Source organism: Schistocerca gregaria, chromosome 8, assembly GCF_023897955.1.
Source record: "Schistocerca gregaria isolate iqSchGreg1 chromosome 8, iqSchGreg1.2, whole genome shotgun sequence".
NCBI classification, from domain to species: Eukaryota; Metazoa; Arthropoda; class Insecta; order Orthoptera; family Acrididae; genus Schistocerca; species Schistocerca gregaria.
Window position 1 is genome coordinate 152666216 of NC_064927.1, and position 144179 is coordinate 152810394.

The 144179-nt window shown below is 43.5% G+C and overlaps 1 protein-coding gene across 1 annotated transcript; it reads right to left on the bottom strand.

The window, feature by feature from the left end:
• Nucleotides 1-3745: 3745 nt before the first annotated feature.
• Nucleotides 3746-94688, bottom strand: LOC126284371 (tyramine receptor tyra-2). Its single transcript, XM_049983243.1, has 6 exons — nucleotides 94139-94688; nucleotides 25863-26058; nucleotides 17710-17948; nucleotides 11098-11451; nucleotides 8760-8989; nucleotides 3746-5705 (listed from the first exon to the last, which is right to left on the bottom strand). The coding sequence occupies exons 2-6, from the start codon at nucleotides 26033-26035 to the stop codon at nucleotides 4896-4898; spliced, it is 1806 nt and encodes a 601-aa protein (XP_049839200.1). The 5' UTR covers nucleotides 26036-26058; nucleotides 94139-94688; the 3' UTR covers nucleotides 3746-4895.
• Nucleotides 94689-144179: the final 49491 nt, after the last annotated feature.

Genomic DNA, 144179 nt, shown 5'->3' on the forward strand with positions numbered 1-144179 from the left:
TCTTTTGGCTTGTTAATGTTATTAGGTATTGTTACATTTTTAAAAAGTGCACGTTTCAACAACAAAAACTAGACTTTATAAGCATTATCATGATCTGTGTTGGCTAACAATGTGAGCCCCAGATGCAGGGTTTGGTGGGGAACACAGACAACTGTTCAGCTGTCAGTGCATTCAGTCTTGTCCAGAACTGCGAATCATCAACAGCTGTGTACCCTTGGTGTATACGTGTTGGTGGAGAGTTCCATTCTGAACTTAGCGGGTTGCCCTCATCCTGTTGACATAGTCATGCTGGAGCCTTATCTCAATTGACCATTTGTGACACTCTCCGCAGTCTACAAGCTTGGCACATTGTAATGTACATTCTGTTGATGCCGAGTGCTGCCAATGCTGGTTTAACTTAATGCTCCAGATGAACCCATTTGATATATCCCATGCAGGGCTGCGAGATGCAGCACTGTGTTTGCTGGCTGTACTGGTGCCCACACTTGCAAGGAATGCTCCCAGTGGGTATGATTAAAATGCAGCTACTGACAGAGGTAAAATGTGGGCTGTAATTGCCGTATGGCACCAGAATTTTGTAGCCATGCTAATGCATTGAGACGAAACCAATTTACTGTGGAAAAAAAATTAGTTCCAATTTTGGCCACCAGGTGCAAATCTGACACTGTACAGGAACTTGTCGACGTCTTTGGTGCTCATAAATTCCATACGCAGCAGTTAATAATGACACCAATATTATACCTTTATCACTTGTTTGACCTTTTCTGCTCACATCCCATTCCTAATTCATTATGTCTGAAAGCATTTCTATACACCTTTTTTTGCATTCATAGCGTCAGATTTGCACCTGGTAGCCAAAGTTGGAAGTAATTTTTTTCCAGTATATATCAGTTTCACATTAACTCATTAGTTTTGCTGCTGTGTGCTGGACCTCCATGAGTAATTGCACTTTCATTAAAACCACATATCTGAGTGAGTGCGTTTTCTTTCTGTACACTGCCTTTCCTAGCGTACATTATTATCTTGTACAACAATTATAAAGATAGAAAACAAAAATGAGACACTATGTACCACCATATATGAATGCGCCACCTATTCCAGTCACTACAATGCCTACAGGAGTTTACTATGGAAGACGCCACATAGCAACCTTATGAGTTGACATAGTCCAGACATAGTTAGTCTGATGTGTATACAGTCAGATACTGTCTACAACAAAATGTACACTATAAAAATTGCCATACCAAGCAGAGATGCTTCTAAATTTTTTTAGATATTTTAGTTTGTTTGATTATTGCTGGTGTTACCATACTGCATCACTGACCACAGAAGTGGAAGTACTTATGTAAACAAGTACTTTAAGACTATGAAATTCATTGAATTATCCATTTTAATGATTGTTGAGCTACAGGGCTGCAGCTGAACCCAGTGACATGGTTGATGCTGCAATGTTTCTGAGCATTGCACAAAGAAAAAGTATGTCACTCTTATAAATTTAGAAAACACGAGCAACAACAAGCAGAATAGAAAGATAATTGCAGTATCCAAATTGGAGTAATCGTTTTTAACAATATAACTGAAGATTTAAATGTGTTGCATCAAATGAAGATTGGCGAAATACATAAAAAATACATAAAGAAGTGACTGGTTGCTATGTTTCTCAAAAATGAAATTTATCTTTCAATTGAGACTTTATCCTGATTGGGACATATTTTATACATCTTTTCTGGTAAATAAAATTAAATGTTTTCATGAGAGATCTCACGGTGAATGACCTAGTACTGGTGTTATTGGTTGCCATTGAGGTCACCTTTTTAATATATAATCCAATGAACACTGGCATGAAACTATTTTTAGTGAAATTTTGTTGTAGCACTTAACCCATGCATGACAAGGTTCGCAGAAGAGCTTCTGTAAAGTTTGGAAGGTAGGAGATGGATACTGGCAGAAGTAAAGCTGTGAGTACCGGGCGTGAGTCGTGCTTCGGTAACTCAGTTGGTAGAGCACTTGCCCGCAAAAGGCAAAGGTCCCGAGTTCAAGTCTCGGTCGGGCACACAGTTTTAATCTGCCAGGAAGTTTCATATTTGATGTTACTTGAAGTATTGCACTTGATAATTGACATGAAACTCTCTACCAGTTCAGTACAAAAAACAATAATGGAGATTTTTTATGTTGAAGATGTTAGCGAACTAAGCATTTCACACACTGATATTAAACAGCTATATATATATATATATATATATATATATATATATATATATATATATATATATATATATATATATATATATATATATATATATATATAATAAAAGACTCCATGAAGCTTTATTTTACTATAGAATGTGAACTCTGTGTTTGTGGTCAATCTATTCGTTGTGTTTTTAGTTTTCATGCAAGAGATTCATCACTGACGCAAATGTACATATAAAAACAGAAAAGCTGGTACTTATTAAAGCTGCTGCTTCCCCAGTTACGTTGAATCACTGTTGTCTACCTACCACCATTTGCCTACTATTATTTGCATGACCACACAGTTATTAATCAAGAATGAGAATTGTCCATTTGCTGTAAGAGTAGAAGCCATTTTACAATGATACTGCAGCTATGAGACTTTTTGCTGTTGCTATTAAATTCTCACTTTGAACTAATGGCTGAAAACCATTGTTAAAATGATGTACAGGTGAAGTTTTTTTTTAGGCAAGTCTCACATTGCATTCTGTTTACTACGACACATCTTCTGTTACTGTTCAGTTTATTCATTGGAGAAATAAGTTTACTGCAGGTAAACAGAAGAAGAAAGTATAGAATGCAGGCAAAGATAGCGAGAAAAACTGTCATAAAAAAAGAAATGACAAGCATGCAAGATAAAGCATGCTTTGAACTAACAAAATACCGTAACTCATTTTTTTTTCTAAGAGAATCTATTCTTTCTTAGTGAACCATCTTGTGGTGGCATTAAATTTTAACAGGATGAGGAATTTCAAATGAATTGATGAGTATTTAGCAAAAGGAAGATTGTTTTATTTTTAGCCAAAGCAATTAATAAAAACACAGCTGAAGTTTTACATAATTCAAGATTAATTGCCTCTAATTTGAAATGTGTTTAATACAAAACATATTTTGAATTTAGGAAAGTGTAATTTGTGAGTTTTGAGCTGCACAATCTCCATAAAATATCTAACATTTAAAATAAAAATTTCTTTCTGCAATTCTTGATGAATTGTGTTTTTTATAAAAATTAAAACAACAGTTTAACATTACTTTAAATCAGTCTTTTCAGAACTTAAATATAATATCACTATGCTGATAGCATTTTACAATTTGACAGGCAAAACATTTGGCTTGAAAGAATGCTGTTCCTCTAAAGTTGTCACTTTTTGTTTACATCATTTGTACTTGGAAACAGCCCACTATAGCAGGGATGTGAACACACAGTTTATAAGTTGCTACATAATTTTCTAGACGTTTCAGAAGGTACAGCAGTATTCTTTTGATGTAATCAGCTTCTGATCGTTGCCTAATTTTTTATGTCTGAAAGAAACTAATATTCTGACTAGCTTGACTGACCTTGCTGAAACAAGCTGAGGATATAAATCTTAATATTAACTGAATAATTTATTATGCCAATATTTCTGACAATAATATCTAACAACATCTGTTAATTACAAGCAACAGTAACTGACCATCTGTTAAGATAATATTTCTTTTCTTTGATTTTTTCAGAACATTGGAGCATGCACTATGTGTTTCAAATTCCCCATGTTGGTTTGCTGTAGTATAACAACAATAGGCAGTGGCACGAGTCTGTACTGCTACATTGCAGCAAGGGTAACATTACTTAGTAATGATATTGTAACTTAAATGCTCAGTGAGAAATAACTAATTCCCAGCCAAGCTTTGTACCTGTCACATGGTAAGACTGTTAGTTACAGTGAGTAGAATTTGAGCTCATATAAATAAGCACTGGTCAACCGTATCATCACATACTGCTGTACCAATGTAGAGAGCATATTTCATCTACATAAATGTGAAAGTGCTCTAATATCACTATCATTCTCATTCTCTCTCTCTCTCTCTCTCTCTCTCTCTCTCTCTCTCTCTCTCTCTCTCTCTCTCTCTCTCTTTCTCTCTCATATTCAGCAATGTAGTTGTTGACTTGAAGTTTCACTACCAAGCTGTGGAATACTGATATTTCAGAAAATCTGAAATGTTGGCTGCCTATAGCAGTCTCCACAATAAATTTTCTTCCTTAATGAACTCACAGTAATGGAATTTCTTACTATCACAAGACCCTGCAAATTTTGTTATATGCTGGCAGTACCATCAGCAACATCTTCATCATTCTTCTGAGAAAGTTAAGCACTTTCAGGAACTTAATTATAAGGAATACTGACACGCTGCACTATACATATCTTAACTGTTCGAGTATGCCCTATTTACAGCACTACTACTACAACGACTTTGTCCGAGGTATGTCACAAATAACTTTTGATGCTCTAGCATTGATTTTAGTCTAGTTTATCGTTCTCTTGACGGAAGAGTCTGCAATCAGTATGCAGCCATTTTCAGCTGAGACTGTGCTTCAGCTTCTTTCCCCTAAACAGTACACTTGCTACACATCAACCTCCAGAGCATCCTTACTGAAGTTCCTAACTGTAAATGCTCCACAAAGTTTCTAACACAGCAAAAAACACAGACGTGTTTGTTATTTTTTGACGGTTTGAATACTTAGTGGAATACGGTACACAATCGTGCATTGACAGTATCAGTTTTACTCGCACTCCAGGCTACGGATGCAGAAAATGCCAAATACACAATGCGGCACTGTACAGTGTCTTTTCGAACAGTCGTTACGATGACGCAGTCGAACGATACGACTGCAGCTGGCGATCTCAGTCATCTATTCCAGTGTCCACAGTGGAAGACGTGTACTGCGTACTAGCACCACTGGAGAAGGAACTGCGACAAGTGTCCACGCTTAGGGCCGCGTCGGGAACTGGCACGAAGTCGCACAGCATAGTCCGGCACTTGGGCTGCTTAGTGCCCCATTTAGTTTTGCTGAGCAACGACTGCAGCACCGACGAGGAACTGTCTTTGGACAAAGAGTCAGTCTCGCCTTCCGCCAGGGAGGCCATTACGTCCAGCGACACGTGGCTGTAGTTAGCAGAGAGATGCGTCTGCTGGGGGTGGTGGACCTGCACAGACGGCGGACGCCTCAACGTGGGCGCCTTCCGACGGCACGTGGCGGTACCGGACCCCGCCTCGGACGGCCTCGGCAGCCCGAAGATACGGCGGACCTCGCGCTGGACTCGGCGCGACCGGAGGGCGAAGAGAAATGGAGAGGCGACCGTGCCCGCGGCCAGCATGGTGAGGCTGAGCGCGTCCACGTAGTGCGGCACGCCGCCGGCGGGCAGCGCCACCAGCAGCCCCGAGTGCAGCAGCAGCGCCGCCACGTAGGGGAACCAGCAGAAGAGCGCCATCACCACGACGAGCGCCGAGACGCGCGCGGCCCGCGTCTCCTCGCGGTAGCGGAACACGCTCGCGTTCGAGATGCGGTGCTTCAGTGACGTCACGATGCTGCTCGACGTGCTGCGGACGCTGGCAGCGCGCGAGAGCGGCGTCGAAGGCGCGGGCGACGACTGGCAGGTGGGAGGGCAGGCGCCCTTCTGCGGGGAGCTCGGCGGCGTCACCGTCACTGTCACCTGCGAATTCGAGCAGGCAGCTGCTGTCAGCTTCACAGGTCACAATGTTGGGTGTACGCATCAGTCAGGTCACTTACAAGGTACCAGACATAATGATATACCGAGTGATCAAAACGTCAGTATAAGTTTGAAAACTTAATAAGCCACAGAATAATGTAGATAGGTAAAAATTGACAACAGGCTTCGAATGACATGGGGCTTTATTAGAATAAAAATAGTATTGCTGGACGCTGAAAGATTTCTTGCGCGCGTCGTTTGGTGATGATCGTGTGCTCAGCCGCCACTTTCGTCATGCTTGGCCTCCCAGGTCCCAAGACCTCAGTCTGTGCGATTACTGGCTTTGGGGTTACCTCAAGTCGCAAATGTATAGCGATCGACCGACATCTCTAGGGATGCTGAAAGACAACATTCGACGCCAGTGCCTCACCATAACTCCGGATATGCTCCACAGTGCTGTTCACAACATTATTCCTCGACTACAGCTACTGTTGAGGAATGATATTGGACATATGGCCTGTAAAGATCATCATTGCTTTGTCTTTGTTATGCTAATCATTGCTATTCTGATTAGATGAAGCGCCGTCTGTCGCAAATTTTTGAACGTTTGTATTTTTTGGTTCTAATAAAACCCCATGTCATTCCGAGCATGTGTGTCAATTTGTACCCCTCTATCTACATTATTCCGTGATTTATTCAGTTTTCAAATTTATACTGACTTTTTGATCACCCAGTACAGGATACTCAAAAACGAAGATAGCGATCAAGAACGCCTGTACCTACAATGATGTTTAAAACTCTAGGACGAAAGCAACGTCCGCTCGATCTGCTATTCAAGAGCAGCATCAGTCTTATATGATTGATCTGTTTATTGTAGATGGATTTCAGCTGCTATGTAGCTATTTTCAGTGCAATTATATCTCATTTACGACTGATGGTGCCCTTCCTGCTGTTTTGGATCTCATTAATTCCGTCGTGGAGTACGCCGTTCATGTTCTTCTTCTTCTTCTTCTTCTTCGTCTTCAGTCCTGAGGCTGGTTTGATGCTGCTCTCCATGCTACTATATCCTATGCAAGCTGCTCCTGAATCTGCTTGGTGTATTCGTCTCTTGTTCTCCCTCTACGATTTTTACCATTCACGCTGCCTTCCAATGCTAAATTTGTGATCCCTCGATGCCTCAGAACATGTCCTACCAACCGATCCCTTCTTCTAGTCAAGTTGAGCCACAAATTCCTCTTCTCCCCAATTCTATTCAATGCCTCCTCATTATTTATGTAATTTACCCATCTAATCTTCAGCATTCTTCTGTAGCACCACATTTCGAAAGCTTCTATTCTCTTCTTGTCCAAACCATTTATCGCCCATGTTTCACTTCCATACATGGCTACACTCCAACAAATAATTTCAGAAACGACTTCCTGACAAATCTATACCCGATGTTCATAAATTGCTCTTCTTCAGAAACGCTTTCCTTGCCATTGCCAGTCTACATTTTATGTCCCCTCTACTTCGACCATTATCAGTTATTTTGCTCCCCAAATAGTAAAATTCATTTTCTAATCCAATTCCTGCAGCATCACCTGATTTAATTCGACAACATTCCATTGTCCTCATTTGCTTTTGTTGATGTTCATCTTATACCCTCCTTTCAAGACACTGTCCATTCCGTTCAACTGCTCTCCCAAGTCCTTTGCTGTCTCTGACAGAATTACAATGTCATCGGCGAACCTCAAAGTTTTTATTTCTTCTCCATGGATTTAAATAGCTACTCCGAACTTTTCTTTTGTTTCCTTTACAGCTTGCTCAATATACAGATTGAATAACATCGAGGATAGGCTACAACCCTGTCTCACTCCCTTCCCAACCACCGCTTCCCTTTCATGTCCCTCGACTCTTATAACTGCCATCTGGTTTCTGTACAAATTGTAAATAGTCTTTCGCTCCCTGTTTTTTTACCCCTGCCACCTTCAGAATTTGAAAGAGAGTATTCCAGTTAACATTGTCAAAAGCTTTCTCCAAGTCTACTAATGCTAGAAACGTAGGTTTGCCTTTCCTTAATCTTTCATCTAAGGTAAGTCGTGGAGTCAGTATTGCCTCACGTGTTCCAACATTTCTACGGAATCCTAACAGATCTTCCCCGAGGTCGGCTTCTACCAGTTTTTTCCATTTGTCTGTATATTGAGCAAGCAGTAAAGGAAACAAAAGAAAAATTTGGAGTAGGAATTAGAATCCGTGGAGAAGAAATAAAAGCTTTGAGGTTCGCCGATGACATTGTAATTCTGTCAGAGACAGCAAAGGACTTGGAAGAGCAGCTGAACGGAATGGACAGTATCTTGAAAGGATTATCTAAGATGAACATCAACAAAAGCAAAACTAGGATAATGGAATGTAGTCGAATTAAATCGGGTGATACTGTGGGAATTAGATTAGGAAATGAGACGCTTAAAGTAGTAAATGAGTTTTGCTACTTGGGGAGCAAAAAACTGATGATGGTCGGAGAGGATATAAAACGTTGACGCAATGGCAAGGAAACCGTTTCTGAAGAAGAGAAATTTGTTAACATTGAGTATAGATTGAAGTGTCAGGAAGTCGTTTGTGAAAGTATTTGTATGGAGTGTAGCCATGTATGGAAGTGAAACATGGACGATAAACAGTTTAGAAAAGAAGAGAATAGAAGCTTTTGAAATGTGGTGCTACAGAAGGATGCTGAAGATTAGATGGGTAGGTCACATAACTAATGAGGAAGTATTGAATAGGATTGGGGAGAAGAGAAGTTTGTGGCACAAGTTAACCAGAAGAAGGGATCGGTTGGTAGTACATGTTCCAAGGCATCAAGGGATCACCAATTTAGTATTGGAGGGCAGCGTGGAGAGTAAAAATCGTAGAGGGAGACTAAGAGATGAATACACTAAACAGATTCAGAAGGATGTAGGTTGCAGTAGGTACTGGGAGAGGAAGAAACTTGCACAGGATAGAGTAGCATGGAGAGCTGCATCAAACCAGTCTCTGGACTGCAGACCACAACAATGAACTTCACAATTCTAATGGAAGACTCACTTGTTGCAGGAGGGCCGTGTTGTCCTCCGAGGCGGGCGCAGCGGACACGGAGAAGGTGATGGTCGTGGGCTGCTGCTGCTGTTGCAGCTGCGGTGGCTGCAGTTCGCACGATGATGCCTCCTCCGCCACGGACGCCAGCGGTTGGCAGTCTGCCACCTGTGCGTCGACCGACGCGTCCGCTGTGCTCACTTGTGACGTCAGCTGCGAGCTGGCTGCCACCGGACCAGAACCTGCGCACACCGACATACGGGGGCTCCGTTAGTTGCTGCTGCTCCGCGCCACCGAACGCCTGATGCCTGTCCCTTCCTTATGTGAGCAACGCGGTTTCGGAAAAGGCTGTGACACAGCCGCCACTCTTAATGAACATCTGTAAGCAATTTCCATCCCCTAGTACAGAAACCAGATGGCAGTTATAAGAGTGGAGAGACATGAAAGGAAAGCAGTGGTTGGGAAGGGAGTGAGACAAGGTTGTAGCCTCTCCCCGATGTTATTCAATCTGTATATTGAGCAAGCTGTAAAGGAAACAAAAGAAAAGTTCGGAGTAGCTATTTAAATCCATGGAGAAGAAATAAAAACTTTGAGGTTCGCCGATGACATTGTAATTCTGTCAGAAACGGCAAAGTACTTGGGAGAGCAGTTGAACGGAATGGACAGTGTCTTGAAAAGAGGATATAAGATGAACATCAACAAAAGCAAATGAGGACAATGGAATGTTGTCGAAGTAAATCAGGTGATGCTGCAGGAACTAGATTAGGAAATGAATTTTGCTATTTGGGGAGCAAAATAACTGATAATGGTCGAAGTATAGGGGACATAAAATGTAGACTGGCAATGGCAAGGAAAGCGTTTCTGAAGAAGAGAAATTTGTTAATATCGAGTATAGATTTAAGTGTCAGGAAGTCGTTTCTGGAAGTATTCAAATGGAGTGTAGCCATGTATGGAAGTGAAACATGCGCGATAAATGGTTTGGACAAGAGGAGAATAGAAGCTTTCGAAATGTGGTGCTACAGAAGAATGCTGAAGATTAGATGGGTAAATTACATAAATAATGAGGAGGTATTGAATAGTGTTGGGGAGAAGAGGAGTTTGTCGCACAACTTGACACGAAGAAGGGATCGGTTGGTAGGATATGTTCTGAGGCATAAAGGGATCACCAGTTTAGTATTGGAGGGCAGGGTGGAGGGTAAAAATCGTAGAGGGATGCCAAGAGATGAATACGCTAAGCAGATTCAGAAGGATGTAGGCTGCAGTAGGTACTTGGAGATGAAGAAGCTTGCACAGGATAGAGTAGCATGGAGAGCTGCAGCAAACCAGTCTTAGGACTGAAGACCACAACAATAACATTGGTTAATAAGAGTTTATTAGAAAAAGCTACAAAAGTTATTCACAACAGCGAAGAAAAATTATTTATTTTCGTTTAATTTCAAGGAAAGTGACAGTAAACTGAAATATCAGGCCACCTTAAAATTGGTTTTGGACAGTTTATCGCCAGTGTATATACTCAAAGTTGATGACGGTTTATAAGCACTGTTCGTTCATTTTCAGCTGGTAACGTAAGGGCTTCTGAAATCAAATGTGGTCGACCTTGACGGTGTCCAAAGTGAAGCACTCACAGAAGTGCTGCTTCAGATGGAACCACGAAGCGCACAGTTAAGTTTAGGCGACTGGCAGTTAAAGATGCACGAGGTTTTAAAATTTTGAACATGCCTACGCTGCAGTAACGTAGCAGGTAGAAATCTGATAGAATTGGAAAATAACATCCCACCTGTTGCAGTAGTAAAGGTATTACCGTTTTCCCATGGTTTCAAAAAAATAATTTTTTTCAGTCCATTTTCCTTACGAAGAAGACAAATTTATGCTTGTCAAAAGGATCGGTACGGGCAGCGGAATCATCCTGTATTTACTCGACGAAAGTTGGAAATTTATATCATCTAGTTTGTATCTGAAGATCGCCACAGTTGTGTCTGCTCTTTCAGGCATGTATGTCCAAATGAACGGACACCGTACCCATATAATACATATAACAAATAATATTGATAAAACGTAAAGAAAGCTGATCTGTATTGATATGGTCCCTGGAGACCAAAAGGGAAAGAAAGAGATGGGGCAATTAAGAAGTTCAAATGGCTCTGAGCACTATGGGACTTAACTTCTGAAGTCATCATCAGTCCCCTAGAACTTAGAACAACTTAAACCTAACTAACCTAAGGACATCACACATATCCATGCACGAAGCAGTATTCGAACCTGCGACCGTAGCGGCGACGCGGTTGCAGACTGAAGCGCCTAGAACCGCACGGCCACTAACGGCCGGCTCATTGGGAAGTGAGTCACTCACCAGTGAGCCGTGTCCGCTTGCTGTTGTGGTGTGCCGCAGAGTAGATGCACAAGTAGATCCACGCGATACCAGCAAACGGGATGGCGAATATGAAGATGGCGTAGCAGGCGGCGAAGGTCTCCCTGTAGAGAGAGTAGTCGGCTCGCTCCAGCTGTGGCTCCTCCACGCTTATGGGGCTGGTGGTGTTGGTGTTGGTGTTGTCGGCGGTGGTGTTGGTGTTGGTGTTGGGAGCGGAACGCACATGCCGGTACAGGCACGCCTGCCACAGACTGGAGCCGGTGGAGTCCTCCACCGGGACGATGCCCGCCAGGGCGCCGAACACCAGCGCCACACTCCACGCCGTCAGCATCATGGCTGCCGGTCATAAAAAAAAGTGTTACACTGACTACTGGCAAGAGAACGATAAATGGAGACGAGACTTTGTCAGTAAAGGGCGGGAGATGCGCAGAGGCAAAGCTGGAAGCGGCAGGGAAGCAGTACTGTAGAAGTCACTCATCCTCGAGACTGCTTATTTCTTTCGAAGTGTTTCATAGTAGCTGTAATTTATCTTAAGCAAAATCAGTATAAAGTAACAAGTAGCTACGGCTGGAACGATCAGTTACTGGCCAAAGGCGAGAGGTTAATTGAAATGCCATGTTCCTAACAACCACTACAATAATGTCTATACACGTGCAAACGCTGTGAGATTAATGTATAAAATCGTATAAAAACATTGTGCGATTTATGTCACACAGTAACTCACGACTGCAGTAACCACGCTTAAAGGAAATAATGAGGATAGGGACTTTTTTTTCATACTCCGCAAGCCACAGGACGGTGTGTGGCGGAGGGTGCTTTGAGCATCTCTTTCGGTTCTCCCTTCTATTCCACTCTCGTACTGTTCGTGGAGAGGAGGATTGTCGGTATGCCTCTGAGTGGGCTCTAATCTCTCTGATTTTATCCTCATGGTCTCTTCGCGAGATATACGTAGGAAGGAGCAATATACTGCTTGACCCCTCGGTGAAGGTATGTTCTCGAAACTTCAACAAAAGCCCGTACCGAGCTACTGAGCGTCTCTCCTGCAGAGTCTTCCACTGGAGTTTATCTATCATCTCCGTAACGCTTTCGCGATTACTAAATGATCCTGTAACGAAGCGCGCTGCCCTCCGTTGGATCTTCTCTCTCTCTCTTCTATCAAACCTATCTGGTAGGGATCCCACACTGGTGAGCGGTATTCAAGCAGTGAGCGAACAAATGTACTGTATCCTACTTCCTTTGTTTTCGGATTGCATTTCGTTAGGATTCTTCCAATGAATCTTAGTCTGGCATCTGCTTTACCGACGATCAACTTTATATGATCATTCCATTTTAAATCACTCTTAATGCGTACTCCCAGATAATTTATGGAATTAACTGCTTCCAATTACTGACCTGCTATATTGTAGCTAAATGATAAATGATCTTTCTTTCTATGTATTCGCAGCACATTACACTTGTCTACACTGAGATTCAATTGCCATTCCCTGCCACATGCGTCAGTTCGGTGCAGATCCTCCATTTCAGTACAATTTTCCATTGTTACAACCTCTCGATATACCACAGCCTCATCCGCAAAAAGCCTCAGTGAACTTCCGATGTCATTCACAAGGTCATTTATGTATATTGTGAATAGCAACGGTCCCACGACACTGCCCTGCGGCACACACGAAGTCACTCTTACTTCGGAAGACTTCTCTCCATTGAGAATGACATGCTGCGTTCTGTTATCTAGGAACTCTTTAATCCAATCACACAATTGGTCTGATAGTCCGTATGCTCTTAGTTTGTTCATTAAACGACTGTGGAGAACTGTATCGAAAGCCTTGCGGAAACCGAGATACACCGCATCTACCTGGGAACCCATGTCTATGGCTCTCTGAGATTTAACGTGCACTGACGGCGAGATCGTTGGACATGAAATCCTGAGATTAGGAGAGGACGTCAAAATAAATTGCCCGTTTCTTCTGAAAGGCTGACATTACAATCGGTGGATTTAAAATTGCAATCTTCTGTTCATGGTGGTGGGATGAATGAGGCACCACTCGGAGCTTCATGCGTCTCTCGATGATGAAACGCTTTCGTCAAAACAGCTGCTTGAATGATTGTGCATTGCCTGTCAGTACATTTGAACAGAATACAGTGGCGTCAACGACACCGCCGATTATGTTTGTTTGTGCGTTAGAGTCGCATAGAAATAGCTTCGCTGTGCTGACTTTCTTATGATACGTATTTTTTTTTACCAAACAAAAACAGTAAGAAAAATGGCTGCAATGAAATGACAAATAAGGTGACATAATTGCAGCCATAAATTACAGCATCAAAGAATGAGGAATCTTTAGGAGTAGCACGCATTTAGCCCCTTCACTGTCACCTTCAACTGGAGGCAGTTCAGCATGCACATTTTCTTTTTCTGCAGCCTGAGGTCCCACATCATCATTTCTCAGACCCAAATTAATCATTGAGTAAATACTTGATGTGTGTTCCTTCCAGGGTAAATTACGTAGACAGAAGAGCAGTCCCGAACAGCGACATCGGAAAATCCTTCACTGCCTTGTTATTTTTGTGAGTTCCAGCCTTCTAAACGCATCCTTAGGGAGTTCAAGGTCTTCCTTTATACCAGACACCAGACGTTTGCCGTCATATTCTTGTATCTGCTGTACTACTGATTTATTTTTCATGTGTGACTTGCAGGTGAGGTTAGGTTCGGGAACGTGACCCAACCCATCCCGTCTCTACGAGGAAACCCATTCTGTTGAAGATAATTTGGATCATGTTGCCATATTTCTTATTGTGATTCTGAGCCTTAAGTGAGGGAGCAAGATCATACTGCAGTTCTTCGCTTCAGTTATTACACGAACACCAAACTGACGTATGGATATAAGTGTCTCGGCATATTAAAGCAGCAAATCTGTCAACAGAGCTAAGGTAACTTGGCCTGGTGGAATATATGATTCGATACAGAATAAGCGAAAGGACTTGCAGTAGCATGCTGCAGGTCGTCTTTCGCTTTCCATCTGATTGGTAAAACGCGCAGTTCCAGAAGGGTAACTGAACATAGAAACTGGTTACTTTTACACTATTATGTCTTATACTGTGTCATTATGGGGTAACTCCTCAAACCGAGAGGAGGTTTCTAGAGTACGAAAGTGTCTAATACGACTCAGTGGTGCTGAAGTCACGCTTGCATAGCACATGGTAAACACGGTAAATGTTGAAAGACGTGGGTCTCAACCAAGAATACGGCCCTTCCCACTTTTTCAAGTATGCGCGTTTTCAGTTTACTGGCTTCATGGAGTCTCTACATCTTCATTGCACTGCGAGAGCACATGATGAGAACTGATTCACTTTAGAAACAAATAAACGCCGAACAGTATAGTACGAACATTACGGAAAGAATGCTACTCTTCGGAACATTTCGGGCTGACTTTTCTCTGTTCTCGATTGCTGCCAATTTAAGCGATCTATCAGTACTGGCCCTTTCAAAGCGTGGCGAAATGATGTGTGGTGCGAGTAAATTGATAAATAATGTAACGAACAAGTTTAAACAATAACGTCTCTTATAATCAGCGTTCGCGAGCCCTTATCACTTGAGTGTGTTTTTTATACCACAGCTGCTGATCGGTACGAGGCGAGCGCTTCCGTGGATTACCAGTACTGATCGGCACTGCCCCCGTCACTACCCCTTCCCTGCCCCCTGCCCCACCCCCACCCCCACCCCCGCCCCCGCCCCCACCCCCACCCCCACCCCCACCTCCACCCCCACCCCCACCCAACCAGACGTGTAGGCTGTCTCATTCTCCCCGCGCTCCTAGCATTCACTTACGGCAACCGTCTTCTTTCAGTAGAAGGACGATCAGTAACAGGTCTATACATCTAGAGTAGTATCGATTATCATCTAAAACTCGCCGATACCTGTCGATCAGGGAGTTTGAAGTATCTATAGTACTTCGTGGCATTAATAACACTGATCACTGAACAGAGATACGGGAGAAACAGGTGGTCAACAAGAGACGGGGGAGGATTAAAAAAAATATTGCTGTTATACGGCAGATCTCGGGAAATATACACTACTGGCCATTAAAACTGCTACACCAAGAACAAATGCAGATGATAAACGGGTATTCGCTGGACAAATATATTATACTAGAACTGACATGAGATTACATTTTCATGCAATTTGGGTTCATAGATCCTGAGGAATCAATACCCAGAACAACCACCTGTGGCCGTAATAACAGCCTTGATACGTCTGGGCACTGAGTCGAACAGAGCTCGGACGGCGTGTACCGCTACAAGTTGCCTTTGCACCTTCAACACGATACCACAGTTCATCAAGAGTAGTGACTGGCGATTGTGACGACCCAGTTGCTCGGCCACTTTTGACCAGACGTTTTCAATTGGTGCGAGATCTGGAGAATGTGCTGGCCAGGGCAGTAGTCGAACATTTGCTGTATCCAAATAGGCCCGTGCATGGACCTGCAACATGCGCTCGTGCATTATCCTGCTGAAATGTAGGGTTTCGCAGGGATCGAATGAAGGGTAGAGCCACGGGTCGTAACACATCTGAAATGTAACGTCCACTGTTCAAAGTGACGTCAGTGCGAACAAGAGGTGACCGAGACGTGTAACCAATGGCACCCCATACCACCACGCCGGGTGATACGCCAGTATGGCGATGACGAATACACGCATCCAATGTGCGTTCTCCGCGATGTTGCCAAACACGGATGTGACCATCATGATGCTGTAAACAAAACATGGAGTCATCCGAAAAAATGACGTTTTGCCATTCGTGCACCCAGGTTCGTCGTTGAGTACACCATCGCAGGCGGTGCTGCTTGTGATGCGGCGTCAAGGCTAATTTCCGGAAAGCTTTTGACACCGTTCCTCACAAGCGACTTCTAGTCAAGCTGCGGAGCTATGGGGTATCGTCTCAGTTGTGCGACTGGATTCGTGATTTCCTGTCAGGAAGGTCGCAGTTCGTAGTAATAGACGGCAAATCATCGAGTAAAACTGAAGTGATATCAGGTGTTCCCCAGGGAAGCGTCCTGGGACCTCTACTGTTCCTGATCTATATAAATGACCTGGGTGACAATCTGAGCAGTTCTTTTAGACTGTTCGCAGATGATGCTGTAATTTACCGTCTAGTAAGGTCATCCGAAGACCAGTATCAGTTGCAAAGCGATTTAGAAAAGATTGCTGTATGGTGTGTCAGGTGGCAGTTGACGCTAAATAACGAAAAGTGTGAGATGATCCACATGAGTTCCAAAAGAAATCCGTTGGAATTCGATTACTCGATAAATAGTACAATTCTCAAGGCTGTCAATTCAACTAAGTACCTGGGTGTTAAAATTACGAACAACTTCAGTTGGAAGGACCACATAGATAATATTGTCGGGAAGGCGAGCCAAAGGTTGCGTTTCATTGGCAGGACACTTAGAAGATGCAACAAGTCCACTAAAGAGACAGCTTACACTACACTCGTTCGTCCTCTGTTAGAATATTGCTGCGCTGTGTGGGATCCTTACCAGGTGGGATTGACGGAGGACATCGAAAGGGTGCAAAAAAGGGCAGCTCGTTTTGTATTATCACGTTATAGGGGAGAGAGTGTGGCAGATATGATACACGAGTTGGGATGGAAGTCATTACAGCATAGACGTTTTTCGTCGCGGCAAGACCTTTTTACGAAATTTCAGTCACCAACTTTCTCTTCCGAATGCGAAAATATTTTGTTGAGCCCAACCTACATAGGTAGGAATGATCATCAAAATAAAATAAGAGAAATGAGAGCTCGAACAGAAAGGTTTAGGTGTTCGTTTTTCCCCCTCGCTGTTCGGGAGTGGAATAGTAGAGAGATAGTATGATTGTGGTTCGATGAACCCTCTGCCAAGCACTTAAATGTGAATTGCAGAGTAGTCATGTAGATGTAGACATGTAGATGAAACCGCAGCCATGGTCTCCGAACTGATAGTCCATGCAGTCGTCGAACTGTTTGTGCAGATGGCTGTTATCTTGCAAACGTCCCCATCTGTTGACTCAGGGATCGAGACCTGGCTGCACGATCCGTTACAGCCATGCGGATAAGATGCCTGTCATCTCGACTCCTAGTGGTACTAGGCCGTTGGGATCCAGCACGGCGTTCCGTATTACCCTCCTGAACCCACCGACTCCATATTCTGCTAACAGTCATTGGATCTCTACCAACTCGAGGAGCAATGTCGCGATACGATAAACCGCAATCGCGATGGGCTACAATCCGACCTTTATCAAAGTCGGAAACGTGATGGTACACACTTCTCCTCCTCACACGAGGCACCATATCGACGTTTCACCAGGCAACGCCGCTCAACTGCTGTTTGTGTATGAGAAATCGGTTGGAAACTTTCCTCATATCAGCACGTTGTAGGTGTCGCCACCGACGCCAACCTTGTGTGAATGCTCTAAAAAGCTAATCATTTGCATATGACAGCATCTTCTTCCTGTCAGTTAAATTTCGTGTGTGTAGCACGTCGTCTTCGTGGTGTAGCAATTTTAATGGCCAGTAGTGTAGGAGGGTTGGTCACCGCAGCTCGGGTAGCGATGGGAGTGGCTTACCTGCGGAGCGCAGCTTGTTGATGCGCGAGTGGTAGTGCAGCGGGTCGACGACTGCGCAGTATTGGTCGAGCGCTATGAGCAGCACTCCAAGGATTGAGGCTGCGCAGGTGGCGGCGGCGGCGGCTCTGCCGGCGGAACAGAGCGCGGCCAGCGGCCGGGACAGCACGGAGTCTGCGGCCGCCAGCGGCAGAAACACGCAGCACGCCGACAGGTTCGTCGCCACCAGATTCAGCACGAACCTGCGCATCGCCGCAGAGCACAGGCGTCACTCGCTGTACAACTCTGTGCCGGCCGGCTGGGCACTGGATATAACAATTTGCACGGATAAGATTTGATTCGTACGGCTCTGAGCACTATAGGACTAAACTTCTGAGGTCATCAGTCCCCTAGAACTTAGAACTACTTAAACCTAACTAACCTAAGGACATCACACACACAAATACCCGACGCAGGATTCGAACCTGCGGCCGTAGCGGTCGCGCGGTTCGGGACTGAGCGCCTAGAACCGCGAGACCACCGCGGCCGGCAGTTGTATTATAGAAGATCGTGGCACTGATATACGATTAACCTAAACATTGTTGTTCCCTCTGACGTCAAGAACGTACCGAGAAACCTTATGGCCTATCGAGATGTTTCCCACTGACTAGGACAAACTACCATCATCAACGAAGCCTTAGTGTTGACTTAGCACTTATCTACCGCATTTTTAAAAATATGACTACACCTATTCAGGCCGTTTTAGTTTTATTTCTAGACCGTGCCCTCTTAGACAAATTACAGATTCAGGAATATCTTCTGAAGAAGGCTCAATTGTTTGGGCTGAAACATAGCTAAAGGTTGGTTTCGTTACCGCAATCGAGGCTGATAGTTTCTTATATATTAGAATACTGAACGCACACAATGACAACACAAATGGTCACAGATTTATTTGACTCGTGAGGGAGTGGCGAGGACGTGCTAATGAGCCTGAACTGGCGGACACTTTAAGACACACGTCGAATACTCTGCAAGAACCTGCATGAAGTGATGACTCTACGAACATACCCCCATCTTCTACATATCGCTTCCCTAGAAACCGCCGGAGCCAAGACTGCCACCTTATGATTTCCTGGCATATTTCAAACTTACAGGACTGTCGGGCGCCCCCTCCCGTGATATAAATTCTCCACGATACTTCGCCAACAGACTCGATGACATTTTAAGGTGGTTTCTTATCAGTGCTGCTCTGCTCGGGTCGACGTCCTACATACGTTCGCCGTTACTCTTTCCATCACTCTGGAGTGACGGAGGGAGTAATACCAAACTTATGAAGAACGCCGATCCGAGCAGGACAGCGCTGATCAGAAATCACATGAAGATGGCAACGAGTCTGTTGGCGAATTCATCCCGGATGACACGCGAGAATTTTACAAAGGAGATGCGGCTAATTACAGTGCATACAGAGGCGTCTAACAAATCGTTCTTCCTGCGTGAATGGACTAATAAATGGTACAATGGGAAGTATCCTCTACCACGCACTTCACATCGTTTTCGGGAGTATAAATATATACATAATCCAAATTTAGTGCATACTGCGATGAAGAGTGGTAGAAACGAGAATAACAACTTGCGCAACATCAAAATGGCGATAGATACCGAAGTTCAAGTGAAAGAGTTAACCTAGCTATCTGGAAGCAAGATTACAAAGGATGGCCGAATATTGGAATCAGATTACTACAGGTGATTAAATATCTCTTCAATAAGAGAGTTCTGTTGGTATCATATATTCGTATGGATATGAAGAATTTCGTGAATCATATATCTGGAGTATAATGTAAGTGTTAAGTAGACCATCGGAAACCCAGATCTCAAATGTGGTGCTATCGAAGAATGTTGGGTGTGAGTGGACAGACGAAATACGAAATGAAAGAGTAAATCAATAGAGAGGGATAGAAGTATACAGAAGACACTTAGTGAAAGTAGGGACAAATTAATGGGGCATATCCTACTGCATCCAGCTGTAGTTAACCTGGCTCTGGAAGGAGTAGTAGAAAGGAAAATAAACGTATACCAAGACTAGAATGTGAAGAAAGGCTGTAGATGAAAAATAGAGGGCAGCGACAATCTAGTCGAAAGAATGTCATTTTAAAAAAGCGATCCACGTGGCGCTTTGTAGGAAACATTGAGTTAGAAATGGGCGTTCGGCACTAGAAAGCTCGAAGGAAAAAGCCTTAGGGTTTAAACCGTAAAGCCGCAGATGATTGTGGCTTAAGTTAATTAGTTCTATATTCCGAAGATGATATCACAAAAAACGTTCGGAAAGTAGCATTTTTCGTCCCCGTTGCTGCAATAATAATAAAACGATTAATATTCTTTTCGCCCGATATATAATCCTCTCTACGTTCAGTACTAATGTAATATTCTCTCAATTCTACCATTGGTGCAATACAATCATCTCGTGCTTCAAACTAGTTCATCAGGAAGTGCTGTGTTATATGGGTTTGCGACGATCATCACATCGAATTACGTCAGCCATCTGCAAAGTATTGTTGACGATGGCAATCACTGCGTGTTTCGCGGTACGAAAATTCCCCAGTTCGTAAAATTGTGGCTTGGACACTGCCCTGCTTAGCATACTGGTTCTGTTATGAAAAACTCAGCGCAGATGTACTTAATTTAAAGGAATTCACGTTATAATTTGTTGGGTATTCCCTCTGACGTCAAGAACGTACCGAGAAACCTTACAATGTGTGTCGAGATCTTCGCCACTGTTTGTAGACAAGACCTTCGGCGTTCTCCGCCTGAACATTTCCATTCTGTAAAAGTTTATTTCCTATAAAAACTTATAAGCACCATACAAACTTGTGTATCTTGTCGATATATGGTCATATTTATAATGAACGTATACTACGGGAATAAAGGCAAGAGACGCTATCTATTATCTAAATTTTTCGCAAATGTTTAATATTGACATTTCGCGGGCGCACAATTTTATACCGAAGCAGTCAGTGTTACCAGAGTAGGCACATTCGAAACACGTCGACAGTAGCTTGTTGCATCCTTACTTGATCGAATAAAGAAATAAGATTACATATTAATGTACCGTCGACTTTGAGTTTGTTAGAGACGTACTTGGCAATCACAATTCAAATATCAGGTCAATGAGTGTGATACAGTTTTAAAATCTCACTACAGGTCATTAGCAGTCCTGGCATGATGTCTACAGTTGTTTGGTTTCTCTATACCATATTTGTTTTATGCCGACTACGGTAATATGCTGCGTATGCCTGATTATTTTTGACTCTAGCTAATAATGCGATAATTATAATCTTCTGAAGAAGGGCACTAAGTGTCTGAAACCGGACAAGGAATAAAATTTCTTTTGTAGAACTGGTTACCTAATTCTTTAATAATTACTCTTACTTGCTGAGGAAAGTTAAACTACTAAAAATTTAGAACCATTTTACAAAAACATAACTTTGCAAAACTGAGGTACTGTTCCGTTACTGGTGGCATTCCTGAAATGTGAGTGAACTTGTAAGTAGGCTGTTTAGGTTTTTTATATTGGTAACGCCACGAAGCGCTCTGTATGAAAATCACTGGCTGTGCTGTGTGCAGTCAGTGGCTGGTTGGCATTGTTGTAATACTCGCCATTGTAGCGTTGGGCAGCTGGATGTTAACAGCACTTAGCGTTGCGCAGTTGGAAGTGAGCCGCCAGCAGTGGTGGATGTGGGGAGAGAAACGGCGGAGTTTTGAAATTTGTAAGACTGGATATCATGAACTGCTATATATATTATGACTTTTGAACACTATTAAGGTAAATACATTGTTTGTTCTCTATCAAAATCTTTCTTTTGCTAACTATGCCTATCAGTAGTTAGTGACTTCAGTAGTTAGACTCTTTTATTCTGCTGGCAGTAGTGGCGCTCGCTGTATTGCAGTAGTTCGAGTAACGAAGATTTTTGTGAGGTAAGTGTATTGTGAAACGTATAGGTTAATGTTAGTCAGGGCCATTCTTTTGTACGGATTTTTGAAAGTCAGATTGCGTTGCGTTAAAAATATTGTGTCAGTTTAAGCACAGTCTTGCATAATTTTTCTAAGGGGAAGTTTCAGACTTGATGCTTTTTTTGCGACCTGGTAAACGTGTCTTGTGTCTGTCGTGGGACTTGATACTGTAGAAATTTTGTTACACATCTTAGTGATATTAAAAACACTAATGATGTGTATCATAAATTAGTTACGAAACAAGAGTAATACTATAAACTACGGGTTCCCGATCAAGCAATGGGCCACTGAAGAAACACTTACGAGGTAGGCGAGTCCTAACCACCACAGATACAAAGTCATCACTAAGTGTTCCATGGATTTAGCCTTTGGGGGCATTGGTGTCTCTCATTTTTCACACCAGATACTAGGTCTATTCGGTAAGTAAGTTCCGATTGATCGAGAAATGGAAACCACTGTGATTATCAGAAATATTTTATCTGCAACAGTTAGCTACAGCTTGCAGCCATTGCTCTACATAGTCACCATTCTGACGTAGACATTTGTCGTAGTGTTATACCAACGTTACGATACCCTCGCCATAGAAGGCAGCCAGCCGCCTGTGCTTCCCGTCCATTCTCTATGCTCATCTATAGCTCGTTGTCTGTGCGAAAATGTCTTCATAGTCAGTAATTAATATGAGAAGAGGTGAAACACATAGGGAGCCAATTAAGGGCTGTAGTGCGGGTGATCAAACACTTCCCATCGAAAACGCTGCAGGAGCATTTTCATTGCCCCTGCAGAAAATTGTCACAAAGTAGGAACCATTTGACACGTTCTGTAATGTGGGCTGCATAACATCAGGCGAACTCTCTCACCAGGACCTCATACTTGGCTGGAGAAACTATTCTACACATCTTTATGTGCTCAGAACTGAAAAGAGCGAAGTGATGCAGCCGACAGGCATACTACAGACACAGTCGAACACATATGTCAAAGCTTTATTAGATTTTCACAGTGGTTTCCATTTCTTGACCGATCGGAACTTACTTTCCGAATATCCCTCATATATTGCCCAAGTGTAGTCTAGTCGACCGTTCAGTCGTTTGTTAATCGTGTATATGGTTTAAAGTTATCCACCGTGTTGACCACAGCTGGTCATACACGTTGTGAAAGTCGGAATAGCTCCACGAGCAACAACAGCAGGCTTCAAGTGCACATGTGAACATGTAAACTGAACATGAGTACACACTTGGTACTGTAGGTCGACGTTTGTGGACGGTCGTCGGGGCAGTGGTTTGCAATGTTGTCACTTTGTTGCTATTTTATCAAGTCTTTCCAGGGCCACCGAAAAACGTGTATAGTTCAATTAAAAAACAGTCATAATCCGAGCGCTATAAAAGTAAAAAAAACCACTAGAATAAGTCAGAAAATTAACCACATTGTTATAATTTAGCGAAACCCACTCCGCGATTTATAAGATACATTGAAAAATAACGAGCCTGAAGTTGTAAAATGAAGACCGCTGAAGGGGTGGTAAAGACATTGCCTACGGAAGAAGGTGTTGCCCCTTTGGAGGGGTGAAGAGCAGAACTCGCCGCACACCTCTTGATGAGAGCCAGCACTTGGACCGCTGCACTCATTAGTGCCGAAAACGCAGAAGCAGGAGCTTCAGTAAAATAGTAAAGGGGTGCAGCGCATTCCTTTACAGCTGGAAGAGTGCGGGGAATGGAAATTCGTCGAAGACTGGCACAATTATACGGAGGGCACAGCATATCCGTTGCAATTACGACGGTCAACCCGACCTCTGGGTCAACGTCTGCCACTGTAACTCGCCGATTTTCAATAATGAGGGCATCCATATACGGGGCAATGGTACCTGTGATGCGGTGTGGCCTCCCAGATCGTGAGTCATCGGCTAACGACGTCAGTCCTTTCTTGAATCTAATGTGTGATGACCCTTGCAATGGACTAGCAGTGTTCTCTGTACATTTGTGCCACTCTTTAATGAATTTCGGTTTCCTGCTACTCCTTCTGCTGTCAGGAAACAAAACATCTCATTGCTCTTCTGTTCATGCTTCCTTTTTCTCTGTTTTCAGCAGTACTGAGTGCAGTGGACGGTCGACGATTGCACGTGTTTGCTCTGTCGCTTGCGTGTGGCCCATGTCCCCCTAGCGGCGTGTTTGAGGACTCAGCGCTCTTACACTAATCATGTATTCTTCCGTAGGCAATGACATTACGATCCCTTCATCGCTTTTAAAGCCTATTGTTCGTTTCATTTTGAGTGCTGCTTACATTAAATCATTCTCTATGTATTTCAGAAAGTTTGCCTCAGCTGCGCGATGCTGCATGTGGTGCGTAAACTGAACGACAAGTTTGCAGGACTAACACAAGAGCATAACACCCTCAATTAAATAAAAATTTATGTTGTATGAAATCATACGATGCATTCCGGACCCTATGGATCTATTATCAGGTCCATATAGTACAATACATTATTTACGTCTGCTCTTGAGCGAGGTGATGCGAAATGTACATTCCAAAATATCTTTTGGGGGGTACATTTCGCATCATTCGCTCAAGAGCAGACGTAAATAATGTATTATTCAGTTTGCGACTGGTATTGGGACCACGGGGTATGAAATGTATCGCGTGATTTGGAGAAACACGAAGAATGTGTATTGAATTCAGTCACGTCCACAGATGCAACGTACGGATAAAACTAGTCGCAGATGTAAAAATCACTTTGGTGGGGACGTTGCCAGTGTAACACGAGTTTGATAAGAGGATCTTTTTTTTTCTTTTTCAAGATTACGAAACGAAACCACAGTGAAAAGGAAAAACTGTTTTATTTGCGACATTTAGCTACACTTTCCAGCTACTTTTGTACGTAGTCGTTTCCCCGACTTAAAAACATATGTCGTAGAGTGGTACCAACTTTCCAAGACCTTCGTCGCAGAGGATAGCCGCCTGCGCTTTCCGCAAATTCTCTTTGCTGATCTGCAGCTCGTTGGCTGTGCCAAAATGCTGTCCTCATAGCCAGCGTTTCATGTGAGTAAAAAGACAAAAATCGGAGGGAGCCAAGGCCCCGCTATTGTTGGATGACCACTTTCCATAGAAAAGGCTACATGAGCGTCTTTCTTGCAGCTGCAGTGTACGGCCCAGCACTAGAAGAACAATGCCCGAGGTCAACAGTCCACCTTACTTGTCCTGAGTTGCCCTTCGAGGTGAATTTCTCTAATCTCCTAATCGACTCGTTGAGCAAGATCCTTGGTTGACGCTCGCCTCACTTCCTGACCGCCTGCATCATCAACGTCTGTAGGCCCTGCTTCGAAGTTCCTGGACCATTGCCACAGTCGTCTGTAACTTGTGACAGTTGCGTTTGCGAGCCGCATGGAAGCCAGGTGGAAAGCCTCAGCATGAAATGAATAAATCGAATGACAGCACCCACTTCTCATTGTTCTAGGCATCTTTACGTGTTCACTATCTGTCAAGAACTCGAAACTGCCGAAAAATGCTACCTGACGCGATCGACATCTACATCTACATCTACATTTATACTCTGCACGCCACCCAACGGTGTGTGGCGGAGGGCACTTTACGTGCCACTGTCATTACCTCCCTTTCTTGTTCCAGTCGCGTATAGTTCGCGAGAAGAACGACTGCCGGAAAGCCTCCGTGCGCGCTCGAATCTCTCTAATTTGACATTCCGGACCTCCTCGGAAGGTCTAAGTAGGGGGAAGCAATATATTCGATAGCTCATCCAGAAACGCACTCTCTCGCAACCTGGACAGCAAGCTACAGAGCATCGAGGACATACTAAAGATACTTTGCAACCCATATGCGCAAAGCGGCACCGGATTTTCGTGTGGATTTAATTTTGCGACCGATCGGACTCTGGTTAAAAAAGTGCCCTCGTAAAAGCTTCGGTAACCTCATCCCCGAAGGAAATTCTGTCAGTAAAGCTTTTCGTAGATTAAAATTGCTCCGCTGTCTCCCTACCCTAACAGCGATTGTAAACAATTCATTGGGAGGTCGCGCAACAAACGTGTGAGGGACTTCGAGAGCCTGGACTTGCTCAGTTGTTCAGATCTCAATTGGCGGCTTATTTATAGGCGAGCGCCATTGTGGAAGGCTGACGTGAGCGAAATGAAACGGAACAGAGTGGGACGGCTGTGGGCTGGGCTCACCTGTTGGACAGGGTGCGTAGGCCGGGCCGCCGGTAGAAGACGAGCAGCACGGTAGCGTTGGTCACGAGCCCCGCCACCAACAGCAAGAGCAGCGCCACGTCGCACGCCACCAGCAGCGCCGCCCCCGCGTCCGTCGCCGTCGCAGTCGCCGCCACAGCCGCCCCCGACGCCATTCGCCGAGGGCCTTCACTGGACTCTGCAACACCGCCACCATCCCCGGTCAGTCTCGCTTGGGGTACCCTGACGTTGAGTTGCTGTCCTCACTCCCAAAACTAGACAGACTTAACACTTGATTCACAATTGTCTTGATCGCGTTGGATGGTTGGTTGGTGTTTTGGTTGGTTTGGGGAGGGGACCAAACAGCAGGGTCGTCGGACCCATGATCTGAGGTGATGGAAACCAGGGAAGGAACAACACAAACAGCCCAGTCCAGCCAAGGCAAAGGGAAAAACGGGCAAACGAAGAGTTAAAAGGAACGTTGGGGCAGTAGGTAGAGTGAAGAACAGGAAAAAGGGCGAGGATCGGCGAGAGCAGGGGCGTCCTAGAGAACGTAACGTTAGCGACAGCCCCGGACGGTGCACAAGTCCCGCCCAATCATCCCCCTCCACACCAGTTCATATCCTAAGCTCCGCCCCTGGTCTGCCACATGTTCCAACATCAAAGTTGTTCGTATCACAGATATGCCACCCATAACAAGGGAGAAAATCAGTAGTTAGTACGAAATACAGTTTTTCCAGTACCATTGTGAAAAGAAATAGAAATATGTTCATTGAATATGAGAGTTGAAAAATCATCAATAAGAAAGAAAAATAAAAATGGTATCCACACTGTCTTTTTTATTTCATCATCTTTTATCTGCACTATATCAGAATATCTGATATTTGTTAACTGCAGTGAGCGTAAATTTCCGTCACATCGCGTAGTGTAAGAAATTCTGCTGGGAAATATTAATTGGTAGTATCGCCAAGGATGCTGTCCATTATCTCGATTGTCTGAAGTCAATGTTGTGTATAAACAAGGCAAAGTCGATGTCTTTGTTTGTTTCTGATTACCTCATTAAGACTAAAGAATATAAGAGTGGGATAATGTAGAAATGCGTAATGCAAGCAGTCAGATATTTATACAGTGACATTCATTAATATTGGGCTGTGTAATGGGTGAATTTTTACTTGTGAGCTCTTATGACTGCTTGCTTATAGCAGACACGAGATTACTTTGAGTTGTTCTTCAGTGTTTGAGAGCTTTATAGCTGCCTATTGTTAAACATATGTACATAATTTCGCCAGTGTCATTCCAACACATCTTATCGTACTTTAATGTCTGTTAGGTATCAGTTTTGACAGCAGTTGGCCACAAGAGTCAGGTTTAGGTACCTTGTGTGTGATAACTTTATTGAGAGTGCATATCTATGTTTCATTTTGACAGTATTACACAAACTGCTAAGAAGTACTAACAGCACAACACTGCTGGTATGAACAACCGCGGTACAACAAAAAACTACGAACAAAAACACGACAGCGACGAGGACTACCAAAGATCATATTGATGCACTCTTGGTTGGTGTGGCGGGGGGGGGGGGGGGGGAGGGGGGGAAGGGGGGGAGGTGCGGAGGGGGTAAATGGGCGGCACTTGTGCAAATGTCCGGGGCTGTCGCTAACGTTTTCTCAAAACTATACAGTCTCCAAACTTAATTTACAATGGTCTTGATAGCGTTGGATGGTTGGTTGGTTGGTTGGTTTGAGGAGGGGACCAAACAGAGATCGTCGGCCCCATGTTCCAAGGTGGCAGAAATCAAGGAAGGAACAACACAAACAGCCTAGTGTAGTCAACGCAAAGACATAAACGGGCAAACGAAGAGGTAAATGGAACGTTGGGGTAACGGGAAGAGTGAAGAACAGAAAAGGGGCGGGGAAGGGCGAGATTAGGGGCGACCCAGAGACGGTACGCGCGTGTGGGCATCAGCACCGCCGCCGACCCTTCTCGATCCCCACACCACACCACACCATAATCATGACACCATGGGGACAACACTAGGGGAAGAAGACATAAGAATTTGGGGAAAAAACGGCATAAAAGAACAGACCAAACGTAGGGAAAAGGGAGGGGCAGAACCTGGCCGATGGGGAGGCAAGGCCAAGGTTGTTCGTGTTGGATGGACTTAACAGCACTTTGCAGGTTTCTACTCTTATGAACCATCATCAGAACCAGTTTCTTGTCAGTAAAGTAGCGTGTCACACACTCAGCGACTATGCTTGTCACTTGACATCGGCATGAACTCAACGCTTGACTTGAGTTGATGTCAAGTCACCATCAAAGACATTAAGTGACTGTTCGACGTGCTACATTCCTACCAAGATAGTGGTTCTGATGATGGTCGTAAGAGTCGAAACTGGTAAATTTTATGCCTGTAACGGTACATTTGGGGGGGGGGGGGGCTAATTGGAATGGTTAAATCAGTTCTTGGGTTGCCTAATTTCATTGTTATCAATTTTCTGGCTTTGATAATCCTACAGTTCACCGATCCTATGAACGGATGGCGCGTCTTCGAGACTGTCGGAGGGATCTGAGATTCCTGTTTAAAAAATTTTCCTTCTGTCACAGTGTAAACTAGTGCAACTGTGGCGATCCAATTAATTTCAGAGGCGGCTCAACGTAAATATTTTTATTTAGACAGCTAAATGAAGTGGCGTAACGTCACAAGTCCATCCCGTGCCAACACTACAATAGTAAATACAGTACTTACGAAAACAGGTCGCACGCTAGAATTTAACAATGTCAATCTTCATTCTAGACGGGTTATTTTAAGATGATTCCTTGGTCTAAATCCTCATTGCTATCGCATTTTCTCCAACGAACTAATGATGTAAATTACTCTCCCACTGCATTATAACATCACTGGAATTTTGATACAGTTGCAGCAGTATCCACTAAAGCCACAAATTGTCTCACGCTGGCTGTCATTTTATAAATTAAAATAACCATTTCTTTTGCTTTCATAGTTTATCAGTTTTGGCGGTGAAGCGTTCTCACATTATTATGTAGTATAATCAATGTACTTTGTGAAGACAGGGCCACCACAGATACTGCATGTGGAAACAGGCTATTTTAAATAATTTTATGATGCCTGAAGGTGTTCAGACGATCTAAACCGGTTCACAAAGCAGCTATTGGTGGCTCTAAAGTGTGACTTTCTCACATTTTGTATAAACTCATTATAATCTGCGTAATTGCGTTACTCATCAAAATCTCTCAATGGTAGAAAAAGGAGAGGGGGCGTGAGGTGTCGGTCGGATTTCACAAAGAAATAACACCAAAATTACGTATGACAGCTGTGATGTAGCATTTCGCTTAAAAATGTAAGAATGTACTGGACACGTATGACGACTCCACAGTTCGCGTAAGAACTGTGATCTGGGACGAGACATCGCGGACAACACGATCAGTTAAAAATGATACAAAGGAAGATACGGGTTTAACAATCATCGGAGACGGATTATATGCTCTTCTCTTTGGCTTTTGACCTGAAGGTCAAAAGAGCCATCATCAGCATTTTAGGAACTTTAGAAAGTTTATAGTAGGATGTTTTAGAGGAAGATTATGTTTGTTTAAAAGTAATTTGTTCAAATGGCTCTGAGCACTATGAGACGTAACATCTGTGGTCATCAGTCCCCTAGAACTTAGAACTACTTAAACCTAACTAACCTAAGGACATAACACAGAGCCATGCCCGAGGCAGGATTTGAACCTGCGACCGTAGCAGTCGCGAGGTTCCGGACTGAAGCGCCTAGAACCGCTCGGCCACTACGGCCGGCTCATAATTACTTTTAAAATTAGTAATTATCCTGGCGAAGGTGGGATACAATGTTAGTTGTTAATGGTTGAAGATATCTAATTCTTTGAAATATGTTTACTGATTTGCAAACAGTTGGAATTCCAAAAAATGTGACTGGTATCTCACGGTACTAGTTCATGAAACTGGCGATAAACGTTATCTCTACTGTTTATGCTGTACAGATTGCTGGAGAGTGGTTATTCGCTTTGTATGTGTGGAACCAGCGTTCCGAGGGAATGTTTGGCTGTAAATGTCCATAGTATTTCATTTTACTGCGTATGGTTGATTCGCCATCTTTCCATTGGTGCCTTGTTCTATATGATCTAGTATTCAGGTCTGATGGCCGTAATAACACATTTTTGAATGTGCTGTTTTGAGCGGCGGTTCCCGATCTGTTTGGGGAAGAAAATCTGCCTGGCCTTTGGAAGGAAGAATTACAGCATTTGCCTTAAGCGAATTGGGAAAGCTGTAGAAAATACAAGTCATGACGTCAGCACGTGGATTTGAACACACAGCGCCACCTCCATCAATTTACTGACAGAGGCAGGAGGGCTTCAAAGATTGATGCGGTTTCATTATTGTGAGGAGTACAGGCCTCCAGTCATCGACAATTGCACAGTACGGATTGTGGTTTTCCTACTATAAAGAATATCGGCTGTTCTGAGCAGTAATATCGTGGTTTCCAGCAGGTTCTAGAACTACAACTAAAAACAATGAACAAGGTATGTAAAAGTAGTTTAGGTTTGGAAGTCCCTGGCAGGTAAAAGCGTTGTGCCGAACCAAGAATCGAACCTTCGGCCTTTGCCTTTCGCGGGCAAGGGCTCTACCGATTGACTATGCAAGTACGACTGACGACCCGTCCTCATAGCTCTAGCCAGTGCGTCTCCTACATTCGGAACTCCACGGACGTTCTCCTGCATACATTGCGGGGCTAGCACTCCAGTAAGAAAAGTAGGCAGGAGAAGGTTTTTGTCATTTGGAAGGTTTTGGCAGAAGTAAATTTGTGCGGTGGACGGTGAGTCGCGCTTGGCCATCTCAGTCGGTGGAAGGCAAAGGCCGCAGGTTCGAGTCCTCCTCCAGCACCCAGTTTTAATCTGCCAGGAAGCTTCAAAACGATATATACTCCGCTGCACACTGTAAATTCGTTCTAGAGTAGTTTATGTGATCATGCTTCGTAAGTAGCACACGCTCTGGCGCCAGGAGAGAATCATATCTTCCGACGACAATGCCATCTTGTATTGTACTGCAAATGGTCTAGATTTTATATGACAGCTGATCTCTCCTCCACTGAACTCGCGACGGTGGATATCCCGCAGACTTCCTTACTGTGCTTGGCCTAGTGAAGAGCGCGTTATATAAGCGGGAAGAGACCTGCAGTTTGTAGGTGTCGATGGCTCTGGGCGGCGGGGTGAGTTCCCTAACATACGGCTTTAAACATACCGGCGGACGTATCTAGGGCAGAGGCCTCCTAATATACTGTACCGTCTGGAGAACGCCAGGTTATAAAATTCCATTGCCGCGAACTTAATGGTCTGGCGGAGCGAAGCCGTCTGTATATACTGCCTCGTGCCAGGATCAGTTACGATATTTAAAGGTTTATGGACAAGTCACAACTGTCACTCTAATGGGAAAGACTTTCTGCTTACCACGTGATGGCTCTGTCTTCCTTTCAATCCATAAGGCAAAAGTGTTTCAAAATTTAGCGAACATCCGAACACGTGCGGATATTCAACATTGCGGATTATCCGTGCTGCTTTCCACTAGTTTTGCTGCTGTTAGAAGTATGACGAATCATTTTTGTTTAGAATACACCACTATGCATGTGGCTAATGTTTTATGACACAATTCGAACCACTAAATGCGCTGATCTGTTATTAGAGTATGCGTGAACCAAATTTAGCGATACCGTTGTTTTGACTCTTAGGAAAAACCGTCGACAGAAAAAAAAAAACAGAAGCGGAAAAAATTGATGATCATTGTCACGAAATGAAAGCAAATGATCCTCGTCAAGCAATGAAGTTCAGACACTTCTGATAAAAAGTGAAGACACATTAAGAGGGTGGTTTTAGTGCACCAGTGTTCTACATAGGCTCTCACGACTTGAGTAAAATGCACAGAATGTTCAATCATTAGAAACTGCCAGAAAAATCCACATTTGGGATATTGTTCAAATCGCGTGACACGCTGGGTTGAACGTCGGTTATATTGGTAAAACCTGTGGCCATTCATGTGAATTTCTGCACCTTGTGTCGTGTCTGGTAGGTTCGTATTGGTAACGGCCTTTGTGATTTTGTCAAAGATCTGCCTGCGTTTTATATGTCAATTAAGTCGCGCCAGGCTTCGACGTATAGTTTTGTTCGATAAGCAAGGTCTGGCGGCCAAACTTAGCAGACACTTTCTTCTTATTCAGAACATTCTGGAGAATGTCTAAGTCTTGATTTAGAGGTGTTGCTCCACTGCAGTTTGTGAGGCAGCGACGTTGACACACTGCGGCCGCACACCCACTACTTAACACCGCCTGTCATTGTTTACTGTTGTTAGTTCAACATGCCACCGTAGTTACTGCGCTGATCTCGCTTGCACGCCAGGGATTAAATCAGTCTCTCGACTTTTTGGACCGATGGTTTACAATGCGTTTTAAGAGCAATTTAGAAACTAAGTTTCAAGTTTTTGACGCTTGACGCGTACGTAATGTAGTGGGCTTTCAAGCATGTTATGTAAATAAAGTAAATGGCAACTTGCGTTAAAAACAAGTGTATTTTGGGTAATCCGTATTTTTCACTTATCCATTCAGTTCGGTTCCAAATTAATCCAGAACATGGGAAGCTTCTGTATTCCGTTTCTCAGCAAGCACCGTTTTTGTGATAATTAGGGCTACATCGAATTCGCACACTATGCCACCAATCCCTTTATTGCCAGTAGATGCATCCTGGTGATGCTGCTGTTTCTTTATTCAAGTAACTCCTGATTTGGCCTCCTAATGTTGCGACACATCCGTTTCAGAGCTCCGTACCTCAGAAAAAATCTGAGAAGGTATCGGGAATTGGGTCTTTTCGCACCGGAGGGAGCAGCGCTAACCATTCGGCTATGGAGGCGATCTACTGGCAAATTAAAAATAAAAATTACGTGAATGCTGAGGTTTTAAGTTGGGACTTCTCGGATGGCTTACGGGGTACAAGTGCCACGATAGCCGTGATCTGGATCCTATAATAGTCTTAATAAGGTACTCTCTCTCTCTCTCTCTCTCTCTCTCTCTCTCTCTCTCTCTCTCTCTCTCCTCCGTGTGTGTGTGTGTGTCAGAGAGAGAGAGAGAGAGAGAGAGAGAGAGAGAGAGAGAGAGAGAGAGAGAGAGAGAGAGTGGGGGCGGGGGGTCTGCATTCGTACTGTGTGTAAGAGAGCAAGACACAGTTTGTACTAACGAGAAAACAGACGCACAAAAAGAAAGGGGGTAACAAATACCACTGACTATGTTTACCAGCCTGTTTATGAGATTACGCACTCTTCGCTAAGGAGCATGTATTGGGTAGTTGAATTCATACACATATCTTGTGATATGGAATTTTAAGTGACGCCGGAAGGAAAAGTTGTTTAAATCCGCTAAAAGTCTTTTTCATTGGTCTACTACGTGCGTTACTTTGGATATGTAACAGTTTCACCAAGCCAGGCGGTGTGGTAACTTGCTACTACGTGATGATTGTAACACGTGTATTTCCTTCTAAGTTTCAGGTCTTCTGCTAGAGAAATATGAATATTTTCCGGCCGTACTAATTTGCTTTATACTAACGTATAGCTTCTCATCCTCCTCTCTCCCAAACACACACACACACACACACACACACACACACACACACACACACACACCTTGTATGTTGCAGAATGACTTACTCGTGGACGAGAAATATTCGACACTATAACGTTAAAGTGAACATCAGCTAAACCTATGTTCATTCTTGTGTTGCACTGTTCTTATGCTAGTATATGGAATTTTGGCCCCCCTCGGCCTGGATTTTTTATTTTATTTTATTTTATTTTTTTGCCGGTGGCTAAACATTGTTTTGGACAGCCCGAGTTCCTTCGCTGCGCCTAAGCGATATTTCCAAGGTCTGTTGCTGTCCACCTTTACAGCGCGTATGACCTTGCAGCGAGGCCGTGGCCGCTTGGCATCCTAAGGACCGTACAAGCGGCACAGGAACGCACGGAATTTTGAAATCTATTTTCCTGACATTCCTCACTGTTCCACCACTGTCCGTCAACACGCCTGTTTTCGTAATACATTGATGGCTGTAACGATAAAGAACACCCCCGTAAAACACAAACAACTCGCCCTGTCAGTGACCCGATCTTAACATATGTACAGGCATTTGCAATGTCGCTATTTTTTCCTAGACTAGCAATATAAAAGTGTTGCAATTTTCTTCCTTATTATTAACTTTCTAGGGCTATTTTGAGTTTGTAGAACTGGATCGAATTTCAAAAGCTTCCTGTTAGCTCGCAGTGACATTATGCGTCTATAATCAACTACGTAAGTACGTGTCGGAGGGTGTTTCTCACGGCAAGATACATTAACCAAGCATGGTATTATATGTTTCGTGCATCTGGCGTAAGACCGGGCTCAGGTCACGTGGAACGCATGTACCAGGTTGCGAAAGACGAGGAACCGGTTTCTGGGAGGCAGATAATTCGGGAAGCGAATATTATTTAACGTCAGCAACCACTGCTACCTTCTGTGCAGCTGCGGATTTACATCGAAAATGTTTCTTAAGAGTCACCAATGAGTGGAGACTTTTTCGAGATATGCATGTCAGTATCGATAAACAGACTTCATTAGGGCCACATATGCATTTCTTCTAGGAAGCGATTACAATGTACACTGTTCGGTTTCACAACGCCAGAGCTTTGTCTAATGTGTGGCGTGTCGACCCGGAAAAACACCCGCTGTTCTTTGCTGAAAGAAGTCAGATTCAGAGAAGGCAGTTAGCTCACCCATTAGCAGTTGTGATTAGCTCACGAGTCGGCGAACTCTGAAATTTCCACACGCTGAAAGACCACGCCTACACTGGTTTCACCTAGCCTGTGTAACTGGAACACTAATTGCTCGCGTGTTATTCCCCGCTGGTATTCCTCGTTGTTAACATTCAAGTTTTCATAGCGTCGTGTTCAATAACTAAACACTGTAAATAGATATTCTACGTTTTTCAGTTTTCTGTTTTTTGCTGCACTACCGTGGGTGATTTCTGATGCCCCCTTACAACCTGCTATAACAAAGACTGAAGAAACTTTGTGCAAGGTTGGCACCTTGAGGAAATTGATAATATAACGTATTATATCAAGGGGGGAGGGAGATTGGATTTAATGTAGACATCGAGGTCATCCGAGATGGAGCAAAAGCTCTGGCTGGGAAGGCAATAGGCCATGCCCTTTCAAGGAAATCATCCCGGAATTTGCCCGAAGCGATTTAGGGAAATCACGGCAAACCTAAATCTGGGGCAGTCGGACTCTGGTTTGAACCGTCGTCGTTCCGAATGCGAGTCCCGCGTGCTAACCACTTCGCCATCTCGCTCTGTAGGAGAAACTGAAGCTCATACTAAGGTAGGTGTCGCTGTAGTTAAAATACTGGACTCTCACTGCGAGATGATGATTTAAATCGTCTTCCACCCATCCGGATTTCTGTTGTTCCCCCAAATCACGTAAGGCAATTGTCAAGATGGTTCATTTAAGAACGAGACAGTCGAAATCCAATCCCATTCCTCCCGAAACCGTTTTCGTGTTTAGTCCCTAACGACCTTGTCGTCCACGGAACGTTAATTCTGATTTTCCATCTTTCTGAACTCACAACCCACACTGAATAAACGATCTTATTCGGGAGAGAAGCGGCCAGTGCGGGGGTTTGCTACTTCTCTCTGGTAGAATTTTAAACTGAATTAAAAAGCGAATTCGTTAACGCACTGTCAGGGCACAATTGAAAAGAATGGGAGATGCAGCGGAAAGTACATTTGTTATGGGAACAGTCTGGACAAAGCAAGGACAGTCATGGGAACATATCAGCGCCGAGCGTAGAAGAAGCATCTCTTTCCGACACTTCAGCTCCTTGCCCCTCAGAGTCGATGGTAAACGAAACCGAAGCCGACTATAAATAAACACTCCGAGGCTGCCACCAGAAAACCGCAACGAAGAGGAACACACACAGCTAGCGACGGTTATGCAGGCGGTGATGCAAGAAGTGTGACACCGATTGCAGCGCCAGTGGCGTCTGGCTGTACGAGCTTCCAGAAGCCAAATAGCTTGAATTCGGCTGTCACATGAATGCTAGCCGGTCTGGACGACATAGGACGAGAATGTTCCGGCGGTCGATGATCTCAGCCGACAATTCATTTCGGGAAAGACACGTCTTGGTCGCACGCAACCGGTACGTCCAATTGGTAAACTGGCTGAAACGAGTGTTAATTACTTGCTGTAGCCGCACTGGTGCCATATCTGCGAAACACATTCACGAGAATTAGGTCATCGACTGCGTTACCGTTCACACCGATTGAGATCGCGATAGTATAGTTTTATTCCATCGGAAATGGACTCATTCTCTACAGTACACTGTACTCGTATATAAGAAGGAGAAATGTGTGGGCATGCCTTAGAGTTAAGTCGGTAAGAGTGTAATGTATCTTATGCTGCGAGTTATGGGACTTGGGCTTAAGACGACGATGTTGCCAACAGCGGAGACAGCTATGCCATGGCGAAGATTGTTTTGCTGCTGATGATGATGATTGTGGTGGTGGTACAGAGAATTGTTGGGAGTGTTATTAATACATTTCCAACGATGCTGGGAAAAGTGGCATAGGAGCTGAAAACTGAGGAATGGATGACGATGATGAATGACGAATGGATTATGATGATGATGCCATGTTAACCGCTATTACACGATCAAGTAAGTGATAACGGAATCTACTGTGTCTTGGGCACAGGGGACACAGAAAACTTCACTGGCCAGAATGTCTCCAACATATTTGTTGGTCTCACCCAGCACAGGGCCTACGTAATGAAATTCTCATTGTTAGGAATCTAGGTAACATTACACATAAAGAGGCAGTGTGGATGAGAGTGACTTTTGGGAAGTCTTAAGCAGGATGAAAATCATACAGTATTTAGTTCGCTCGTCCTACATCGTTCGAAAGACCTTGTCTGGTAAGAGAGATCACGTTTTTGTCGCCACAAAGGTGTAACAAACTCGGGTAACCAACATTCAGAAGAAACAATGCAATCTACTTTCTGTAAAAAGCGTAAATCCAAGATCACCGCGGTCCAAAAAATTCCTGCGCGTAAATGTAAAAGTAATATGTACTGGAGAAACATGTCGTAATTGTAAAACAGTTGATACGTATTACTCTCAGAATAAATTTACATGTACTTATAACTGTGTCATCCAAAGAAAAAATGATTTTTGTGTATTATTTTTGTACGGATTTTCTCCGCCACTAGTAGCTTTGTTCCGCCTACAGACTTTGTAGAGTGAAGAACTGACGTCCAAGGCCGAACGAACACGGCTTTGTAGATCGTAAAACGTCCACGCACTTGGCAGAGGCCTCAGCTTCTGCCCGTTTCGTCCCTGAATAGAAAAACTGACTGATGGAAGCAAGGCAATCTTGGGATCGAGTGAGGGGTCTAACAGAACAGAAAAATAAGGAGAAGGGGAAGAAATGTAAGAGGAGGAGGAATTGATGAGCAGAAGTGTCAGTGAGGAAACTTTCAAAATGCACACCACTAGTGTGTGGAAGGAATAGATTGAGGAGGAGTTGATGATCAGGACGGCTACAAAAAGGCGCTGAGCACACGTATAAACGTATAAAAAGAGCGCGACACGAGTACGTTCATTGATTGTCTGGCTGAGTGCAAGGGCTGATCGGGTGCATCGTCCACTCCAGGTGTCGCTAGCGGAGAAACCATTGTATGCTAATCTCTCGGCTTGTGAGCTCTAAAAAGCCGCGCGCCGACACACACACACACACACACACACACACACACACACACGTGGAGAGCTCCATTCCGCAGACTAGACTGCTTGCCGACTCCTGGTGGGCAGTGCCGTGGAATTCTTGCAGAGGACCAGTCGCTGCCCGCCTACCACCCCACCGCACACCGGTCAAGGTTGAAAGGTCAGCGAACCGGAGGATTTGTGACCAGCTGCAGATGGCGCCCTGCCTCCTCCGTACCGTTCTCACACTCGATTGTTCACTTCTCTGGTACAGATTTAAAAGTTATCCAAAGGATGATACAAACTGCGGTACCAGCGATGCAGTTCTCTATTTTAAATCATGTTTCTAATCAATATTTCGTGAACTAATTTTGCACAACAACGTCCTAAAGAACTATGCGAAATAGATCATTTCTAATGCCTGCATACCTTTGGAAAGCATCTTATTTCAACCGTCTAGAGCTGCTGATAAGTAACTCCTTATTCACACGCGGTTTCAATCTTCAATCATTTTCAGATATTGTATTTCATTTTTCGAGTTGTTTAGAGCTCTTGCCGGCCGTAGTGACCGAGTGGTTCTAGACGCTTCAGTTCAGAACGGCGCTGCTGCTACGGTCGCAGGTTCGAATCCTGTCTCGGGCATGGATGTGTGTGATGTCCTTAGGTTAATTAGGTTTAAGTAGTTTTAAGTCTAGGGGACTTCATATGTTAAGTCCCACAGTGCTTAGAGCCATTTGAACCATTTAGAACTCTTCAGGTCTTTTCTCGCAGCCTCATATCCGAGCCACTCGACCCTTGCATAAACCTTTCTTTTAAATTTCTTCGTCGCATATACTTCTCCACTTGATTTTTCCATTCTGCAGTCTTCCTCTTTTTCTGTTGTAAGGTGGATGCCAATACAGCAGTTTTTTTCGGCCATCGTTCGTTTCCATATTTTAAACACCGTGTTTCCACCCCTTCGGTGAGGTACTTGGGGGGGGGGGGGTCATTCAGTTCCTGACTACTTTATTTGGGATTCTCTCTCGCCTTGAAACCCTTCAGGCACCTTGTAATTAACAGCCGGCCGATGTGGCCGACCGGTTCTAGGCGCTTCAGTCTGGAACCGCGCGACCGCTACGGTCGCAGTCTCGAATACTGCCTCGGGCATGAATGTGTGTGATGCCGTAGGTTAGTTAGGTTTACGTAGTTCTCAGTTCTAAAGGGCTGATGACCTCAGATGTTAAGTCCCATAGTGCTCAGAGCCATTTGAACCATTTTGTAATTAACAACTTACGTGTCAGTATTTTGCTTCATTAATTTGTGTGGCCACAGCGTCAGTAGTTGCTTTCAGTTATTAAAGTTTTCTAAATCCGCCAGCGCAACTACTAGAAAATGTGTTTTTATGTCACTATACACATTTTGTTTGACTGGTGCAAATACGTTGTTGCAAATTAAACGTACGTACTAATTTGGGCTGATCTCTAGATTTAAAAACAGTTACAAAAGATACGGAGGTGCTATTTTTACGTCAAATTTTACTTCAAGTTGGACGTTTCTTTCGAGCTGACCAACTAGAACGCCTTCTGCTACTGAATGATATTCGCCAGGAAAGAAAGATACCCGGTATAGGACACAGGTACCAGGTTTCATCGATTGCTGCTCTGCCAGGAATAGAGAAGCTGTCATTTTCTAGCTTGAAGTTACACCTCCTATTAAAATAAATTTTCAAATCTAACATTTCATTTCAAGCTACCGAAAACATTGCATGACGGAACAGGGCTTTTTACAATAATTCTGAATAGAATTCTTTCAGCTTCTAGTCGTGAGAGAATCTATTTTTTAGAGGACGTCATAAAAGCGTGAGCATAGCTGTCCCTAAGATTTTTCAACATACTGACGCTGTTTCGTGCACGGTGCATTAAAACTTTTTCATAGTAGTACTACATGCTATATAGTAATATGGGAGTACTGATAACGTTGCCATGGAGAAATTCGTTGAAAAATAAGTGCCAAGACACGCCGATGAGCAAATGAAGTATTTGCGGAATTCTTATCAATAGGCGACAGACTTGTTATATGAGCCAATCCTGCAGGTGAGGTTAAGATAAAGCAAGACTGCAAAGTTCATGTGGACTCAAGACTGTACATAAAAAAGAAGAGATGAGGAGGCTAGTACAAAACAAAAACATTCGATGACACTTATCAGCATTTCATGAATTAAGAAGTATGAGACACACAAAATTTGCCAAAAATCTTACAACTAGTGTTGCGACCGTTTTAACCCATCCATGAGCAATCAGCTATTTCAATAAGCTATGTTAGAATGCGACGATATGACTTCGTATTTGGAAATAATTTTTTAATCCCCTTCTCTTATCATTTGGGTAGCGAACTTTACCCTCAGAGGTCTTTGACTGATATCTCGCGCCACTTACGGGCACCACAACGATTTTGAGAATTACGAAACGAGTAAGCACTGGCCTTCAAAAATCTGGCTTATCATAGTGTCCAAGAATCTCGATGTTGTTGCAAAATCACAAAGAAACCTTCATGATTGCCACCTGCCCTGAGGTATGCCGAGAATGTTATCCTTGCTGTCCTCGCTGTACTGGTTTTGCAGAATATACACTCCTGGAAATGGAAAAAAGAACACATTGATACCGGTGTGTCAGACCCACCATACTTGCTCCGGACACTGCGAGAGGGCTGTACAAGCAATGATCACACGCACGGCACAGACGACACACCAGGAACCGCGGTGTTGGCCGTCGAATGGCGCTAGCTGCGCAGCATTTGTGCACCGCCTCTGTCAGCGTCAGCCAGTTTGTCGTGGCATACGGAGCTCCATCGCAGTCTTTAACACTGGTAGCATGCCGCGACAGCGTGGACGTGAACCGTATGTGCAGTTGACGGACTTTGAGCGAGGGCGTATAGTGGGCATGCGGGAGGCCGGGTGGACGTACCGCCGAATTGCTCAACACGTGGGGCGTGAGGTCTCCACAGTACATCGATGTTGTCGCCAGTGGTTGGCGGAAGGTGCACGTGCCCGTCGACCTGGGAACGGACCGCAGCGACGCACAGATGCACGCCAAGACCGTAGGATCCTACGCAGTGCCGTAGGGGACCGCACCGCCACTTCCCAGCAAATTAGGGACACTGTTGCTCCTGGGGTATCGGCGAGGACCATTCGCAACCGTCTCCATGAAGCTGGGCTACCGTCCCGCACACCGTTAGGCCGTCTTCCTCTCACGCCCCAACATCGTGCAGCCCCCCTCCAGTGGTGTCGCGACAGGCGTGAATGGAGGGACGAATGGAGACGTGTCGTCTTCAGCGATGAGAGTCGCTTCTGCCTTGGTGCCAATGATGGTCGTATGCGTGTTTGGCGCCGTGCAGGTGAGCGCCACAATCAGGACTGCATACGACCAAGGCACACAGGGCCAACACCCGGCATCATGGTGTGGGGAGCGATCTCCTACACTGGCCGTACACCTCTGGTGATCGTCGAGGGGACACTGAATAGTGCACGGTACATCCAAACCGTCATCGAACCCATCGTTCTACCATTCCTAGACCGGCAAGGGAACTTGCTGTTCCAACAGGACAATGCACGTCCGCATGTGTCCCGTGCCACCCAACGTGCTCTAGAAGGTGTAAGTCAACTACCCTGGCCAGCAAGATCTCCGGATCTGTCCCCCATTGAGCATGTTTGGGACTGGATAAAGCGTCGTCTCACGCGGTCTGCACGTCCAGCACGAACACTGGTCCAACTGAGGCGCCAGGTGGAAATGGCATGGCAAGCCGTTCCACAGGACTATATCCAGCATCTCTACGATCGTCTCCATGGGAGAATAGCAGCCTGCATTGCTGCGAAATGTGGATATACACTGTACTAGTGCCGACATTGTGCATGCTCTGTTGCCTGTGTCTATGTGCCTGTGGTTCTGTCAGTGTGATCATGTGAGGTATCTGACCCCAGGAATGTGTCAATAAAGTTTCCCCTTCCTGGGACAATGAATTCATTGTGTTCTTATTTCAATTTCCAGGAGTGTACAATTAAGTCACCTGACGATGTTGCAGACTTCCTTACATCTTCAGTAGCTAAAAATGGCATGGGGGTACGTAGGTCAGACGAAGCTAAAATGTGATGGCGAACATAACCAAATTAATAGCTCATGTGCCCCCTACATCCACGCCCTTACCCCACTCCAAATTCACAGACAGCAACTTCAAGGAGCTGGTATGCAACACAGCAAGGACGACCTGTGAAGTGAACAGTAATCAGCTGGTACAAATGTTTGGAAGTTTCGCATTACTGGCTCTGACTAGAAAATCTGTCTGAGGTAGTGCACCCAGACGAGACTACCTTCATTGTATATGTGTATTTCCCGGTTTAAGAAATGATAGTAGCAATATTTAGTCATGATATTAGTGCTGATACTGGAGGAAAGAAAAAAGTTAACAGCATTGCCGAATGGAACTGTTAGGCAGCAGAGAACTTCTGCTTAGGTCTGGCTTTGCTAACCAGAGGCCACTTTGTCATATGCAGATGGTCGATGTGCTTCGCAAATAGTATTAAAGAGACGGTGAAAGGGATCGTTTATTTCTAATTTAGCCTTCAAGATAATCTTCTGGCTCGCAAAATTATGGGACTGCTCTGCAGACAGGTTGGCAGCATGGACCGTAGAGGTGTTGCCACAGTAGAATCAAGTATTTCACTCGACGAGTCACCCAACTTTCGACGCATTCTTCAAGCGAACTGTTTCTGTTTACCTTGTTGTGCAGTAATGCATGACGCACCCTACTTCAACCGCTAGTGTGGGTAGGGTGAAGTCCCGTGGATATTGCAATCACTTCGAGGTTCCAGGAAACTGCGCAGCACCAGGCGCATCACTCAAGTTTAGCACGAATCGGAGTACAGTGAAAATAAGGCTCGCATATTTTTTGGAGGTAAACTCATTATTGGCTCGAGAACGATGCCACCGTCAATCAGCATCCAATTAGAAAAGAGCAAAATTGTTACTGATTGGAAATCTCGGTCATGTATTTTTTGGAACTTGTAGGAAAACGTAGAAATTGTGAATATTAGAATGGCTTCTTGTATTTTCGGGTGTCTAGCACGGAGGTATCCACTTAATGATCACCAATACCGCCAGTGTTTACATGGCGTTATACATATTCACACCATGTAGAGGCACCTGGAATTCTTTTGTTTGTAACTATTGATAACACACAGAAGGGGAAATGAGATAGTTAAGGCAAGATAAACATGTCAGTCTTGAGATAATAGCCTTAAACACTTGAACAGGACTGTCAAATAGTTTTATGCCGTTTTCCCGCTAGTTGTCACTCATTCCAATATAGTGGTTATTCACGTTAAAAGACAACGCCCAGTTTTAATCTTTTATCAGCGCAGTACATCGCATATAAATGCACGTCTTCCACGTCTGTTGTAAGTGCTTACCAGGAGGTCTCGCAGTATTGCAAAAAGCTGGAAAAAGAGGTAGTGGAACATAGTCTGTATGTGAATTATTTTGTACTAATGACGTTGCATTCGACATTTACTTCTGCTTACATTGTCGTGTTTACTTATTCGGCTACACACAAAGGATTACATATTTTCTCTGCTATCTCTTGCAATCCGGGGAGCTTACTTATTCCATAACCCTTGTGTTCGCCTAGCTACTGTTACACCCATATGATATACCTATTCATTGCTTTTTGAGTTAGAAACCTCTCTGTGTCCCTATTCCCCCAAGAATTCGTATCATGCATTTTTCAGATGATCACTGAGAAATCATTAGTTTTTAACGGAAAACCGTTCAAAGCTTCATTTCTCTCATTTCGTAAGTCAAAACTGGTAGTTATATACAGACTGTGGCTTCTGCATTTCATTTACGTCAGAAGCTCTTACTTCGTTTGCTAAAAGCACATCAGTCTATTTTTACTTTTCAGTTTACTTCCATTGTTGCACCTTGAGTAGTTGTCTCGCACGTCCCTATGTGCAAAAGCTCATGGATCGATCAGGGTACATCATTGTTAATTTTTTGTTATTGTTAGTTCGAGTGTGCATTATATTAGTCTTTTTATAATTGTCAATATTAAAAGTAAAGTTACTTCATCCATTGTTGAAGATTACCTACACTAGAGACGAACCGTACGTTGTCATCAGCAAAACAAAAGTAGTTCAAATGTGTATGTATTTATACAATTAGTGTGTGATGTGACGAAAATGCGAAAATTACAGTGTTTGTCTGAACATTAAGGGATTATTTTCCTAAACATCGTCTCTAGGCAGATGTGGAAGAAGGGAAAACGTGCTGCATGCAATTTAGCTGTCACATTTAAAAGGGATTGTCAGCGGTACCATTCAAGTGTCAACTCGTAACACTGAATCTTCGTAGACAGAGCTCAAGACAGTAGGACTGGTAGTCTAGTGAGCGTTGACCTAGCAACATCATCTTGGAATGGGAGATTCTGATTTAACGTTCAATCTAAGAAGGGTCGGTCTGAAGAAGGATGGGAAAGGAAATCAGTTTTATTCCTTCACAGGAATGGTCTGGCACAGACCTTTGACATAAAACGCAAGCAGGCCAGATGGGAATTTGACACCCCTCCCTGCCGTCGCCAATTAACCACTGCGTCACCTCACTCGGCAAGGAACACTTGGATCACCGCTTAATACTCTGGAGCAGAATCTGAGAACGGGGCAGTCACTCACTCACTAGTGCAAGAAGTGATACGCAAACCACATTCGGATCCACTGTCATCTGTTCCACCTCGAGGACAGAATCTTCCCACCTGTCTACATACTATTATTGCAGCCTAACCTAAACCAAATTTAAGCCTTTGTTTCCCTACCTAAAGTTGTGAGCCATGCGCATATTTTGCTTCAGTGTAAGGAAGTAAGGAGGGTTAAAGAGTGTAACGCACCGTCGACACTTAACTATTCAGAGATGGTTATTCAGTGACTGTTCTTTCCGTGGAGAAGTGGCGGTGTGAGGCCGTCACAGATACTCGCGTACGACAGCAAGAGCTTCGTGGGCGTAAGGCATGCACAGAGGTGGAGCGGTGGAGCGTTTCGCACTACTTTGACAACTTGTTATCGACTTGCAGGTACGGCGGTTCATTATCACTCGGGTGGAAAGAGTTCGGACATGCGCTAATTTTAGACACTTGTTTGCGCGTGGCCCGTAATAGCTGCTCGGCCAGTAAATTTTAGCCGTGGGAGGGCTCTGGAGCACTTTAACACACTGATCTCGGCAAGGAAGGAACGCTACTGTCCGTAAATTGATCGTCATGCAGTTTAATAAGGCTGTCTGGCTTGAACCAGCTGGAGAAACGTACACATCTCTCTCCTCTTCTTCAAACCAGAGACTGCCTCGCTTTGTGAGAAAAAAATTGTTAGAATTCCTAAGCAATAGTTTACAATAATCCGTTTAGTGTCATTAAGAAATTATGAAAGCTATGTGCCCTTGCCCATTAGGAGAAATTATCCAAGAAACCTCATTAAAATACACTCCTGCAAATTGAAATAAGAACACCGTGAATACATTGTCCCAGGAAGGGGAAACTTTATTGACACATTCCTGGGGTCAGATACATCACATGATCACACTGGCAGAACCACAGGCACATAGACACAGGCAACACAGCATGCACAATGTCGGCACTAGTACAGTGTATATCCACATTTCACAGCAATGCAGGCTGCTATTCTCCCATGGAGACGATCGTAGAGATGCTGGATATAGTCCTGTGGAACGGCTTGCCATGCCATTTCCACCTGGCGCCTCAGTTGGACCAGTGTTCGTGCTGGACGTGCAGACCGCGTGAGACGACGCTTCATCCAGTCCCAAACATGCTCAATGGGGGACAGATCCGGAGATCTTGCTGGCCAGGGTAGTTGACTTACACCTTCTAGAGCACGTTGGGTGGCACGGGACACATGCGGACGTGCATTGTCCTGTTGGAACAGCAAGTTCCCTTGCCGGTCTAGGAATGGTAGAACGATGGGTTCGATGACGGTTTGGATGTACCGTGCACTATTCAGTGTCCCCTCGACGATCACCAGAGGTGTACGGCCAGTGTAGGAGATCGCTCCCCACACCATGATGCCGGGTGTTGGCCCTGTGTGCCTCGGTCGTATGCAGTCCTGATTGTGGCGCTCACCTGCACGGCGCCAAACACGCATACGACCATCATTGGCACCAAGGCAGAAGCGACTCTCATCGCTGAAGACGACACGTCTCCATTCGTCCCTCCATTCACGCCTGTCGCGACACCACTGGAGGGGGGCTGCACGATGTTGGGGCGTGAGAGGAAGACGGCCTAACGGTGTGCGGGACCGTAGCCCAGCTTCATGGAGACGGTTGCGAATGGTCCTCGCCGATACCCCAGGAGCAACAGTGTCCCTAATTTGCTGGGAAGTGGCGGTGCGGTCCCCTACGGCACTGCGTAGGATCCTACGGTCTTGACGTGCATCCGTGCGTCGCTGTGGCCCGGTCCCAGGTCGACGGGCACGTGCACCTTCCGCCGACCACTGGCGACAACATCGATGTACTGTGGATACCTCACGTCCCACGTGTTGAGCAATTCGGCGGTACGTCCATCCGGCCTCCCGCATGCCCACTATACGCCCTCGCTCAAAGTCCGTCAACTGCACACACGGTTCACGTCCACGCTGTCGCGGCATGCTACCAGTGTTAAAGACTGCGATGGAGCTCCGTATGCCACGGCAAACTGGCTGACACTGAAGACGGCGGTGTACAAATGCTGCGCAGCTAGCGCCATTCGACGGCCAACACCGCGGTTCCTGGTGTGTCCGCTGTGCCGTGCATGTGATCATTGCTTGTACAGCCCTCTCGCAGTGTCCGGAGCAAGTATGGTGGGTCTGACACACCGATGTCAATGTGTTCTGTTTTCCATTTCCAGGAGTGTATATCAGACTGTTAATGTGTGAGTAACAGTGCAGCGTATCATCGGCATTAAGAAAGCGAGGAAAAATGTTTCAGGCTATAGTACCGATCTGCTGCTTCGTATCTGTCTCAAGTGCACAGTATTAATACAATAAATGAAACTCCTGAATCGAATAGCTGAATGTACTACAAAACACTCCGCTGCCACACACCGTACAACTAGAGGTGATATGGCTTTTTAAATACCTAGTATTTCTTTTGTTGCATCTCTATTGCTGTCTTTTACTATCGACTTCGGAACACGAAAAAGAGAGCAATAAAACCGCAGGTAAGTTGCACGCCAGTTCAATAAAGAACTTTTTATGTATAAATAGGAAAACGTACGAACATATTATGGTTTCTTTATTTGCTGATAGGAACAATTATGGTGTAAACACTCTTAAATTGCAGTACACTTAATACAGAAGAAAGCAAATAATAATTGATATAGCATTTCTGTTGATTTGGCGCCTTCCTTTAACTCGTTCTCATACTTTCATTTCTGTTTCCCCCAACATTCTCGGTAATGAGGAGTTGGCACGTTTCCCAAGTTGTTATTCTCTTCCCTACTACTCTTCATTACTTTCATCCTATTTTTTTTTTTTTTTTTTTTTTTTTTTGCCCTCCAAAGCGCCATTTCGCTACATTAAGCTGATTGTCCTATTCAGCATATCTCTTAATTCTTTCTTTTCATCTCTAGAAAGGTTCTGTCATAAGCGAATTTTAGCAACAAAGTCCGTAGCCTATCTACCTTTAAGTCACTCGAGAAAAGCTACTTAACTTCTTTAATCGCTTCTTTGAATTGCCTTTAGGGGAGTACGCACGATGAAATTGGTCAAAAAGTGACATTTTTCCGATTATTATCTCTTAATAATACTTGATCTCTCCTGAATAACTTGATGCATCTTTTATCGATTAATTCAAATTCGGAGTGTCGTTTTTATTATTTCAAAGTTAACAGTGCAAGTGTACAAAAATACATTTTGCACGGAATTCTGAAAGTATCTCTCCCTCAGGTACTATTTAATCTAGAAAGCTGTCGTTTTCCTTGAATTCGTGTCAATGTTCGTGTTAAGAGGTTGGATTTAGCGTGTAAAGAACAATGGCGATAATGCACATGCATTTTGTAGGGACTCTAAATGGTAAAGAAAGACTTGCAGACGAAAAAGTTGATGAACTCCATCAATATTGTGGAATGGCAGTAAGAAACAATACACATGACCTACAAGGGATGAAAAGAGCAGTGTGGTCTACATTCTTCCACAAAATTTATCTATTGGTGAAACACTTACACATGGTCTTTTCTCACCTGGTGTTGATTCATGGTGCATGTACCACAAATCTCAGGCAGTGGGTACAGAGGAACAATTTAGGCACAAAAATAGCATACCATTTGCAGTGATGGAAGCAATTAGATCAATGTATAGAGAGTTAGCTCATCTTTATTTTTTTCTAAATGTCTTCATGGTCGAACACAAAACCCGATTGAGTATATTAATAATTTCATTTGGACCCACATACCTAAAAATATCTTTGTAGGAATGAAAACTCTTTGCTTGGTGTTTGTGACGTTGTAATAACATTTAATGATGGTAGTAAGGAAAGAATTAGGGTACTATAGCAACTTGGTTTAACTCCAGGAGCCAACGCACTGCAAGCCTTTCGGCGAATGGATCGACACAGTATCATGAAAGCCCAGGAAATGACTAAAGAAGGAAGAGGCAAAGAAAAGAAGCTTTTAGATTTGATGTATGATCAAGAACAGGTCCAGATAATGCTAATTATGGGCCTGACTGTTTCTAGGTTGCTGGCTTGCCTCTCTATATGTGAGTTCATATCAAATGAATCTTTTAAACAGGATTTCCTGAATGTGACTTTTTTTAAAATATTTGACCCATTAGCTCAAGAACTATTACCGATACGTATATCTAATTTTTCACTATGTTATCTCTTTGTATACTGCTGCTGCTGAACTACAAAAACATTTCTATCTATAATGGGTTTTTACCTAAAAAAGCAAAATTTGATTTAAAAAATTGAAAAAATGGCTCTGAGCACTATGGGACTTAACATCTGAGTTCATCAGTCCCCTAGAACTTAGAACTACTTAAACCTAACTAACTTAAGGACAACACACACATCCATGCCCGAGGCAGGATTCGAACCTGCGGTCGCGCGGTTCCAGACTGAAGCACCTAGAACCGCTCGGCCACTCCGGCCGGCATAAAAAATTGAACATAAATTTAAAAAAATCGTAAGTAATTAATTATTTGTCTGTGTATTATGATTCTAGTTCACTAATCAGAACAGGAGTGAAACTATACCTCCCAAAAATTTGAGATCTCAATCTGTCGAAGGTTCTGAGAAAATGGGTCTTCAATATTGCAAATTTAACTCTGTAGGTGTGTGGGATGTACGGACTCCCTTTAAAGCCTTCTTAATGTGTACTTTCATTTTTCCTGCTCGATATGTCCATAGCCTCACTCAAAAATCGTTCCCCTATGCCGTTCTCTGTTTTATGACTCAGGGATGAACAGGACACTGCCAGATACAACAGAAGTGTTCTGATACAAAAAAATAGAATATCAGAGCAATAGGGAATAGAATATAGGGCTATTAGTATTTCTTATATGGTGAAGCATCTGTAGAGATCGTCCTTTGGAGGTAGGAAGTGTACCATACAAAAGCCCCAACGCATATTTGCGGTGCTGCGAAAACCGCATACCATCCGCGTCGTCATTTGTGACTCGGAACATCGTTAACTCCGAGTGACTCAACGTTACAGTTACGGCGTTGTCTATGTGATAACCGTTTACTAGTGGTCACGACAAGTGACCACTACCATTATACTGTTCTCTTTCGCACTTAACGAGACTTCTACGCCGAGGAAAATAAATAGACCGAAGATTAGAATTTAACGCGTCCGGGTGACGAAGAATTGATTAGAGACGGAGCACCTACTCGGAGGGTGGAAGAAAATCAGTAGTGCCTTAAGTGATTTGGGGCGATCACGGAAAAACCTAAATGTGGACAGTAGGAAGCGGATTTGAAACGTCGTCCTCCAGAATGCGAGTCCAGAGTCCTGACCAATGCACTACCTCACTCGATGGAAATAAAGTGAAATGATGACAATAGGAGGAATCTAATAGCTACATATCACGTCTTATTTGTCAGGAGAGCTTCAATGGAGTCCGTACTCATCCTCGTCGTACTCGGCTTCTTTTGCAGTTTTCCTCGGTACGTCTAGGGCGGCGAAGAATTTCAATAAAAGCGTGAATTGACGTAACAGTGCTATGAAGCTTCCCACATCCTGAATTTTCTGACGATGCCATTGAACCATCGCGTGGGCGCCGTATTTAGAATTCCGATCCACCTCGCTCGCGAAAATGCGGAAGGACGATTTGAAGCGCACCTTTTCACCTTTTTTTACCCTGCAGGATCTGAAAGCGCTCTCATCAGGTCCTTGTAAGGAGCGTCTGACAGAGCTGGTTGTTTTCACCGAGCTTGTGGCTTATTTCTCCTCTCTTCCGCTCTGCTCAGATTCGAAACGGTGCACAATCCTTTCTTCTTGCAACGGGTCACATTTCTGTAGATGGCATTCTGAGATGGTAAATACAAACGAATGGCCAGTGCTGATTTCCGAAATTATACAACAGCACGAAGAGAGAATACTTGATCTATATGGAACACGTATTTTTTCCACTGCATCGTATAGTCTAGCTGTATCAATGAAAGAAACTAATATTTCCGTCCTTTAAAGAATTATTTTAATAACTTTAACACACTGCGTAGGAGTAAGATTAGAGCTTAATACCGTAATGAAGAGTGGAATTCATTTATACCTGAAATCGCGTTACCTAACGTAGTTCATAAAAAACAAATTGGAGCTGTACAAATATTGAGACCTGCATTCATAAAATCGTTTCTCTACGCAGGAACAATAAAATTACAACTACAGTAACCACACAATCTTAAGTATCAGGACTATGTCACTGAGCAGATGGGCCACTTTATACCACCGTGTGTTATCTTTTACTCGAGTAGCGCTAAGAGTTTCTTGGGAACTCCCTCATTATCGGTTTTGTAAAAAAAAACAACAGCTCTGAACCGTGTAGCTTTTGCTGTTATCCCAACGTTACGAGGCTGACGAATGAATATCACATACACTGCAACTGGATATGATGTCCAGTCAATACATACATATCTATTGGCGTCGTATGGGAGGGCTTGTTGTTCACTTTACATGCAGTTCATAGCAACCCTCTGAAGACTAGAAATTCCCACAGTTATGGTAACTTTCTTCCTTGGTGGTGCACGGAGTAACAATCATTAGCGTAAACCTGTAATAGAAATTAACCTTTAATGCTGAAGATACTCGCTTAGTCAACACAGTTCACAGATCTCGTTCTCCACAGCCACTACGGAGATGATTATATTCAGCCGGCTTACTGACGGGCGCGCCAAGTAATTCCAGATTTACGTTGGCTACTGCAGGCCTGAACGCGAAACCGCTGAGCGCGCCTGGACACCCCTGGGCGGGTGGGAGTTCTCCCGCAATCCGCATTCTGCCCGGGTAGCGGAGCCGGCCGCTAACCCCATTCACAGTTGAAAGCCGTCGCCATGGAAACGCACGCCCAGCCCGGATACCACCTCGTCTGGAGAGGGGAGGGACAGGTTTGCGCATGCGTACGGCACTGAGTCCCGGCAGGGGTTCCCAGTACTTAGCGACAATTGTTCTGGCTTACAGAGGCGGATGCGCAACCTATGACACTGGATTTGCTCGAGCGGTAAATCCCAACCGACACGTGCAAGCGTTAAGCGATCGCGGCTTTGGAGCAGGAATTTCGACAAGCTTTACCGCGCAAGGATTCTTTAGTTAGAAATAATTAGAAACCGTTAGAACTTCTTTTTTCACAAAATAAGTACCACTTCAAAAGCCAGCGCGGCTACGTGCTTCCACTTGTGCAGCTCATCCGGCATTAAAAAAAATAAAACAGCAGTTCTTTAGCTATCACCACGTACAGCAAGCATTACCAAGCTCGGACAACGCTGGCGCGTATTGTATAAACTACCTAGCGGTTTATGTATGAGGACATTTGCTGTCTCCCTCTACCTCCGTACCGTACATCACGAGAAAGTAGCTTACAATGAAGTAGACTAAAATGAAATCAACACTTTTGTAACACTTCTAGACTGACACTTCATTTTGAAACATTTTATTGTAACAAATCTGAACAAAATATATACGCCCTTGACAGATTTTTAGCATATACTTCTCTCATCTAATAGGAACTCATCATTACGAACTGCTTAGCCACTGCTGAGACTGGAAATAAAAATTGTACTTGTTTGTCCAATACTATAAAAAGTCTTATCACAAAATATTTGCTCTTTATTGTAAGAATGGAGGTAAAGTTTTCGTTTGACGAAGTGTTGTTTTTTGTCAATATGGACTCAAACCATGTTGGACGACAACAGAAAAGAAAAAGATCAAACAAGACGTACACGATTCGTCAAGGGTTTGGCAAGTCATCCTGATGATCTGCTCAGCAAACACTCATGGGAGACGTTCCAGAAAGATACAGTGCATCATGAACGGCGATACACTCAAAAGTTTCGAGATCTCACATTCCAGTACGAGTCGTCAACACATGGTTTCTTCCTACAAACGTCTCTCGTAATGACTTCTACAAAACTAGGAATCTCTACAGGAAACAATTAGAAGTGGCTCAATGACTTACGTCAAAAAAAAAAAAAAATAGTACATACAATGAGCTGGAGTATCCATATCGTTCCGACATTACAGTCATCACTTTTTTACAGAAACGTTTAGACTTTTTATAGAACTATATTTTAGTTTCAATGGTAATTATTGGTATTTCCATTTTACTCCATCGATACAACAGTGACAGAGTGTAGTTTCATGCACATGCACTCATAACTCCCAACGTGTGTCATTCGAAAACAGAGGCTATGGTTAAAGAGCTGTGTTCTAAGAAGCACAGAAACATAACAGGTATTACAAGTGATGAACATGAAAGTGTTACATGATTTTTGAACCATACTGGCTTTGATAGTATAAAAGAGTGATTGCTGGAAAATTATATAAGGTTCAATGGTCATGGTCAACTTTTTTTTTACAGTTGTGAGAAGGCAATAAGTTACAATTTTCGTTTTCAAATATTTCATTAAAGATATGTATGAATTACTTGTGTGCAAGGTCTACTTATTGATTGAGAATAAAATGAGGTGAGCTGGAGCTTTGCATGTAAATTTCGAGCTCTTCAACATTTTCGTTCCTTTGCTGACCGTACGTAGTATATGCAGGTTGCCTGTAATGGCTGTGGCTAAGTGGTCGTGTTCCTTCCGATGTGTTGTAAAAACGGATTTCCCGAAATTATTTAGCTGGAATGCATCTGTGTGTTTCCGATATCTTACAGTAAAACTAATGTTGTGGTATATGTAGAGCTGTGGGAAATTGCCGTATGATGTTGCTAATAACTAACGCGCCACTGCTGTATCAAAAACATAACATGAAAGTACCAGTAACTACCGATGTTGACTAATTGACAGTGAACGTGTAAAAAATCGAAATCTTTGTGAAAAATTAAGTATGATGCGGAAACGGTGTGGATACTCCTGCTTTAACTATGTACTTGTACTATAATATTTTTCAACACATTCCGCTTAGCCACTTCTGATCGTTTCAGTAGTCTCTGTCTAGACATCATAACATTACTTATTGTTTAAATAAACAGTGATCTCCAACGTTGAGTATGGAAACAGGTAAATGAACGTAAACCACCTGAAGATTGGCACTAGCTCGAAACCGGTTGTGTTTTTAAAATCACCTTCTATCGTGACATAGCTGTTATTATTCTACACCCTGTAACGGAACAGTCAGCTGCATCCATTATGGATGCAGAGTATCATCCGCGAATGGCATAGAATTCTCTCAAAACTGGTTCTGGCACAATCAAGTACTCTCCGTCGAACACTGCATGGTAGTTTTCGGAAAATAAATCCATAAGGCAGACATGCCGTAGCGAAGTACAAGTATTTGACCTTCCCAAGGAATGTCTTTCATTTTTAAGCGAGTAGGATTCATTCATCCAACTCGTGGAAGAGAGTGAAAACTTACCTATCCTAGGACGCACACTAGGCTTTCTGCTGGATTAAGGCGAACTGTCAAATTTTTAATTTTTTTTTGAGGTGTGAAACATACTGCGCACGTGATAAAGATTTTCGCAGTTAACTATCTACACATTCATTAACAGGGATAAAGGCGTCGTTTATAGAACAGCAGGAATCCTTGTAAATGGCAAAAGAAATGTTGACGCCAGTGATAAAGGCGTCGTTTACAGAACAATATAAACGTCCTGTAATTTTCGAACGAAAAGACGTCAGCGGTCTTTGTTCTCGACCGGTCACGGCTGGACTCCGTCGGACTGAGCGACTGATTCCTTAATTAAACCAGCGGTTCAAAAACGCTGCCAAGTGTCTGAAAATTCCTGTTGGCAGACAAGTCGAGTGACGAATGCCATCCACCGACAGCGACGAATGTAGCTGGGCAGATACAAATGCTCCCCGGTGGTTTAAAAACACACTAGCCGCTCTAAATTCCGACCACTGTGTGTAGCTAGCCCAACATTCTAAGCTGTTTTTAAGAGATACCCTGCGATTCCAAGAGTACCCCAGGTGCTAATATATCAGAATCCTACGCGAACTCACGATGAACGCCGACTGGGTGAAAAAGCCGTATTGATTAATTGCTTAGTACCGTAGTCTGTGTTTTTAAAAAAGAATCGACGGTGATCAGCCTTTAATTTCTCGATCGGTACCTTACTTGCTGCCCACGATTTCGAACTTCATTGAAAGGCGCGTCATATGTTCCCCTTACGCATGTTATGCCTCAATTTTAGACAACTCATTTCACAAACCGTTTGACCTTTATTTTTCCTTTCTTTTGTCATACGAAATACAGGGAGCGAAAGGCTATTTACAATTTATACACAAACCAGATGGCAGCTATAAGAGTCGAGGTGTATGAAAGGGAAGCAGTGGTTGGGAAGGGAGTGACAGTGTTGTAACCTATCCCCGATGTTATTCAATCTGTATACTGAGCAAGCAGTAAAGGAAACAAAATAAAAGTTCGGAGTAGGTATTAAAATCCATGGAGAAGAAATAAAAACTTTGAGGTTCGCCGATTACATTGTAATTCTGTCAGAGACAGCAAAGGGCTTGGAAGAGCAGTTGAACGGAATGGACAGTGTCTTGAGAGGAGGATATAAGATGAACATCAAACAAAAGTAAAACGAGGATAATTGAATGTAGTCGAATTAAGTCGGGTGATGCTGAGGGAATTAGATTAAGAAATGAGACACTTAAAGTAGTTGAGAAGTTTTGCTATTTGGGGGAGCAAATAGACTGGAAATAGCAGGGAAATCGTTTCTGAACAAGAAAAATTTGTCAACATTTAAATGTCAGGAAGTCTTTTCTGAGAGTATTTGTATGGAGTGCGGCCATGCATGGAAGTGAAACGTGGACGATGAATAGTTTAGACAAGAAGAGAGTTAGAGCTTTCGAAATGTGGTGCTACAGAAGAATGCTGAAGATTAGATGGGTAGAGAACATAACTAATGAGGAGGTATTGAATAGGATTGGGAAGGAGTTTGTGGTACAACTTGACTAGAAGAAAGGATCGGTTGGTAGGACATGTTCTGAGGCATAATGGGATCACCAATTTAGTATTGGAGGACAGTGTGGAGGGTAAAAATCGTAGGAGACCAAGAGATGAATACACTAAGCAGATTCAGAAGGATGTAGGTTGCAGTAGGTACTGGGAGATGAAGAAGCTTGCACAGGATAGAGTAGCATGGAGACCTGCATCAAACCAGTTTCAGGACTGAAGACCACAACAACAACATGTCATACGGTTTTAGTCTCAGCGGTGGCGTGTTCCCTTTGACAGTGGTTACACGCCACGAAAGCTTTCCGGGAAGAGTCAAGTAAGTGTGCGCTCACGAGACTTTAGCGGCGAAGTTTTCTCGCGCCAATCCTCCTCTCCCCGCGCCTTCTCACAACCGGAAGTTTGCTCTCAGCAACCATGTCAGAGGGTCACTGACGTGAGGGTGCACGAGGCATCCGCCGCGAAGTGGGTTCAGTATTGTTGAGCCGACAGGAGACACCGGAAGTGAGACAGAACGGCTCAACTGGCGGTCGGTTGTGTGGCAGTGAGCAGACAAGAGACGTGGGAAGCGGGATGTAGCGAATCAATTGGAGCAGAGTATGCGTGACTCTTCCATAGAGGCGGCAGCCGCACTGAAAGCAGCGGAAACCGATGGGCACCGATGTGTGCCACGCAATCGGCAGGCACGCACCATTACCTAAGCTGCTGGCTGGCTGGAGGCACGGCCGTCGTAACCACTGGCCAATCCTCGCTTTCTCCAGCACTCTCGATGCTCACAGTAGCACCACAACTCTGCAGGGCGCTCTTTGAGGTTCTTTGTCGGCTCGCGTCCATACTGTAGAGTCTAGTGGCTGACCTCACAAAAATGATTAAGGTCTCGTCAGTAAGGTTTTACATTTTAGTTTGTCTCCAACTTTTGAACTATAGCCTTAAATGAAGACTGGTTTGAATACTGCACTGCTTGTCTAGGTATTGTCCTACTACAGATTGTATGCGTTGTATTCTTCCGACTTTTGAACTGAATTATCAGCCAGTTAGAGGAGGCTCTACAATTTAATGCAGACTATGAACCATGGTGCAACTCGATTTTACATTAACAACCACTGCCAGAGCTGAAAGAAGTTATGACAAAAATCCTGGGCTTGACCAGTGGGTGAAACCGAGATCTATTCATTGTCTGCCTTTTTCATACACAGTTTCAAAAATAATGTAAGAAAAGTTACTGTAGGAACTTTCAACATGTTGTTGTTGTTTTTTGTTGTTGTTGTCGTCGTCGTCGTCGTCGTCTCCAGTCCAAAGACTGGTTTGATACAGCTCTCCTTGCTACTCTATCCTGTGCAATCCTCTTTGAGTTACTACTGCAATGCAACCTACATTCTTCTTGCTTGATGTACTCATCGCTTGGCCTCCCTCTACGATTTTTATCCCCCCCCCCCCCCCCTGCCACACACAAAATTCTCTCCAGTATTAAACTGGCGATTCCTGCATGCCTCAAAATGTGTCCTACCAATCTATTCCTTCTTCTAGTCAGGTTCTACCACAAATCTCTAGTCTCCCCAATTCTATTCACTATCTCCTCATTAGTTACGTGATCTACCACCTAATCTTCAGCATTCGTCTGTAACACCACATTTCAAAAGCTTCTATTCTCCTATTGTCTAAACTGTTTATCGTTGATGTTTCACTTCCATACATGCATTCCATACAAATATTTTCAGAAAGGACTTCCCGACAAATCTATACTTGATGTTAACAAATTTCTCTTCTTCAGAAACGCGTTTCTTGCCATTGCCAGTCTACATTTTATATCATCCCTACTTCGACAATCATGTTATATTGCTTCCCAAATATCAAAACTCATCTACTACTTTAAGTAGTACTTTCCTAATCTAATTCCCTCAGCACTTTCAACACACTGCAGATGTATTTACATCAAGTAACTCTTCTTCTTCTGAGCATCTTCACCGCCATCATCACTTCCACTTTGTTGTTGTTTTGTAGTTCAGATTTCTCAGTTACGACTAACTTGCTTCTGAACGTCCTTCAGTGTCTGTGTCACTTCTTTGGCTGACTTATTTCTATCATAATTGTTCCTGTTTTGTCTTTAAATGTTACAGTTCGCACACTGCAGCTTGACATTGTCGGAAGCATTCTGTTTGTACAAAACTCGAGGGGAACCATGGAGTCCTAGACGAGACTACACATTAGATCTTAAATTAGTCTTATTACAAGACGAATGAACGAGTGAACGATCCACTATGCAGCAGCAGCGCGGTAGTATGTCCAGCGCGAAAAGTGGATAGCTCGTCGCAAGTCGTCCTGCGATATTTCATATTTATTGTCCAGTTCACACGCTAGACATATTACCCGTTACCGTAATTTATTCATTGTTCAAATCAGGCTTAATATTCCTGTACTTCGTTACATTATGTACCTCGCTGCTTGCAGTATCCTTTTGTAGTAAACATAGAACAGGAGAAAACTTATACTATCGGATATACGGATCGTCAATGCTTAGTCATCCGTATCGACCACGGCATCTCAGCTTGGAAATTTTAGCTTGTAAACATACCAAACTTTAGGAGAATCCAGGAGCGGCTCCTATGGAAATGTGACGGTCGACTTCCTTCTCTGAGCCTTGTCTTAGGTCCTGTCTGTATTACCCCATTGTCGCTGGGTCTGTGAAATATATCCTTACTTTCTTCCCTCACTGTATTTCCAAACTAATTGATGTGTCTTTAGTGTCTTTACAGGAAAATTCTTACTAGATACTATCCATCTTGTTGTAACTCTTCGCATTAGCTGTTTCCCCTAATACAAGATAGGTTACTTACCTATAATTGGAAGTTCTCTCTCGAAATGGAAATTCAATCAAATTAACAATGCGCCATGGGTCGTGCAATGCTGGAACGCAGTGGCGACTTGCAACTGAAACCGCATGCTACCGCAGCGCCTAAGCGGATCATAAGGGATAGAGACGGAGCCCGTGTAATGCGCCTCGGACCGGCGTCTGAAATGTAATAAGCGGTTATCCGTGACCGCAACACGGCTCACAAGGCTGCCTCGTTCCAGGTCGCCGTGTGGACGGTTCCAGGCCGACTAAGACTGGAGCAAGCTCTTCGTCACAACTATCCACCGGGCAAATATTCCGTGAACCGGGAGTCATTGTTACCAGCCTCAAAACACGATGGATCTTGAATGAAAGCTATTTATCGAATTCTAAATACACCTGTAGAACCTAAATGGACATGGACAAAAATTTCTGTTATATGGAGAGAGAAGCAAACTTAAAGGCTACAAGAGAATGTAGGCTCTCTCTAAGAAATCCATTGACGAAATCACTTCTTGTTACCAGGCGCGTTAAAATGTCACTTCGCTGCAACGTTTCCACAAATTTCGTACTCATCATCTTCTGGTGAAGAAATGCGCGAAACTTGTAAATATGTTACACGAAGGCTACATTGTTAATCACCTGATAACCCGAGAAGGTCTCTCTTTTACTACTTTGTGTGATTTCTATAGCTTTGGAGCATCCGCTTCAAACAGTTTGACTACAGTAGACGTCAGTTCTCTAACTAGATTCTACTGACGCAGGAGACGATAGTGACAACACACAGTGCGTTGTTGGAGTAATAGTGCCTCATAAAAACTTAAATAGTTCTACCAGTAGCAAGGTTTAAAATTTTGCATTGTCCCTAATTTACATCTTAATGCTTCGGAATATTATCGTTTGTGATCAGAGTGGTTAGGGATTCAAACATCCTCGAGTTTGTATTTCATATTTCCTTTTGATAACTGTTACTGTGTATATTTTAGTTGTGTTTTTACCAGTACCTTGAGAGTTATTCAATCTGCAGAACAAAATGAATTACACAACCTCAGTTGATGTTACAAACTTTATCCTATCTATTTAGTGTGATTTTAACAACAGATATTCGATATATTACGATGCATACTCGGAACGTAAGTTACGATAGTAAAAATCTAATAAAGCTTTGCACATATGTGTTCTACAGTGTCTCTAGTATGCCTGTCGGTTACATCACTTATCTCTTTTCAGTTCTGAGCGCACGGAGAGCACATGAAGATGTGTAGAAAATAGTGTCCCCCGCCAAGTATGAAGTCTTGGTGAAGATTTCGCCTGATGTTATACAGCCGACATCACAGAACTGTCATACTGTTTCTTCTTTGTGACAATCTGCAGGGGCAATGAAAATGCTCCTGCGGCGTTTTCGATGGGAAGTGTTTGATCACCCGCACTACAGCCCGTAATTGGCTCCCTCTGTGTTTCATCTCTGCTCACATTAACTACTGGCTATGAAGAGATTTTCGCACAGGCATCGAGCTGTAGATGAGCGTAGAGAATTGGCCGGAAGCATAGGCGGCTGCCTTCTATAACGAGGGCACTGGAAAGTTGGTACGACGGTACGACAAATTTAGTCGGAGTGGTGACTATGTAGAGTAGTGACTGTAAGCTGTAGCTAACCGTTGCAGATAAAATATTTGTGATTTTCAAAGTGGTATACATCAGTCGGAACTTACTTTCTTGAGAGCCTAGTATTACAGCCTCCGTACCAGAATTAATGTAAAACAAGTTTATGGAAGAACCGTGATTTGGCACAATAGCTAAGTGACACTTCTTTATTAAAATTACCAGTTTCCGTCAGACAACGTATCTTTCTGATACATGAAAATAGAAATTAATTTCGCTTCACTTCATACGACCAACTGTTCGTTTTTCATGCCTGAGGATAGTTCGCTGTTTCACAAACCAGGAGTTCTAACGCAGTGCACAGCAGCTTTGTGTCATATCATTATTTCCCAAAGATCGACCATGATTTAAGAGTAGCGCCTTTGACTAATAATTAAAGCTACCGTGAGCTTGAATTAGATCGCATTCTCTGGTTAAATGTTGTATAAAACCGATCAGCAGCGGCAAATGAGACTTCCGGCATAAGCAAGTCACCTTTGTTCTGCCAACGGCCTTTTTCAATGAGGCCAGAGGAGCGAACAGTGGTCGAGACACCTTCTTGCCCTTGGGGTGGGAAACTGCCCCTAAAGGCGGACGAATCGGCGAAGATCAACAGCCTGAAGGTACAGAAAGAAATGGAAGCAACTGGATTAAAGACACACATCGTTTATCCACAGGTCATTAGACTGCAATAGAAAGTTGTGTGACGATCTCTCTATTGGCGAAAGATTCCGGGGCACTCCCCATTGGGACCACCAGGCGGGCTCTTCCAAGGAGCAGGAGATCATGAGAAAAAGGCTGAATAACCAGCGAGCCGGCGGAGTGGCCGAGTGGTTCTAGGCGCTACAGTCTGGAACCGCGCGACCGCTACGGTCGCAGGTTCGAATCCTGCCTCGGGCATGAAAGTGTGATGTCCTTAGGTTAGTTAGGTTTAAGTAGTTCTAAGTTCTAGGGGACTGATGACCTTAGAAGTTAAGTCCCATAGTGTTCAGAGCCAATAACCAGCGAAAGGGTAACAGTTTACGAGTCGGAGAATGGAATGTCAGAAGTCTAAATGTGCTGGGGACGTTAGAAAACCTGAAAAGGAAAAGAAGTCAGTCTAGATACAGCGGGACTCAGTGAAATGAAAATATATTAGTGTAGGGTAATACCAACAGCAACTGAAAATGATGTAATGGGTGTGGGATTCATCATCAGAAGGAAGGTAGGTAGGAAGGTAGGTAGGTCGGACAGTTACCGTAAACTGTGAGAACCTCCTACCAGCATCTACAAGTAACGAACGCCAACAACAATAGTTTAGGTTTACCTGCTGACGTCACTGAAGTATAGTTTTATTAGTATCCACAACTGGTTAATAGTCAGAGTGTGTGAACTGCTCCTGCGCCTGCTCACAAATGTACGTAAAACAGAGCCTCCGAACTCAAGACGGCAAACTCTGGCGTCTCGCATGGATTCCGCCATCGTACGCCTCAGGGAACGCCGCGCTAGCGTGCAGAAATTTGTAGAAAGTTTACCTCGGGGCCTTGTCTGTCGGAACGGCACCTCGCGAATCGCCGTCTTCCCCTGCTCGGGGCCGCTAATGCACTATACGGGTAGGAGCGCATACCAATGATGTCTCTCCTCTAAGTGTGTACTGACAGTTTAGGAAGACGTGCCTATGACATACCCACCTCCTGTAGAACGTGACCTTCCTTGTTTACCAGCAGTGAGTGGCGGAATCTTCCCTCATTTTTCTCGCGAACGAAGTGTCCTCCAACAGACTAACGGGAAATGCAAACGAGCGAGGTGGCTTCGCCCGCATGAAGACTCGTGGTCACCGCCCGTATGTCATCCACTTGCCTGGGCAGATATGCCGGACAATGGGAACCGACAGTCGCAGCTCCCGTGGAGAACTAAATAGAAGGGCTCACAATCGCATTCCTATTTCTCGTCATAGGCGCGAAGTCGCTTTCTGGTATGTACCATGATCAACGTTGTTGTCCATCAGAAAATCGTATCCGAATAAAGGTCGAAGTTCAAACCTGATCTGAAATTGCTGCAGTCAAGAAGCTACAACGGCGTGTCGACTACGCTCTGAAAAACTGACTAAAACGAGTTTGATCTTTCCATAAAATAATTTTTGAACTTTTTCATAATTTTCTAAGCAGGCTAAACACCTGGAATAAAAAAAAATGTGAGGTAGACACCCGCATTTAAAATTATTAGTACGTCCATTCAGACCATTTACTTGAGGAACTGAGTTCCATTTTTAAGTCTTAACTCTTCATCTGAGGAGACCTGCGATCAGTTGTAGTCAGCTGTACATTTCCCTTTCCGGCTCGCAATAAGCAGTTATGTAACCGATTCAGTTGTAGAGCAATCATCTCCGGATCGCAGCATCTAATGCAACTAGTATGATAAAGCACCCTGTCATACGGATCCAATAAGAGTGCCCTGCAAACAGCAACTGACTACGTGATTTATTATATCAGTTGCATTAGGAGTTACGACCTAGATATGGTTTTCAACAGCTGAAATCAGGACTAAATTTATAGCAACGCGATTTGCAGTTCTTGTTGCAGACAGACCGTTGTTAATGATTCGAAACATGACAGAATCATGTTGTGCTGAGATGCATCGCAAATGACAGTCATATAAAACATGAAGAGGCAACCAATTCAATCTGGCTCTTGCTACCTCTAAAGAAGTCACCACATAGGATTTAAAATTGGGCACTACAATGACGTCGTTTTCCGCTGGCATTGTTTCGTTAGTGTAAGATTCTATTGTGAATTAGGTTAAACTGCTCTAGACTCAAGACGAAAGATTTTCATATTTCCGCTTGACTGAATTGCTCACTTTTCCGTGGTGTCCCTAACCCACTGCCCCCGTGTTCATTCAAGTAGGCGACAAGCGGTTTCCCCCTCCTTAACTTTTGTGCAACTGAGGCTCCATCATCGGCGACATCGTAGACGAGAAGCTAAAATCGAATCTGCCAGCACACAAGTGCAGCCATTGTGTTCTCCTGAGACGGCTGGGTGAGCCGATGATGGCATCTCGTCAGGACAAAGTATCCCTATTTCTGTTCGCTCTGGTGAACATATGGCGTAATCGACAGTTCAGTGGTACGGGCAACATTGCACTTTGCGTCCCCTCGGTTTAATTTCCGAGTGACGAACAGAAGAATCACTTATCTATAGCGACTAACCGATTACTCTGTTGGCTAATACTGATTTCCACTACCTCATCACTACAAAAGCAGTTAGGAACATTGTTGTTGTTGTTGTTGTTGTTGTTGTCTTCAGTCCTGAGACTGGTTTGATGCAGCTCTCCATGCTACTCTATCCTGTGCAAGCTGCTTCATCTCCCAGTACCTACTGCAACCTACATCCTTCTGAATCTGCTTAGTGTACTCATCTCTCGGACTCCCTCTACGATTTTTACCCTCCACGCTGCCCTCCAATGCTAAATTTGTGATCCCTTGATGCCTCAAAACATGTCCTACCAACCGATCCCTTCTTCTAGTCAAGTTGTGCCACAAACTTCTCTTCTCCCCAATCCTATTCAATACCTCCTCATTAGTTACGTGCTCTATCCACCTTATCCTCAGTATTCTTCTGTAGCACCACATTTCGAAAGCTTCTATTCTCTTCTTGTCCAAACTAGTTATCGTCCATGTTTCACTTCCATACATGGCTACACTCCAAACAAATACTTTCAGAAACGACTTCCTGATACATAAATCTATATTCGATGTTAACAAATTTCTCTTCTTCAGAAACGCCTTCCTTGCCATTGCCAGTCTACATTTTATATCCTCTCTACTTCGACCATCATCAGTTATTTCACTTCCTAAATAGCAAAACTCCTTTACTACTTTAAGTGTCTCATTTCCTAGTCTAATTCCCTCAGCATCACCCGATTTAATTTGACTACATTCCATTATCCTCGTTTTGCTTTTGTTAATGTTCATCTTATATCCTCCTTTCAAGACACTGTCCATTCCGTTCAACTGCTCTTCCAAGTCCTTTGCCGTCTCTGACAGAATTACAATGTCATCGGCGAACCTCAAAGTTTTTACATCGTCTCCATGAATTTTAATACCTACTCCAAATTTTTCTTTTGTTTCCTTTACTGCTTGCTCAATATACAGATTGAATAGCATCGGGGAGAGGCTACAACCCTGTCTCACTCCTTTCCCAACCACTGCTTCCCTTTCATGCCCCTCGACTCTTATGAATGCCATCTGGTTTCTGTACAAATTATAAATAGCCTTTCGCTCCCTGTATTTTACCCCTGCCACCTTTAGAATTTGAAAAAGAGTATTCCAGTCAACATTGTCAAAAGCTTTCTCTAAGTCTACAAATGCTAGAAACGTAGGTTTGCCTTTTCTTAATCTTTCTTCTAAGATAAGTCGTAAGGTCAGTATTGCCTCACGTGTTCCAACATTTCGACGGAATCCAAACTGATCCTCCCCGAGGTCTGCATCTACCAGTTTTTCCATTCGTCTGTAAAGAATTCGCGTTAGTATTTTGCAGCCGTGGCTTATTAAACTGATAGTTCGGTAATTTTCACATCTGTCAGCACCTGCTTTCTTTGGGACTGGAATTATTATGTTCTTCTTGAAGTCTGAGGGTATTTCGCCTGTCTCATACATCTTGCTCTCCAGCTGGTAGAGTTTTGTCAGGACTGGTTGTCCCAAGGCCGTCAGCAGTTCTAATGGAATGTTGTCTACTCCGGGGGCCTTGTTTCGACTCAGGTCTTTCAGTGCTCTGTCAAACTCTTCACGCAGTATCGTATCTCCCATTTCGTCTTCATCTACATCCTCTTCCATTTCCATAATATTGTCCTCAAGTACATCGCCCTTGTATAAACCTTCTATATACTCCTTCCACCTTTCTGCCTTCCCTTCTTTGCTTAGAACTGGGCTGCCATCTGAGCTCTTGATATTCGTACACGTGGTTCTCCTTTCTCCAAAGGTCTCTTTAATTTTCCTGTAGGCAGTATCTATCTTACCCCTAGTGAGATAAGCTTCTACATCCTTACATTTGTCCTCTAGCCATCCCTGTTTAGCGATTTTGCACTTCCTGTCGATCTCATTTTTGAGACGTTTGTATTCCTTTTTGCCTGCTTCATTTACTGTATTTTTATATTTTCTCCTTTCATCAATTAAATTCAATATTTCTTCTGTTACCCAAGGATTTCTAGCAGCCCTCGTCTTTGTACCTACTTTATCCTCTGCTGCCTTCACTACTACATCCCTCAAAGCTACCCATTCTTCCTCTACTGTATTTCTTTCCCCTATTCCTGTCAATTGTTCCCTTATGCTCTCCCTGAAACTCTGTACAACCTCTGGTTCTTTCAGTTTATCCAGGTCCCACCTCCTTAATTTCCCACATTTTTGCAGTTTCTTCAGTTTTAATCTACAGGTCATAACCAATAGATTGTGGTCAGAGTCCACATCTGCCCCTGGAAATGTCTTACAACTTAAAACCTGGTTCCTAAATCTCTGTCTTACCATTATATAATCTATCTGATACCTTTTAGTATCTCCAGGGTTCTTCCACGTATACAACCTGCTTTCATGATTCTTAAACCAAGTGTTAGCTATGATTAAGTTTTAGGAACATTATAAGACTGTAATCAGCTCAGATAACAGACCTGTACCCATCGATTGCTAATAATTAATAATCATCGTACAACGTCATCAACAGAGCTATTCGGACATCACAATAGCAGATTGTATTAAAAGTCGTAAAAATGGTTCCCTCTTCATGGCGTGTTGGTACAGCAACCAGTATGCGCAATGTGGTAAAAATAACAGTCCTGGTTGCAACCAACACTGTTGCTTTCACCACATGGTATAAACTAACGCATTAGCTACTCGTGTAATTAGCAGAACACAGAAATTTAGCGAAAATATGAATCACAGTTTCTGTTTCCTGACTTACGGTGCCCTGTTGAACCAGCGCAGACGAAGTAATGCCAACCACTCCCCGAGGCACCCTACACAATCACTCACGGATTATCCGGTGCTTGGCGGTACCACGGAGCGCATCGCGCTGACAGCCGTCGCGTACTCCACACGCCCTCTGACCGCTTGTTTATCACGGGCGGTGGCCGCAGAGCCAGGCAGAGAAGCAAAACACGACAGCAAACAGCGACCGACTGGTACTTCCTGTTACAATCTCTTCCAACACCAGCCACATGTGTGGCCATGAACCCTGTCCCCAGAGCGCGCAAGGAACTTACAGAAAATTTCATTTTGGCAGTGAAACGAAAACTGCTGTCTGACTTGAATGATGGGTTGATGACCACACAACATTTTAATTTTATACATCATTTGCTTTCTCTATTGACGACATTAACTACCCTTGGATGCTGTTGGTGATGTCTGCAATGCCGCCTACTTATCCTTACTCCCTTGTAAACATTTTCAAAATACGTCTCTCCTCAACATTTCCAGTCACTCTTCAATTCTTCATGATATTCTACGGTCCCAAATATCAATTACATTTCGGTTCTTCTACTGCAGTTTTGAACTGTGCATTTTTTTTTTTTTTTTTTGCCAATGCCGTCACATATTTATGCTTTCCTTGCCTCGTCTCTGTAAACCAAGTTCCTAAGTAACTTTCTAATAGCACCTTCCCAATTTATGTACATCTGATAATGAAATTCATCATAATCGATGACAGTTTGAAAGTAGTAGTAATCTCCATTAATACAAAATTCATAAAAAATAAGTGACTTCCTTCGTTCAACGCTAATGTTGCCACAACTGTTCTTCACTATGCATCCACTGGTAGTAGTAATCTCCATTAATACAAAATTCATAAAAAATAAATGACTTCCTTCGTTCAACGCTAATGTTGCCACAACTGTTCTTCACTATGCATCCACTGGCATTTTGAAAAAATGCGTAACATCTTTGAGAGGTGCCAAACCAAATTTTGGAGCTAAACTGAAGTCAGTTTTTATAGGCATCACCTACTCTAAAGACGAAATTGTAGTCAGAAGATGATAGTATCTGTAATTCAGAAGACAAACTGCATGTCAACTTTTTTTGTCAAATTTGTTTTACTAATTACATGAGTAGCTAACGTGTTCATTTTATTGCGTTTAATTCACTCTATTATTTACAAATCTATTATTGGCCTGCATACAGCCACACACACAGAACATATATACAAACAAATTGACTCGGTCCTCATCGTTTCAACACAAGTTATACATATGATCCATGGGCAGGGAATCATGCAACTAGTCATCGGGGTTCTGTATTATATGGTCAGTTTATTTCATTTAAAGAAACTGAGCTGATGTTGCCTGATGTATGTTAGACGGAAGGTCATTTTCAAATACGACAAACAGTGTAATTTCTTAGACTTTCCCGGCGATTTGATGACATCTCGTGGAAATCGGGTTTTATGCCGGATATCAGCGGCTTCCAAACACGATATTTCTCAGGGAACACCTGATGAAGACGTCAAGTAATGACGTCGAAATATCGTGTTTCTAAGACGCTGATATCCGGCAGAAAACCCGATTTCCACGAGATTTCTTGACAAACAGTATTGGACCTAAGACTGAGTTTTGTGGAACCCCGTAAGTGAAGTTTCCCCAGTCAGAAGAATCTCCCCTGCTTACATTGATTCAATTATTAAGTACAGCTTTCTGTGTCGTTTTCGTTGGATATGACATTATTCACTGGTTGCATATACCATTAGTTCCTTAAAACTTCAGTTTACCTATAAGGATGTTGCGCTTCAAGTTCTACGTCTACATCTATCTTTGTAAACTATAGACCTATATCTCTAACGTCGATCAGTTGTAGAATTTTGGAACACGTATTATGTTCGAGTATAATGTCTTTTCTGGAGACTAGAAATCTACTCTGTAGGAATCAGCATGGGTTTCGAAAAAGACGATCGTGTGAAACCCAGCTCGCGCTATTCGTCCACGAGACTCAGAGGGCCTTAGACACGGGTTCACAGGTAGATGCCGTGTTTCTTGACTTCCGCAAGGCGTTTGACACAGTTCCCCATAGTCGTTTAATGAACAAAGTAAGAGCATACGGACTATCAGATCAATTGTGTGATTGGATTGAGGAGTTCCTAGATAACAGAACGCAGCACGTCATTCTCAATGGAGAGAAGTCTTCCGAAGTAAGAGTGATTTCAGGTGTGTCGCAGGGGAGTGTCATAGGACCGTTGCTATTCACAATATACATAAATGACCTGGTGGATGACATCGGAAGTTCACTGAGGCCTTTTGCAGATGATGCTGTGGTGTATCGAGAGGTTGCAACAATGGAAAATTGTACTGAAATGCAGGAGGATCTGCAGCGAATTGACGCATGGAGCACGGAATGGCAATTGAATCTCAATGTAGACAAGTGTAATGTGATGCGAATACATAGAAAGATAGGTCCCTTATCATTTAGCTACAAAATAGCAGGTCAGCAACTGGAAGCAGTTAATTCCATAAATTATCTGGGAGTACGCATTAGGAGTGATTTAAAATGGAATGATCATATAAAGTTGATCGTCGGTAAAGCAGATGCCAGACTGAGATTCATTGGAAGAATCCTAAGGAAATGCAATCCGACAACAAAGGAAGTAGGTTACAGTACGCTTGTTCGCCCAATGCTTGAATACTGCTCAGCAGTGTGGGATCCGCACCAGGTAGGGTTGATAGAAGAGATAGAGAAGATCCAACGGAGAGCAGCGCGCTTCGTTACAGGATCATTTAGTAATTGCGAAAGCGTTACGGAGATGATAGATAAACTCCAGTGGAAGACTCTGCAGGAGAGACGCTCAGTAGCTCGGTACGGGCTTTTGTTGAAGTTTCGAGAACATACCTTCACCGAAGAGTCAAGCAGTATATTGCTCCCTCCTACGTATATCTCGCGAAGAGACCATGAGGATAAAATCAGAGAGATTAGAGCCCACACAGAAGCATACCGACAATCCTTCTTTCCACGTACAATACGAGACTGGAATAGAAGGGAGAACCGATAGAGGTACTCAGGGTACCCTCCGCCACACACCGTCAGGTGGCTTGCGGAGTACGGATGTAGATGTAGAGAAAGTGTATAGCAGATGGTACGTGCCATTGTACCAACTATTGCGGCTTTTCCCACTTCACTATGTAGCAAATGTGCTTTTTGTTTCATCTCTCTAACATCGCTCGTATATAACCCAGTGACCGCTTCGCCGGACCAGATTTAACACACTTTCTGTCCGTTCCACGTCGAGTGCATTACAACCATAACTCACACTTAGCATAGATAAAGGATGTAGCTCTTGACACAGTTTAGACCACATCTGATGCTGTAGTGCGGATGTTTGCTACTTGCAGAGTTGGCGCAAGACTGTGTCTGGTGAGTGCTACGATCATTCCGCTTCTGCTACGTAAAAGTGATTCCAAGCATACACCAAGGTGAAGCTACTCGACGCGAAGGCAGGCTTCACAATTAGACATTGAAGAGATTTGCTTGTAGCAGGCAGAAATGTGTTCTGGTAAAATGGATGCAAGTCTGGATCTGTGATTTACGTTCAGGAACTGAGTTGAGCAGTGCAAATAGTAAGGGTGTAACTCAATAATATAAACGTGCAGTCGTAGTATGAAATCTCACTCAATTGTCTGTCAGCATCACACTACACTCTTGTAACCAGAGGTGAAAGAATGCAAACATAGTCCAGTATGTTATGTAATAGAGATAAAGCTGTAACGAAACAAAATGTGTGTAGTGTTGTTTTGTAGTATTCTTGCTAACATCCTTCCTCCATATTGTAAGTTAGGTGGTTGTCTCTTTCGCCTCCAACATATGCTCTCGTTTCCCTGCCGATTATTGGTAATTTACGCTTTTCCTTATACTTTACTCAAATGAATGTCATTGTTAGTCTTTTTTAATCGTCATATAGCCCCCCTAACACTGATGAAAAAGTGACCTACGTTAGTACTACATACTACTACACTAACGTAAAGTAAAGCAAGTTGAGACTGACAGACGGATTATTGTGTTATCACCCGAAGTTTCATTGTAGTTTCACACTGTTCCCGAGAACATTGCAGGGCATTAACGTTCAATCGATCGATGATGCTGCTCGTATCTCTAATTCTCTAGCCTGGACGCGAACGTTTCTCTTGGAGCTAAACTCTTCTAGCCTCATACGCGAGATCTATAATGACGTCTGACATCACACCTAACATCCGGTACTTCCTACAGATGTCTCCTCCTCCCTTCCTCACACCTCTCTCTCTCTCTCTCTCTCTCTCTCTCTCTCTCTCTCTCTCTCTCTCCCCCCCCCCCTCTCTCCCTCTCTGTCTGTGTGTGTGGGGAGGGGGGGGGGGAGGAGGAGGGAGGTCCTGGGTCCGTGCAAGAATAACCGGTTCGCGTTGGTGTTTAATAGTACGAGAAAGGTGAGAAGTCCTTTCTCACAGGGAAGGCAGCCAATAACATCGTTGTCGAGACGGAGTTGGTAATGACAGCACAGAAATACAATTATGACCTTAAGCTGCTATTATCCCTTTCAGAACCAATTTTTTTCGGAGTAAATGACAACGTATGGTTATTTTAATTGATGTCATACTCGGAAGCAACAATATGAAAGAAAAATCCCGAAGCTTCGTTCTTCAGCGCGGGTATGGAGAAGACATTCTGGGTTAAGGGTTATTTGTAAATACCACTGGGGTTTCGGAAGGACACTGCGAAAGTACGCAGATCAGTGGACAGAACATCTCTCCGAATGGTTAACCCACGTTACTGGTGCTAAAAAGGGCACCGTACGTTAATTGGCAAACGTGAATGACTGTCAAATTATCACAGATTGTATGGAAAGGCGCAACAGCAGCCCGCTTTGCGTATATGTTAATTGGGTTGCCTATCTGCAGGCGTCAGCTACTTCGACGCAACAGTGCGAGGCGTTTTGTTTTGTTTTGTTCTAGGGCGCAAAAACAACTAAGTTCATACGCAGCCATGTCGGAACCTTAGAACACTAAGACGATAAAGGATCAAAAGCGGCTACACGTTAAGGCCAATCGACGGAAGGGAAGACAGCTGAAACCAAGGACTTCCTCTTGGAGAAAGGTCCATAAAATACGCCTTAAACACAGCAGAGGTCCTGAACTAGAGATTAAATGTCTTTCGCCATTTTGCAACGGCTGAAAAAAAATGAAACACGGTAGACACCCCACGCGTTGGTCGCTAAAACGGCCGATACCTCATACGGCTAAAACGACAGTGCCCAATACGCAGCCTAGCTAAAATGATCTCTTCGCGGCGAGAGGGCCGAGAGAAGGTCGCCCAAGCAGCTGGGAGAGGTTTCATTCCCCGGAGCATTAAGGGAAGACCAGTGGCGATGCCAAAGGGACACCACCTGCTGGCAAACGGCAAAGCAGAGATCGTCGGAGTGGAGCAGAGGATTAACAATGAAGACAGGACAGCCTACAGGTGCAGGCTGTAATTACTTGTTTACAAGAATCCTACAAATCGTTAGCAGTCTTCGCTTTACTGATGTATTGCAGTAATATGCAGCAGATTCCCCTCTCTTTTTCTGGTAACTTATCGTGAGACACATACGTCCCAGGCTAACGAAGGTAAACGCTCTACTCGTTTTTACGCTTAAACCGTCAATATTTACGAAATACTTTATTTGCGTGATTTCACTCATCAGATGCAAGCATTTTCATTTATTGCTCTGATCCAACAGATCAAAGCCTTAAAGCTCCAGTCGGCGCCATAGTCAACGCAAAGCGTACCGAGCTGTGCTTTGAACATCACTGCCTATGGATGCTTTTGTATCTGATATAGTCGACGGCTTCATTAGGGCGTATAATCTCTGATGGGACACGGATGGAGAAGGGAATCACATAGATCACTTATAAAAGAAATTTATAACGGTAATACTGAATTCCACGTCACAGCAAAACGAAATGAATTTATAGATACGGCGTCGAGGCTAGTAGTGAAGATACCAACGAAATTGACACCTGTGTCGGTGCCCACGTCTACTAAATCTGCGTAAGTACTCCGCAAGACGCCATAAGATGCATGGCGGACGGTACCTTGTGCCTCTACTAGTTCTTCCCCTTTTCCGTCCCACTCGCCAATGGAGTGAGGGAGAAACGACAGCCTGTAGTCCCCCGGGCGATCTCTAATTTCTATCACCTCTTCTTCGTGGTCTTTCTCGTATTTCGCTACTTTAAGGGTGAAGTTTCGAAAAATCCCTTCTTACACGATGCCGAAGATCAATATCGTGTGGAAATTTCAAGTTTGTATCCTTAGCGGTTTGGGTTGAGCGATGATGATTGTAAGGTGTCAGGCAAATCCAACACCTTCCATGAAAACCCTGACATGATAAGCAAATCCACTAGTATGTCACATAGCTCCGAATAAATCGTGACATTAAATTAACCAAAGTAATACGAGTAACGAGTGATCAAATGGAATATCACAGACTAACGCAAGAATGCCTAAATGCATGTCATACCTTCCCACCGTGAGACAGACGCAATTCCGAGGGGAGAAACGAGGACAGAAGCCGAGAGCAGAACCGTGTTAAGCTGGAAGGCCCTACGATAAGGGATGGACGGACACCCACGTCGCCAGCTAACCGCTAAGACCACACCACCCGCAAGTTTTACCGTGAGACTTTTTCGCGTCTTTGTTACGTCAAGGACCACCCCACAGCCCATGTTAAAAGATAAAGCTCTCCAGAAGAACAGTATAGATCTTACGATAACACAAAAAGGGCCACACCACCCGCAAGTTTTAGCGTGAGACTTTTTCGCGTCTCTGTTACTTCGCAAACTTTAAAAACATTGCCCCACCGCGAAAAGTATAACGTTTCTCATTGGATAGACAGAATTTTTGTAGGCGGAGCTTATGGTTAACATTGAGACCCTGATTGGTCAGATGAAAACACAGCCAGATAGGTTTTTTTAAAAAACCAACTTCGGTAAATGGTAGTAAGGAGAACACCAACAAGGTAATGAACACACGCAATACCGCATAACACCGCATAAAGTTTCACTCAGAACTGCAGAAGTCTCATCTGTTACACCCCCTTTTTGCGTAATACTAGTGTCGATCGTCAATTAAAGCTCGTGGTGTTCACATTTGCCACTAAGTATAAATCTGAAACGCGATGATTTTCCTTTTATATAATTATTGAGAAGCCACACCAGCCACTGTAATTTACGACAAGTTAGATAAGTAATTGAAGATAATTGAGGGTCACTGTAGACCATTTTCATAGTTTTCTCTTTTGTGAAACGTAATTTAAAACTAGATTATAGATGTGATATGGCATAGGTCATGCTTCGATCCATTGTAGATCTTGGAAACCCATTCAGGGAATATTCGTTCACATTTTTGTTGAACGCACTTGGTTTTTACCATCATGTAGTAAAACACTTCCTTTTATCAGTAGTGCAATTTATAAACAATGTTTTGTGAGTAGAATAAAGTTTCCAATGGTAAACTTAAGTGCTTTTTCGACGTTATTTTACCAGCTAACTAAAAATAGGAAAGCCTTGAACCCCTTCCACTAAATTTAGTTAGTATTATGATTCTTTTACAGGGAGTGCAGTGGAGATGATGCTGATATCATTAAGTATTTGGTTATATCATCGCTAGTTTCTCTGAACTCTTCTGAATTCTACGTGTCATGTGTGGTCTGGCGTCTTCTTACCAGCAACAGGTCTCAGGTTCAAACTAGTCAATTCCCTAAAAAACACGCTCAGAGCGTCGTTGCGCGAAAGTGGTAGGGAGACACGATATAGAACAGACAGACACCACCATGAATGTTAGATGATCACTGATTCAATCAGGACATATCCTTTTATACCGGTTGTTGATAATTCAATTCTACGTACTCATCGAGGTCCAGTTCAGCTGTAATTATCTTGTGGCTGCGAAATTTTGTACCAGAGCTATCCACAAAGTACATTACGTTTTGGAATTAAAAATAAATAAAGTATTGGATTTTTTAAAATTATATATAGATGAAAGCCACACTTAAATACTACTTTTCTACATAGTTGCCATTTAAATTAAGGCACTTATCGTAGCGATGGACGAGCTTGAAAATTCCTTCGTCGTAAAATTCGGCCGCCTGCGCCTTCAACCACGTGGCGACTGTCTTTTGGGTCAGAAAAGGTGTGATTTATGTGGATTTCGTGGAAGAGGCACTACAATAAACTCTCAAAGGTAGAGCAATACAAAACAAGCGCAGGGAAAAGTTGGGCTCAAAGATCTTGCTGATTCATGATAACGCCCGGGCCACACGGCAAATGCCACTCGTGAAGTTCTCGAATCTTTTAAGTGGGAGTTGTTTCCTCATCCACCGTACAGTCCCGACCTTGCACCGGGCTACTTCCACTTATTCCCAGCAATGAAGAAGTGGTTGGCTACGCAGCGTTTTGATGACGACGCACAGCCTCAGGAAGAGGTAACCACGTGGTTGAAAGCGCAGGCGGCCGAATTTTACGACGAAGGAATTTCCATGCTCGTCATCGCTACGATAAGTGCCATAATTTAAATGGCAGCTATGTAGAAAAGTAGTATTAAGTGTAGTTTTCATCTGTATATAATAAAAAATTTCCAATACTTTATTTTTAATTCCAAAACGTAATGTACTTTGTGATATTCCAAAGCGTTAATGCAGAACCGATTTACGCAGGAAAAAATTGTTCCGATTTTGGCCACCAGGTGCAAATCTGGCGTTGTACAGCATCTCGTGGGTATCTCCGGTGCTCATAAGGAGCAAACTGCGTAAGAGGCGGTTGATAATAAAATCATCATTATTCCTTACTACTCACAAGTTTGGCCTCTTCTGCCAGTGGCCCATTCCTAATTTATTGCGTACGAAAAAAAAGTCTCTCTTGCATTTACAGCGCCAGATTTGCACCTGGAGGCCAAAACTGGAACTAATTTTTTTTTGCCAGCGTAAATCGTTTCCACATTATCGTATTAGAATATATAACAAGTTTCGCTGCCATATTATAGAGCACACACTAGACGTCTGTGAGTAGCTACACTTCAATTTAACGATCTGGTATATAGAGGTTACGTTATCGTTGTATTGTGGCGTTAAGTCGGCGGCAGCCTCGGTCCGTTTCGTGCGCTTCTAATATTGTCCGGTTGGAAAGCTGTTCGCGAGGTGGAGGCCACGCAGTACGCCGGCTGGCGCTCTGGAGATTGGCAGCGCCCGCGTCCCGGCCACAGTGCAGGCAGGCGGCTGTGGCTCTCCGGGGAGAGGCAGGTGATATTGCCGGCCTTAAGACGCCGCCGCGCATTTAGCCGGCGTCCGCCACTGCCCAGTAGCCCGTGGCTTGATGGGGGCTCAATGCCGCAGGAGTCTGCGCAACCTCCTGCTGGAACCGGGCCGGCCCTGACCCGTTTCCATGGCACCCTCTCAGATGTCGGGACCGCGAGGTCGCGACGCCTCTGCGAGTAGAAGAGGGCGGCCGTATCGCGTCTCAGGCCGCCCAAGAGCTCTAACTCCACCAGCGGACAACCGCAGACTCAGCGGCTGCAGTTTGCTCGGGACAGGAATAAAAGCCAGTATTGAGCCTCTAAGATGGGGTTGCATTTAAGGACTTGGAACCTTTGCTGTTCATTTTGTGTATTAATGACCTCGCATATAATTAGAAGCCGTCACATTACCGTAGTAAGGCGTTGTCGGGTTTGGCCAGCACTTTAATGGGTCATAGTCCGGAACTGCCGACCGCTAGTGGCAAGCACATTGCCTCAAACCCTTGTGAGGGCAACTGGGGAGCTACTTGATCGAGAAAAAGCGGCTCCGGTCACGAAAATTGACAACGGTCTGGAGAGCTGTGTGCTGACCACATGCCCCTCCACATCCAGCTACGCCTATTGCCTGAGGATGACATGGCGGTCGGTCGGTGACGTTGGTCCTTTCGAGGCCACTCCGGATATAATAAGAAGAGACATCAGGAATTAAGTCACACATTCTTGCCAGGCCAAATAGTTTTTTATTCAATCCAACGTCCTGGACGCCGGGTGTGGTGGATAGTCTGAGGGAGGGAGTACTGTTTAACAACATCCTGTGTTGATCTGGCGTCCGCACTGAGATCGCCATCAATATGGTCGCATAAGAGGAGTCTTGGGCGGCCAGGTTAGCTAAGGAGAGAGGAGTTTTTATTGAATGCGGCACTACTCTTCAAAGTGAGACTGGTAGTGGACACTATTTTTCAATATTGTCATCAGATCTCTGTAAACAGCGGTCGGAACGCTCTAGCAATCGTCCAGTTTCTCGACGACAGAAATAAGCTCCTGCGAAAGTGTGAACGTTCTTGTAGTTGAAAAAGAACTGCTCTCCCCCCCCCCCCCCCTCCCTCGATTACCTGGATGTTGTGGCGTGCCGAGCGAGGTGATGCAGTGGTTAGCACACTGGACTCGCATTCAGGAGGACGATGGTTCAATCCCGTCACCCGCCATCCTGATTCAGGTTTTCCGTGATTTCCCTAAATCGTTTCAGGCAAATGCCGGGATGGTTTCTTTGAAAGGGCACGGCCGACTTCCTTCCCACTCCTTCCCTAACCCGAGCTTGCGCTCCGTCTCTAATGACCTCGTTGTCGACGGGACGTGAAACACTACCCACCACCACCACCACCACCTGTTGTGGCGTAGTGTTTAGCACAGTGGATTAGCATTCGGGAGGATGTGAAGACAGCTATATTTAGGTTCTCCGTGACTTCCCTAAAGCACTCCAGGCAAATGTCCGGATGGTTTCTTTGAAAAGGGCACGACCGATTTCCTTCCCCATCCTTGAAACAATCCGAGCTTTTGCTCCGCCTCTGATGGCCTCGTTGTCAACGGGAAGTTACCATTCTTCCTCCAAATGCTGAGAAATGTAAAGTTTGTACTTTACACACACACACACACACACACACACACACACACACACACAAAGAAACGTAGTATGCTAGACTACAATAGCAATGGGTCACGGTTAGAATCGGTCAATCTTGCGAGTATATTCTCAACAATATTTGAGGATATGAAGGGAAACGATCACGTACCCTCAGTCTAGAAAACACATTGCTTACGAAACAATCGGGCAACATAAATTAGAATATTTCACAACTGTGTAGGACCCATGCCAAATAAGAGCAACTAGGGCATTGAACGTATTCAAAGGAGGACAGTACAAAGGGTACAGGTGTCTGTGTGTGTGTGTGTGTGTGTGTGTGTGTGTGTGTGTGTGTGTGAGAGTGAGAGAGAGAGAGAGAGAGAGAGAGAGACCCAAACGAGGTTTTTCTTTGCTATTCTGATTAAAATGCAAAATTGTAATTTCTACATCTACATCCATACTCCGCAAGCCACCCAACGGTCATTACCTCCCTTTTCTGTTCCAGTCGCGTATGGTTCGCGGGAAGAACGACTGTCTGAAAGCCTCCGTGCGCGCTCGAATCTCTCTAATTTTACATTCGTGATCTCCACGGGAGGTATAAGTAGGGGGAAGCAGTATATTCGATACCTCATCCAGAAACGCACCCTCTCGAAACCTGGCGAGCAAGCTACACCGCGATGCAGAGCGCCTCTCTTGCAGAGTCTGCCACTTGAGTTTGCTAAACATCTCCGTAACGCAATCGCGGTTACCAAATAACCCTGTGACGGAACGCGCCGCTCTTCTTTGGATCTTCTCTATCGCCTCCGTCAAACCGATCTGGTACGGATCCCACAATGATGAGCAATATTCAAGAATAGGTCGAACGAGTGTTTTGTAAGCCACCTCCTTTGTTGATGGACTACATTTCCCGAAGATTATTCTCTTTTATTTACACACACCAAAAGGCAAAAAATGCGTTTCGGCAGGTGAAAAGAAAAACATACAAATATAAGAACGTACCATATTTTACTTATGATGTGAATTATAGCTTCCTCTAAGTGGTATTACTTCTTCCGATATCCAAATTAACTGAGATCGTTTTAGAAATCACTACGAGTCGTCACTTTACGGTTGCGATACCGGTTACCATTTTGTGACGATTTCAAACGAGGAAAATAGTGTTAGATCTCTTCCACCACTGGTGCTTCAATAGTAAGATCGAAATTCCCCTTGACAACTTCAATCTCTCTCTCTCTCTCTCTCTCTCTCTCTCTCTCTCTCTCTCTCTCTCCCTCCCCCTCCCTCCCTGCCCCCTCCCCCTCCCTCCCTCTCTCTCCCTCCCCTCACCCTCCCGCCCACCTACCCTTTCAAGAACCACTTACAATGACATTATGACGAAATAACAGCAAACGAAATGCTTTATAAACAAATTCGAAGAACCTTTACAGACACTGCCTTCTGGTACAGAGGCCGGGTTCTTCTCCCACTTTACCGCAGGTGTACCCTGAAAGAAGATAAACATACCGTTGGAAGGCAACAGCTTGTCAGCATGTTACTACCACACGACCCTCCTGCAGCATCTGTGTGTTTACAGTCGCACGGAAATGACAACCTTCACATCGTATGCGGCTAGCAGAGCCCAAATGTTAGCAATAACTGTAGAGCCACTGCGTCTGGAAATATCCCGAACTCCGTCGCGTATTTATTGCATTTGGCGGTAGACGGATATAAGCGTGGCCTTTCAGGAAGGACAGTTTGTTCCATACGCAGGTGCAGTAGCAGAACGATTGACTGGGAGGTGTTTGTTTGGAGCCACTTTGATCAGTTGTTTTGTTAGACGCGTATTCCTTCCCAGGTATTCGGAAATGGTGTCATTCTGTCTGGAGCAGAAATAAAATCTATGTCGACTTGTACTTTCGTTGTTTACTCGCGCGCCAACCTTTTTTTCTTTTTTTTTTTTGGCTCTGACTCAAATGGATACTTCCGGCTCGGAAACGCGGAAGGATCGACCTTATGCATTTTTAGATGAGCCGGAATTCGGAAGCGCCTACTCACCGAAAATACAAACATGACCGCATGTTTACGGAAGGTTCAAATGGTTCAAATGGCTCTGAGCACTATGGGACTTAACATCTATGGTCATCAGTCCCCTAGAACTTAGAAGTACTTAAACCTAACTAACCTTAGGACAGCACACAACACCCAGTCATCACGAGGCAGAGAAAATCCCTGACCCCGCCGGGAATAGAGCTCGGGAACCCGGGCTTGGGAAGCAAGAACGCTACCGCACGACCACGAGCTGCGGACGTTACGGAAGGAAGGAACGTTAGAATTTAATAGTTCGCTGACATTGAGGCCATTAGAGACGAATTAAACGAATTGGACAAGGAAGCGAACGGCTATGGAATGCTTATGAAAATATCACCGTATTTGAAGTGATAAGATGGTAAAAATATACGTCTGGATGGTTGTGAAGGGATTTCCGATTCCTCCCCAACACGCTTTGGTGTTTTCAACCGCGCTGCTAGTGTGACGTGTAATAACCAGTTCCATGTTTGTCATCACTTACATTTATCTATTTTCCAGTATTTGTGAGCCCGTTATCAATTCTCCACAGCCTGAGAACCCATTTGGATTGTGTACTGAAGCTAGAAACAGCTTTTTTTTTCAGCAGATTCGCAGAAACTGTGGAGATAGGGAAGGAGTTTTCGTTATCTTGCGCACGGTCTTCCTCGTCGGCGTCTGGACACTCAAGAGATAAGGCTCACTGCTATTTCCGGCGCCAAAAGATTTTTCGCGTCTGTCTGGATAGCTTTGCTAGTTGGAACAAGTTGACGATATAATGTGTATATCCAGACTGAGGTGACGACTGAAACTTCGTACCAATACTGGGATTCTAACCCAGGTCTCCCGATTACTAGGTAGGTGCGCTTACCACTACGCCACCCTGGCACAACTGCACGGACTACTCTAACAAGCCTCCCTCCTCAAGTTGGCCGTAAATGAATGGCTGAACATTCGGATCCTGGCACTGGCACCATGTAATTTTGATTTTCATACTAATCTATTAGGTGACATCTTGTGTCATTATGACTTTTGGGCGTAATTCTCACTACAATTGAACAGACAAATGTATATTACATCGCAAGACGACAATGAGCGTTTCCATGACTACTACTGGGCTGTAGACAGCGCCATATTACGTAACTATTAACCAATCAGTTGGTCATTACTGAAAGTATAATTCACAAGGATATTTAATGTAGCTATTATTACATATCCTACTGAAGGCTATTTGCAATATCAGCCAAAGTATTTGTTCAACAGTTTGCAAAAAGCAGAATTTTATGGGAACTGACTTTCAGCGAAAGTCTACACAATATTTGCGTAGACTATTTAGTTCTAATTTCTGGTTGATATTCATTTGTTTATTGCAGAAGCTAGACCTGGACACATCTATTCTTATTTATCCCGCGGATATTCAACTTCCATACATTTATATGACTCCCATGAGTGTCTAAGGAGGAGCTTAAAAGTTAACATGGAGACAGGTGGAAAGTAAACAAGAAACAAAACACAAAAGACAAGAAAATTATTAGTTCATACGACAGGAAAATAAATTAATGTGGTCGTGAAAGAAAATCAGCGGACGCTTTACAACTGCAAAGAGAAGGGAACAGGAAGCTAGTGATGAAAATATTTATTATAACAACAGTCATGGTGGTTGTGATACGGAGAGTTCATAACAAGGATCAAGTACATCTGCAATGTACATAACAGCTACCGAAGATACGTTGTATTAAACAGTCTCGACAAATGTTCTTATACACTGTGGTGTCAGCTTAGTTACGACTCTGTTTATATCTTCAGCGCCAAATGGCAACGTATGTTCATTCTACCTTCTCCTCATTAGAGTAGCTGTGAGGCAAACGTTCTGGAATGAAGTTCACGACGAGAAAACCAACTGCGGAGGTCATCTTCAGACGCTGTTCAGAATGTACAATCATTCCTACGCTGTAACGTAGGTCTGTGAATAGGCAGTGTAGGAAATTATGCAGGCCTGCACAATAAAAATACGATTAATATCCTCATACCACTAGCGAGATTTTTGTTCTCTTTTGGAGAGTAATGCATACTCTATTAAACGAAATAAACTATTCGATACATTTCTATCTTGTTCTCTTTACATTGCTGTGTGAACAGCCACTTCCAAGAATTTCCAGTCTATTTTCTTTAGTTCTTTTTATAGATTTTAAACATGTGTCGACGAGTGTTCGTTGCAGACAGTGCAACGGTATGTTTTCAGAATTACCGGTGAAGGGCCGCCTATGTCCGTATCGTAGGAGCTCTTTAACATAATTTAACCAAATAAGGCGAAAGTTAAATCCTAATGTCTGGATTAAGATTTGAGGTCGCTGCGTCTTGAAAACATAGCCGTGCTAACTTTCGGAGTTGCGTGGAATATTCCATAGATAAGTTGCTAGTAAATATCTCTGAAGACCCAAGAGGTCTACCTGCGAGGGAAGAAAGATCTTCCTTCTCCCGTCTCTTACATAGAAATATACTGCACTTCACTATCCAGGAGCGTAATAATCAGAATGATGTATGTAGGATTGAATAGATCTAAAATAGAAAGTAATAATGTAAACAGCACATCATTTATCTGGTGAAGTGCTGCTAGCTATGTTATGGACGAAGTGGTCTATGAGGCACCTTTGTTTTGGACGAAAGACCATGCACTGCAAGAAATCGGGGCTTGTTACCTGTGTGTAAATCCGTGTAGAATTCAGAGGAAACTTTGTTGACGGAAGTTGGAAGTTGCGTCTCTTAGTATTGCTTCCGCTCATACAGCACGACGAACGTTTTGAATATGAGCGATCCTAAACAGCTTGAAGTTTCCCTAGTCTGACAAATTGTTGTATCAGACATCGTGTTGGAAATCTTTAATCATATAGTCTCAGAACAATAACTATGGACACCTGTGGACGGTATGTGACACAATGACTAACAGTGGGGTGCATGTTTTGCCTTTTTATTAAACTAGATATACATTTGCCTCCAAAGACTGACTTTACTCCAATGTAGAAAAATCGAAGTTGATCACTGTGCATCGAACGAGGTACCACTGAGTCAGTAATTAATCACTAACCACTAGACGACGGGCACGCTTAAGAATTAATTTTCTCGACCTCGAGCTCTGCCAAGTGGAAACTCAATGGAAGGCACCGATGTCACAGTTTACAGATTCGGTGCGAAGAACTTCCGCACTGTGCTAGGAAACCGCGCGTGTTATTCGTGTTGCACCGTCTGCGACCTCGACACTAGCACCCGCATCTGTTTTCGTTCTGGGAGGTTGTCACCCCGCGTCCCCACGAACGGTACGGCAATTAATCTCGCAGCGGCCAGTAGTGCCAACCTCTGACGCCTCACGGCCTTCCACATTGTGGCTACTCAGCTGGCGCCGACATGAGACCCGACGGTTGCAGTCACGTGACGCTCGGAAACTAAAATTAAGGCGGCCCGGAGGCTCACATGTTTCTCTCGGCACGTGTCTAACACTCCCTCAGCTTCTTTCCTAACCGGAGCAGACAGACTTTATGCCGCTGGGAGTGCAGAGAAAGTTTCACGAGGGACTGCGTCGTTAAACGCAGCAGGACATTAGTTTCCAGGTTTAACGGTCCCGGCTGTTCGTTATGACCTCCTGACTGTCCCGCTACACGTTCCGTGCCTGCCGTTCATCACCCCGCTGCTTGTCTTGAATCCGTAACGTTCAGCTATTTCCATAAATTCTACGAAATAAAGATGGAGATCTATTCAGGTGTAGATACACTAAAAAGACAAAGAAACTGGTACACCTGCTTAATATCGTGTAGCCCCCCCCCCCCCCCCGAGCACACAGAAGTGCCGCAACAAGGCGTAGCATGGACTCGACTTCTGTCTGAAGTAGTGTTGGAGGGAACTGACATCATGAATCTGTAGGGCTCTCTATAAATCCGTACGAGTACGAGGAGGTGGAGATTTCTTCTGAACAGCACGTTGCAAGGCTTCCCAGATATGCTTAATAAGGTACATGTCTGGTGAGTTTGGAGACCAGAGGAGCTGTTTAAACTCAGATGTATGTTCCTGGAGCCACTCTACAGCAATTTTCGGCGTGTAGCGTGTCGCATTGTCCTGTTGGAACTGCCGAAGTCCGTAGGAATGCACAGTGGACATGAATGGATGCAGGTGATCACACAGGATGTTTACGAACATGTCAGCTGTCAGAGTCGTATCTAGACGTATCAGGGGGTTCCATATAACTGCAACTGAACATGCCCCACACCATTACAGAGCCTCCATCAGCTTGAATAGTCCACTGCTGACATTCAGGGTCTACGGATTCATGAGGTTGTGTCTATACCCGTACACGTCCATCCTCTCGATACAATTTGAAACGAGACTCGTCGTACCAGTCATGTTTCCAGTCATCAACAGTCCAATGTGTGTGTCGACGGGCCCAGGCGGGGCGTAAAGCTTTGTGCCGTGCAGTCATCAAGAGTACACGTGTGGGCCTTCGGCTCCGAAAGGCCATATCGATGATGTTTCGTTGACACTTGTTGATGGGCCAACACTCAAATCTGCAGCAATTTACTGAAGGTTTGCAGTTCGGTCGCGTTGAACGATTCTCTTCAGTCACCGATGGTCCTGTTCTTGCAGGATCTTTTTCCGGCCGCAGCGATGTCAGAGATTTGATGTTTTACCGGATTCCTGATATTCATGGTTCACTCGTGAACTGGTCGTACGGGAAAAATCTCCACTTCATCGCTGCCTCGGAGATACAGTGTCCCATCGCTCTTGTGCCGACTATATTCCCACGTTCACTCAAAACTTGGAAACTTGCCATTGTAGCAGCAGTAACAGATCTAAAAACTGCGCCAGACGCTTTTTGTCTTATGTAGGCGTTGCCGAAACAGCGCCGTATTCTGCCTTTTTACATTTATCTGTATTTGAATACGCATGCCTATACCAGTTTCTTTTTATTGTTAGTTCACACACTCTGTGAACTGTATTTCAGAACTTTGGCCTCTCCTTGAGATGCAGGTATAGGTTTATATTGACTTTTAGAAGTAAGTGGGTAAACACAAACCGAGGCAATAATTTTTGACATCATAACGGAACGACAGCGATCGTTCTCGTTATTAAAATTGTCAATACTATTTTGTTTGAACCGTTATTATGTTTTACTGCAAAAAAAGTAAATATAAGATGAATAAAAGACATGTCGGACCAGTCAGAGAAGAGAATGGTGTGATGGCTGGAGTTTCAGACTAAGAACATTTAACTTATCACAACCTTTCATAAACGGAATTTAGGGGAAATTTCTTTTGCTTCATGTGACCTGCAGGTTGAACATCCTGTCAGAGCATTTCTCCTCATACGCAACTGGCCATTAAAATTACTACACGAAGAAGAAATGCAGATGATGAACGGGTATTCATTGGGCAAATATATTATACTTAGAAATCAGTACCCAGAACAACCATCTCTGGCCGTAATAACGGACTTCATATGCCTGGGCATTGAGTCAAATAGAGCTTGCATGGCGTGTACAGGTACAGTTGCCCCTGCAGCTTCAACACGATACCACAGTTCATCAAGAGTAGTGACTGGCGTATTGTGACGAGTCAGTTGCTCGGCCACCGTTGACCAGACATTTTCAGTTGGTGAGAGATCTGGAGAACGAGCAGTCGAATCTTTTTCTGTATCCAGAAAGGCCCGTACAGGACCTGCAACATGCGGTCGTGCATTATCCTGCTGAAATGTAGGGTTGTGCAGGGATCGAATGAAGGGTAGAGCCACGGGTCGTAATACATCTGAAACGTAACGTCCACTGTTCAAAGTGCCGTCAATGCGAAGAAGAGGTGACCGAGACGTGTAACCAATGGCACCCCATACCATCACGCCGGGTAATAAGCCAATATGGCGATGACGAATATACGCTTCCAATGTGCATTCACATTCACCGCGATGTCGCCAAACCATCATGATGGATTCATCCGAAAAAATGACGTTTTGCCATTCCTGCACCGAGGTTCGTCGTTGAGTACACCATCGCAGGCGCTCCTGTCTGTGAAGCAGCGCCAAGGGTAACCACAGCCACAGTCTCCGAGCTGATAGTCCATGCTGCTGCAAACGTCGTCGAACTGTTCGTGCAGATGGTTGTTGTTTTGCAAACGTTCGCATATGTTGACTGAGGGATCGAGACGTGGCTGCGCGATCCGTTACAGCCATGCGGATAAGATGCCTGTCATCTTGACTCCTAGTGATACGAGGCCGTTGGGATCCAACACGGCGTTCCGTATTACCCTCCTGAAGCCACCGATTCCATATTCTGCTAACAGTCATTGGATCTCGATCAACGCGAGCAGCAATGTCGCGATACGATAAACCGCAATCGTGATAGCCTACAATACGACGTTTACCAAAGACGGAAACGTGATGGTAGGCATTTCTCCTCACACGAGGCATCACAACAACGTTCCACCAGGCAACGCCGGTCAACTGCTGTTTGTGTTTGAGAAATCGGTTGGAAACTTTCGTCATGTCAGCATGTTGGAGGTGTCGCTACCGCCAACCTTGTGTGAATGCTCTGAAAAGCTAGTCATTTGAATATCACAGCATCTGCTTCCTGTCGGTTATATTTCGCGTCTGTAGCACGTCATCTTCGTGGTGTAGCAATTCTAATGGCCAGTAGTGTACATATAGACAAAATCAACTGCAGCGATATTTGTTGAAATGACGACGATAATGTGCTTCTGCAGACTTGATTGCTGACACGGTATTTCAGCACCGCCCAAAATAAGTAATCAGATGTTTGCGGGGCGAGGTAGTGGGCTGGGGAGACGGGAGGCGCCGGCCCACGGAGGGCGCGGGGTTCGGCCCGGCGGCCAGGACGCGGCCCGCCGGCATTGGCAGTGGCTGGCGGCCGTTCCCCCGACCTCGCCCTCGGCAGCCACAGCCGCCGCCGCGCCGGTCGTTACGGCTGTGGCGGCTGGGCAGCTGGGGGGAGTGCTGGCGTGGGCGCCGCGCCGCAGCCTGCCTTTACGACCGCCTCGTAACGCTGGGCGCCGTGAGTGCAAGTGCTCGCAACATCAAACGGCCACAGCGCTGCACTCACCAGATCGATACCGAGCGCCACGCGCAAATTACTGGGCGAAGAAATTCAGACCTTTTTTCGTGACGAAAACTGCCGAGCACACCAGCCTGTGGAATATATAACTCGGCGATGGCAATATACTTCAGCTAACTCGCGCCGGCAAAGGCAAAAAGACCTCGGCAAAGGTGAATACACCTCGGGAAAGGGCACACAATCCCTACCCCTGCAAGGAAACCAACCCCGCAGTGGCAAAAACACTGCGCCCTCTCCCAGGGCAGAGGCACTACTGCCCTTCGGCAAAGGCGCTACTCCCTTTCGGTAAAGGCGCCCTGCACCCCCTCTCGGATCCTTTATTGTATGATTATATGATAGCGGAACAAACACTTAGTAAGTAGGCTGTTTAGGTTTTTATATTCGTAACGCCACGTAGCGCTCTGTACGAAAATCACTGGCTTTGCTGTGTGCAGTCTGCGGCTGGTTTGCATTGTTGTTTGCTATTGTAGTGTTGGGCAGCTGGATGTGAACAGCGGGTAGCGTTGCACAGTTGCCGCCAGCAGTGGTGGATGTGGGGAGAGAGACGATGAGAGAGCGGATGATCTGGACGTGTGTCCATCAGTGACAGTAAATTTGTGACACTGGATGTCATGAACTGATATAATATGTTATATATATATAGTGACTTTTGAACACAGTCATAGCGAATAGTACAGGGAAAAAGCTAACGCATGGTAAAATGGGAAGTATTATCTGCTCTATACCCCTGCGGTTTACAATGCAGATTATCGGTATCCTCCAAGTACTCCATCTCGTAAGCAGTCTGCTTGTCTGGTGGCTTAGTGTCTCGAGTTAAAGAGCACATGCCAGCCTACAGACTGAAGTTCTTTAAACGGTTTTGTGACTTCGAATAGGGGGCTACAGTTCTCACTGCCAGGGTGTTTCCCTAAAACCTCGTTGCTGCTTAGCAGGATTGATCAGCATGTTTTTTTACCGGGTGATCAAAAAGTCAGTATAAATTTGAAAACTGAATAAATCACTGAATAATGTAGATAGAGAGGTACAAATTTACACACATGCTTGGAGTGGCATGGGGTTTTATTAGAACCAAAAAATTACAAACGTTTAAAAAATGTCCGACAGATGGTACCTCATCTGATCAGAATATACAGGAAATGCTCAATATGTCCACCACCATTCCTCAACAATAGCTGTAGTCAAGGAATAATGTTGTGAACAGCACTGTAAAGCAGGTCCGGAGTTATGGTGAGGCACTGAAGTCGAATGTTGTCTTCCAGCATCCCTAGAGATGTCGATCGATCACGACACACTGGCGACTTCAGGTAAGCCCAAAGCCAATAATCGTGCGGACTGAGGTCTGGCGATCTGGGAGGCCAAGCATGGCGAAAGTGGCGGCTGAGCACACGATCATCACCAAACGAAGCGCGCAAGAGATCTTTCACGCGTCTAGCAATACTTTTTTTGGTTTTTTAATGAAACCCATGTCATTCCAAAGCATTTGTGTCAATTTTTACCTCTCTATCTACATTATTCCGTGGTTTATTAAGTTTTCAAATGTATACTGATTTTTTGATCACCCGGTACATACAGGCTCCTCGAGTTTGTGGGAAGAGACGGAATGGCGCCTTTAAAGAGAACTCTGCCCTTCGAATCAAACTCTTAATCGCAAATACGGTATCATCTGCGCCCTCCTGTGGCCGAGTGGCGTACTATTATGCGCAGGCGGAAGCACTACCATTACGTGACAGACAGCGGTCATTTCAGTACCTGCGAGCTAATTCCGACCGCGTCGTGTTCCCATCCACCGAGGCAGAACCTTCCCGGGGCGGGGAAACACGCGAGCTACGGCGGCAACCACCACCTATGGCGTCGGACTTCCCTGAGGCGTCCGAACAGGTCGGCCTGGAGATTCCAGCGCTCCAGCAGCGTACGGCGATCTGGTTCAGGCTGGAGAGGCCACGTAACGGCGAACCGCCTCCTACTTCCACAGCCGACCGACCGTCCGGTTGATTGCGTATTCTGGACGCGGCAGACTCGACGGCGGCGGAGGTATACACGGAGACCGCGCCGCCTCGAATCGGGGACGAGCATTCTTCCCGCCGTGGGCCCACTGTGTGTGTGTGTGTGTGTGTGTGTGTGTGTGTGTGTGTGTGTGTGCGGCGGAGGGCTTTAGAAAGTGGGCGGGCCTTCAAGCAGCTCGCATGCTTTCGCCTCCCTGTAACATAGGAACGTTAAGACAAAGGCGCTGTGTCAGCTATTTGAAGATGTATCCAGCTCATAAACGTTTTCGAACTGAAGCCCTTTTTACACCAGTGAGTTTCTGGTCAAAATCAGCTCCTCGTGGTGGGTGCGTGTAAACCGGCCACCAACAACGTCGCGATGCGTCACGGGCGAAAATTACCAATTGACACCACTGAGTGTGTTCTGGAGCCGTCTGCTAACTTATTCTCGCTGCGCTCACTGATGTTACGGATTATGCTTTTATCTCTCCTTGATCTTCTACTTGCTGTTCGCTTTTTTTCCGTGACTCATTGTTGAAGCTGCATGAGGACTTTTCCACTAGTTTTCTGCTACAAGGTCAAATATCTGAACAATTAGTTACTTGTAATACGTGGAAAATACATTAAGTAGCCGCAAAACATTTTAATGAAAACTACACCAACAGTGCAAAAACCAAATCTAAGGAATGAGGAAAATACCCTTTCGAAGTTATTTGGCAAGTAGAAAGGAAACGAGATACAAGGGATAAAGTAAATAGACTCTTTACTGCATTATAAACGTTTCTGAATGTGTTTGTACCTTTATATCTTCCCGAGTAAATGGATGCTGATGTTTTGAAATGCTTGGCCAACACTTTCACTGTCGCAAAATTTTGTACATGGCTGCACGTTCCGAGACCGTGAATAGTTACAATTGAAAGAAAACAACCCTCGGTCACTATTTTTAACTAATTAACCAGCTTTCAACACTGCTAGGAGTGTCTTCCTCAGAGTTTAAATCAAAGAATGGTCTATAACATGGTCACAGAATTATGACTAAAAACGTAAGATACAGAGTATAAGTACAGAATCATAGCGAAAGGCTGGCAGTACTTATGTGTCATTTATAAAATAATAAAGATGCCAAAAGGGCATTAATCACAAAGACATTTTAGATGAAAAATTGTAGTCCGCTTGCAACCTGTAACCGCTCAAGTAACGAGCAGCCCTTAGTGGCTCGCCATCACAATTTTTTTATCTTAAATATCTTTGTCACTAAAGCCCTTTTGGCATATTTATTTTTTATAAATGACATAAGCGCTGCCAGTCTTTCACGATGATTCTGTACTTACTCTCTGTATGATACGTTTTTAGTCATAATTGTGTGACCATGTTATAGACCATTCTTTGATTTAAATTCTGAGGAAGACACTCCTAGCAGTGTTGAAACCCGGTTAATTCGTTAAAAATAGTGACCGAGGGCTGTTTTCTTTCGATTGTAACTTTTCTTGTCCTTTCATTTATCATCCGTGTGTAGAATTTACCATCCAACTTGTGAACTTTTCTTAGATCATTAGTAAACATTACTGACCCTCTTAGTTCCTTAACTCTATATGTTGACCTCCACCATTCTGTTTACAAACTGCACAGCAGTTTTGACGTGGAAGTGCTAACAAAAACGAGAACTCGTGACAGACGAGAGCCTGTACAGGGATGCTGCAGTAGACTCACATTATCAAAAGTAGTCGATACAGACAAAAAAGTCTGTCTGCGTAAGTGGAGATTAAAGCCAATCGACTGTCAGCTCTCGTCGTGCGCTGAGTAGTGTGTCCACCACGTGCTTCTTGGTCCACCATTATGTTTCAGCCATTCGTTTTACAAGAACTCAGCATTCTGCTGCAATCAGCTTCTGCCACATCAAATTTATCACACAGGGAACCTTTCTTCAGCTTTCGAAATTTTTATTCCTATATGAGTATTGGCCGTTAGAAAACGAGATTGAAGGAATGTCTTTAAGAGCTCATTGGAATAAGGGAAAAGCAAAGGCTTAGTAAGAGCGGCACTTAATGATACTATCTGGAGGAAGGTCACAGTGATCTTGTCTTAAGGTGCATTAAATTTTCCGTAAACGGATTAAACTACGTCACAGTCCAATATGGAGAAGGGTGTAACAGTAGAGAATTAATCTTCGTTTTCGGTAGACGCAGATGACAAATCACAGACTAGGCTATACTCAATGAATGTTTCGTATGCCATTTTTCATTGCGATGCAGTGAAGTAGCGCAAGTATTAAGTAACAGAGACCAGTTCAACCGTGTGAATTAATTTAGCTTCCCTTGCGACAGCACAATGGTGACTGATGTAGGAGTCTAAATATTAACGCCTCTTCTTTGTACCATTTTAACCACAATTCTTGGGCGGAAATCCGTTTTTCTCGCTACAGGCTGCTGGTATCAAGGGTACTGTAACGCTCCCCGACCTTTTCGTCAACTCGAAGAGCATTACATGAGGGGAATCGTAAACATGCTGACCAGCGAAGATAATCTGGCCGGACAGCTGTGTTCGCCGTCTCCCTCACTTTGCATCGCGGAGAACGCTCTGTCGCCTATTCACTGAACAAGACTGGCGAGTCTGATGCTCTTTCAAGTGTGACGGAGCGGGGGAACCCTGATACAGCTGCAATGCGTGCATTCCATTCCAACTTTTTGCACGTTGCCAGGTGCGCGCTGAAGGAAATCTTTTGTGTTTGTGTTTCAGCACTTGGCGGTTTTCTTCGAACTCTAATCCCACATTTGTATCGGGAAACTTAATTCATTCGTCATTACTATGCTTCCGTGATAAAAAGTGTTTCCCATATCTAGGAGGAGTGTGGGCGTTGGGATTGGGAAAAGATGTCGCAGGAGCTCCCATTTTGTTCAGTTTTTGATTCTCTAACGGCCCTTCCCAAGCCGCAAAGTCAGGTCTGATTTTAATAGATGGATCATGGCAAAGAGGCAATAACGAGCCTTAATGCTTTTGACATCCTCTTTCATGGTATGATCACATTCATAAATGCATCACAGTTACAGCTTGCTTGTTCAGAATAGCGAACCTGCTAACATAAATATATGCCATCCAAAGATAGGGAGGAAACACCCAGGAACTTGGAATTTACGTGTACAGAAGAGAACGGAGAGGGGAGGGAAAGCAAAAAGGGGGAGAGGGGGGGGAAGCAAAAAGGGGGAGAGGGGGGAAGCAAAAAGGGGGAGAGGGGGGAAGCAAAAAGGGGGAGAGGGGGGAAGCAAAAAGGGGGAGAGGGGGGAAGCAAAAAGGGGGAGAGGGGGGGAAGCAAAAAGGGGGAGAGGGTAGGGAAAGCAAACAGGGGGGAGGGGGGGGGAAGCAAAATGGGAGAAAGGATAGACAGAAGATTAGTACATTCTGGAATAGGCCAAGAAAACTGGCTGTATGCCATACAAAGGAACCATCACAACATTATCTTTAATCGACCAGACGGCAATTTGAACATCATTTGCTCCAAATGCAAGTTTCCCCAGTGTCTCAAGTTTAGACTAAAATATTAAGCCTCCTTTTTAGGTTGATGGCTATATCTCCATCTTTTCTTCATTTCTCTTACATGAGTACCAGTAAAGCGTTGGTTCTGAATGTACAGTCGGCAGTAAGTACAAATGATAAAGCTCCCTGAAGACAGTATGCAGTACTATGACACACGTTAAATAAAAAAAAAATGCAGAGCTTAGTTGAAACCAGTAGTTAGATTCTAAGTAATACTGCACACACAGAGAAAAAAAGTGACATTACATTTGTTTTGAAGTTCATGCTGAAATAAAGACAAGATTCTAGTCATGGACGTGTTTGCAATAACAAAGAGTCCATGGCGAAAATAAAGGGGCAAATAGATTTGCAAACAAAAGATATTTTTTATTATTGTTAAAGTAGCAAATTGGCATTAAAAACCAATGGGCTTTAAAATTTCGCCGAAGTATAAGAATCAATTTTTAAATTTTATTTTAGTTTTGAAGTTAATATCTGCTGATAGAAAAAATGATGAGGAGGGCATGTTGCTCGAACGGACGACGCAAGGTGCGAATGAACCCAACAACCGTGGCAAGGCAGTTTTTAGTGAGAATTTGTAAAGATTCGAGATACGCGGTAGTGGCTATTACAGGTAAGATAAAAATGCAAGTAGCCGAGAAGATAACATAACTAAGGATCCTGACCCTTTCTATACTTACTCTGTACACACAAATGCCAAATTCCTGTGTGATTCTATCATGGTAATTGCCAAGGATATTTTCTTTTATCGATGTGCCTGCTTTCGTTGATAATTTTATTAGAATAGCTTTGACAGGAAAGAAACCGAACGAGAAAAAGTTATGCATGGAAAATCCAGCAATGCGAAGGGCAAAGCTGCGCAGTAACCACCGTCCTGCACAAAGGACTGAAGAAGAAAATTGCGGGGCACCAAGGCCAGAAAAAATAATCACTCCCTTTTCCTGTGAAACGTGGAAAGTTTTGCATCTGTAGTTCTACCCCCTCTTCCGCTTGAAGTTGGTGAGCCTTGGAGGCCAATCTATTGCAGTTGACCTGAACGAGATAATGTAAGGCGCCACAAAATTTAGGAAAACTATGTATTACACTCTCAGCAGGCTTCACAAGACAAACCCAACAACTCTGAGACTTACAAATAGTGCTATACTTTTTTAGCAGATACTCTACATCCCCCCGCCGCCCCCCCCCCCCCCCCCCCCCAGATTTTATTCCGATTCTGTCACTTTTCACTGAAGGTACCAATGTAAAAGACTAGGTAAATCATCTCACAATTCGGAATCACAAGTGGGACATACTATCTACATCAATGTTTAATGTTGTTAATTATTAGTGTTCTAGCGAACCATGCCTGCATAAATTTTAGCGACCACTGCATACCGGAAAGCGATGCTATATTCGCTACTTGCTACTTGCTACGTGAAGCTAAATAAATGCCTATTTTGTTCAGGGAAAGTGGCATTCATTGAATGCGGACGTATAGCCACGAGTTGTCAGTAATTGTGGGGAGGCAAGCACGCTTGTTACGACTATAAACGTATAATTTACGGAGTAGCAGTACAGCGTTTGAAGGCGCCGGTAAACAAGAAGCGAGGTATGATATAAGGAGAGGGAAAAACCGTAAATGGCAGAGAAAGCAATTACCGTACAGAGGAAACCATGATGTTGGTAAACATCAAGCCGGACATAGTTCAAAGTCTAGGAAAAGACGCAAAATGGACTGAATTGCACAAGGGGAGGCTGCAACAGTAGCAATGAAAATCATAACGCAAATTTCGCTGATGATGCTGTGCAGACCAACTACCGTTTTCATCACTGTAATGATGAGCGTAAGTTATGCTGGACTTTGTTCTGCAGGTATTATGTTTCGCAGTGGCCAACACAGGTCATGAAATTTTGTAGTAAAGAATTAGAAGTATTATTAAGTGGTATAGACGGTATCATTCACGAAGATCACAATGATCATGGAGTCATTCTAGAAATTTACTGTTTCTGTTAGTACACATTTTATGTTTTGGCAGGTACTGAACCCGTCGCTATGCTATCTGCTTAATATTTTTGTGCGCAGTGCATTTTCGAAAACAGACAGGGCAGTAGTATCACACAGGAAGCAGCGTGTTGCGATATGCGTTTTTTTCTGGAATTATGGTGAGAGGGTGTTCACATAGAAGCAAGCGCGTGTTAACATAATTCGACAAGGTATTGAACAATTGAGTTTCGATAGGTAGACAGACAATATTTCTTTGTTAGTCTTACAAAACTCATGAACTAATATATATATATACGTCCGCCTTTAGACGCCGTAGTTTTAAAGGTACAGATAACAAATCGTCGTTATTGTCAGAGATAAGATGCCTGAGCTAGATATTTAAATAATGGTTGCTACACATGCAACACTAAGAAATTTGTCTCAAGTGTTAAGGAGAGCTCGATTTGTTTGGTTTGACCTAATAAATTACATAAGCTTACACGCAACATATGGCTTTCATAAGTATAAACAAAACACAGAGCCTTGTGTTTCATAATTAATTTGAACTTTCAGCGGGTAACTTGTCAGGCAACCGCTTCTGAAACAGCTGTGAGGACAAACAACTACAGCGCTACTTCTGATACGTGTTTGAAGAACACACTTGCGGTTAAAAGGAAGGACCTGAGATAATCAACCGAGAAAGAACAGTTAGTCAGTCCCGAATCGCACTGCAAGGCCCGTAAGCGTGGGCCTTGTGGCGTTCATTTCTACATTTAGACTGAAAACTTTCACTTCGCTTTGCAGGTTGCTGCGGCAACAGCGTTCTCCTTGTTGCGCCCAGCGAACAATGCAACAAAAAAGCGTGCGGATAGCTGGAGCGGCAATTTTGCCGTACTCACCTAATATCGTCGGTGGCTCAGTCACAGTGGGCGCCGAGTGGAGCGTAGTTTCCTCCGTGGTAAACGTAGCGGGGGTTCACTTCGTAAACAAGAAAAAAAGCCGTTTAGTCCAGTGGTCTCAGTTTGAAGCGGCGCAGCTTTTTACACACGCACTCGTGTCTCGCGTTCGACAGGCACTCGCTCGGACACGGAGCTGTCATCGACATCGCGACCGCCCATTTACACGGACGTCACCTACAGACGGGGAGCTGTAGCAGCAGGTGAGGTGATGGTGGATGCCCGCAGCAGCAGACGCCTGCCTCGTGTTGTGGTGCGTGTGTGTGTTGGCGCTCCAGGTGGCTCTCCGCAGACGTTGGCGCACGCGGCAGCGACTGGGGCGTCAACTGGCGGACACCAGAGACAGACTGAGCGCGCGCCCGCCGGCCGCGTCGGCTTATCACAGACCGGGCGCTCGGCTGTCCCCGGCTGGCTCCGCCGCCGTGGGGGGTTGGGGGGGGGGGAGGGGGAGGGGAGCGGGACCGGTCTGTGCCCAGCTCCCCACACTGCCTATCTGCTCCACCACTGCCACTCGCGCGGAGATCTCTCTCGCGGAAGCCGCGCGTCTGCTGGTGACTTCGACGCTCTACTCGAATGCAGCTACAGAGGTTGCCATTAATATTCGAAAACCTGTATCTATATTAATAAGAACCTAAATCTTCCTTGAATGAGATTTTCACTCTGCAGCGGAGTGTGCGCTGATATGAAACTTCCTGGCAGATTAAAACTGTGTGCCTGACCGAGGCTCGAACTCGGGACCTTTGCCTTTCGCAGGCAAGTGCTCTACCATCTTTTTTATTTATTTATTGTATATGAAGGAAGGTAGGAGAAACAGAAGCCTTTATTATTTACAAAATAAACATAGTACGTCCTGACACATGATAAGTGTCCTGGAAGGAACCTCGCTGCCGTCCTACCATGCAGCATGAAATAGCAGCAAAATCAAAGTGGGGCCACTTGCGGCACCCTAAAGAGAAATATTTATGAATATGGAAACAAAATTTGAAGTACATCCATTTGCTAACTGCTCAAGCCTGTGTTTTTCGTAGATCGCATACTCGCATAGTGTTCTTAGTCGATCACAACGAAAGCACCGCCGTTCATCTTTGCGCACCCGGCACACTCCAGGTATATGGCGGGTCCGCAAAAACCATTACTAGGAAATTGGCATACCAATCCTTGTACTTTTGTAGCCATAATAGTTTTGTGTGTCCATCTTGCAAGTATTGCCAGTAATCCAGGACGTTCCATAAGTTCCTACGTGTGTCTCTATAGATGTAATGGACCGTCATACCTGTGTCCACGCCACTGCGTTCGTCTTATGACGCGGAAAATACGTTTCCTCTGGAAAAAAATACTATGTCAGAACAGACTACTGTATAGATAGTGCGCCTCATGAACGCTATTATCTTTCTTGCGAGAGTCCAGACAGCCACTGCCTCGCCGCAGACCAGCCGATGGTCGTCCGTATTGCTGACGCAAGGGCGAATCCGCCAAATGTATTGCGTACTTTTTTTTCATTTGTAGGGTATTTTCGGTTCACGACGATGTACCATGTTGATCTGACTGATGTAGGTAGGTGGGGGTGGTGGACCGTGCGCCACAACACGTGGCAATTAACAGCTGGATGTTTGCGTTCCACCGATCTACATCTACATCTACATCTACATCCATACTCCGCAAGCCACCTGACGGTGTGTGGCGGAGGGTACCCTGCGTACCTCTATCGGTTCTCCCTTCTATTCCAGTCACGTATTGTACGTGGAAAGAAGGATTGTCGGTATGCTTCTGTGTGGGCTCTAATCTCTCTGATTTTATCCTCATGGTCTCTTCGCGAGATATACGTAGGAGGGAGCAATATAATGCTTGACTCTTCGGTGAAGGTATGTTCTCGAAACTTTAACAAAAGCCCGTACCGAGCTACTGAGCGTTTCTCCTGCAGAGTCTTCCACTGGAGTTTATCTATCATCTCCGTAACGCTTTCGCAATTACTAAATGATCCTGTAACGAAGCGCGCTGCTCTCCGTTGGATCTTCTCTATCTCTTCTATCAACCCTACCTGGTGAGGATCCCACACTGCTGAGCAGTATTCAAGCATTGGGTGAACAAGCGTACTGTAACCTACTTCCTTTGTTGTCGGATTGCATTTCCTTAGGATTCTTCCAATGAATCTTAGTCTGGCATCTGCTTTACCGACGATCAACTTTATATGATCATTCCATTTTAAATCACTCCTAATGCGTACTCCCAGATAATTTATGGAATTAACTGCTTCCAGTTGCTGACCTGCTATTTTGTAGCTAAATGATAAGGGACCTATCTTTCTATGTATTCGCATCACATTACACTTGTCTACATTGAGATTCAATTGCCATTCCGTGCACCATGAGTCAATTCGCTGCAGATCCTCCTGCATTTCAGTACAATTTTCCATTGTTGCAACCTCTCGATACACCACAGCATCATCTGCAAAAAGCCTCAGTGAACTTCCGATGTCATCCACCAGGTCATTTATGTATATTGTGAATAGCAACGGTCCTATGACACTCCCCTGCGGCACACCTGAAATCACTCTTACTTCGGAAGACTTCTCTCCATTGAGAATGACATGCTGCGTTCTGTTATCTAGGAACTCCTCAATGCAATCACACAATTGATCTGATAGTCCGTATGCTCTTAATTTGTTCATTAAACGACTGTGGGGAACTGTGTCAAACGCCTTGCGGAAGTCAAGAAACACGGCATCTACCTGTGAACCCGTGTCTAAGGCCCTCTGAGTCTCGTGGACGAATAGCGCGAGCTGGGTTTCACACGACCGTCTTTTTCGAAACCCATGCTGATTCCTACAGAGTAGATTTCTAGTCTCCAGAAAAGACATTATACTCGAACATAATACGTATTCCAAAATTCTACAACTGATCGACGTTAGAGATATAGGTCTATAGTTCTGCACATCTGTTCGACGTCCCTTCTTGAAAACGGGGATGACCTGTGCCCTTTTCCAATCCTTTGGTACGCTTCGCTCTTCTAGAGACCTACGGTACACCGCTGCAAGAAGGGGGGCAAGTTCCTTCGCGTACTCTGTGTAAAATCGAACTGGTATTCCATCAGGACCAGCGGCCTTTCCTCTTTTGAGCGATTTAAATTGTTTCTCTATCCCTCTGTCGTCTACTTCGATATCTACCATTTTGTCAACTGTGCGACAATAGAGAAGGAAGCACAGTGCAGTCTTCCTCTGTGAAACAGCTTTGGAAGAAGACATTTAGTAATTCGGCCTTTATTCGGTCATCCTCTGTTTCAGTACCATTTTGGTCACAGAGTGTCTGGACATTTTGTTTTGATCTACCTACCACTTTGACATAGGACCAAAATTTCTTAGGATTTTCTGCCAAGTCAGTACATAGAACTTTACTTTCGAATTCATTGACAGCCTCTCGCATAGCCCTCCTCACACTGCATTTCGCTTCGCGTAATTTTTGTTTATCTGCAAGGCTTTGGCTATGTTTATGTTTGCTGTGAAGTTCCCTTTGCTTCCGCAGCAGTTTTCTAACTCGGTTGTTGTACCACGGTGGCTATTTCCCATCTCTTACGATCCTGCTTGGCACATACTCATCTAACGCATATTGTACCATGGTTTTGAACTTTGTCCACTGATCCTCAACACTGTCTGTACTTGAGACAAAACTTTTGTGTTGAGCCACCAAGTACTCTGAAATCTGCTTTTTGTCACTTTTGCTAAACAGAAAAATCTTCCTACCTTTTTTAATATTTCTATTTACGGCTGAAATCATCGATGCAGAAGAAGCAGATCATACACGTCCTTCGATGTCGACTGTCGGATCGTCGGTAAACGCTCTCGAACGTAACTGTGTTCCACGATGAACGTGCCCACATACGTTAAAGGGGGGCATCTGAGCTACGGAAGCACGACTCACGCCCGGTACTCACAGCTTTACTTCTGCCAGTATCCGTCTCCTACCTTCCAAACTGTACAGAAGCTCTCCTGCGAACCTTGCAGAACTAGCACTCCTGAAAGAAAGGATACTGCGGAGACACGGCTTAGCCACGGCCTGGGGGATGTTTCCAGGATGAGATTTTCACTCTGCAGCGGAGTGTGCGCTGATATGAAACTTCCTGGCAGTTTAAAACTGTGTGCCCAACCGAGTCTCGATCTCGGGACCTTTGCCTTTCGCGGGCAAGTGCTCTACCATCTGAGCTACTGAAGCACGACTCACGCCCGGTACTCACTGCCTTACTTCTGCCAGTATCTCGTCTCCTACCTTCCAAACTGTACAGAAGCTCTCCTGCGAACCTTGCAGAACTAGCACTCCTGAAAGAAAGGATACTGCGGAGACACGGCTTAGCCACGGCCTGGGGGATGTTTCCAGGATGAGATTTTCACTCTGCAGCGGAGTGTGCGCTGATATGAAACTTCCTAGCAGATTAAAACTGTGTGCCCAACCGAGTCTCGATCTCGGGACCTTTGCCTTTCGCGGGCAAGTGCTCTCATTCTAGTAACCTCTATCTATATTAATAAAAACGTAAATTTCGTTCGTTCAAAATCTCAAGGTTCGCAATACCAAGGTTGGAGAAGGCGGAGGGGGAGCGGGGTGCTTTATCTCCACTTTTGTAGTCATGTTCTTTATATGTTTCTTGTTTTTAATCATTTCTTTTACCAGACTCCATACGTCTTTTAAATTTTGCTGTTAAAATTAACCGAAAAATACTGAATACTACCTTCACTTTTCCCAGTGATGGTAGTATTCAATATTTCTTGTTTCAGTATCTTACGTACCCAAAGACATCTCTTTTAAAAACTATATTGAGACTAAAAGTCAACAACAGTAAGGAAATTTATGCTTTTTGTAGTTTTTTGGCGGCCATAAATTCGGTATACACATTATTGAAAATGTGTCGATACTACTAAGAGTGTATTACAAGGTCTTTTCAGGTTCTGAACCCAGCTTAGAAATCAGTACCTCTTCAAAAATTATGTGGTTACTGTAATTAAACGACAATCGACGAATTTTTTTAAAATTTTTCGGGGGCACGAAGAACCTCCTCCCCCCTCCTTGGTAATCCAAGTTATGGAAAATGATTTGGTATTGCTGAGTTTAAATCTCCGAAAGTTCCTCACTGATTGCTCAGAACTTCTGACTCAACACAGCATTCGAATACGTGCTTATTTTATATAGTTACTGCAGCGTCATCTTACAATATATAAAAATATAATGAAGGGCTCGACAGTAAAAAATGGTAAGGGACAAATCAGTAGTTATGAGAAAACGTACCAAAAATATTTTAATAAAATCCCGTAAATCAGTTATCTGAAATACATATAAAATCATTTTTTAGGGTACAGCACTATTTTATTACAGAGCGTAAATAGTTATATATTTTTAGTATGTAATATAAACCAATCATGGTATGCAGGAAGCTTGAGAGAATGTCTCTTAGAACAGGAAGAGGCCCAGAACATTTCGGTTTAAGCTTTGTCAGGAAAGAACTGCTTGCTTGTTTTCTGCTTTTTGATAAAACAATAGATTCTAGGCAACAATTGTTTGTATCACTAAACATTACTGTTCCGACACTGACAATGTTGAGTGTTTATGGAAAAAGTTCAAGGCAATCGCTAAATGCGTTTTAGACAATTACGTGCCGAGTAAAACAGTGAGGGACGGGAAAAACCCACCGTGGTTCAACAACAAAAGTTAGGAAACTACTGCGAAAGCAAAGAGGGCTTCACTGCAAATTTAAACGCAGCCAAAATCTCGCAGACAAACAGAATCTAAACGATGTCAAAGTTAGCGTAAGGAGGGCTATGCGTGAAGCGTTCAGTGAATTCTAAAGTAAAATTCTATGTACCGACTTGACAGAAAATCCTAGAAAGTTCTGGTCTTAAGTTAAATCAATAAGTGGATCGAAACAGCATATCCAGACACTCTGTGATGATGATGGCAATGAAACAGAGGATGACACGCGTAAAGCTGAAATACTAAACACCTTTTTCCAAAATCTGTTTCACAGAGGAAGACTGCACTGCAGTTCCTTCTCTAAATCCTCGCACGAACGATAAAATGGATTACATCGAAATAAGTCTCCAAGGAATAGAAAAGCAACTGAAATCACTCAACAGAGGAAAGTCCACTGGACCTGACGGGATACCAATTCGATTCTACACAGAGTACGCGAAAGAACTTGCTCCGCTTCTAACAGCCATGTACCACAAGTCTCTAGCGGAACGGAAGGTTCCAAATCATTGGAAAAGAGCACAGGTAGTTCCAGTTTCCAAGAACGGTCGTCGAGCAGATGCGCAAAACTGCAGACCTATATTTCTGACACCGATCTGTTGTAGAATTTTAGGACATGTTTTTTGCCCGCGTATCATGTCATTTCTGGAAACCCAGAATATACTCCGCAGGAATCAACATGGATTCCGGAAACAGCGATCGTGTGAGACCCAACTCGCTTTAATTGTTCATGAGACCCAGAAAATATTAGATACAGGCTCCGAGGTAGATGCCATTTTCCTTGACTTCCGGAAGGCGTTCGATACAGTTCCGCACTATCGCCTGATAAACAAAGTAAGAGCCTACGGAATATCAGACCGGCTGTGTGGCTGGATTGAAGAGTTTTTAGCAAACAGAACACGGCATGTTGTTCTCAATGGACAGACGTCTACAGACGTTAAACTAACCTCTGGCGTGCCACAGGGAAGTGTTATGGGACCATTGCTTTTCAAAATATATATAAATGACCTAGTAGATAGTGTCGGAAGTTCCTTGCGGCTTTTCGCGGATGGTGCTGTAGTACACAGAGAAGTTGCAGCATTAGAAAATTGCAGCGCAATGCAGGAAGAGCTGCAGCGGATAGGCACATGGTGCAGGCAGTGGCAACTGACCCTTAACATCGACAAATGTAATATACTGCGAATACATACTAAGAAATATCCTTTATTGTATGATTATATGATAGCGGAACAAACACTGGTAGCAGTTACTTCTGTAAAATATCTGGGAGTATGCGTACGAAACGATTTGAAGTGGAATGATCATATAAAATTAATTGTTGGTAAGGCGGGTGTCACGTTGAGAATCATTGGGAGAGTCCTTAGAAAATGTAGTCCATCAACAAAGGAGGTGGCTTACAAAACACTCGTTCGACCTACACTTGAGTAGTGCGCATCAGTGTGGGATCCGTACCAGGTCAGGTTGACATAGAGAAGATACAAAGAAGAGCGGCGCGTTTTGTCACAGGGTTATTTGATAAGCGTGATAGCGTCACGGAGATGTTTAGAAAACTCAAGTGGCAGACTGTGCAAGAGAGGCGCTCTACATCGCGGTGTAGCTTGCTGTCCAGGTTTCGAGTGGGTGCGTTTCTGGGTGAGGTATCGAATATATTGCTTCCCTCTCCAGTAATCCCTACTTATACCTCCCGAGGAGGTCACGAATGCAAAATTAGAGAGAGGCTTTCCGGCAGTCGTTCTTCCCGCGAACCATACACGATTGGAACAGGAAAGGGAGGCAATGACAGTGGCACGTAAAGTGCCCTCCGCCACACACCGTTGGATGGCTTGCAGAGTATAAATGTAGATGTAGATATCACTTTTCCCAATGAAGGTCGTATTCAATATTTCCTGTTTCAGTATCTTGCTTACACAACAATATCTCTTTTACGTTGACATTCTCCCACCCATGTTCTCTAGAAAGAAAATCTTGAAAAAGATAAGCATGTGGAATAGAGAAACTCCATAATAAAAGATTCGTAACTTAATACCGATTGCTGTTAGAAGGCTAGGTATTTACAGATACCGCAATACTTTATAGAAAACTAATCTGGAATTCTTACTATGGCAATTAAGTAGTGTTAAGGATAGTTCTTAACATTATTGGTCAAGTAAATTTATGTAAATAATGTAAAGGGACGCACTTTAACACTGTTTTCTTGCAGAAATAAATATTTACCTGATTATCAACAACTCTGGAGGTGCTTTCATCATCAGGAACGTATTGCGGGTCTTCATCAGAGTCATAAGTATCCAGGACATCTCCACACTCGTTCTAAAACTCACTGAAAAGTTTGTTTTTCACACAAATATTGGACACTTCACTCTCACTTGCTTCAATGTCTTAGGCACTTGTCATTGTTTACTTCCACACGAATCGAAAAAGCTGCCAACAGCGAAAATCTGAAAGTTGACAAAGTGCTGTCTCCTATTGGTTTTTTGTATAACTTTTTACTAATATGAATGAAACACGCCATCGCTGACATTTTACAGTTAATATCTCTGTTTCTCGCAGACTGTCCCTTACCATTGTTTACTGCATAGCCCCTCACATTTAACACAGGAAGGGGAAATGTTATTATTAAAAATCTCGAAAAGTATCTGACCGATGTACTCCAAATTTTTACCCGATACTGTAATGAACATTCTGATGTATATAGGCTATATATTTTTTAAATACTGGGTGATTATAATTAAACAACAGCTACTCACAGGGTTCCAGTACGGATTGTAACTGTCGTATGGCAGCGAAACTCTAGCTAGTCACGCTAATGCGTTCACACGAAACGCTGAAAAAAAAAAGACTATCAATTTTGGCCTCCAGGTGCAAATCTGCCACTGTACAGCACCTCATCGACATCTACGGTGCTTAGGCCTGAACTAAAAAAAGTTATGTGAGCAGTAATTCTTAAAATCGACAATATGCATTCCTCACTAGTTTGACTTTTCTGCCCACATCCTGCTCCTAATCTATTTCATACAGAAACATTTCTATATGTCCTTTTTGCATTCACAGCGCCAGATTTACAACTGGTAGCTACAGTTGGAACTAATTTTTTCCCAGCATATATTGGTTTCGCATTATCTACCAAGTTTCGCCATCATACTATAATTACACCTCTGTGAATATCTGCACTTCAATTATAACCACCCAGTATATTGCATAGCTAAATATCTATGTAATATATAAAAGAGAAACGTTGTTATCAAAAATCTTCTTGACTGGATTACTAGATTACTTGATATTTACACAATTACTTTAATAAACATTTCGATGGGCGTAATTTTATATATAATTTTGGAAAATTCTTGACCAATTTACTTCAGGTTTACAGGACACTCTAATTATCGCTCATGTGGACATTGGCTATATATTTTTTAAAAAAACATCGTATATATATATATATATATATATATATATATATATATATATATATATATATATATGCGCATCAGAATGTTTATGGAAGTAACTTGTATAAATATGACGTAAACTGGTCAAGAGCTTTCCGAGACTTTTGCTAACAAAGTTTCCCTTTTATATATTACATAGAAATTTACATATGTAATATTCTGGGTGGTTATAATTAAAGTGTAGGTGTAATTAGAACAATAGTAGGGCACTCATACCATTAGAAGAATTTTTTCTCCCTTACGTATTCTTTCTCATGACTTATATTTCTAAACAAAAGTTGTATGCACAATAATGTGCTGTTTTGTTTTCATCCTCGCAGTCGGTTGTCACACTAAAGCTGATGACGAACTTGTGATGAGAATACTAGAATGGAATCTGGATTTGTAATAACAATAAACAAGGCTCTGGATCGGTGAAAAGGGGAAGGCGTAGGGGGACAGCAAAAGTCGGGAGGAAATCGAGGAGGAGATGGACAGACGGAGAGGTTGGAGGGCGTGGAGAGAGAGGAAGCAGGAGCAAATGGACAGAGAGAAGAGGAAGGAGGTGATAGACAGAGAGAGACGATACGAGATGCACAAAGAGAGAGGGAGGAGGAGATTATGACATAAATTTAGTTCCTATACATGATCAGCAATTGCAAGCATTGCTGCATTCGCTAGGTGTAAGAAATGATTTATAAAAAAATTAACTATTAATATACAAGGTCTTTAAATCGAATTAAAAAATACAAGATAATTTCTCCTAGCCCCAGATCCCTAACGCCTTACAGATAGAAAATTTGTGCTTGTGAGTTTTTTAATAGCTATGAAAATACTTGTAACATTTAAAACGAAAAAGTGGGGATTATACAAGAGATAATCCAAAGTAGGTAAACTACTCATGCATGAATTATGTATATCGTGCACCCTACAGTTAATGTTTTAAATGTTACAAGTATTTTCAGGGCTGTTAAAAATTAACGACCACAGATGTTCCAGAGAACCTGTATAGGGTTAGGAATCTGTATGGGGACAGGAAAAATTATTTTATACTTTTTAGTCCGATTTAAAAATGGTTATGTAAGCAATTATTTTCTGCGTTTTAGTCTTGTGTGTGTGAAATTTTTCAATGGATTTCAAATATTTTCGTGTGATTACGACACAGCTGACGACTTTTAGGTTTATTACAGCCTCTTCACCTGAGTCAACCAGTATATTGCTTCCCTCTATGTATGTCTGGCGATAAGGCCTTGAAGGTAAAAACTAGGGAGATTCGAGTTGACACATAGGCTTACCGGAAATTGTTTTTCCCGTGGACCATTGACGAAAAGGGGGAAATGGTAGTCGTGCACAAAAGTACCATGCGCCATACGCCAGAGAAGAATTCAAGTTAATATTGCATTGTCATACGGTTCTGAGCTATGTTGAAAGTTTCATGTCACCAGCTCATCGCGAAATGAGAGGAGTAAACAAAGTACCCTCCGCCAATCACCGGACAAAAAAGCAAGTTAATCTTGTACTGTTATCTAGATCTGAGCTAGGTTGAAGGGTTTAAGTCTCCACCTCATCCAGAAGTTAGCTTGAAATCAACAAAATTTGTACTGAACAGGCACACAGGAAAGCAAAAGACACTAAAAAGAAAGTAGTACCATGAAAGAATCACCCGAATATGACTGAAATCACTGGTCATTGGGACTCATTTCGAAGCGGGACTAGTCAATTAAGAGAATTTTACTCCAGTCAGTGAGACTGCAGCCCGAAGAACTCTGGAGACGCCCCGGACAACGGTGGGATACCAACTTGGCTCTCGCACGCCATCCGATCCGAAACCAGGAGTTACCGTCTGTGGTGCCATTTCTTTTCATAGCAGGATCGTTTCGGTTGTCATCCGCTAGACCCTTACAGCTCATTGGTAAGTCAACGATATTCTATGCCCCGTTTTGTTGCCCTTCTCTGTAAGCCATCCGGGGCTTACACTTCAGCAAGATAATGTTCGCCTGCGCATGGTGAGTTTCTACTGCTTGCTTTCGTGCTTGCCAAACCCTATCTTGGCCAGCAAGCTTGCCGGGTCTCTCCCCAGTTGAGAACGTTTGGAGCATTATGGGCAGAACTTTGAAACTAGCTCGAGATGGTGACGATCTAAAGCGCCAGTTTGACCGAGTCTGGCACGACATCCCTCACGAGGGTACCCAAGAACTGTATCAGTCAATACCAAGCCGAATAACAGCTTGCATAAGAGTCAGAGGTTGTTCAATGAATCATTGACGTTCCCAATTTGTGAAGCTCTATATCTTGAATGAATCATCAAATTTTTATGAAATTGTAATCATTTGTTTGTTTGCACATGTACGTCACAACACCGTTTTCTGTCTCATTCGGGTAATTCCGTCGTGGTGAATCGTTTCTTAAACACGGTAAAATGGGTGTCTCTACGTATGTATGTATGTTCAACAAATGCATATAAAATACTGCACCGATTTCAGCCAAACTTGGTACACATATCACTTGCTGTCGGTAAACAACCACTGTGGGGTTAAGAATCGGCTACCTCTCAAAGAGTAGGGGTAGGGGTAAAAAATAAGCGTAACAAGCCGTTCACAAACCCGGACTATATTCATCTAGTATCTGAGAGCACTTGGAGACACAACAAACTTTATAAGTGACTACAGTACATGCGAAACTACCGAGCGAGGTGGCGCAGTGGTTAGCACACTGGACTCGCATTCGGGAGGACGACGGTTCAAACCCGGGTCCGGCCATCATGATTTTGGTTTATATTGATTTCCCTAAATCGCTTCAGGCAAATGCTGGGATGGTTCCTTTGAAAGCGCACGGTCGATTTACTTCCTCACGCTTCCTTAATCCGAGTTTGTGCTCCGTCTCTAATGACTTGGTTGTTGACGGGACGTTAAACAAAAATCTCCTTCTCCTCCAGTACTGTTATACTGGACAACGCGTTCCTGGAATGTAAAATGACTCTTCGGAGTTTATGGCAAAGTTCTAGTGGCTGTCCGTTTTGTCATTGTTTATCTGAAAGTAGCAAACCTGAAGAGAACATTTGAAGTTTCACAGAATAAATATAAACAATAAGAACAGAAGAGTCAAGAAACAATTGTATCACATGTGCGTAAGTATTACAGTAATAATAACGATTCTTCTTCTTATTATTATTTTTACTATTATTTATATACTTATTTTTATTAGTACTGCTGTTATTATTATTGTTGTTATTATGATTACTGTTAATGCGTTCGCACGTGTGACACAAATTATTCTTCCGTTCCGATTGTTTATATTCATTTTGTGGAACTATAGAGGTACTCTATAGGTTTGCTACTTTCAAATAAAGTGAAAGCAGATTGCTATCAAAACATTGCTATAAACGCCGAACAGTCTTTTTGCATGTAGGAGCAGGTTGTCCTACACAACATACCACACTATCACACGTGCAGTACAAAAACTGGGATGACCAGGGCTCGAAATCGGGACCCTTTGTACGACAAAGTAAAGCTCTGTCGACTGCCTCACGGGAGCTCTAAACGAAAGTCACTCACAGTTATGCTTTTCCTGTGCTCCGTTCGCCAAGTGTTACTTATTGCTTGCCGTTTACGCACGTTCTCCGCGACGACGGGACATGGCGCAAACTACTTGGAGTTTTCAGTTATACTCTATCGACGTACAATGTTTGGTACTGATCTGATTGTCTGACATCGGAAATTTGGGTGTTACAACGTTATCACTAAAACTAAACTCCGCCGAACAGGCCATGAAGGTCCAACGATACCGACCTGCCGCCGTGTGGTCCTCAGCCCTAAGGCGTTACTGGATGCTAATTTGGGGGGAGGGGGGGGGCTGTGGTCAGCACACGCCTCTCACGGCTCTCTCACAACGTTAACACATTATACGCTTTAGTTTAGACGGGTTGTCCGGGAAGACGCGTAAGAGGGCCGCTTTGAAAATCTGTTTATTAGGTAGCCTATCTGCAGGCGCGAACTAATTCTATGCGACGATCCGCAGCAGGGGTTAACAACGAAACTTGAAGTACAAATTACGTGTGCGAGCTGTTATTCTACAAATTCTTCAAACCATCGGCAGGTTTCTCTTTCCTAGTGTAGCGTACATAGCAATGACATGCTGCATTTCCGCACTGGTTCCCTGATACAATCTTGTGGGACATATAATTTTCAAACATAGTAAAGATGTTTAACTATGTTACGTTCAGGAACCTGAGCCTTCATTCAGTGCTCATAGTCTGACCTAATCAATGAAATATCTGCCTTAATTAGTAAGTACTTTCTTTACAAAACCATTTTCAAATGTTTTGTGAACGCAACAGCGAATGTTCCACATGTTTAATTAAATGGTTCAAATGGCTCTGAGCACTATGGGACTTAACTTCTGAGGTCATCAGTCGCCTAGAACTTAGAACTACTTAAACCTAACTAACCTAAGGACATCACACACATCCACGCCCGAGGCAGGATTCGAACCTGCGACAGTAGCAGTCCCGCGTTTCCGGACTGCATCGCCTAGAACCGCACGGCCACCGTAGCCGGCTGTGTCTTATTAGACTAGCCTTTCTGGTGCGTGTATACTACTGCGGTTGAAATCTTCACCGCCATTGAAATGAAGTCTGGAAGTAATTAAAATATCATCATAAAAACGTTCTGCAGTTAATATGGAAAACACCGTTGCATTGCGAGAGAGTTTTGAAAATCGATAATAAAGGGGAAATAAGCATAACGAAGGAAATGTTAGAACTGAACTTTTGATCAATCAAGGGTATACTGCGTACTATTTCAGCTATATCTGGATGTGAGAAGTAATAGGTCGCAGGTTTGTGAAAAGAAGCAGCTCGGAGACTGGATTATCAAAGGGAACCTAAATTAGTATGATTTAAATATGCATATATCGCTTTAACCACTGTACGACGTTACTCATGACACAGATATCGGAGTCGAGCGTAGCTTGCGAAGAGGCATATTGGTTTCTATGCACGTAAATCAGTCACAAACACGAAGATTTCCGTGAACTCCCAGATAGTTCGTGTAGTCCTACTGGTCTTTGAAACAGGTTTATCGAGCTCGTAGTTGAGAACTTAAAATTAATGTAAAAGTCGAAACATAGTGCAACGTGATATTTGTAATACACACAGACCACTACCAGAATTGAAAGTCGTTTCAGGTTCCAGATTTATTCACACATCAGAAAACGTTTTGCATCACCACGGTACCCAGAACTCCTGAAGATAGACGATGACTGTGGATATTGTATCACAGACACAGTCCCTTTGCTTATTCAGAAAGTCACTAAACCAGCCCACAGATGTAAACAACCATGCATGAGCAGCGACTATTAGACGGAGGGGGTCCGACAGCCGATCAGTTCCAGTCATTCCACCAGGAAGGAGGTACACGGCTCGTGTTGTCTGTAGTTCAACCATGCCTAGACGGTTAACACCGCGGTTCGATCGCGTACGCATTGTTACGTTGTGCCAGGAAGGGCTCTCAACAAGGGAAGTGTCCAGACGTCTCGGAGTGAACCAAAGCGATGTTGTTCGGACATGGAGGAGATCCACAGAGACAGGAACTGTCGATGACATGCCTCGCTCAGGCCGTCCAAGGGCTACTACTACAGTGAATGACCGATACCTACGGATTATGGCTCGGAGGAACCCTGACAGCAACGCCGCCGTGTTGAATAATTCTTTTCGTACAGCCACTCGACGACGTGTTGCGACTCAAACTGTGCGCAACAGGCCGCATCTTTGCAACCACGACGCCATGCTGCGCGGTACAGAAGGGCCCCCCAACATGCCGAATGGACCGCTCAGGATTGGCGTCATCTTCTCTTCACCGATTAGTGTCGCATATGCCTTCAACCAAACAATCGTTGGATGCGTATTTGCAGGTAACCCGATCAGGATGAACGCCTTAGACACACTGTTCAGCGAGTGCAGCAAGGTGGCGCTTCCCTGATGTTTTGGGGCGGCATTATGTGGGACCGAAGTACGCCACTGGTGGTCATGGAAGGTGCCGTAAGAGCTGTGCGATATGTGAATGCCATCCTGCGACCGATAGCGCAACCATATCCTCAGCATATTGGCGAAGCAGTCGTCTAGATGGGCGACAATTCTTGTCCCCACAGTGCACGTCTTGTGAATGACTTCCTTCAGTATAACGACATCGCTCGGCTGAAGTGGCCAGCACGTTCTCCTGATATGAACCCTATCGAACATGCCTGGGATAGATTGAAAAGGGCTGTTTATGCATGACGTGACCCACCAGCCACTCTGAGGGATCTACGCCGAATCGCCGTTGAGGATGGGTCAATCTGGACCAACAGTGCCTTGATGAACTTGTTGATAGTATGCCACGACGACTTCAGGCCTACATCAGTTCAGAGGACGTGCTACTGGGTATTAGAGGCACCGGTGTGTACAGCAATCTGGACTACCAGCTCTGAAGATCTCGCCGTATGGTGGAACAACATACAATGTGCGGTTTTCATGAAGAGTAAAAATGGCGGAAATGATGTTTATGTTAATCTCTATTCCAATTTTCTGTACAGCTTCTGAAACTCTCGGAACCGAGGTAATGCAAAAATTTTTTTGACGTGTGTATAATGACATGTATTAACCAGTCAGCAAGTCCATCCACTGCAGATGTCAGAAATACACGAATATAAAGCGTTTTGCATTCCTATATTTCGAGCGGTTAAATTTACCGTAGAGTCACGTTTTTGCAGTTTGCTTGAATCAAAGTCGACAAACTAAAAAAAAAAAACAAAAAAAAACAAAAAAAAAAACGCCGTGTATGGAAAAGCCAAATGTCGGGGACAGGAGAACTCGAGAAGGAGGAACTTAGAACGCTTCATAAATGATGCACGATGTGGTACCGATCGCTTCAAGTTTCGTTTTGATCGAAGAAGGCTGAATATTCTTGTCGATGTGATAGTGCTTCAGCAGGCATCTTTCTGTCACGAGACATAAACCGATAATATCTTTTTTTTTAAATCTCCGTTGCTTTCTTTTGAATTAGCAAGTTCTGTATAACAATATAGCAACATTTATACTGCGGAACACGACGTGTTTCCCAGATACTATGTCCAATAAAGGAAGATAGTCTGCATCTCGGCTTCCAAGTTCACGATCGGTAGAAGTCGAAAGATTTTGGGAAACAGCGTATATGCTACAGTAAGCACCGTGTTTTGTAGCAAAACAGTGTTTTAGCGAACGAGCAGCCTCTGTTCGTTTCTACACTAATTCAGTTTTTAATTCTACTTTTTTGTTAACATATTGAAGCAATATGTGCCATTACGCGTAGGTTCATAATTTCAGTTCATGTTAATGCATTTCTTCACTGCATTCGTTTCGAATTCTTTTAAGCTTCTAACATTCTGCGTGGTGTCTGTTTGTTCTAAGTCGTGTCTCCCTACCACTTTCGTGCAACGACGCTCTGAGCGTGTTTTTTAGGGAATTGACTTGTTTGAACCTGGGACCTGTTGCTGCTAAGGAGACGCCAGACCACACATGACATGCAGAGTTCAGAAGAGTTCAGTGAGACTAGCGATGATATAACCAAATACTTAATGATTTCAGCGTCAGCTCCACTGCACTCCCTGTAAAAGAATCTTAATACTAACTAAATTTAGTGGAAGGGGTTTAACGCTTTCCTATTTTTAGTTAGCTGGTAAAATAACGTCGAAAAAGCAGTTTACCACTGGAAATTTTATTCTACTCACAAAACATTGTTTATAAATTGCACTACTGATAAAAGGACATGATTTAATACAGGACATTAAAAACCAACTGCGTTCAACAAAAATGTGAACGAATATTCCCTGAATGGGTTTCCAAATTCTACAACGGATCGAAGGATGACCTATGCCATATCACATCTATAATCTAGGTTTTAATTAAGTTTCACAATAGAGAAAACTATCAAAATGGTCTACAGTGACCATCAATTATCTTTAATTACTTATTTAACTTGTCGTAAATTACACTGGCTGATGTGTCTTCTCAATAATTATATAACAGAAAAATTATCGTGTTTCATATTTTTAACTTCTAATAGCAAATGTGATACCACGAAGTTTAATTGACGATCGACACTAGTATTACGCAAAAAGGGGCTGTAACAGATAAGACTTCTGCAGTTCTGAGTGAAGCTTTATGCGCTGTTATGCGGCATCGCGTGCGTTCATTACCTTGTCGGTGTTCGTCAGGGGGCGGCGGACAGCACAGCTCAGTTCATCTCGCCGTCTCAGAAGCACCTCTCTCCTAACTTCTCTTTACTACAATTTACCGAAGTTGGTTTAAAAAAACTATCTGGCTGTGTTTTCATCTGACCAATCAGCTCCGCTGACAAAAATTCTGTCTATCCAATGAGAAACGTTATACTTTTCGTGGTGTGGCAATGTTTTTAAAGTTTGCAACGTAACAGAGACGCGAAAAAGTCCACGCTAAAACTTGCAGCTGGTGTGGTCCTTTTAGTGTTGTCGTAAGATCTATACTGTTCGTCTGGAGGGCTCTATCTTTTAACATGAACTGGGCGGTGGTCCTGATGTAATAGAGACGCGAAAAAGTCTCACACTAAAACATGCGGTTGGGGCGGCCCTTTTTTGTGTTATCGTAAGATCTATACTGTTCTTCTGGAGGGCTCTAGCTTTTAACATGGGCTGAGGGGGTGGTCCTAGCGGTTAGGTGGCGACGTGGGTGTCCGTCCTTTATCGTAGGGCCTTCAGCTTAACACGGTTCTGCTCTCGGCTTCTGTTCTCGTTTCTCCCCTCGGAACTGCGTCTGTCTCACGGTGGGAAGGTATGACATGCATTTAGGCATTCTTGTGTTAGTCTGTGGTATTCCATTTGCTCACTCGTTACTCGTATTACTTTGGTTAATTTAATGTCACGATTTTTTCGGAGCTATGTGACATACTACTGGATTTGCTTATCATATCAGGGTTTTCATGGAAGGTGTTGGATTTGCCTGACTCCACAAAACGTGATTTAAAAAATCTCATTTACGACTGACATTTTCAGGCAGTCAAAATATGTTGTGCCGAAAATTTTTATTCGCCGTCAGTTTCAATCATTAACCATCATCAGATCACAACATAAGATATTAAAGTGCGTGACATATAGTGTATATCTTTACTAATAATAAAACGGTAAAACCGTCGTGTCTGTTTGTCTGAGTATGCTAATCTCCAAAATTACTTGACGAATTTTCATAGGATTATCACAGATTCTTGGAGCGTAGCTTTGGGCAACGTGTGGTCTGTATTGCATTAAAATCGGATAATGGATTGAAAGATATCGTGCTTTACAGTTTTATCTTAATCCGTCGTGTCTCTCCGTTTGTCAGTTTGATCATGCTGATTTCTAAAAGCACTAGACGAATTGCCAGGTTTTTTTATATAGGTAGCTCGAGCGCAGCTTGGAGCAATACGTAGGTGTTATTTCATCAAAATCTAAACTCGAAAAAAAAAAAGATATCGTAATTTAAAATTTTATCTAATATACTCTGCTCATCTTAACAGTTCGGATGTTTAATGGTAACGGCGTAATACACCGAAGAACCAATAAATGGCGCTGATGTTTCGTACTACACTACAGAACGAGTAAATGGTGCTGTTGGTTTTTTTAACTCAGTGCCAGATGCATTTTCGGAAGTTTAAGACAGTGACAGAAATAAGGGCCGCAATGTAATCTTTACAAATACAAAGTAATATTGAATTTACTTGGCTAGGACATACAGATTTACTGATTTGCTTTGTGCATTAACAACTTAACGACACTACTTTCGATAGGTTTTATATGTATTATTATATATTTTTATTTATATATTTATAAATATATACAAATATAGAACTTTAGAACTGCGAAATTAACCACTGGTGAGAGGTAACTGGCATCGTGTCGTTGATTCAGTGGTTGCACCACCAGATTATCTTGCCATTTCTATATGGTGTGCCTGTGGAAGACGTCAGTAGCGGCTGTAACTTCTGATCCCGGTTCGATCTCTATGCTCAGTTCTGATACGAGACATCCTTCTTTTCCACAGCAAATCGGTCCTTAATGGCCGCCTGGCAGCAGTACTCTTCCATCTCCTGGCAGCCAGAGTGTTCTCTTGAATACTACCTTCCCAAGTATTCTCTGACTTACTTACTCCTCGGCTCTACAGCCCCTGAAGGGCCTTGGCCTGCATCAGAGAGCCTTGATAGGCTGGCCTTTAGCTGCCCATTGTGCAGAGATCTGCGGTGTAGCTCTGAACACGTTTGTACCCCTTCCTGGTCTTTCGGACATGTATGCAGCTCCGAAGGAATAGACACTGCTGAGTGTGTACAGCCGTACTGACGCAGGAAATGTATTCACAAATTAGAAATCCAGGACCAACCACAATTTACTGGGAACAAATGAAAATTTGTGGTGGACCGGGCCTCGAACCCGGATTTGCTGCCTTATGCGAGCGACCGCCTTAAGAGCTTCGGCTATCCAAGCATGCTTCACGGACGGACCCAAACTTCCGTATGTCCCCGTGTCTGCTCACACAATGATGCGATTCCTACGTAGGGAGACAGTTATTATTATTTTTTTAGTTTTCTCTTTAGGCTTAGTAATGAAATACATTAGTGCAATGTCTGTATTTGACAATGTCTCTAAAGTTCGCTCTAATTTTCCGTCGGACATGCATGCCAATCTGAAGGAACATTACATCGACCTTCACAGACACTACTCTAATGTACTTCCTGCAAAAGCCAGTATGACCTGACGAGATAGCCGAAGCAGTTAAGGTGACCGCTCGCGTAAGGAAAGAAATCCGAGTTCGAATCCCGGCCCGATACAAATTTTCAGTTGTTTCCGGTAAACTAAGCAGCTGTGGTAGTTCTGTATTCGCGGTCTGCGAATACATATTGTGATAACTTCGGCCGGCCGCTGTGGCCGAGCGGTTCTAGGCGCCTCAGTCCGGAACCGCACTGCTGCTACGGTCGCAAGTTCGAATCCTGCTTCGGGCATGGATGTGTGTGATGATGACCAGTCTTATTCCTGAAACTCCTAATTACTAATACCTTTTTTTTGGTTCTGCTCTCAGCTCATATTCTGTGCTCAGTAGACTGTTCATCCCGTTCGAAACCCCCGTATCGCAGCGGTAGCGTTACCCCCTACCATGCAAGGGGGCCGGGTTCGATTCCCAGCAGGGTGTTGTGTGTCCTTCATCATCATTGACAAGCAAGTCGCCGAAGTGGCGTCAACTAGAAAGACTTGCAATACGGCGACCGAACCCCGAAGGGAATATCCCTGCCAATAAATGCCATACGATCATTTCATTTTTTTCCGTTCAAAAAGTCCTGTAATCCTTGATCACATTCATGGAATATAAGAATATCATCAGCGAGTCTCCTAAATTTTAATCCCACTACTGAATCTGTGTTCTATTTCTGTCATTGCTTCCTCAACGTACAGAACTAACAGCAAGTGAGAAACTGCGTACGTGATTTGTACTCTTTGCAAGGCAATGACTCGAGCTAACGAAAACTTTCGGTTGGTTTTGTAATCTGTTCCAGCTGGACCGATTGGGAGACACATTGCTCCCCATAAACTCAAACACACAATCAAATTTCTCACGCAACAGATCGCGTAATAGATAGGAAAGACTCTCGTAAGCATTTTCTTTGTGCTGGTCCTTACAAAATCATTGAGGAGTAATAACTAAGGAAAGTTACTCTCTACTGAACTGAACGTAATTTATAAATACAAAAAGAAGAAAATGAAGCAATGAATATCGGGGTAATTTAATGACATCCTAAATGTGGTTGGATAGTGAACGAAACAAGAGTCGACAAGGTAGAGATAAGGGATCCAGTATTGCAATCAGTACTTAAAACACCTTTGGAAGACTTAAGATCAAATAAGATAGGAGGAATGGATAATATTCCATCAGAATTTCTAAAATCGTAGGGAAAGTGACAACAAAACTACTATCTACGTTGGTGTGTTGAATATATGAGACTGGCGATATACCTTCAGACTTTCGGAAAAACATCATCCACACAATTCCGAAGGTAACAAGAGCCGACAAATGCGAGAATTATCGCAGAATCAGCTTAACAGCTGATACATTCAAGTTGCTGAGACAAATAAAATACAGAAGAAAGGAAAGGAAAACTGAGTATGTGTTAGATGACGATCAGTTTGGGTTTAGCAAAGGTAAAGGCACCAGAGAGGCAGTTCTGACGTTGCAGTTTATTGGGGAAGCAAGACTGAATCATAGGGTTGTGAAAATTTTGCGTTGCCTTTCTGCTTCAAAGTTTTCCACGAAAGGTCCTCACAAACCATATCCCACCAATGAGAGAGATAGACCAGTGTTTATCCAATGAAATTTTAAGAAACTTAGCTCCGACCTTCCACATAATACAAATTTTTAAGCCATAGAATGAGGCGCTTCCTCGCATCGGGGGAGAGGAAATTTTGTTGTTGGCATAGTATAGTGTCCGGTTGGCGCTATTCCTCCCCCACAGAAAGGAGAAAAACTTTAATAGAAACTGCCATACAGGATTGTCTCGTGAAAACCGTGAGCTGTCTCCAGGTTTCTCAGAACACTTTTGGTCAACGAATGTTCTTTTAAGCGGAGAGTATACTCTAAAACTTTTTTAAAAAAAATAATGGCTAATCCACATCTTTGGAATGTTTCCTTTTAGATCCCAAAACGATTTGGCTGTATTCGGATTAAAAGTAGGTGTATATCTGAAATATGCGAGGGTTCGTGGCACACTGACAGTTGCCAAAGTGGTGAAGATAGTACCAGTCTCTCAGAGACTTGCATCTGTTACACTACTGCCAGCATACAGTGATGAGAAACCTAAGTTTGCACAGTGTGATACGGTCCAACTGTCCCAAAGGAAAATAAAGAAAGAACTTTTGGTCTCGTAGTAGCAGTTTCTCATTTCATTATGGAACGTTTGATAACTGAAGAAAGCAAGGGTCCCAGCACTCCTTTAGCAACCTCGCAGAAGATGATCTGCTTATCTAGCGATCAACGACGGTTCAAGTAGTCCAAAAGACGCTGCTTGGAGAAGCAAAAACTCAAGAAAAAGGCTATCCTGGTCTTGATATTACATGAAGAAGATTTACAGGAACAGGAAGGGAAAACGCACGGTAAGTGTCTTGTACTAGCATTTATTTTTTAATAAAATTTTAAAATCCAATTTTCCGTAAGCTTGTTTTTCTAACTGTAGTGCCAGCTTTGTTTTCCCAAACATTAACCAACTTTTTCAGGAAGTATTCTTGATATTAGAGAAAATGTAGTTTGTCAATTTCATTAACACATTTATGTACCGATAATTAAAGAAAATTTAATTTTCAAATTTGAAAAAAGTACTGAAAGTTAATTAAACATTTTTCATAAAATGAATGCGTAGAACTGTTGAACAATGACTTCTGAAAGTACCTAAAATATCTGGAATGTGAATATTGCGGTCTGACTACCAAAGTTGGTTTTTAAAAAGCTCTGAACTTCAAAGCTTGGGTATTGCATCACATTTACATGAAAGGCATGATTTTAAAATTCGGCTGAAATCGAGAGAGTTAATTTTTCTGGTGGCATATCCCCTTAACAGAGCTAGCAGTTCGTGAAATAATTTGTTTTGCTTTGATCTGGCACGCTACGTTATTGTCAAACAGAATTCTTATAGAAAGTGGCCTCAGATCACAACACTGAAGTCTTGGAGTCGCATGCGACAACCCGGCGTCATAGTGCATAAAGCAGCATGGCCGCAGATTCTACCTGCCGAGAACCACTCAGCGCCTTGACATCTCTCTGCCTAGACAGCTCCCTTTGGAATTCGTTACGTCCCTAGAGTCACCTCTGACGTCTGCAAATGGCTTCCCACACCACCTATTACATGGTTCATATACTTCCTCTAAGGAGACATGCAAGTCATTAAAAAAAAGAACGTGCAGCTAAATAGGTGGAAAAATGAGATGTCGAATAGTCGCTGGATCTGTGCAGTAGTTATCATCAGTCATTAAAGCATTATACAGATTTCTATAAATCGGCACAACAAAAGAGAAACATGAAACGTACCGGCCAAACATTTGGCTGACGTATTTCATCATCTTAATCCGAGCACTACTGTCCTGGTCCTTCATAATTATTATTACCTCTTGCGTTCTTACACACACTGTATACTGCCCGTCTTTGCTGACAGATTCTACCTATTTTTTTTTAAACATTCTGCAACACTTTAAGCTGTCGGACGCTGTTTCGAGGTCGACATATCCTATGAACTTGTCTTGATTCTTCTAAAACCTTGACTCTATTATCAGGCTCTACGTCTTAAATGCCTCTCTGGTGGCTTTACCTTTCCTAACGTGTGATCATCAGCTAATACAGCCTTAGATATCGTTTGTACTTGTCAGCAACTTAAGTGCACGAGCTGTTAAGCTGTTTGTGTGATAGTTTTCTCGTTTATGGGCTTTTGATATATTCCGGAGTTTTTGGATAATGTTCTTCCATAAGTCCGTTGGTTTCGAGTCATATAGAGTCTACATACCAAACTGAATAATCACTTGGTTACCAACTTCCCCGAAACATTTTAAAAATTTCGAAGGGAGATTATCTATGCCTTTCACCATGTTTAATCGCAAGTATTACAAAACTCCCTCAACCTCTGCATGTGATATTTGGACCCGTATGTCCTTCATATCGACAACCACTTCTTCTATTACGTCAGCAGTCAGTTCTTCTCCCTCGTACAGGGCCTGATTGAACGCTTTTCATCCACCGCTTCTCTCCTCTGCGTTTAACACTGGATTTCCTTTTGCATTGCTATTTTTGCTGCTCTTGCTTTTAATTTCGCAGAACGTTATTTTGTGTTTGCTATAAGCCTCATTTGTCTTTCCCACGACGATTTCTTATATTTATTCACTCTTTCCTGCAGCAGTTTCGTCATTCAATCGTCCCTGTTCAATCTCTTCTCTTTACTTGTCCAGGTATTAGGCGAGCAGAGCGTAGTTCCTGCAGATAATAGTCTGTTCAGAAGTTGTGATGACGGAGCCTTCAGCCCTTGGAGAATTTTGATGTAAATCTCGTAGAGCAGAAGCTTCAGGATAAAGACATTACTAAAGCAAACTTTCATGTCTAGATTAAAAAGGGAGCAGAGTTTTAATGGAAAAACTTACATCGAAGGCGTAATTCAAGCAAAGTCTATTTCTGACATACAGCGCCGATTTCTGAGAAAGTAACTTCCTCAGGGAGAGAAAAGAGACAGCGCCTTCTTCAGACTGCAGTAGGGCAACAGTGATGTGATTTGACTCGCAAGGCGAGCTTATAATTAGTAAATCGTGTGCAGTATCCAGCGAAATGAGTCAATGAAGTCTTCCTTCTTACTCTCATTATTAACAACAGCATCGTAACCAAAAACGTTAAAACATTTTTCTCTTGCATTTATGTAAACAATAATCCTTTTAACAGGGGAACGATGGTTTGAACCAGGAAATAGGTAAACTTTTCTGTACACTTTCCCGTAAAAAGCACTTTATAGAATAAGACTAATAACAAACCACCCGCATTAAATGTATATCGAACAATCGCGCCTGACCACATCCTAAAGTTAAACTGTGACTACCAGTAACTTACATGAAATATGTCTACATCTATACGCATACTCTGCAAGCCACCGTATGGTGCGTGACGGAGCGAACCTTCTACCGTTACTAGTCATTTCCCTTTCTGTTTCGCTCGAAAATAGAGCGAGCGAGAAACGTCTATCCATATGTCTCCGTATGAGTCCTAATCCCTCTGATCTTGTCTTCATGGTCCTTACGCGAAATGTACGTGGGCGGCAGCAAAATTGTTCTGCACTTAGTGTCAAATGCCCCTTCTCTAAATTTTCTCAAGAGTACTCCTTGAAAAGAACGTCGCCTTCCCTCCAGAGATTTCCGTTTGAGTAGAAGCATTTCCGTAATATTTGCATGTTGTTCAAACCTACGGGTACTAAAGCCCTGAGACGATCATGATTTGCAGACTAGACAATCTCAAGAGGGTAACCTCGACCGTCACTTTCACAAGAAACACTGAGTTAGCACCGAACGAGGTGGTGAAGTAGTAAGACGTGTTTATTATCTCCACGCCGAAGACTGGTTATACGCAGTTCTGCAAGCTATCTTGAGCAGACCTCTTTATCTCAGTTTGACTACTGCAACCTATATCCATTTGAACCTCCTTACTGTAGTCAACCTGTGGTCACCCTACCACACCCCATCTCCTCACGCATTTATTACCAAACTAACGATTCCTTGATGCCCCAGGGTCTGTCCTATGAATAAGTCTCTTCTTTTAGACGGGTTGCAACATAAAATTCTTGTCTCACTAATTCGGTTCACTACTTGCCCATATCACTAACGTCGTTTTTCAGTAGGTTTTTGGAACATATTCTGTGTTCGAACATTATTAATTACCTGAAAAAAAAAAGCAACGATTTATTGATACATAGTCAGCACGGGTTCAGAAAACGTCGTTCTTGTGAAACACAACTAGCTCTATATACTCATCTACATCTACATACAAATGGAGCGTAGCGGAGGGTACCTCGTACCACAACCACAACTAACAGCTTCTCTCCCTGTTCCACTCCCAAACAGAACGAGGGAAAAATGACTGCCTTTATGCCTCTGCACGAGCCCTAATCTCTCTTATCTTATCTTTGTGGTCTTTCCGCGAAATGTAAGTTGGCGGCAGTAAAATTGTACTGCAGTCAGCCTCAAATACTGGTTCTCTAAATTTACTGAGTAGCGACTCACGAAAAAAAACGCCTACTTTCCTGTAGAGACTCCCACCCGAGTTCCTGAAGCATTTCTGTAACATTCGTGTGATGATCATACCTACCAGTAACAAATCTAGCAGCTAGCCTCTGAATTGTTTCTATGTCCTCCCTCAACCCGACCTGATAGGGATCCCAAACGCCTGAGCAGTACTCAAGAATAGGTCGTATTAGTGTTTTATAAGCAGTCTCCTTTACAGATAAACCACATCTTCCCAAAATTCTACCAGTGAACCGAAGACGACTATCCGCCTTCCCCACAACTGCAATTACATGCTTGTCCCACTTCATATCGCTCTGCAATGTTACGCCCAAATATTTAATCGACGTGACTGTATCAAGCGCTACGCTACCAATGGAGTATTCAAACAGTACGGGATTCTTTTTCCTATTCATCTGGATTAATTTAGATTTATCTATATTTAGAGTTAGCTGCCATTCTTTACACCAATCACAAATCCTGTCCAAGTCATTTTGTATCCTCCTACAGTCACTCAACGACGACACCTTCCCGTAAACGACAGCATGATCAGCAAACAGCCGCACATTGCTATCCACCCTATCCAAAAGATCATTTATGTAGATATAAAACGACAGCGGACCTACCACACTTCCCTGGGGCACTCCAGATGATACCCTCAACACCGATGAACGCTCACCATCGAAAGCAACGTACTGGTTTCTATTACTTAAGAAGCCTTCGAGCCACTCACATATTTGGGAACCAATCCCATATGCTCGTACCTTAGTTAGGAGTCTGCAGTGGTGCTCCGAGTCAAACGCTTTCCGGAAGTCAAGGAATATGGCATCCGTCTGATACCCTTCATTCATGGTTCCCAAGATATCACGTGAAAAAAGGGCGAGTTGGGTTTCGCAGGAGCGATGCTTTCTAAAGCCGTGCTGATGCATGGACAGCAACTTCTCTGTGTCAAGGAAATTCATTATATTCGAACTGAGAATATGTTCGAGAATCCTGCAACAAACCGATGTTAAGGATATTGGTCTGTAATTTTGAGGATCCGTCCTTCTGCCTTTCTTATATACAGGCGTCACCTGCGCTTTTTTCCAGTCGCTCGGAACTTAACGTTGGGCAAGAGATGCGCGATAAAAGCAAGCTAAGGAAGGAGCCAATGCAGTAGAGTATTGCCGGCCGAGGTGACCGAGCGGTTCTAGGCGCTACAGTCTCGAACCGCGCGAATGCTACGGTCGCAGGTTCGAATCCTGCCTCGGGCATTGATGTGTGTGATGTCCTTAGGTTAGTTAGGTTTAAGTAGTTGTAAGTTCTAGGGGACTGATGACCTGAGAAGTTAAGTCCCATAGTGCTCAGAGCCATTTGAGCCAGTAGAGTATTCTGTGTAAAACCGAATTGGAATCTAATCAGGACCTGGCGATTTATTTATTTTCAACCCATTCAGCTGCTTCACAACCCAAGGGATGTCTATCACTATGTCCTCCATACGGGAATCTGTACGAGACTCAAACGGCGGTATGTTTGTTAGATCCTCCTGCATGAAAGATTTGTCAAATGCTGAATTTAAAATTTCAGTTTTCGTTTTGCTGTTTTCCGTTGCCAGGCAAGACTGATCAGTGAGTGACTGGATGGAAGCCTTCAACCCACTTACCGACTTTGCGTAAGACCAGAATTTCCTTGGGTTTTCAGCAAGAACTTTTTCTAAGGTATGACGGTGGTAGTGGTTGAATGCTTCGCGCATCGCTCTTTTCACAGCAGCACGAATCTCTACTAACTTTGGCCTGTCCTCATTCTCCCGATCTTTCTTGTACCACGAGTGCAACTGCCTTTGCTTCTTGAGCATTCTCCGAATTGCGCTGTTAAACCACGGTGGGTCTTTTCCGTCCGTAACCCACTTTTTCGGCACATACTTGTCCAATGCATGATTTACAATGTGTTTAAAATTTGCCCATAATTCTTCCACCTCCATCGTACCGGAAGTAAATGGAGTCGATTCATTTACTAAGTGGGATGCTAACGACTGCTTATCTGCTCTTTCTAGTAAGAATCTGTCCCAGCCTTCTTGACCGACTTTTTAACTTTCGTAACCATAGTCGTAATGACAGCATCATGATCACTAAGCTCTGTCTCAACACTGACACCATCTATGAGGTTTGGTCTGTTCGTGGCTACCGGATCTAAAATATTTACATTAACCGTTGGCTGTCGATTTAGCTGCTCAAGACAGTTTTTGGATGATGTGTTCAAAAGTAATTCACACGACGGCTTGTCTGTACAACCTGTAATGAATCCATAGACATCCCAGTCTATACTAGGTAGGTTGAAGTCGCCTCCGACTAATATAGCATGATCCGGGTACTTCTGCGATATAGAGTGTAGACTCCCTTTGAATGATTCTAGAACTGTCACGGTGGAATCTGGTGGCCGGTAATAACAACCAACAATTAACTTCATTTCTCCTATACCTGTTAAACAGGTCCAGATAACTTCACAAACACACTGTACTTCGACCTCAGTAAACAGAATGAAGTAATACTGATGAAGTAATTAGTGCTATCTACAGAGGATGTCAAATTCATTCCATATTTTCAGATTTCCAGAAGGCTTTCGACGCCGTTCCTCACAAGCGTCTTCTAACCAAACTACATGCCTATGGAATATCGCCTCAGTTGTGCGACTGGATTCGTGATTTCCTGTCGAAAAGGTCACAGTTGGTAGTAATAGACGTAAAGTCATTGAGTAAAACTGAAGTGATATCCGGCGTTCCGCAAGGAAGCGTTATAGGCCCTCCATTGTTTCTGACCTATATTAACGACATAGGAGACAATCTGAGTAGCCCTGTTAGATCGTTTGCACATGATGCTGTCATTTACCGTCTTGTAAAGTCATCAGATGACCAAAACCAATTGCAAAATGATTTAGGTAAGATAACTGCATGGTGCGAAAGGTGACAATTGATCCTGAATAAAGAAAAATGTGAAGTTATTCACATGAGTACTAAAAGAAATCCACCAAATTTCGATTACGCGGTAAGTCACACAAATCTTAAGGCTGTAAATTCAACTAAATACTTAGGTATTACAATTACAAATAACCTAAATTGGAACGATAGATAATGTTGTGGGTAGAGCAAACCAAAGACCGCGATTCTTTGGCAGAACGCTTAGAAGGTGCAACAGGTCTACTAAAGAGATTGCCTACACCACGCTTGTCCGCCCTATTCTGGAGTATTGCCGTGCAGCGTGGGATCCGTACCAGATGGGACTGACGGATGACATCGAAAAAGTTCAAAGAAGTGCGGCTCGTTTTGTACTATGGCGAAATAGGGGAGATAGTGCCAAAGACATGATACGTGAATTGCAGTGGCTGTCATTAAAGCAAAGGCGTTTTTCGTTGCGACGAGATCTTCTCATGAAATTTCAATCACCAGTTTTATTCTCTGATTGCAAAAACATTCTGTTGGCACCCACCTACATAGGGAGAAATGACGATCACGATAAAATAAGAAAAATCAAGTGTTGCGCAGAAAAATTTAAGTGCTCGTTTTTCCCGCGCGCCTTTCGAGAGTGGAACGGTAGAGAGACAGCTTGAAGTTGGTTCAAAATGGCTCTGAGCACTATGGGACTTAACATCTGAGGTCATCAGTCCCCTAGAACTTAGAACTAAGGACATCACACACATCCATGCCCGAGGCAGGACTCGAACCTGCGGTAGCGCGGTTCCAGACTGAAGCGACTAGTACAACTCGGCCACACCGGCCGGTGCTTGAAGTTGGTTCATTGAACCCTCTGCCAGGAAGTTTATTGTGAATATCAGAGTTATCACGTAGATGTAGATGTAACTCATTATTTATCCGATCTACCAATCTAACCTTCAGCATTGTTGTGTAGGCCACATTTCAGAAGCTTCGATTCGCCTCTTGTCTGAACTGTTCATCGTCCACGATTCACTTCCATATGAGGCTATACTTCAGACAAGTAGCTTTAGAAAATACTTCGTAAAACCTACATTTAATTTCGATGTTAACAGATTTCTCTTTTTCAGAAATGCTTTTCTTAGTATTGCCAGTCTGTCTTTTACATCCTCTCTACCTCAACTGTCGTCAATTATTTTTCTCCCCTACTACCTTAATGTTTCATTTCGTAATCTAATTATATTAGCAGCGTATCATTTAATTCGACAACATTTCATAACCTTTCTTTTAGGTTTTTGATACTCATCTCATAACCTTTTTTCCAAATGCAGATCTCAGGATACAGGTATCATGACTACTACCGGCAGGTGTTGGCAGATGTGAAAATTACCGAAATATTAGTTTAATAAGTCACAGCTGCAAAATACTGACGCGAATTCCTTACAGAAGAATGAAAAACTGGTAGAAGTCGACCTCGGGGAAGATCAGTTTGGAATCCGGAGAAATGTTGGAACACGTGAGGCAATACTGACCTTACGACTTATCTTAGAAGAAGGATTAAGGAAAGGCAAACCTACGTTTCTAGCATTTGTGGACTTAGAGAAAGCTTTTGACAATGTTGGCTGGAATACTCTCTTTCAAATTCTAAAGGTGGCAGGGGTAAAATACAGGGAGAGAAAGGCTATTTACAATTTGTACAGAAACCAGATGGCAGTTATAAGAATCGAGGGGCATGAAAGGGAAGCAGTGGTTGGGAAGGGAGTGAGACGGGGTTGCAGGCTCTCCCCGATGTTATTCAATCTGTATATTGAGCAAGCACTAAAGGAAACAAAAGAAAAATTCGGAGTAGGTATTAAAATCCAGGGAGAAAAAATAAAAACTGTGAGGTTCGCCGATGACATTGTAATTCTGTCAGAGACAGCAAAGGACTTGGAAGAGCAGTTGAAAGGAATGGACAGTGTCTTGAAAGGAGGGTATAAGATGAACATCAGCAAAAGTAAAACGAGGATAATGGAATGTAGTCGACTTAAGTCGGGTGATGCTGAGGGAATTAGATTAGGAAATGAGACACTTAAAGTAGTAAAGGAGTTTTGCTATTTGGGGAGCAAAGTAACTCATGATGGTCGAAGTAGAGAGGATATAAAATGTAGACTGGCAATGGCAAGGGAAGCGTTTCTGAAGAAGAGAAATTTGTTAACATCGAGTATAGATTTAAGTGTCAGGAAGTCGTTTCTGAAAGTATTCAAATGGAGTGTAGCCATGTATGGAAGTGAAACATGGACGATAAATAGTTTGGACAGGAAGAGAATAGAAGCTTCCGAAATGTGGTGCTACAGAAGAATGCTGAAGATTAGATGGGTAGATGACGTAACTAGTGAGGAAGTATTGAACAGAATAGGTGAGAAGAGGAGTTTGTGGCACAACTTGACAAGAAGAAGGGACCGGTTGGCAGGACATGTTCTGAGGCATCAAGGGACCACAAATTTAGCATTGGAGGGAAGCGTGGAGGGTAAAAATCGTAGAGGGATTCCCAAGAGATGAGTACACTAAGCAGATTCAGAAGGATGTAGGTTGCAGTAAGTACTGGGAGATGAAGAAGCTTGCACAGTATAGAGTAGCATGGAGAGCTTTAGTGGAAACATAGATAATAACAAAACAACACTGGCAAACGTGTTCCAGGAGTGCGCAATTTGTATGGTTCCAATGTTTGTACGATTGGTATGATTCAAAGGACTGCACCAAATTTTCCTGAAGAATAAACGTAAGAATACAGTGTAATAATTAATGTAAGAACTGATGTAAGTATGAAATATTAGAATAAAAACAAAAAAATAGTAACACGGTCCTAACAGGCCTTGAAGGCCCAACGGTACGACTGGCAGCCTTGTTATCCTCAGCGCTTAGGCGTTACCAGCTGCAGATACGGAGGAGCTTGTTGTCAGCATACTACTAATCTCTTGGCCATTGTCAGTTTTCGTTACCGGTGACGCTACTTAATCAAATAGCTCCTCACTTGGTCTCACAATGGCTCAGTGGACTCTGCTTGCCAACAGCACTCGGCAGACCTGGACTGTGAACCCGGACAGTGACCCATCCAAGTGCTAGCCAAGCCCGATGGTGCTTAACTTCATTGTTACCACTGCAACAAGGCCGTTGGCCAAAATACAGGGTGTTTATAAATGAATATCGGGGTTTTGACGCTTTATGATATTTATTACATTAAACTTACAGTTATACATGATATGTCAAATGAAAGAGCAACTCCCTGTGTTTGGCACCAGTGCGCATGCACAGCGCGCAATGTTTTCGGCGCAGTCCGCTAGGCAGCGGTAGTAGCGAAGATGGCGACTAGTGAACAGAAAGCGTTTTGTGTTTCGTAATTTGCAAAGAGCGAATCTGTAGTTACTGTGCAACGTGCGTTCCGGCTGAAGTTAGCTTGTGATCCTCCAAGTGACAGTAACATTCATAGATGGTATCATCAATCTGAAGATATGAACTGCCTTTGTAAAGGAAGAGCACAGGACGATCTAGAGTTAGTGAAGAGACTGTTGAGCGAGTGAGAGAGTCGTTCACTCGTAGCCCAAAGAAATCAGTCCAGAAGGCTAGTCGTGAATTACAAGTTCCTGTGTCGACTGCCTGGAAAGTTTTAAGAAAATATGTCCTTACCGTTTACAGTTATTAAAGGCTCTAAAGCTGGCAGACCATGGGTTACATGGCAACTGTGCAAACAAAATGTTGTTTCATGGCGATGAAGATTTTCTGGATCGTGTTGTCTTCAGTGATGTATCGACTTTTCACCTTAGTGGACATGTTAACACTCACAATGTGCGCATCTGGGGCTTAGAAAATCCTCACGACGTGGTACAATGCAACGAGATTCCCCTAAAGTGACTGTTTTTTGTGCTGCATCCCAGTGGAAAGTTTATGGGCCTTTCTTTTTTGGTGAACCTGCTGAAACTGGCACTTCTTACCTTGTGGTACACTAGAGCAATGGCTCTTCCCTCAGTTGGAAGAAGATGAGCCTGAGAACTTCGTTTTCCAGCAATATGGTGCCCCACCTCACTGGCATAGCGACGCATGCGATTGGCGGAACTTCACTGTACCCGAGCACTGGATAGGCTGCAGGGGGCCCAATGACAGGGCTTGCTTTGCCTGGCCTCCACGTTCACCCGACCTAACACCATGCGATTTTATTCTTTGGGGCTGCATCAAGGGTCGTGTGTATGTGCCTCTGCTACCAGCAGACCTCCCTGAATTAAGAAACCACACTCAAGCAGCTGTTGCTACAATCACTGAAGACACACTTACCAGCGTTTGGGAAGAGCTCAGCTATAGATGTGTGCCGTGTGACAAATGGTGCTCACATTGGACATTTATAAGGCTTTTGGTAAAACTGTTTTAGTTGCTCTTTCATTTGACGTATCATTTATAACTGTAAGTTTAATGTAATAAATATTATAAAGCGTTAAAATCCCGATATTCATTTATAAACACCCTGTATAAGAATATGTGAATTTAAAAGTATTGTACTCCCTGAAAACACCATATACACGTAGATTACGCAATTGATAGCGCTTATTGTGGAAACCAGTTGTAATTTTACAATTAATATAACGCCCTTGTATGCTCTAATTTCATAAGTAGTATTCGTCTAGTAATCTTCTACGGATGAGTGGATAATGAAAAAAAAATAGCAACAATAATCGGGTTTCGAACTCGGGTCGCAAAAGTGTTAGATCTCAACACTAACCTCTATGCCACTGCTTCTATTGAATTTACCGCGAGCTAGAAGGCATATAAATTACGGCGGAAACTTTGACCTTCGTCTTCTCGGAAACTGTCAAGTATCTACGGATGAGCACAGACGCGTAAAGCGGTTGAAGGCATTCTCTTCGTAGCCTTGGTCTTCCATAATTATTGTTCCCTCTTGGTTCTTGCATATACTGTATACTGCCGTCTTTCCTTCTTTGCTGACAGATTATACCTATTAAAAAAAAAATATTGTAACACTTTAAGCTGTCGGACTCAGTTTCGAGGTCGACAAATCCTATGAACTTGTCTTGATTCTTTTAAAACCTTGACTTTGTTATCAGGCTCTACGTCATACTTGCCTCTCTGGCGGCCTTACCTTTCCTAACGTCAAACTGATCGTCAGCTAATACACATTTGATTTCGTTTGTACTCTTTGGTATGTTATTCGTGTCAGCAACTTAAGTGCGTGAGCTGTTAAGCCGTTTGTGTGATAGTTTTCGCGTTTATGAGCTTTTGATATATTCAGGAGTTTTTGAATGATATTCTTCCATAAGTCCGTTGGTTTCGAGTCACATGGATTCTACGTACCAAATTGAATAATCATTTGGTTACCACTTCCTCCAAACATTTTAGAAATTTCGAAGGACAGTTATCTAAGCCTTCCTCCATATTTAATCCCAAGTATTCCATAACTTTCTCAACCTGTGCATGTGATATTTGGGCCCTTATGTCCTTCATATCGACAACCACTTCTGCTACTAGGTCAGCAGTCACTTCTTCTCCCTCGTACAGGGTCTGACTGAACGCTTTCCATCCACCGTTTCTCTCATCTGCGTTTAACACTGGAATTCCTTTGGCATTGCTGATTTTGTCGGTCTGGTTTTTAATTTAGTAGAACATTAATTTTGTGTTTGCTATACGCTTAATTTGTCTTTCCAACGACGATTTCTTATATTTATTCACTCTTTCCTGCAGCACTTTCGTCACTTAATCGTCCCTAAAGTTCAATCTCTTCCCTTTACTTCTACATGAATTAGGCGAGCAGAGCGCCAGAACTATTAAAGTGCAATACCTTGTTTGCATATAATAGTCTGTTCACAAGTTGCGATGATGGAGCCTTCAGCCTTTAGAGAATTTTGATGTAAATCGCGTAGAGCAGAAGCTTCAGGATAAAAACATTACTAAAGAAAACTTTCATGTTTAGATTAAAAAAGGGAGCAACAATAATCGGGTTTCGAACTCGGGTCGCAAAAGTGTTAGATCTAAACACTAACCTCTATGCCACCGCTTCGATTGAATTTATCGCGAGCTAGATGTCATATAAATTACGGAGGAAAATTTGACCGTCGTCTTCTAGGAAACTGTCAAGTATCTACGGATGAGCACAGACATGTAAACCGGTTGAGGGCATTATCTTCGTAGCCGGGCATCCTGAAGAAGGCGCCGAACCGTATCCATCGATCCGGGGAACACAGTAGTATGTAGCAACTGCACCCTTATTAAAAGAAAATTGTTTCACGGTATCGACAAGTTTGTTGTTGTGGACAGATGCATTTACACGCCAAAGCCCAGGTCTCACACACCGACTGGAATCTCTAGTATCTCGATAACGTTTCACCCACTGTTGCGCAGTGCGCTCAGGAACGCCAGACCGTGGCCCGGCATCCGACGCCGCCAAATTCCCTTCCTTCACAACAGCGATGACGCTGCCACGAACTGCCTGTTAACGATGAGGCATGGCGCGTGAATAACATGACTTGGCTGAAAGCGGTGTGGTGTAGGTATTTGACCTTGCTAGTGTGCTGTCATTGGCTATTATAAGCTGAAGAGCCAAAGAAACTGATACACCTGCCTAATATCGTGTAGGGCCCCTCGCGAGCTGGCAGAAGTGCCACAACACGACGTGGCAAGGACTCGATATATATCTGAAGTAGTGCTGGAGGGAAATGACACCACGAATCAGTAAATCCATAAGAATGCTAGGGGGTGGAGATCTCTTCTGAAGAGCACGTTGCGGGGCATCCCAGACGAGCTCAATAACGTTCATGTTTAAGGAGTCTGGTGGCCAGCGGAAGTGTTTAAACTCAGATGAATGTTCCTGGAGCCACTCTGTAGCAATTTTGGTCGTTTGGGATGTCGCATTGTCCTGTTGAAATTGCCCAAACACATCGGAATTGCGACGGGGCGGAAAATAATAAAGAAAGTGCGGTTGCAGCGTTTTCATGCGAATGTACATATACAAATATTGGTTAAAAAATGTTATTGCAAATTATGGCTCTCGCGTAAGTCTCAGGCGATGATTTCCACACTTGGTGCATTAATACACTTCCACACCTGCGCATTTGTTAAAATTTTATTCACTCAGATATAAGTACAGTTTATGCTAGGGAACAAAATTAGGTGATTATTATAGCAAAATCAGTTTTTCACGACACAGTTCAATCATTATTTATTGGCGTTGACCTTTTCTTTTACACAATGAAATTAGCACTGATGAGACGGTTTGCAGATTTACTTTAATAATAATTTGGCTCCGAACCCCCAATAGCAGTAATATAGGCTGCTATAAACGAAACATATTCAAATAATTCGAACAGAACCACAAGTCCCACAGTCCTCTTTGTTCAAATCACAGTTCGCCACATGTACACTTAAGGCGACGTATACCTTGCAAATCGTACTCACACAAATAATCGTAGCACTTCCAGTTCACCAAATATATGCTTGCACACTTGCACTGTTAAACAATACTCTCTATCGAAATAAATCGGCGCGAAAAAAGAATTCTCAAACGACCACATGGGCCACCCTCCAGCAGGGCTTGCTCGCCACCCACCCCCCAAAACGACTGACCAACGACTGACCCCTGACCAAGATGGCCGCTCGCTTATACGAGGTGCATTCAAGTTCTAAGGCCTCCGACTTTTTTTCTCCGGACTGGAAAGAGATAGAAACATGCGCATTGTTTTAAAATGAGACAGCGTTCATTGTCAATACGTCCCAGAGATGGCAGCACCGTACGGCAGACCGAATTTTACCGCCAACGGCGAGAATGAGAACTGTTTTAAATACTTAAAATGGCGACGTTTTCCTTACTTGAGCAGCGTGCAGTCATTCGTTTTCTGATTTTGCGTGGTCTGAAACCAATTGAAATTCATCGACAGTTGAAGGAGACATGTGGTGATGGAGTTATGGATGTGTCGAAAGTGCGTTCGTGGGTGCGACAGTTTAATGAAGGCAGAACATCGTGTGACAACAAACCGAAACAACCTCGGGCTCGCACAAGCCGGTCTGACGACATGATCCAGAAAGTGAGAGAATTGTTTTGGGGGATCGCCGAATGACTGTTGAACAGATCGCCTCCAGAGTTGGCGTTTCTGTGGGTTCTGTGCACACAATCCTGCATGACGACCTGAAAATGCGAAAAGTGTCATCCAGATGGGTGCCACGAATGCTGACAGACGACCACATGGCTGCCCGTGTGGCATGTTGCCAAGCAATGTTGACGCGCAACGACAGCACGACTGGGACTTTCTTTTCGTCGGTTGTGACAATGGATGAGGCGTGGATGCCATTTTTCAGTCCAGAAACAAAGCGCCAGTCAGCTCAATGGAAGCACACAGATTCGCCGCCACCAAAAAAGTTTCGGGTAACCGCCAGTGCTGAAAAAATGATGGTGTCCATGTTCTGGGACAGCGAGGGCGTAATCCTTACCCATTGCGTTCCAAAGGGCACTACGGTAACAGGTACATCCTACGAAAATGTTTTGAAGAACAAATTCCTTCCTGCACTGCAACAAACACGTCCGGGAAGGGCTGCGCGTGTGCTGTTTCACCAAGACAACGCACCCGCAAATCGAGCTAACGTTACACAACAGTTTCTTCGTGATAACAACTTTGAAGTGATTCCTCACGCTCCCTACTGACCTGACCTGGCTCCTAGTGACTTTTGGCTTTTTCCAACAATGAAAGACACTTTCCGTGGCCGCACATTCACCAGCCGTGCTGCTATTGCTTCAGCGATTTTCCAGTGGTCAAAACAGACTCCTAAAGAATCATGGCGTCAGCGTTGTGAAAAATGTGTACGTCTGCAGGGCGATTACGTCGAGAAGTAACGCCAGTTTCATCGATTTCGGGTGAGTAGTTAATTAGAAAAAAAATCGGAGGCCTTAGAACTTGAATGCACCTCGTATAGGCTCGGATGTCCAACCTCCTCGTTATTTAAGTACCACTCCCACCGGTTAAGGCTATAAATTTTGAAACATACGTCCCTCGACAGAAATAAGTTCACCATCGGAACCGCGCTAAAAAGTACATCTTATTTACTATTTTACATTAATTTCTAGAATTATTCTATCGCCCGTAATTCAAGTTTTTAGTTTTTGCAAAGTTTCGCCACTTGGCGCAAATTTGTTTGTTTACATCTGTACTGCAAAGTTTTAACATAGAACTGCATGTAGCGTGTTTTTAGACGTAATCTATAGCGATCAACACATTGCGCTGCTCAAAATCTTCATATCTATAATAATTTATTAATTGTGGGCGAAAATGTTAATAATTATCTGCAAACAATGAAAACTATTGCAAGTTAAGTGTATAGTATAACGTAACTAGATTAAAATACTTGTAATGCCACTCAAAATATTACATAGTGCCGTTCTTTATGGCCTGAATTTTCTATTGAATTTTATAAACAATTTTCCCTCAAACTTTGTTTATTGCCCTTTACGGGCTCAATTATAAATGAATCTTAACATATGACTACATCACTCGCTCCGCTATGACAAAGCGTTTTTAATGAGTGCTCGCTCATCCCTGTAAGTTATTATTTACTATTTCTATTAATTTTTAAGTATTCGTGATATTAACCGATTTTGAGGTTACTATAACTTTTGCGTCTAGTGACTTGAAATAAAGATCACTGTTTCAGTCCACAATCCACTGTTTCATCGCTCTTAACCGTAAGTTACATAGTTTTCGTGTAATGTGCGAAAAACCAAACAATGCCCCAAGCTGCAGGCCACGTGGCCGCCTGGCGACCGTTGCAAATCTTGCACGTCCGCTCTCCACAAAGCAAACCTTGCATCCTAGAAATATTCATCTAGTAACGGGGCCTTTTACCGTCACAGAATGTACAATGGACATGAATGGATGCAGATGATCAGACAGGATTCTTATGTACGTGTCACCTGTCAGAGTCGCATCTAGACGTATCAGGTGTCCCTTATTACTCTAACTGCTCACGCCCCACACCATTACAGAGCCTCCATCAGCCTGAACAGTCCCCCGCTGACATACAGCACCATTGATTCATGGGGTTGTCTCCATACCTGTACAAGTCCATACGCTCCATACAATTTCCAACGAGACCCGTCCAACCGGGCTACATGTCTCCAGCTATCAAAAGTTCAATGTCGGTGTTGACGGGTCCAGGCGAAGCGTAAAGCTTTGTGTCGTGCAGTCACCAGGTGTTAACGAGTAGGTCTTTGGCTCCGAAATGCCATATCGATGATGTTTCTTTTTGATGGCCTGCAAGGTGTCAGGCAAATCCAACACCTTCGATGAAAACCCTGACATGATAAGCAAATCCAGTAGTATGTCAGATAGCTCCGAATAAATCGCGACATTAAATTAACCAAATTAATACGAGTAACGAGTGAGCAAATGGAATACCACAGACTAACACAAGAATGCCTAAATGCATGTCATACCTTCCCACCATGAGACAGACGCAGTTCCGAGGGGAGAAACGAGAACAGAAGCCAAGAGCAGAACCATGTTAAGAAGGCCCTACGACAAGAGACGGACTGGACACCCACGTTGGCAGCTAACCATTAGGACGACAGCATCCGCAAGTTTTAGCGTGAGACTTTTCCGCGCTTTTGTTACGTCAAGAACCACCCCCCAGCCGATGTTAAAAGCTAGAGCCCTCCAGAAGAACAGTATAGATCTTACGATAACACAAAAAGGGCCACACCACCCGCAAGTTTTAGTGTGATACTTTTTCGCGTCTCTGTTACGTTAGGACCAGCCCCCAGCCCATGTTAAAAGATAGAGCCCTCCAGAAGAACAGTATAGACCTTACGATAACGCTAAATGGACCACACCAGGTGCACGTTTTAGCGTGAGACTTTTTCGCGTCTCTGTTACTTTGCAAACTTTAAAAACATTGCCCCACCACGAAAAGTATAACGTTTCTCATTGGATAGACAGAATTTTTGTAGGCAGAGCTTAAGGTTAACATTCAGACCCTGATTGGTCAGATGAAAACATAGCCAGATAGTTTTTTTTAAACTAACTTTGGTAAATTGTAGTAAGGAGAAGTGAGGAGAAGAGTTGCTTCCGAGATGGCGAGGTGAGCGGAGTTGGCTGCCAGCCGCCGCCCTGACGCTGCCTAAACACCGACAAGGTAATGAACGCACGCGATGCCGCATTTTTGAGCGCATAAGGCTTCACTCAGAACTGCAGAAGTCTCATCTGTTACACCCCCTTTTTGCGTAATACTAGTGTCGATCGTCAATTAAATCTCATGGTGTTCACATTTACGCGATGATTTTTCTGTAATATAGTTATTGAGAAGCCACATCAGCCACTGTAATTTACGACAAGTTAGATAAGTAATTAAAGATAATTGAGGGTCACTGTAGACAATTTTTATAGTTTTCTCTTTTGTGAAACTTAATTTAAACCTAGATTATAGATATGATATGGCATAGGTCATCCTTCGATCCATTGTAGAACTTGGAAACCCACTCAGGGAATATTCGTTCACATTTTTGTTGAACGCAATGGGTTTTTACCATCCTGTATTAAAGCACTTCCTTTTATCAATAGTGCAATAGGTTCAAACTAGTCAATTCCCTAAAAAACACGCTCAGAGCGTCGCTGCGCGAAAGTGGTAGGGAGACACGATATAGAACAAACAGACACCGCCATGAATGTTTAGAGGCCCAACATTGAAATATGCAGCAATTCGCGGAAGGGTTGCAATTCTGTCACGTTGAACGATTATCATCAGTCGTCGTTGGTACCGTTCTTGCAGGATCTTCTTCCAGCCTCAGCGATGTCGGAGATTTGACGTTTTACCGGGTCTCTGATATTCACAGTACACTCGTGAAATGGTCGTACGTGAAAATCCCCACTACCTCTGAGATGATGTGTCCCATCGCTCGTGCGCTGACTATAACACCAACTTAAATCGTGATAAGCAGCCATTGTAGCAGTAGTAACCGATCTAACAAGTGAGCCAGACGTTTATTGTCTTATATAGGCGTTGCCGACCTCAGGCCGTATTCTGGCAGTTTTTTTTTTTTTTTTTTTAAGGTTCAAATGGCTCTGAGCACTATGGGACTTAGCATCTGAGGTCCTCAGTTCCCTAGAACTTAGAACTACTTAAACCTAACTAGCCTAAGGACATCACACACATCCAAGCCCTAGTCAGGATTCGAACCTGCGACCGTAGCAGCAGCGCGGTTCCCGACTGAAACGCCTAGAACCGCAGACACGAATTCGAGTAAAATACTTTCGTGACTCGAATCGAAGCATAGATTACATTGAAACTGTCGCTAGTTTTATTGTCATATTCGTGCAAACTTCCTCTTCGTATTTTATTTTATTTTCAGATTATTCCCCACTTGCTACAGTTTACTGCTTTACGCTCCTAAGTGATCAGAAACGATTGTTATTAGAACTGTGCCTGCATAGTCAAAGCAAAGAGGATTTCAATAGTAGTCTCGCATAAGAGACGAATGCTTTCTTCAAAGAAAGAGCTCTAGTGATATTCAATATTAATAACTCTCGAACAGAGCATTGTACGGAAGTGGAACGTAAACTGTGGGAAAAACGGAGAAAACGGCTGGAGTAACTTTAAATGTGCTGATATTGAAAGATCTTTTGTGAATATGAATGGGAAAGAGTCTAGAAGAACGGTAAGCTTAGCGAAGACTTTTCTGTACAAAAGGAAGGAATGCTTTGGAGACATGTTAGAATAGCGATAATATTTTTAAAAACGTATTGGTCAAGGGCAAACAGTGTCCTAGATGATGAGAAGTAGAAAGGAGAGTTGCCTTAATATGATAAACTGAGGTGGGTAAATTATTAGATGACGTGCAAGAATTTCTGCTAGTTCCAGTGCTATGCTGCACCGGATAGTTAAAAAAAGTGAAAGAACAAGAGTTCGTAAGCCTTGTGCATGTTTTCTTCAACAATGGAACTCTACTGGCATCAGACGTTTACATCGAATTGAAGAAATTCTTGAAATTATTTGCCTGGAGTAGAACAATGTGTGAGATGTGGATAGTGGAAGTGGAGAAAGAGATTGGAAGCATCTGCAATGTGATACTTTAATAATAGTATTTAACAAAAATTTTATACAGGATGCGTTGCTTAAATCCATACAAATATATTTTTTAAAAAAGCAGATTTGTTAAAAAATACAAATGAAAATGAAAATCCTTTCAAGATTAACATAACTCGATAAAACCCCCTTCAGGAGCGATGACCGTCATCAATTTTGTCCTGAAGCGATCGTACGCAGTCTTTAAAACAGCGCTGTTCATATTCGCTAATGCTGCTTCGACAGCGGTGCGTAGAGATGCGACGTTAGCGTGCCTCGTTTTCAAATGGTTCAAATGTCTCTGAGCACTATGGTGACCGGAGGTCATCAGTCCCCTAGAACTTAGAACTACTTAAACCTAACTAACCTAAGGACATCACACACATCCATGCCCGAGGCAGGATTCGAACCTGCTACAGTAGCGGTTGCACGGTTCCAGACTGAAGCGCCTAGAACCGCTCGGCCACTCCGGCCGGCTGCCTCGTCTTATTGGTAACTCTTTTGACTACGCTCCAAACATAGTAGTCGAAGGGGTTCAAGTCTGGGCTATTCGGGGGCCAGAGCTCCATTGACCAGAACATGTCACCGTCATCCGAGAGCCAGTTTTGGACTAAGCGGCTCGTTTGAGATCCTCCTCTGCCATCATCCTACCTACTGGTCGCTCGCTGACATTCAGTACTGACGCCAATTTCCTCGGCGATTGCCCCGGGTCCTCCGAAATCAGCGCCGGAACCTTTTCGATGACTGGCGCAGCTCGTGACACGTTTCCTGGAATGGGGTTTCCTCGCCGGGTTAGCGGAACTTTCCCCAGACTTCTCCGACGCACTATACTTGGCCACAATATAGCAAACAGTTGATCTGGGATACCCGAAGAATCGAACTATTTCAGTGGTGAACGCGGCTCTTCGGTTGTACTCCGGTCAGTAACATCTCCGCCATTTTGAGGTTCTGAATGTTTTCTAGATGGCTTTCGAGGGCACCAATCGCAACCTCCGGTAGAAGTACGATATGGCGGGAAATTCAAATTGAAATTTGTCCGCATCTAAGCGCCGCACCTCGTATTCTTGCAGGTGTTTACTGCTTTCTACTGAAACTATAGTCCGTTCAGTCACCTGATGTACAAGAACAAGACTGTCAAGCTGACAACGTTGATAACGATAGAGATTAGCGTGTTCCACCGAAGCTTACACAGATAGCGTTCACGGTCAGCAAGAATGTTATGAAGGCCGTCAGCACATTGTGCCACGTCAGTGCCATACACGAAACAGAAATTAGACTATCTGATGTCTTTATGCAGCCAGTTTGGCTGTTATGTCAATAAAACGATAAAATAAAAAGATTCTGAGATACCGAAACTCTTCAGTAATGCTATCTTGTAAACTTGCGACAAGTTGCGTCAGAATTTTGCAAGTACATGCAAGTATGAAGAGTCTTATAAAAGAGTTCTGATATATACTGTACATATTGCATCTACAAGAAATAAGTAACGACAAATTACCAAATCATTAAAAAATAAGGACTAATAACGTTATAAGCAGTAACCAATTGGCCATGCAAGGAAATTTAGCCTCTACGATATCACTGACAAATATTTCGAATAATCATGTGTTTTTGTTAGCGGATTTATAGAAAAACTATAACACACATCGTAGATGTACAAAAGAAGACGCGGGGAACTCAAAGTCAATATCTAGTGTTCAACGTTCGAAGGATAAACTAAAAACTAGAAGCAATTTTTCACCGGTTGCAATCTATAAATTATTTGCAATTAGTGTTTCGCAATACAGTGACGAATTACATTGTCTGCTTCTTCTTAGTGGTGAAACAACAACATGCTGATACGAAAGGTATTGGATGTATTCGATGAGTTTTCTGGAACAGCAGATTCATAGAGAAATAGTGCAAATAAATATCAAAATCATTCAGATGCAAGTATTGTAGCACAATGTTAGGTAAGTTACAGAGCTGGTTTAGTCATCTAACATCGTAATTAGCTTACCTTTCCTTTATGAAATTGGAAACTGTGTGGTAACTTACGGTGTGGAGTAAAGCGCGATGAATTTTCTTCTAACTGAAGCACTGAAAGAAATGCTGTCGCTCCATTTTGTTTAACTGATATGCTTGTTTTTCTTTTGTGATCGAATTAGTTCGTTGGTTATGGACTCATAACAGGTATTGAATTACTCATAAACAGAACATAATTCTTAGAAGAAAGGAATGGCAGACAGGTTACCGACCGGTTATTACAGAATACAACGCAAACTGGTACAGAAAGTTGGCTTAGTAATAATATGCAGTTCTCATGCAACAACAGTTGATCACTGTACACACTGGTCCTTTAAAGTGGAAGATAAGTGGAAATATACGAGAAAAGGCAATGAGTCATGGAACTGTAATCTGCTAACCACGCCATCAACGGTATTAAGTAGTATTTAGTAGCCATTTGTTTCGTTTACGAGGCATAGCTTTATTTTTTTACTGTTCCGAGACAAAGCAATTATGCCCAAAGGACGTACTTATCGCAGTCTGTCACAGCAGTTTATGTGCATTCCTCGTGTGATCCTTTGTTTTAGAAACTTGATGACACTGTATGTTCCCTTTCTGTGTAGTACTGGTTATTGACAGTATGGACTTGGTCAAAATATACTCATGCTCAGAAATCACAGAACACGTTGAACGGCTAATGGTAGGACGTTCATATTCACAGGACATGCACATTACTATGTTCTTCTGAAATGATTAGCATTTCAGTCACTTCGGTTTAGCATGTGTCCTGTTGACTAGTAGGGACAGCGTCCGCCGTTGTCCCTGATAACTTCTTCCATGCGTGATGCCATCGACACGTGAAAGGCACGGTTGGCGTCCAATAATATAACCATCCATGCTGCATTCACCTGGTTCCAGAGTTCGTCTATGGCGATTGGTATCGGGTCACAACTCTACACCTGCCGTTTCACCGTATCCATCACATTTTCGATTAGAGACAAGTCTGGTGATCTATCGGGCCAGGACAAAAGGCTGACATCCTGTGACACAAAGAAGGCACGCGTTCGTGCATTGTCTTGCTGGAAAGTGGCGTCTGGGGTGTTGTGCAGGAAAGGTATTGCACAGGTCCAAGGTTGTCATTCACGTAGGCCACACTAGTCACAGTGCCCTGGCCATCAACCAACTGTGATTTGTGGTCGTACCCAATACTACATCATAAGACCTTGAGTTGGAGCTATATGGATTGCGCGAATGCAGTCACTGTGATGCCGCTCCCCCTGCGGCGAACCTAAATTCGGCCATCATTATCGAACAAAAAGAACCTGGATTCGTCTGAAAACACTATATGATACCATTCCTGTTCCCAGTGACGTCGTTCTGAACATTACTGCCGTCTAGCATGCTTCTTCACGTTCGTTAAAGGTAGGCGGAGAAGTGGACTGGCCGAGCGGTTCTAGGCCCGCGACCGCTACATTCGCAGGTTCGAATCCTGCCTCGGGCATGGATGTGTGTGATGTCCTTAGGTTAGTCGGATTTAAGTAGTTCTAAGTTCTAGGGGACTGATGACCGCAGATGTTAAGTCCCATAGTGCTCAGAGCCATTTGAACCATTCTTTTGAGAAGTGGACGGCGCGCACGTAACCCATGCCGCAATAAACGGCGACGGACTGTCAGCCCAGATAGTATACGATATACTGTTACACCAGAGCCGAGGAGGACGCAGACCTGTCCTGGAATGGCATACGGATGAGGTGTTGATCTCCTTGGGGGTGGTCTGGGTGGTGCAACCTGATCCATCCGGCCGTGTTCTACGTCCTTCCATGAACCATTCGGCACACACCCGTTGCACTGCCGGAACACCCCATCCCTCACAAACAGCAATTTCCCTGATGGATGCATCACATTCTCTCATGCCCTCTTTCAAACTCACTGATTTGACGGTAAGGTTCTCGCATACGTCTGCGACGCATCCTTCCCGTCTGCTCCAGTCACACTGATCCATTACCTTCGGTTTGTAGCGATAACGAAAGCCGCAGGCACGTCTTACCTGTAGGTGATGTTGTGCCGCGACGTCGATGTTGACCCTGAACCAGCGGGTCGACATGCTTCAAATGCTGATCGTTTGTGCAGAAAGTGCTGACGGAGTGCGGAGATCACTCGATATTACGGAACTTATCAGAGATATTAGATGAGTTTTCTGGAACAGCCGATTCATGAAGAAAAATTGCAAATAAATACCAGAGTCGTTCCTGTGAATATGAGCGTCCTATCTCTAGTCGTTCAAGACGTTCTATTTCTTCTGAATACAAGTGCGAAACACTTCAGACCTTCATTTTCGTTTGTTTATGTTACGGTACAAAGTCAACCGCCGGCACGACAGTCGGGAACGACAGGGAAGAGAAGGCTGTCAGAAGAGACCAGCCAACCGCACACTGAGCGGCCCTCCCTCCGGCACAACGCGACGGCAGCTGCCCCTACGTTTAGAGGACATAAGCGCCGCGCCTGACTGGTGACGGCCCAGTTCAATAGTAGCTTCAAGATTAGCGACCTGCATAGCAGCGTCAACGTTAGGCACTTCGATAGCAGTTCAGTTAGAGATCAGCAATCACTGCAAAGATGGATTATTTCGCGGGTCACCCTTTGCTTGCGACACATCTGTGTAATTGCCGTACTTAAGTATTGTAATTTTGAAGTTAAAATCTTCTGGGTTATTAGGCCACGTCATATTTCTGCTAAAATGATAGACGTTTCGACCCCTAGAGTGTTCTAGCAGTAGCGGGCACCATAAGATCCTGATGAAGATCCCAGCAGAGGGGTCGAAACGAGGATCATTTTAGTGGAAATAAACTACTGGCCGTTATAATTTGCTACACCACGAATATGACGTGCTGCAGACGCGAAATTCAACCGACAGGAAGACGATGCTGTGATATGCAAATGATTAGCTTTTCAGAGCATTCACACAAGGTTGGCGCCGGTGGTGACACCTACAACTTGGTGACATTAGGAAAGTTCCTAACCGAATTCTCATACACAAACAGCAGTTGACCGGCGTTGCCTGGTGAAACGTTGTTGTGATGCCTCGTGTAAGGAGGAGAAATGCGTACCATCACGTTTCCGACTTTGATAAAGGTCGGATTCTAAACCTATCGCGAATGCGGTTTATCGTATCGCGACATTGCTACTCGCGTTGGTCGAGATCCAGAATATGGAATCGGTGGGTTCAGGAGGGTACTATGGAACGCCGTGCTGGATCCCAACGGCCTCGTATCTCTAGCAGTCGAGATGACAGGCATCTTATCCGCACGGTTGTAACGGATCGTGCAGCCACGTCTCGATCCCTGAGTCAAGAGATGGGGACTTCTGCAAGACAACAACTAGCTGCACGAACAGTTCGACGACGTTTGCAGCAGCATGGACTATCAGCTCGGAGACCATGGCTGTGGTTACCCTTGACGCTGCATTACAGACAGGAGTGCCTGCGATGGTGTATTCAACGACGAACCTGGGTGCACGAATGGCAAAACGTCATTTTTTCGGATGAATCCAGGTTCTGTGTACAGCATCACGATGATCGCACCCGTGTTTGGCGACTTCGAGGTGAACTCACATTGGAAGCGTGTATTCGTCATCGCCATACTGGCATATCACCCGGCGTGATGGTATGGGGTGCCACTGGTTACACGTCTCGGTCACCTCTTGTTCGCATTGACGGCACTTTCAACAGTGGGCGTTACATTTCAGATGTCTTACAACCCGTGGCTCTATCCTTCATTCAATCCCAGCGAAACCCTACATTTCAGCAGGATAATGCACTAGCGCTTGTTGCAGGTCTTGTACGGGCCTTTCTGGATACAGAAAATGTTCGACTGCTGACCTGGCCACCACATTCTCCAAATCTTGCTTTTGTTGATATCCTCCTTTCAAGAAATTGTCCATTCCGTTCAACTGCTCTTCCAAGCTCGTTGCTGTCTCTGACAGAATTACAATGTCACACATACTCCTTAATACGAGTAACTGAACGCCAAAAGGGTTTCGTCGTGACAAAGATTTTCGCCGCACAATAACGAATCCAACGTCCTGTGGAGATACAATAATCGGCTATGTCTGACTTCTGGGCTGCGAGAGGCGAGTGTGGCGATCATGTTCAAAAAATGGTTCAAATGGCTCTGAGACCGTAGCTGTCAGGCGGTTCCAGACTGAAGCGCTTAGAACCGCTTGGCTCACACCGGCTGGCCGATCATGTTCCACGTATCTTTCATGTGTGTGGGCAATCGTAAAATATCACACTGACAAAGTATTCTGTAAAATACAGCTCTGCAAAAACCCAGATCATATTTTGCGAAGACAAGAAGAGCACGGGTCTGCAGGTGGCTGAAAGTTTACTTTAATACGATGTCCCTGCCTAATTTAGATAACATGTTACCCACGTATGGTAGGAACGCCGGTGGGCTTAAACAGGTCCATCTCTTCACCTTGAAGGTGGACACCTTTACTCCTCATTAAAATTGTCCTGATATGATGTAGAATATCCTTTGTCTATAAAACATATTGTACGAGTTCCTGCTGCTTTGCATGGTTGTCTGTATCAGACACAACATGTGCACGGTGCACCAATGTTCGAAGAACGACCACTGCAAATACAAGTCGGTATTTGTGGGCTTACGGTAAACAGAATATCCTAATGATCCTACCACTTCACAACTTACTAACAAGGAAACTGTCCAATCCGACATCTCGAAACTTTTTCTGAAATTTTCAACACAGGAAGTATATATTAAATGGAACACAGCGTCAAAATGTTAGCTGCTAAGACTTATTGCAAGCATTTTTTTTAAAAAAGTGTAAAACTACCAAATTCGTAGCTCGACATTTTGCAAGAGGTATGTATTCCCCTGCCGTAGACAGCGCATGCGCAACATGGTGGGTGCATAGCCTTGGTTGACAGCACAACGGTGAACAGATAACACGAAACAATGAGATCGTAATTTGTAAAGTGAATATCATTTTCTGTTGACAGTTTCTCTGATACAATTTTTCGCAGTACCTATTCACTTGAACTTGCAACTCATTTAAAAGCAATAATAATTAGCAATTGCCTTTGCGGCATCGCTGAATGTGGACAATGGAAATAAAACAGAACTAACTTTCTCTGTGTTTTCTTCGCATATGATGGATAATAGCAATTGTCTTAGCGCAGGTTCCAGAGTTTCATAGTAATGTGGAATCCAAGAAATGTTTTCAGTCTCGCAAAGATGAAATATGAAGAATGTAAACCGCAGCCGAAATCACCTATGTCTGCTGAAGACCTACTTATGTGTTATCGATTAGTAAATTTCCTGGACATCATTTGAATGATGTCGACATTATGGGAATTATGGGAAACCTATTTTGTCAAGAAATTGTCATTTTGTGCCCGTAGGTGTGTGCAAAATGCAAGTTGAATCTTGCTGAGAAGAATACAGCACCCAGACACTTTTTATAAAGCTATTTGTTCACATGAATAGGGCCATTACCGGTTTCCAACCCTACAGGTTCATCGCCAGATGGACTGTTCACGTTAAGATATATTTTTGTTGTAGCTTAGATTAGTTTTCACTTTTTATTCCTCAATGTGGTGAAAATTCCTTGGGCTAGAGATGTGAGAAATTGTCTATTTAACTGTAACTGTGCCTCATTACGGATACAAAATTGAAAATATTTTAGTTTCTTGCATCAAAAATCCCGCGCCATTGCGTTAGAATGCTGAGTACTTGTGTTCATGCAATGGAGAAGACTATGAACCTTTTCTTTATTTATATGTCCACACATGGTGTAAAATGCCTCTCGCACAAAAATTTTTGTCACATTGGTGTTACAAAGATGGCAACATCACAACCATAACAATGCCAAAGAATTTCTCTCTCAAAGATATTTTAATGCATACAATGATGTGACAGTAGAAATTTACAAACTACAGACGTTGCATTACCTACAATAGATATTAAATGAGAATTGATTACAATCAGGATAAGCAAATAAGCCAGTTCGTTATAAAATGTTAATGCA

Coding starts and splice junctions, on each gene's coding strand:
- LOC126284371 (XM_049983243.1), bottom strand. CDS start 26,035: ATGGCGTCGGGGGCGGCTGTGGCGGCGACTGCGACGGCGACGGACGCG. Junction 17,949..25,862: donor CTACGCACCCTGTCCAACAG/GTGAGCCCAGCC, acceptor GGCGATGCGCAG/GTTCGTGCTGAATCTGGTGG. Junction 5,706..8,759: donor ACACGGCCCTCCTGCAACAA/GTGAGTCTTCCA, acceptor TCGAATTCGCAG/GTGACAGTGACGGTGACGCC.